A 144,179-nucleotide genomic window follows, 5' to 3' on the forward strand; every position below is an offset into this window, starting at 1 on the left:
ACCAGAAGACAACATCAGCTCCTCTGGACTGGACAGCGATACCATACTAGTCCACACTGTTCAGTATCTCTGAAGCCTGGCATTCACCATCCGATTATCTGTTACCCTAATATCATTAGTGTACTGTAACAATACAGTGGAACCCTACATCTATGGGGGATACGAATACTCTTTCCCTCTGGTTCTACTCTTTGCCACTTGCCGTTCAATCACCACATATCCTGCCTATTTTATACCTAGGAGTTTGTCTGTCTGGCCCCTAACAAATGTGAGGCCATCATTTTGGAAGAGCTATCTCTCTCTTTCCACCTTATCAAGGGGTGGTTCTAACAATTATCTGTGAAGTTCATCCACAGTCCAGAAATTGACATTTTGGTCATATGTTGACCCTCACAAGATTTATATGTGTCTATATTATTTGTGATTGGGATCTTTCTATAATGTGACCAATTTAATGTCTTGTTGTTATGGCTTGATGTATAGGCAATATACATCTGACTCTGACAGACTACCTCTTGACAGACAATCTTTCTATATCTCTTTAGGTACCTCTGTGACTTGTTGTTATATTTTTACACCTCATTATTATCTTTGTGGTACATCAAGTTCTGGTTTATCATTTATTATTATCCTTGTGGTACACCATATCTTGGTTTATCATAAATTGTGTGGTTTCCTCTTATCCCTGATGAGCCCCTGAAACTTTAGGGGTGAAACGTGTTGGCAAGAGAGGTTTTGCCACTTGCATTTGTTATTGTACATGTTGTTCTTTATCCCTTTCCCAATTTCCACACGTAGAGTTTAGGAGTGTTCCTTGTATTAGGATTATTAGGTAGGGCTTCACCTGTACCCCCTTTTTCCTATTCCTCTTATTTTCATTTCAATATTTTTGTGTACCCTTATATGGTTTTCATATCTGAATTAAGTAAAAGCTAAGTTTTATCGTAACCATAATGGTGATTTCTTTAGTTTCTATTATACGCTCAACTCCTGCAAAATACCTGATACCTAATGAACCCCATTCAAGTCAATGGAATCCGTCGGGAAGCGTCTGTGTCAGTTTTGCTCTGACCTGTTTAGGGTCTGTTCAGTGTGAAAAAAATAAAAAATAAAATAACAGACCCTGAACGGGTTGGAGCACAACAGCAGTGTGAACATAGCCATAAACATTTTAAATGAGGGTACGCTATATAAGAATGTGTAGTAATAAATAGCATCAATGGACTATGCTTACGAGAAGGTTCAGCTGTTCCTTAAAGGGGTACTCCGGTGAAAACCTTTTTTCTTTTAAATCAACTGGTGCCAGAAAGTTAAACATATTTGTAAATTACTTCTATTAAAAAATCTTAATCCTTCCAGTACTTATTAGCTGCTGAATGCTACAGAGGAAATTCCTTTATTTTTGGAACACTGATGACATCACGAGCACAGTGCTCTCTGCTAACATCTCTGTCCATTTTAGCAACCATGCATAGCAGATGCATAGCAGATGTATGCTAGGAGCAGCATGGTGATTTAGTGGTTAGCACTGCTGCCTTGCAGTGCTGAGGCCTTGGGTTCAAATCCCACTAAGGACAACAATAAATAAATAAAGACTTATAATAATGTCAGTAGAGAGCGCTGTGCTCATGATGTCATCAGAGAGCATTCCAAAGATAAAAGAATTTCCTCTGTAATATTCAGTAGCTAATAAGTACAGGAAGGATTAAGATTTTTTAATAGAAGTAATTTACAAATCTGTTTAACTTTCCAGAGCCAGTTGATTTAAAAGAAAAAAGGTTTTCACCAGAGTACCCCTTTAAGCTGGAAACAAATATAAAACTGAAACCGGGTAAAACTAAAAATATATCATTTAAACAACTAACTATATGTAAGGCACGTTCACATTGCAGTCAAGCTCCATCGGTGATTCCGTCAATAGGATGGAAGTTTAGGGGAGAAAAAAATGGACCATGAACAACACAGATGCAAAAGGTAATGTGAACGTAGACTAAAATAAAACTACATACATTATGCAAACAGGAGGAAACATGTAAATATTGCACAAAAAAATTTAACAAATATATATTCTGAAGAATCGGAGTCTAACACTGAGCTGACTTCTTTATAATACTGGTAAATTACTCTCCAAAGAAGTTTTCCAACAAGTGTGCCTCCAGCTGTTGCAAAACTACAACTCCCAGCAGGCCCGGACAGCCGTTGGCTGTCCGGGCATGCTGAGAGTTGTAGTTTTGATACAGCTGGAAGCCTGCTAGTTAAAAACATTGCTCTAAAGTAATGCTATATCTGTGGAAGATCACATTGTTAACCAGATCCCCCATATTCTGCTATGATGAAACTCCAAAGGCCAAAACAAAACAGACGCATCCAGAGCTGAAATCCTGAAGTTCAGACACTGACTTACTGGGAAACCATGTAAACAGCATTTTGGATGCACTCTGCTTCCTTTTGCAGAAAAGCTGTTTGGATAACCTCATACTATACTACAGCACTGACAGACATGGGAGATAGGAGGAGGGACAAATTACAACAGGCTGTAGAGTTTTCAAGCTAAAAGATTCTATTTTGGGCTGGACCCAGACTGTTAAAGGCGGAAGAAAAAAAGAAGGGCTGAGTTTATTTCTGTTATCCGAATAACGTAAAAGAAAGAGCTATACTGAGGTAAGAGGAATGCACGTGTCAACTGTATATTGCATGATGTGGCTGAAAAGCTCTTGAAGATGTTATACAAAGACATATATATAGTCTAATACACAAGAACCAGTAACAGAACTTACGCTAACATAAACATTCCATGATAGAGCAACTAAAGAGTAAACCGAATTGTCACAGAGCTCCGTAGGACATATATGGGATGACAGACGTAGGTCAAAGAATCAAAGTCAGACACGACTCCTTTTTATTGAGCAGAAATTGGAGCTTTCCTATCTCCTCATATTCACAGAACATTTGGTTGTGTCATGTGAAAGCAAAGTGTGTGAACAGGGGTTGGCAAATGTCCTTCAGTTTCGTTGCCAAACAGAGGGAACATGTACAAAGCCACGAGAAAGACTGACTCGAAGAGAAAGACATTCAATAAAAAAAAGGGAAAGGATTAGAAACGGTAAAGGGGATGTTGTGGCTCCTTAGAACATGTGGACCTAGAGATATCCTGATAATACACATATCCATTGTTTACGATCAAATACACCATGAGGAAAAATAGTCCCTGTCTTGAATGTGTGTGATACATATGAATCAAACATTATCATTATCTGACTATTTGTTCGAAATCTCCTTCACAGTGATTTCCACATCATGGGTACCTATATTATTTTATCTGCCGTTGTTGGATGCTTGTGCCTAGTACCAAGCACATCTTGTCCAGCCATCTGCCGATGCATTACTAAGGCTCGCCCTTCAGCAGACTGCTCGTACAGAGAACTGATGCATGTACCGCTAGGTTTTCCGGACAATCTGAATCAGCTCACCTTATCCGTCAACAACATCGGTGAACTTAATAGAACATCCTTTGCTGGTATTTCAAAACTAACATCACTATGGCTGACATATAACCAGATCACTGCTATACATCCTGGCACATTCCAGTCTATGATCAGTTTGATAAATCTGGACATAAGTCATAACCAGCTTGTGGAGTTCCCATGGATGGATCTCGCCGCGCTGACAGATCTTGAGCTCCTCAACCTGAACAACAACCAGCTGGTTACTATTCCACCTGGAGCATTCAACAACTCTAAAAAATTGAGATCTCTGCAACTCAGCAACAATCGGTTATATTCGTTGCCTGAGGGTCTTTTTGATCTATTGACCTCGTTGTCACATGTTCAGCTTCATAGGAACTCCTTCCATTGCTCTTGCTCCTTGGCATGGCTAATAGATTGGATTCGAATAACTTGGACCACCGTTGATAGAAAAAAAGAAATTATTTGCCTATCCCCGCAGGAATTAAAGGATATTTCATTAGACAAGGTGCCTAACTTACAGTGCAGAAAACCACTGGAAATAATGAATGATGATCCAGTTTGGAGTAATACTTTGTTGCTTTGCAAAGAGGTAGGAGTGCCTTACATTGTGATCAAAACTGACAGAAATAAGGAAAACAAATATGGTGACTATGAGGTAGCAATAAGAAAATTTAAGAATGGAAGCATCACGGTAACTCCCATAAAGCAGGGTACAGCTTACCTTTGCCAGGTATCCAACTACACGACCGAGACTACTGGGGAAATTTCAGTCACTCTTGCACATAAACAAATTTCAGGTTGGCAGGTGGATCCAGAGGAGAAACTTCTACTCCTTCTAGTGTCAGGAAACGTGAGGTCAATCACAAATGCAGGGCCATCAAGTATGGTTTATCCTTTGCCATATTGGCAGACACTGTTTATCATATTATGGCATAAAGTTTCATGATTATAATGAAATAATCATAAAAACTGTAGTATCTAAGACTTTTTTTTGATATTCTATATTTGATATCCAACAGAAGAAACACATTCTGCATATAAACTATAAACTGCTGTAGTGTATATTCTTGCAGCGTAAAATTCACAGTTCGTATTGTGAGCACTGGACAAATATATGGAAGACATAGGACATATAATGTAGACAACACACATACAGTATTAAGTAGTACATATAAAACACGAAACAGGGCTGCACAGTAAAATTACTGGAAATAACAAATAAGTTCATTAAAGGGATTTAAGTTATAGACAGAAACCATTAAAAAACAATGTTTTCTTGGAGAAATAAACTTTACTAAACTACAAAAATAAAGGAGCCACCATCCCCCTACAAAACCCCACCCTGCCCAGCAGTGCATCTAGGGGATAGGAGGGAAGGGATGGGAGGTAGACTATGTTACTGGAATGTCCATGGTTGTTGACCAGGTGCTATTTAGAACATGGAGGAGATCCTCCATTGATGGTTCTGGATCCCCGATGACTGACAAGTGATGGGTTGTGAATTAGAGTATATGCAAGACCCCAGCGAGCTCTGGCTAAGTGAGAACGTGCTCCTTTTGCTGATCGACCATCTGCTGGCATCAGGTGAATTCCTGGAAACCAAAAACAAATATTTACTGACATTCATGAATTTAAGGATGAAATTCTGTAGAATTCAGAAAAGAAGAGGGAAATCTATGTTATGGCTGAAAGAATGATGTAAGATGAATTACTGTATGGTTAGAAACTTGTACTGATAGCTTTGTATGAATATAAAAATGTGTACAGTCACCAGACAACTCAGGGTTGGGATATTATATGTTAAACTTAAAGGGGGTTTCCAGGCTTAAATAATTGATGACCTATCCCCAAGATAGGCCATCAATTGCCAATTGGCAAGGTAACAACAATCATCACCCCCGCCAATCAGATGTTCAGGGCCCACGCTACAGAGGGCTGGCAGCCGTACGCTGTTTATTGTACAGTGGTGGGTGCAACAGCACAGTAGCTGGGCTCCCATTAAAGCCCAGAAAACGCAGTGGTCTAGGGTAAGAATGCCAAAGTAGCAAACAGAAAGTAGATAACAAATGTTAGTGATAGCTAAAATGAAAGTGCTAAAACTGATGTACTTAACCGTATTATATCAGACTAAGACTGACCTAAGACAAAATCCCCTGGTACGCACACATATCTTTCCAACTTAGCCCAGGACAGGGAGACATCTTCTATAACTACTTCTGCCTCTCCACCATGTTCTGCCTCAAGCCCTTAACAGTAGAGTTTACTTTATGCAGTTTAAGTTGTGTACGTATTGAGTGTGTGTTGTTTATATAGTATATGTGTACCTTAAGCTGTATGGGCAGTTTACAGTATGCTGTGTGTATAGTGTATATGATGAATAGTGTATGCTGTGTTTATACATTGCATGCAATGTCTACAGTGTATGTGCAGTGTATGTGTGTAGTCTATGCTAAATAAAATGTGTGTAGTCTGTAGTATATGTTGTGTGTAGTAAATGTAGTGTGTATGTAGTGTATGTTGTGTATAGTGTATGTAATATATTGAGTGTGTAGTGTATGCTGTGTGCATGAATCCAGCACTATTGGATATAATTTGCATAAGTTATACAAATCAAATTCAATAGTAAAACCTGTCATCAGTTACCACTCCTCACTCATTGTCAAGATCACACCCTATCGGTACAGCCAAGACGCTAGAGAGAGTGTGATGGTGCAAGGGTTAAGGCCACCAGACCTCTGGGTATTCACTACAAGTCCCAGCAAGTCACCAAATTAACCTTTAGATAAACGTTTTTTACCAGAGCCTCCTTCAGAAAGGTGAGCTCATTTATTTAGAGATCAAAGACCAGAGCTGATTAATTAAACATTTAATCTGATAAAAGGTATCACAGTGCTGACTATATAAAAATACAGAAACAAATGACATACAGTTACAAAAATATATAAAAGAGTTTAGCAAGGCAAGTTCAGAAAACAAAAGATGAAGTTCTTACAGCATGATGATATAGCAGTCCATGAGAGTGCTGTTCTTAGGATGGTCTTGTCAGCTTGTGGCCCAGCTTTTAACAACCTGAGTCTAGCATTGTTAAATATTATATATCTGCCTTTTTGGAAGGGAGACTCCATTCCCTTCTCCCCTCTGATCCCACCAGGGGGGGGTCTTCTCTCTTCCTGGCCCCTTATCTGTTTGATTATATGATGGGACCAGAGTGCATGACTTCTAAAAAGCCTTTGACTTCAAAGGAGATGTAAACAAACAGCCGGACCCCCCAATAAAATGCAATACACAAAAACACAGTCTGAATGACCTCTCACCAATGGCTTGGATAATACATCACACAGTTATAATTATAATACACATATAGGATTTTAATAATCAGGCCTTGGGCCTGACACCTCCCCCTTAAGATGGGGACAGAGAGATCTTGCCTGTCCAGGCTGATAGATCTGTCTCCCTTAACCATCTATTTCTTTTCTTGACACCACAGGCCCTGCATTCCCAGGCAAAGATGGCACTGAAGGGGCCTAGTACCTGATTACGCTGCCTCCTCCTTTCATCTGAGAGCTGTGGATTTATCTCCACCTCCTGAAGAGATCCCTGGCTCTTAGCTTCCTCCACTAGGTCTAGTAGGGGATCACTACCCAGCCCTTCCTCTGGTGCACTACATACACTGAGTACCACCTTCTCATGGTCATAGTATGCCAAATGTTGTACTGCTAAATGCTAAATGTTGTACTGTCTCTGCCTCTGACCTCTGACCTTTCTCATCAAGGGCAAATACATATGTGGTGGGTTCTAGGCGCTGCAGAATGGGGAAGGGACCCTCCCAGGCAGCCTGCAACTTATTCTGCCTGATGGGGTTCAGAACCATTACCTTCTGTCCCACTTCATAGACCCGGTCCCTTGCATTGCGATCATACCAGTACTTCTGCCTGGACTATGCTGCTGTGAGGTTGTCTTGTGCCAGCCTAATCAATGTATGCATCCTGTCCCTGAATCTCAGAACATACTCCACCACAGAAGTCTCAGGGGCAGGTAGCCCCCCTTCCCATTCTTCCCTAACTAAATCTCGGGGTCCCCGCACTTTGTGACCATATAATAACTCAAAGGGCGAGAAACCCGTAGACTCTTGGGGTACCTCCCTGTAAGCGAATAACAGATGTGGTAAATACTTTTCCCAGTCTCTGTCCTCTGATTCTACAAATGTTTTTAGCATTTGTTTCAAGGTGCCATTGTTACCGGACACTCTGTCCAACCAATGTAGAGGGTTGTGATCAGTTATGACAGTAAAATCCCTGCCATACAGGTATGGCTGTAATTTTTGCAAAGCCCAGACCACAGCTAGACATTCCTTCTCTATGACCGCATAGGCCACTCCCAAATGTCCTCCCAGGGGGGTCTCATGGGCCAACCTCAGCAGCTCTTTCCTGCACTGCCTAGGAACCACTAACTGCCTTTCTCTCTCCTGGGCCCCTAGCATGCCTTTGGAAAGGGACTGCCAGTACAAGATATCATTTTCCCAATATACCCGATGCCCATCTGTGTCAACACCTGTATGTTCAGCACGTTGTCTCAGCCCTTCAAGGGAAGGGTCACTGCGTAGAGCTTCCCGGAAATGCTCATTTCCCTCCACCCATCTCGTGGTATCAGGGAGCACATTTCCCCCAGGTGAACTAGCATCTCCACCTTCCTCTGCTGGGGCTTGCAAGTCACACAGCTTGCCCCTTGCATCACCATCCTCCCTTCCTTTTATAGCTGCAGCCCTGACATGCTGCTGATGCGTTACCACTGCCACCTTACCTTCCTCCCCCTCAGTTCCAGACATAACAATACAGGCATCATACACAGGGCTATCACGCCTTCCCTCCTCCTCTTTAGGCTCACAGGATTGGGACACATCACTCACTGCTGGTCCCTCATCCTTACATGTCACCAGGGGCACACCAACCCCCCCCAGCCCATCTCGACTAGGTTTTGGCATTGGCAATTCAATGTCACCACATTTTACAATACATCCCATTTCACTTTTGGAAAATGTTACTGGTTCAGTCACAGGTAAACATTTATCAATCCCCTGCACTCCCTCCCAGTTACCACAGTTCACAGTGTCTCCCAAAGTCTTGCACAGTACCTCAGAATGAACAGGGCTCTCTCCTAGCCCATCTGGTGTGCAGGTAGTGTCCTCTGGAGCATAATGACAGAGCATCCGACGCAAATCATTCCCCAGCAGAACACTAACAGGGATGTCCTCAGAGACCCCCACCTCCCGCAAACCTTTGCCTGTACCCCAATCCAGGTACACACGGGCCATGGGCACAGCAGGCCGCACACCTCCAATTCCTTTTAAAGCCATGGTTCTTCCAGGGAGGATGTCCTCTGTATCCACCACTTCAGGCCGCACCAAGGTAAATGAGGCTCCAGAATCTCGCAAACCCACTGTCACCCGATCACCCACAGTTACACTCTGCAGGTTATTCGCTCTTTTCTCCACCGCTCCGGACACCAGAAGAACAACTGTGTGTCCTCCAGCTACTGGTGGAGAATTATTTTTGTTGGGGCAAGTGGCACTCAGGTGCCCAATATTGTTGCATCTGTAACATCGGCGGGTGTCCCCCTGACCCAATGTGGCTCCTGTTGCTTTTGGTGATGATGGCAAGAATTTCCTGGCTGGCCTGGTGGTGCTTTGTGGTTGTGTGGCTCCCCTCCAGGTACTTGCTCCGTCTTGTGCAGATCCATGCTTTGCTGCTGGCGCCCGGTTATTGGCAAAGTCATCTCCTAGTTCTGCTGCTTCCATTGCTGTCTTGGGCTTGCGGGCCAAAATCCACTCTCTGGCTTCAAAGCTCCGTGTTTGGAGAAACTGCTCCAGGACCATCAAGTCCTCCAGGGCCTCATAGGTAGTGACTTGTAGGCCCCCAGTCAATTGCCTGAATGCAGTCCTTAGCTGACCTGCATGTTCAGTGCAGATTTCTGTGGCGCTTTGTTGCAAAGTCCTAAATCTTTTCCGATAAGCCTCTGTAGTCAGATTAAAACTTTTTAGCAGGGCAGATTTTATTGCCTCATAGTCCTGGTCACTTTCAGAGGGAAGAGAAGCAAACACATCCAGAGCTTTCCCTCGCAACCGTGGGGTTAGATATGGTTCCCACTGTTCCTTAGGTAGATGGAACTTCCGGCAAACATTTTCAAATCCCCTCAGGAACACATCCAGATCACCATTTTTCTCCAACATGGGGAAATGTTCCAAGCGGGGTTTGTGGTCTCCTTGATCCTGCACATCACTCCGTGCAGATGAAGCATCCCCTCTCAGCCTCAGAACCTCCAGTTCATGCCTTCGCTGGGCCTCTCTTTCTGCCACCTCTCTGCAGCTTGTGCCTCTCTCTCTGCAGCTTGTATCTGTGCCTCTCTCTGCAGCTCTCGCCTGGCCCTCTCTCTCTGCCGCTCGTGCCTCACTCTCTGCAGTTTGGTACTGGAGAAGCAGTGGGAGTTTCATATTGGCATCCACATTCCCAAGGTGCTGTAAGGCAGTCCGCATATAAGAGTCCAAGGCCTCATGTGGAGTACTGTCCTGATGGGGAGTAATGGGGAGTTGCATTCCCCAGGAGATATCAGTCCTTGGATGGCAGTTCCAGCTGTAGGACTTTGTCTCATGTCACTCAGTTCTTCTGCACGGGCATCATACTCCACAAGATCAGCAATAAGTTGTTCTTTGTTCTTCAGTAGGAATGTCCTTTTCTTGGCACATTAGCTCCAGTGCAGGCTTGGACTGCTTGCGATATGCCTCCATATTTCCGAGATGAGACAGAGGAGGTAAAACAGGAGATGGGGAGGACAGAACTGTCTTGCACTCTTTTTGTATGTGTTTTAAACCAGCACTGAGCTCTGTCTTTGGAATTTACACACAAGAAGATGTATGCAATTTCTTTTTAGTGCTAAGATTTCCTTACAGGTAAAATCCAGCAAGCACTAGAAATCTCTAAATATATCCGGACACTGCCACCAGTTGTCACGATCACACCTTCTCGGTCCAGCCAAGACGCTAGAGAGAGTGTGATGGTGCAAGGGTTAAGGCCACCAGACTTCTGGGTATCCACTACAAGTCCCAACAAGTCACCAAATTAACCCTTAGATAAATGTGTTTTACCAGAGCCTCCTTCAGAAAGGTGAGCTCATATATTTAGAGATCAAAGACCAGAGCTGATTGATTAAACATTTAATCTGATAAAAGGTATCACAGTGCTGACTATATAAAAATACAGAAACAAATGACATACAGTTACAAAAATATATAAAAGAGTTTAGCAAGGCAAGTTCAGAAAACAAAAGATGAAGTTCTTACAGCATGATGATATAGCAGTCCATGAGAGTGCTGTTCTTAGGATGGTCTTGTCAGCTTGTGGCCCAGCTTTTAACAACCTGAGTCTAGCATTGTTAAATATTATATATCTGCCTTTTTGGAAGTGAGACTCCATTCCCCCCTCCCCTCTGAACCCACCAGGGGGTCTTCTCTCTTCCTGGCCCCTTATCTGTTTGATTATATGATAGGACCAGAGTGCATGACTTCAAAAAAGCCTTTGACTTCAAAGGAGATGTAAACAAACAGCCAGACCCCCCAATAAAATGCAATACACAAACACAGTCTGAATGACCTCTCACCCATGGCTTGGATAATACATCACACAGTTATAATTATAATACACTTATAGGATTTTAATAATCAGGCCTTGGGCCTGACACTCATCTTCACCTCTAAGCACCACTGCAGTAAGTCCTTACATGTCCACCTCTGAATACACGATTGTGATGTTGGACATCAGGACATAGTGAGGCAGCACCTTTGGGTGAAGAGGACTCAGCAAGAAAGGGTATGTAAATGGTTGGGTTTAATCTAGGGTCTCAGTTAAATTTAGGGTCTGGTCTTTGGTCTAATTTAATCTTAGGGTCAGGTCTGAATTATTTATTTTAATCAGCCTGATATCCCTTTTTCTGAATTTCTTGTTTTGTTTGATCTGACATCTGGTGAAATTGTATGGTTGTGACAGGAGCCTGAAGTTATTTATGGGTCTGAATTAATTTGGGGCTCTGGTATCTGAAATAAATTGGGGTTTGGTACAGAATTTATGTTTAGGTCTGGTCTGAGAGCTAAACATAACTTGGCATCTGGTCTGGGGTCTAAAGTTATTTAGGGTTCTGGGGATCTGAATTTACTTCAGGGTCTGGCCTGATGTCCTATTGTATTTTTTTGTTTTGGCCTGGGGTTGGAACTTATCTATGGGTCTGGTATCTGAATTTGAGTTCTGTTCTGAGATATCAATTTATCTCAGATTTAATTTAGGCCTGGTATTGGAGTCTGAATTTATTCTGGGGTTATGGGTCTGAATTTATTTTAGAGTTTGAATGCATTTAGTGTTCTGAATTTTGAATCTTTTTGAGTTCTGCACTCTATCCATTCCATGTATTACCTTGGTCTCCTTCAAACCTGCTTGTGTTTATCCAGCAAGAGGCACATTTTACCATTCATATCACTACACTAGACCATACACTTAGGCTACCATTGGTTCTTCTAAACCAAAATTGGATCACCACTGAACTCTATGTTGGTCTAGATTTAGTTTATTTGGACTGCAGGATGTCCAGGTGTTTGACAAAAGACTGAATGACTAAAGCTTATCTAGATCATATGATCATTTAGTGGTGGTGGGCACCAAAATAAATCCTGCAAATGCACCATTTAACCTGAGACTTGGTTACACAATTTCTTTTATGAAAATGTATTAAAAAAATTCTGTAGTGCAAAATAACTTATCTCCTATCCAAAGGATGGGGAATAAATTATAGATCACAGGGGGTCCGAGCGCTGGGACCCCCGCAATCTCCTGAACGGGGCCCCGGCAGTCTGCTGGAAGGGGGCGTGCCGATCCCCTGCACGGAGCACCGGCCAACACACCCCTTCATGTATCCCTTAGAGATACATGAAGGGGGCGTGTCAGACGCAACTTCCTGCAGAATTTGGAATGGCTGCTTTCGGCAGACTGCTGGGGCCCCATTCAGGAGATCGCAGGGGGTCCCAGCGGTCAGACCCCCCGTGATCTATAACGTATGTCCTATCCTTTGGATAAGAGATGAGTTATTTTTCGCTGCACTACTCCTTTAGATTAGAGGTAATGTTCATCTTTAAATTACATATATTATTCCCCTTTTACAATTTTTCATGAAACATAAAAATAAATATAGTGTTTCCCCATTCATAGATGAGGTAATACCAAAGCTGTGTGCACCTATCTGACTGTAAAAGCAGACTATTACTCGTACTAGTGGGTAGATAATGCAATATAGTTGTCCAGACTAATCCTAAAGAAATTAGTCTTCTGTAAATGGTCAATTATTTTTTTTCTATATCAGGTTAACAGGACATAATATCAGCACCGGGGTGGAGCAGTAGCCATGATTTCATTTATTTCTACATTTGTCTAAACAATTGTTACTGATAAAATCTATACTTAAATTCACTTTATATTTCAAGTATGACCACTTCTTTTAAAAAATAAATGTGTTAATACAGTTGTTATTATTTTTTTTAAATGAATCTTAAAATGTAAATACAGCAGCGCACATCAGGTATAACAGCTATAACAACACTGGGAGGTGAAAGGGGTAATATTGATTATATCAGGGCAATGACCCAGGTTAAGGGGTGGGATATATTAGGCAGCAAGTTTTCTAAGGCTGATGTACTGGAAACAGGTATGTAAGAGACTCTGATGGTGGCCAAATTGGGATGGTTATACAACTGGGTCAGAACATGTCCGAAATGGCAGATCTTGAAATACGTTGCCATATGCATTGGATAGTACCTACCAAAAGTGGTCCAAGGGAGGGCAACCAGTAAACCAGCGACAGGATGCTAGGCACTCAGGGGCAAAGCATAACCTGTCTGGTTTGATCTCAAAGAAGAGATGCTGTAGCACAAATTATTGAAAATGCTAATGTTGGCTTTGAAAGGCCACGGTGCATTGGAGCTTGGTAGAGATGAGCGAACTTACAGTAAATTCGATTCGTCAATTCTCGGCTCGGCAGTGGAGGACTTTTCCTGCGTAAATTAGTTCAGCCTTCAGGTGCTCCGGTGGGTTGTAAAAGGTGGATACATTCCTAGGAAAGAGTCTCCTAGGACTGTATGCACCTTTTCCAGCCCACCGGAGCACCGGAAAGCTGAACTAATTTATGCAGGAAAAGTCATCAACTGCCGAGCCGAGAAGATCGTGACGAATCGAATTTACTGTAAGTTCGCTCATCTCTAGAGCTTGGTACACGTGTGGTTGTAAGAGTGGACTGGTCAGAGTGCTCATGCTGACTCCTGTCCACCACTGAAGAACATACAAATGGCCCTTAAGCATCCAATTCTGGCCATGCATGAAAGGAAGAAGGTAGCTTGGTATGGTAAATCTTGTGTTTTTACATCATGCGGATGGATGGGTGCACATGCATCCCTTAACTGGAGAAGAGAAGGTATCAGAATGGCCTTTTGGAAGAAGGTAAGCCAATAGAGGTAGTGTGGTGTTCTGGGAAATGTTTTGCTGGGAAACCAACATCACTAATCTAATCACCAACATAAACATTGTTGCCGACCAAGTATTTATGGCAACTCTATTCCCGAATGGCATTGGCCTCTTTCAGTAAAATAATGGGTCCTGTCACACTGTATAAATTGTTCAGGAATGGTTTGAGGAACACGACTGCAAGTTTAAGGTGGTGACTTGGCCCCAGATTTCCTAGATCTCAATCCACTTGTAATAAAAAACGAGAGTAGGTGCAGCTCACAACAAAGTAAACAAGGTTAACTGAGATCCTCTCACACCCTGAGAGTAGTAGAAAAAAGGATATTGTATAAAAGTTTCTCAGTTCTTAGTTTACCATCTGTCACAGTGCAGTGGTCCCTCAACATACGATGGTAATCCGTTCCAAATGGATCATCGTTTGTTGAAACCATCGTATGTTGAGGGATCCGTGCAATGTAAAGTATAGGACAGTGATCTACAACCTGCGGACCTCCAGATGTTGGAAAACTACAACACCCAGCATGCCCGGACAGCCGTTGGCTGTCCGGGCATGCTGGGTGTTGTAGTTTTGCAACATCTGGAGGTCCGCAGGTTGAAGACCACTGTTAGAGGAAGTTGTACTCACCTGTCCCCGATGCTCTGGACCGTCACCGCTGCCCTGGATGTCGCCGTCCATCGCTGTCGCCGCGTCCCAGAGGTGTCAACGATGCTCCGGCAAGGCTTCTGCTTCCCCTTCATCCGCGCGCTCCGTCGCCGCCATCAAGTCGCTACGCATGCCGCTCCTATTGGATGACGGGACCGCGTGTGCAGCGACGTGATGACGACGATGGACAGCGCCGATGATGCAGGGGATCCCAAAGAGGACGCGCCGGAGCCCCGAGGACAGGTAAGAGACATCACCGGAGCTCACGGGGCACCGTAAACGGCTATCCGGCGGCAGCTGAAGCAGTCTGTGCTGCGGGATAGCCGTTTATGCGATGGCCCCGACATACAAAAGCGTTGATGCTGCCTTCAACATGCGATGGCCTCTGAGAGGCCATCGCATGTTGAAATGATCGTATGTCGGGGCCATCGTAGGTCGAGGGGTCACTGTACTGAGGTATGATGGGTGTTTGTAAATGACACATTGTGTAATTATATAATTATATTTAGTGTAAAAAATTTCCTGAACACTCTAAAATACAGCAAATGTAATGATAATACAATTCACAGACCTCAGGGCCCTGCGGCTGTGTAATTAAGAAATAGTGCCCTTATTTAAACACATTTATGCGGCTACCTATATTAAGTATGTCTTATAAAACCAAAATACTGCATTATTAATGAGTATATACTATATACCATCACGTGATTTCATGATTTGTATACTGTAATATTTATTCCATCTAGTACAACTCAATAATAAAGCAGTATTTTGGTTTTATAAGACATACTTAATATAGGTAGCCACATAAGTGTGTTTAAATAGGGGCACTATTTCTTAATTACACAGCTGTAGGGCCCTGTGGTCTGTGAATTGTATTATCATTATATTTGTTGTATGTTAGAGTGCTCAGGAAATGTCTTACAATAAATATAATTATATAATTACACATTGTGTCATTAACAAACACCCATCATACATCAGTACTTGTGACAGATGGTAAACTAAGGGCTGAGGAACTTTTATTCAATACTCAATCCACTTTTTGCCTCTGTGGAATGGAAAAAGGGCTTACAAGACTTAAAGGGGTACTCCTGTGGAAAACATTTTTTTTTAACCCCTTAAGAAGGACGCAGGACGTAAATGTATGTCCTGGTGCGGTGGTACTTAACGCACCGGGACGTACATTTACGTCCTGTGCATAACCGCTGATCGCAGCCAGGGACCCGCCGGCAATTAACCCCTCAGGTGCCGGGATCAATACAGATCCCGGCATCTGCGGCAGTGCGCGATTTCAATGAATGATCGGATAGCCCGCAGCGCTGCTGCGGGGATCCGATTATTCAGAACGCCGCACGGAGGTCCCCTCACCTTCCTCCTTCCAGCTCCCAGCGTCTTCTGCTCTGGTCTGAGATCGAGCAGACCAGAACAGAAGATGACCAATAACACTGATCTGTTCTATGTCCTATACATAGAACAGATCAGTATTAGCAATCATGGTATTGCTATGAATAGTCCCCTATGGGGACTATTCAAGTGTAAAAAAAAATGTAAAAAGATTTAGTAAGTAAAGTAAAAGTAAAAAAAAAGTGAAAAATCCCCTCCCCCAATAAAAAGTAAAACGTCCGTTTTTTCCTATTTTACCCCCAAAAAGCGTAAAAAATAAAGTTAAAAGACATATTTGGTATCGCCGCATGCGTAAATGTCCGAACTATTAAAATAAAATGTTAATGATCCCATATGGTGAACGGCGTGAAAGTAAAAAAAAAAAAAACGTCCGAAATTGCTACTTTTTTAATACATTTTATTAAAAAAAAGTTATAAAAAATGTATTAAAAGTTTTTTATATGCAAATGTGGTATCAAAAAAAGTACAGATCATGGCGCAAAAAATGAGCCCTCATACCTCCGCTTATAGGGAAAAATAAAAAAGTTAGAGGTCATCAAAATAAAGGGATTATAAACGTACTGTTACGCCGAGCGCTCCGGGTCCCCGCTCCTCCCCGGAGCGCTCGCTACACTCCTCTCACTGCAGCGCTCCGGTCGGTTCCACGGACCCGGGGCGCTGCGATACCGCCTCTGGCCGGGATGCGATTCGCGATGCGGGTAGCGCCCGCTCGCGATGCGCACCCCGGCTCCCGTACCTGACTCGCTCTCCGTCAGTTCTGTCCCGGCGCGCGCGGCCCCGCTCCCTAGGGCGCGCGCGCGCCGGGTCTTTGCGATTTAAAGGGCCACTGCGCCGCTGATTGGCGCAGTGGTTCCAATTAGTGTTTACACCTGTGCACTTCCCTATATCACCTCACTTCCCCTTCACTCCCTCGCCGGATCTTGTTGCCTTAGTGCCAGTGAAAGCGTTTCCTTGTGTGTTCCTAGCCTGTGTTCCAGACCTCCTGCCGTTGCCCCTGACTACGATCCTTGCTGCCTGCCCCGACCTTCTGCTACGTCCGACCTTGCTTCTGTCTACTCCCTTGTACCGCGCCTATCTTCAGCAGCCAGAGAGGTTGAGCCGTTGCTAGGGGATACGACCTGGTCACTACCGCCGCAGCAAGACCATCCCGCTTTGCGGCGGGCTCTGGTGAAAACCAGTAGTGACTTAGAACCGATCCTCTAGCACGGTCCACGCCAATCCCTCTCTGGCACAGAGGATCCACTACCTGCCAGCCGGCATCGTGACAGTAGATCCGGCCATGGATCCCGCTGAAGTTCCTCTGCCAGTTGTCGCTGACCTCACCACGGTGGTCGCCCAGCAGTCACAACAGATTGCGCAACAAGGCCAACAGCTGTCTCAACTGACTGTTATGCTACAACAGTTACTACCACAGCTCCAGCAACCATCTCCTCCGCCAGCTCCTGTACCTCCTCCGCAGCGAGTGGCCGCTTCTGGACTACGACTATCCTTGCCGGATAAATTTGATGGGGACTCTAAGCTTTGCCGTGGCTTCCTTTCCCAATGTTCATTACACTTGGAGATGATGTCGGACCAGTTCCCCACTGAAAGGTCTAAGGTGGCTTTCGTAGTCAGCCTGCTGTCTGGAAAAGCCCTGGCTTGGGCCACACCGCTCTGGGACCGCAATGACCCCGTCACTGCCTCTGTACACTCCTTCTTCTCGGAAATTCGAAGTGTCTTTGAGGAACCTGCCCGAGCCTCTTCTGCTGAGACTGCCCTGTTGAACCTGGTCCAGGGTAATTCTTCCGTTGGCGAGTATGCCGTACAATTCCGTACTCTTGCTTCTGAATTATCCTGGAACAATGAGGCCCTCTGCGCGACCTTTAAAAAAGGCCTATCCAGCAACATTAAAGATGTTCTGGCCGCACGAGAAATGCCTGCTAATCTTCATGAACTTATTCACCTAGCCACTCGCATTGACATGCGTTTTTCCGAAAGGCGTCAGGAGCTCCGCCAAGATATGGACTCTGTTCGCACGAGGCGTTTCTTCTCCTCGGCTCCTCTCTCCTCTGGTTCCCTGCAATCTGTTCCTGTGCCTCCCGCCGTGGAGGCTATGCAGGTCGACCGGTCTCGCCTGACATCTCAAGAGAGGACACGACGCCGCATGGAGAACCTCTGCCTGTACTGTGCTAGTACTGAACACTTCCTGAGGGATTGTCCTATCCGCCCTCCCCGCCTGGAAAGACGTACCCTGACTCCGCACAAAGGTGAGACAATCCTTGATGTCCACTCTGCTTCTCCACGTCTTACTGTGCCTGTGCGGATGTCTGCCTCTGCCTTCTCCTTCTCTTCTGTGGCCTTCTTGGACTCTGGATCTGCAGGAAATTTTATTTTGGCCTCTCTCGTCAACAGGTTCAACATCCCAGTGACCAGTCTCACCAGACCCCTTTACATCAATTGTATAAACAATGAAAGATTGGACTGTTCCATACGTTTCCGCACGGAGCCCCTTCTAATGAGCATCGGATCTCATCACGAGAGGATTGAACTTTTGGTCCTCCCCAATTGCACCTCGGAAATTCTCCTTGGACTTCCCTGGCTTCAACTTCATTCCCCAACCCTGGATTGGTCCACTGGGGAGATCAAGAGTTGGGGGCCCTCTTGTTCCAAGGACTGTCTAAAACCGGTTCCCAGTAACCCTTGCCGTAACTCTGTGCTTCCTCCAGTAACCGGTCTCCCTAAGGCCTATATGGACTTCGCGGATGTTTTCTGCAAAAAACAAGCGGAGACTTTACCTCCTCACAGGCCTTATGATTGTCCTATCGACCTCCTCCCGGGCACTACTCCACCCCGGGGCAGAATTTATCCTCTCTCTGCCCCAGAGACTCTTGCCATGTCTGAATACGTCCAGGAGAATCTAAAAAAGGGCTTTATCCGTAAATCCTCCTCTCCTGCCGGAGCCGGATTTTTCTTTGTGTCCAAAAAAGATGGCTCTCTACGTCCTTGCATTGACTACCGCGGACTTAATAAAATCACGGTTAAGAACCGCTACCCCTTACCCCTCATCTCTGAACTCTTTGATCGCCTCCAAGGTGCCCACATCTTTACTAAATTGGACTTAAGAGGCGCCTATAACCTCATCCGCATCAGAGAGGGGGATGAGTGGAAAACAGCATTTAACACCAGAGATGGACACTTTGAGTATCTGGTCATGCCCTTTGGCCTGTGCAACGCCCCTGCTGTCTTCCAAGACTTTGTTAATGAAATTTTTCGTGATCTGTTATACTCCTGTGTTGTTGTATATCTTGATGATATCCTAATTTTTTCGGCCAATCTAGAAGAACACCGCCAGCATGTCCGTATGGTTCTTCAGAGACTTCGTGACAATCAACTCTATGCTAAAATTGAGAAATGTCTGTTTGAATGCCAATCTCTTCCTTTTCTAGGATACTTGGTCTCTGGCCAGGGACTACAAATGGATCCAGATAAACTCTCTGCCGTCTTAGATTGGCCACGCCCCTCCGGACTCCGTGCCATCCAACGTTTTTTGGGGTTCGCCAATTATTACAGGCAATTTATTCCACATTTTTCTACCATTGTGGCTCCTATTGTGGCTTTAACCAAAAAAAATGCCGATCCCAAGTCTTGGCCTCCTCAAGCGGAAGACGCCTTTAAACGACTCAAGTCTGCCTTCTCTTCGGCTCCCGTGCTCTCCAGACCTGACCCATCTAAACCCTTCCTATTGGAGGTTGATGCCTCCTCAGTGGGAGCTGGAGCTGTCCTTCTACAAAAAAACTCTTCCGGGCATGCTGTTACTTGTGGGTTTTTTTCTAGGACCTTCTCTCCGGCGGAGAGGAACTACTCCATCGGGGATCGAGAGCTTCTAGCCATTAAATTAGCACTTGAGGAATGGAGGCATCTGCTGGAGGGATCAAGATTTCCAGTTATTATTTACACCGATCACAAGAACCTCTCATACCTCGAGTCTGCCCAACGGCTGAATCCTCGTCAGGCCAGGTGGTCTCTGTTCTTTGCCCGATTTAATTTTGAAATTCACTTTCGGCCTGCTGATAAGAACATTAGGGCCGATGCTCTCTCTCGTTCCTCAGATGCTTCTGAAATTGAACTCTCTCCTCAACACATCATTCCTCCTGACTGCCTGATTTCCACTTCTCCAGCCTCCATCAGGCAAACTCCTCCAGGAAAGACCTTTGTTTCTCCACGCCAACGCCTCGGAATCCTCAAATGGGGTCACTCCTCCCATCTCGCAGGTCATGCGGGCATCAAGAAATCTGTGCAACTCATCTCTCGCTTCTATTGGTGGCCGACTCTAGAGACTGATGTGGTGGACTTTGTGCGAGCCTGCACTATCTGTGCCCGGGATAAGACTCCTCGCCAGAAGCCCGCTGGTTTTCTTCTTCCTCTGCCTGTTCCCGAACAACCTTGGTCTCTGATTGGTATGGATTTTATTACTGACTTACCCCCATCCCATGGCAACACTGTTATTTGGGTGGTCGTTGATCGATTCTCCAAAATGGCACATTTCATCCCTCTTCCTGGTCTTCCTTCAGCGCCTCAGTTGGCTAAACAATTTTTTGTACACATTTTTCGTCTTCACGGGTTGCCTACGCAGATCGTCTCGGATAGAGGCGTCCAATTTGTGTCTAAATTCTGGAGGGCTCTCTGTAAACAACTCAAGATTAAATTAAATTTTTCTTCTGCATACCATCCTCAATCCAATGGACAAGTAGAAAGAATTAACCAGATCTTGGGTGACTATTTACGACATTTTGTTTCCTCCCGCCAGGATGACTGGGCAGTTCTTCTACCTTGGGCCGAATTCTCGTATAATTTCAGAATCTCTGAATCTTCCTCCAAATCCCCGTTTTTCGTGGTGTACGGCCGTCACCCTCTTCCCCCCCTCCCTACCCCCTTGCCCTCTGGTCTGCCCGCTGTGGATGAAATTTCTCGTGATCTTTCCGTCATATGGAGAGAGACCCAAAATTCTCTCTTACAGGCTTCTTCACGCATGAAGAGATTCGCGGATAAGAAAAGAAGAGCTCCTCCCATTTTTTCCCCTGGAGACAAGGTATGGCTCTCCGCCAAATATGTCCGCTTCCGTGTCCCTAGCTATAAGTTGGGACCACGCTATCTTGGTCCTTTCAAGATTTTGCGCCAGATTAATCCTGTCTCTTACAAACTTCTTCTTCCTCCTTCTCTTCGTATTCCTAATGCCTTTCATGTTTCTCTTCTTAAACCACTTATCATTAACCGTTTCTCTCCCAAATCTGTTCCCCCCACTCCTGTCTCCGGCTCCTCGGACATCTTCTCCGTCAAGGAAATTTTAGCATCTAAAAAGGTCAGAGGGAAAACCTTCTTTTTAGTGGATTGGGAGGGTTGTGGTCCAGAAGAGAGGTCCTGGGAACCTGAGGACAATATCCTGGACAAAAGTCTGGTCCTCAGGTTCTCAGGCTCCAAGAAGAGGGGGAGACCCAAGGGGGGGGGTACTGTTACGCCGAGCGCTCCGGGTCCCCGCTCCTCCCCGGAGCGCTCGCTACACTCCTCTCACTGCAGCGCTCCGGTCGGTTCCACGGACCCGGGGCGCTGCGATACCGCCTCTGGCCGGGATGCGATTCGCGATGCGGGTAGCGCCCGCTCGCGATGCGCACCCCGGCTCCCGTACCTGACTCGCTCTCCGTCAGTTCTGTCCCGGCGCGCGCGGCCCCGCTCCCTAGGGCGCGCGCGCGCCGGGTCTTTGCGATTTAAAGGGCCACTGCGCCGCTGATTGGCGCAGTGGTTCCAATTAGTGTTTACACCTGTGCACTTCCCTATATCACCTCACTTCCCCTTCACTCCCTCGCCGGATCTTGTTGCCTTAGTGCCAGTGAAAGCGTTTCCTTGTGTGTTCCTAGCCTGTGTTCCAGACCTCCTGCCGTTGCCCCTGACTACGATCCTTGCTGCCTGCCCCGACCTTCTGCTACGTCCGACCTTGCTTCTGTCTACTCCCTTGTACCGCGCCTATCTTCAGCAGCCAGAGAGGTTGAGCCGTTGCTAGGGGATACGACCTGGTCACTACCGCCGCAGCAAGACCATCCCGCTTTGCGGCGGGCTCTGGTGAAAACCAGTAGTGACTTAGAACCGATCCTCTAGCACGGTCCACGCCAATCCCTCTCTGGCACAGAGGATCCACTACCTGCCAGCCGGCATCGTGACACGTACTAATTTGGTTAAAAAGTTTGTGATTTTTTTTAAGCGCAACAATAATATAAAAGTATGTAATAATGGGTATCATTTTAATCGTATTGACCCTCAGAATAAAGAACACATGTCATTTTTACCGTAAATTGTACGGCGTGAAAACAAAACCTTCCAAAATTAGCATAATTGCGTTTTTCTTTTTAATTTCCCCACAAAAATAGTGTTTTTCGGTTGCGCCATACATTTTATGATATAATGAGTGATGTCATTACAAAGGACAACTGGTCATGCAAAAAACAAGCCCTCATACTAGTCTGTGGATGAAAATATAAAAGAGTTATGATTTTTAGAAGGCGAGGAGGAAAAAAGTCCTTAAGGGGTTAAACCAACTGGTGCCAGAAAGTTAAACAGATTTGTAAATCGGGTCTATTAAAAAAATCTTAATGCTTCCAGTACTTTTTAGGGGCTGTATACTAAAGAGAAATCCAAAAAAGAAATGCATTGCCTCTGATGTCATGACCACAGTTGTCACGATGCCGGCTGGCAGGTAGTGGATCCTCTGTGTCAGAGAGGGATTGGCGAGGACCGCGCTAGTGGACCGGTTCTAAGTCACTACTGGTTTTCACCAGAGCCCGCCGCAAAGCGGGATGGTCTTGCAGCGGCGGTAGTGACCAGGTCGTATCCACTAGCAACGGCTCACCTCTCTGACTGCTGATGACAGGCGCGGTACAAGGGAGTAGGCAGAAGCAAGGTCGGACGTAGCAGAAGGTCGGGGGCAGGCGGCAAGGATCGTAGTAAGGGGCAACGGCAGGAGGTCTGGAACACGGGCTAGGAACAAACAAGGGAACGCTTTCACTAGGCACAAGTGCAACAAGATCCGGCCAGGGAGTGCAGGGGAAGTGAGGTGATATAGGGAAGTGCACAGGTGATCACACTAATTGGTAATTGGGAAGATTGGGCCAGGCACCATCATTGGTGCACTGGCCCTTTAAATCGCAGAGACCCGGCGCGCGCGCGCCCTAGGGAGCGGGGCCGCGCGCGCCGGGACAGGACCGAGGGAGAGCGAGTCAGGTACGGGAGCCGGGGTGCGCATCGCGAGCGGGCGCTACCCGCATCGCGAATCGCATCCCGGCTGGAGGCGGGACCGCAGCGCACCCGGTCAGTGGATCTGACCGGGGCGCTGCAACAATGAAGATGAGGCGAGCGCTCCGGGGAGGAACGGGGACCCGGAGCACTCGGCGTAACAGTACCCCCCCCTTGGGTCTCCCCCTCTTCTTGGGGTCAAAGAACCTGAGGAAAAAAAACTCAATTATTCCGTGATGAGGTCCGATGCACATTAGGAGGGGTTCTGTGTGGAAACGCACGAGACAGTCCAATCTTTTATTGTAAAAACAATAGATGTAGAGGGGTCTGGCGAGACTGGTCACAGGAACGTAGAACCTGTTGATAAGAGAGGCCAAAAAAATTTTTCCTGCAGATCCGGAATCCAAGAAGACCATAGTAGAGAAGGAGAAGGTAGAGGCAGATATCCGCACAGGCACAGTAAGGCGTGGAGAAGCAGAGTTGACATCAAGAACTGTGTCACCTTTGTGCGGAGTCAGCGTACGTCTTTCCAGGCGGGGAGGACGGATAGGACAATCCTTCAGGAAGTGTTCGGTACCGGCATAGTACAGGCAAAGATTCTCCATGCGGCGTCGTGTCCTCTCTTGAGGTGTCAAGCGAGACCGGTCAACTTGCATAGCCTCCGCGGCGGGAAGCACAGGAACGGATTGCAGAGGACCAGAGGAGAGAGGAGCCGGGGAGAAAAAACGCTTCGTGCGAACAAAGTCCATATCCAGGCGGAGCTCCAGACGCCATCCGGAAGAACGCATGTCAATGCGAGTGGCAAGATGAATGAGTTCATGTAGGTCAGCAGGAGTCTCTCGTGCGGCCAGAACATCTTTAATGTTGCTGGATAGGCCTTTTTTAAAGGTCGCGCAGAGAACCTCACTATTCCAGGACAACTCGTAAGTAAGAGCACGGAACTGAATGGCGTACTCGCCAACGGAAGAAACACCCTGGGCCAGGTTCAGCAGGGCAATCTCGGCTGAAGAAGCTCGGGCAGGTTCCTCAAAGACACTTCGAATTTCCGAGAAGAAGGAGTGTAAAGAGGCAGTGACGGGGTCATTGCGGTCCCAGAGCGGTGCGGCCCATGACAGGGCTTTTCCAGACAGAAGGCAGACTACGAAAGCCACCTTAGACCTTTCAGTAGGAAACTGGTCCGACATCATCTCCAAGTGCTGGGAACATTGCGAAAGAAAGCCACGGCAATACTTAGAGTCCCCATTAAATTTGTCCGGCAAGGACAGGCGGAGGCTAGGAGTGGCCACTCGCTGCGGAGGAGGTGCAGGAGCTGGCGGAGGAGAAGATTGCTGATGAAGTTGCGACTGAAGTTGGTGCACAATGGTGGACACTTCCGACAGCTGGTGGATTAGATGGGCGATCTGTCGGGCTTGCTGGGCGACCACCGTGGTGATATCAGAGGCAACTGGCAGGGGAACCTCAGCGGGATCCATGGCCGGATCTACTGTCACGATGCCGGCTGGCAGGTAGTGCATCCTCTGTGTCAGAGAGGGATTGGCGAGGACCGCGCTAGTGGACCGGTTCTAAGTCACTACTGGTTTTCACCAGAGCCCGCCGCAAAGCGGGATGGTCTTGCAGCGGCGGTAGTGACCAGGTCGTATCCACTAGCAACGGCTCACCTCTCTGACTGCTGATGACAGGCGCGGTACAAGGGAGTAGGCAGAAGCAAGGTCGGACGTAGCAGAAGGTCGGGGGCAGGCGGCAAGGATCGTAGTAAGGGGCAACGGCAGGAGGTCTGGAACACGGGCTAGGAACAAACAAGGGAACGCTTTCACTAGGCACAAGTGCAACAAGATCCGGCCAGGGAGTGCAGGGGAAGTGAGGTGATATAGGGAAGTGCACAGGTGATCACACTAATTGGTAATTGGGAAGATTGGGCCAGGCACCATCATTGGTGCACTGGCCCTTTAAATCGCAGAGACCCGGCGCGCGCGCGCCCTAGGGAGCGGGGCCGCGCGCGCCGGGACAGGACCGAGGGAGAGCGAGTCAGGTACGGGAGCCGGGGTGCGCATCGCGAGCGGGCGCTACCCGCATCGCGAATCGCATCCCGGCTGGAGGCGGGACCGCAGCGCACCCGGTCAGTGGATCTGACCGGGGCGCTGCAACAATGAAGATGAGGCGAGCGCTCCGGGGAGGAACGGGGACCCGGAGCACTCGGCGTAACAACAGTGCTCTCTGCTGACCTCTGCTGCCCATTTTAGGAACTGTCCAGAGCAGAATATGTTTGCTATGGGCATTTTCTCCTGCTCTGGATAGTTCCTAAAATGGACAGCAGAAGTCAGCAGAGAGCACTGTGATCACGACATCAGAGGAAATGCATTTCTTTTTGGATTTCACTTTAGTATACAGCCCCTAAAAAGTACTGGAAGGATTAAGATTTTTTTAATAGAAGTGATTTACAAATCTGTTTAACTTTCTGGCGCCAGTTGATTTAAAAAAAAAAAGTTTTCCACAGGAGTACCCCTCTAAAGGATCTGTTTCTAATATCTTGGTGTCAGATCCCACAGGGCACCTTTAGACAGGTCAGAACAGCATAAGGGAAAAATCCAATAATAGGCAGATTTTAATGTTATGTCTGCTTGGTGTACATGTCTCTATTTACACTGGTGATGTACTGTAGATTCTATGTTAAGAAGATCCATTATCTTTTTTCCTATTGACTTATAATGAATTGGTCAATGTCATTTTTGGATTGTTACAACAGAAAGTATACAAATGTTAGTTACCCATAGTCCACTCTGCTATCAATCCAAAAGGCACAAACATATTGCGCTATAAAGGTAATATTAGAAAACACTGGGCTTATAGTTATGAGTCTGCTTTATTCATGAGGGATGTAGTCCTCACCTTCCGTCCTTGCCAGCTGGGATTGACAGGTTGCCTTGGATAAAATAGGGCAGCAAAGTCTAATGACAGATGTGCTTTAAAGGGCTTTTTTATGGTTTATCATTCTGTTCATACAAATAGGCCCTGTAGCTACAATTTCGGTAATTCTGTCATTTCTGTAACTTCAATTATCTAATTCATCTAATTCAGTCCTCACACCAAAATGACATGGACCATGGATGTTCGGAGAAGTGTATATTCATTAGTAAACTGCAACTACAACAAAATCTATGGATGCACTTCCCACTTTGCCTAGCATAACAAATTCATACAACTGCACTTTCCATGTTATCAGTAGGGGCTGAATGGAATGGCTGCAGGCACATTGTACATCATTGGGACTGACTATGTGTCATGATGGAACCAAGTCTCATGTTTGAATTATCTTTTTGAAAAGCTTCGTAGTCTTCTAGTTTAAGGATTATACAAGATAGACACTGACACATAACATATTTACCTTCCTCTAGGTCAGGCTTCTTCCAACAAGGGGGTTTCAGGAGCAAGCAAAAAGCAGTAACCAGTGGATGACACTCAGTGACCTCCAACAGCAAGAAATTACAATAATTCCTGTAGCCTGTCATAGCAAAAAATAAAGAAAGAAATAATCAATGGGTAAAAAAAAGAAAGTAAGGTCACTGAGGACACAAAAATAGGGTTAAAGGGGTACTCTGCCTCTAGACATCTTATCCCCTATACAAAGGATAGGGGATAAGATGTCTGATCGTAAGGGTCTCGCCACTGGGGACCCTGCGATCTCGGCTGTGGTACCCCAGACATCCGGTGCACAGAGTGAACTTTGCTCCGTGCCGGATGTCTGGCCATGCGGGGCGGAGGCTTGTGACGTCACGGCCGTGCCCCCTCAATGCAAGTCTATGGGAGGGGGCATGACGGCTGTCACGCCCACTCCCATAGACTTGCATTGAGGGTAGCATGGCTGTGATGTCACCAGCCTCCGACGCTGCGCCCGACGCTCTAAACCAGTGATGGCAAAACTTTTTGAGCCCAAACCGTAATGCCCGACAAGTGCCCAAACCGTAATGCACGACAACTTTTTTCCCCTCAAAGTGCCAGCACAGCAATTGAACCAGAATACTGAGGTTTAGGTTTACCAAAGGCTGACCAGGCATGCTGAGAGTTGTAGTTTTGCAACAGCTGGAGGAACCCTGTTAGGAAAAATACTGCCATGGGGACTGTTTTACTACCTGCACTGCAATCTAGTGATTGCAGACACTGATCGCTGTTGTGCCATAGGCATATCACTGATCAGTGTTATCGGCGCTCCATTGCTACAGCTTACAGAGGCTATCAGCCGATTGGACAGGACGGAGGCAGGTAGGTAACCTCCACCTGTCCTCTTAGCTAATCGGGACCCAGCAGCATTATGCGGCCAGTGTCCCGATCAGCTCCACTGAGCTACCGGTAGTCACTTCGGCATTTTAGACACCGCGATCAGCTTTGATTGCCGTGTCTAAAGTGTTAATGTCGGACATCACTCGGATCGGTGATGTCCGGCATTAGCTAGCATGAAGAGAGATCAGCTCTTGAGCTCTCTTCAAACACCCGCTGCATGGCTGCACCGTTTATTAGCGGCAGCCGGCCATGATGGGGTTAATTCACCTCCCAGTGCTGCGCACTGCTGGGAGGAGAGACAGTCAGGCCACGCAGTAAAGGGACCAGGCCGCGCTGCAGGGAGCTCCCTTGTTTAATTATCTGCTCCCCTGCAGGCCGGCCGGCCCCTTCATTGTGCAACCCACTGTATAATTGCACGCATCAAAAGGCATCCATGGCAAACTATGGACGCGTGCCCACACGTGTGCCATAGGTTCACTATCATTGCTCTAAAGAAACACAGGGTGCAGCAGGGCAATCAGACATCTTATTCCCTGTCCTTTGGATAGGGGATAAGATGTCTAGGGGCGGAGTACCCCTTTAATAATATAATGGTATTGAGGTTTTCCAATAAGAATGTAGGAAAGGAGGAAATAATGCTTTTTTAATTATAATACTGTATATATAGAAAGCTGAAAGTACAAAAAATACAGAAGTAATGTTTTTGGACCAAGAAATGTTGCTAACTTACCTGGGTCCCAGCTTTGTACGCTGTGTTGCAGTAAACTCAAGTCCAGGCGACAGAAGTGTATGACATTAAAGGTAAGTGAGATGACAAGCCGGGCGATTGCGAGCAATCCACCGCGTAAAATATTCACCGGGAGGAAGATATATGTGAATAGGAAGAGAACTCTCCTAAATGTATAGAGGAAAAAGAAGCTTCAGTGTGCACATTTATAGACTTTATTCATCAGCTAAACTTCTTAAAGTAGCAGTCAAGAAAAAAACTGATGCACTGCATTCTGCCTGAGGGTAAAGTAGACACAGAGATTCTCTTTTTTGATGTTCTTTGATAACCTGTGTCATGTACCATCCCCTCAGGCACTGTGCTTGGCATACCACTGTGCTCCGAGAAAATAATATACACTAGCAAAACAAAAAATAAAACTAACAGATTACGGCACAACGCTATTTCTTGGGTGATAATACACACATTGTTCCTGACATTACTTAGGTTAGGTTCACATCATCATACGTTGTATCCTAATGATGAATACGTTTCTCAGCAGAGAATTGTAGCCATGTTTCATCCCCTTTATCATAATTCTTGTAAAGTGATGCTGTCGGCTCTTTACACTGTGGCTTTCTAGTAATTGGTGGTGAAGTCATTGAGCATTTACATCAGTTAGGTCATGCTATTAATCTTTATCTATGGAGCATCAGTAGGGCTCCTATCGATGCTTTAACTTGTATACTAAATACAACAAAAATCTAAAACCCAATGCTGAAAAAAGGATTTCATAGCATACATTATAAGGATCTGACACTCTGAATTTACCTGTTAACCAGTTTAAGATCATATGTGGCTATATTGCGTATTGTGTATTATTTCTAATTGGCAGTTTTTTGGGGGGGTTTTTTAACGGCATAAATTGGATCCACATTCAACCTATGTCAATGGCAGCCACATGCAGCTGTATAAGTATACATAAGCATTCATCCTTAGACCATTTCGGATGAGTCCAGACAACTGGATACACAGATATGGTGTAAACTTAGCCCATCCAGCAACATTTCTTTGGTAGAATACCTTTTGAAATGTGAAGGATTATGTAAAAATTTTCTTCTATATCCCATAACAATTTGTAAAATATCCATACAGGAACAAGGGCAGCAGTGAACAAAAGCTTCAATAATTGTACATTTTTGATTTTCTTAAAGTAATGGGATCTCATTTTCTGATAATAGCCAATATATTTCTATTTCTACAAATATTAAGCACTTGAAAGACAAAATTTAAAGTGTTGGATATTAGTTATTGAATAGTGAAGACATGGTTGCTCTCACTCAGAAGATTGATATCTATGGAAAGATTCAGGGTTGTGCACATGACCCCCTTCATAGAGCATGCTGTCAGAACAGACAGGAAAGTAAAACGTTTTTCCTTTTCCCATCTATCTGGTGTCAGACTGTAGTCTATGTGCACAAATCTTACAAAGTTGTCTGTGTTTTCCAAATATAGTGTCAATTGTGGATTGAAGCATAGAACTAATACATGTCTGCGAGCATTTCTATAGTAGAGTTCTAGTTTGAAAGGAAACAAAGAATCAGACATCTAAAAAAAATATATATCTAAATCCCCAAGTATATTTACATATGGCAGCAACATATTCTGTAAAGTGCAGAGAATAGAGTACCTGTTAGTAGTTTGCCATGGACTTCCTTGCAGGAAGATGAAGCGTGTAGAAAGGTGCTGAACTATTGTGACCAGTAGCAAAAGTAACCAAAATGGCCTGAGATAGAAAAAAATGTCTTGTCAGTTATTAACAAAAGGGTATTAAGTATTAAGGTCTGCATCCCAAGGTTGGTTCAAAAAGGAGGCAACTTTTTGTCAATTTGTGCCAACCTAACCAAATGTATAGGGCTTGGCACAGAGGGACACTCCCAAGTGCTGAATTTACTACAATTTATGCCCACTAGCAGTAGTGAATTATAGTTAAACTTTTAATAGTTTCATTAAAATTGTATCTGCACAGGCAGCATCAGAAGCACTTGGATCCTACACTTGCTGGGGTTTCTTAAGACCTTAGTTACTTTACGACAAATTGTTCCTTGTATTGGCAATTATCAGTAGAATCCTCATCGGGCTTTTACCAGTTCTAGAATTAACAATTTTTTGTTAGCTCATACTGTTTGTATATGGCTGGGACTACACAAAACTTACGCAGAACAGATGAAGGGACTTTAAGGTTAGAGTGTACTGTATTCTTCATGTTTTTTTAAAATCTTTTTTTTTTTACTCAAATTACATCAATTGAGACAAAGTTCTACAAAATATGTACAGTATATGCACGTTTGCATACTCTTACATACGCCTTGAATTGAACTGTCTCCCCACCTTTCATCCAATTCACACTTTGGCCAAATTCAATCTGACTTTCATCCCCACCCCTCTCATAAAACTTCCCTAACCAAGGTGGTCAATGATAAACTGACCACCAAAGCCATACACCAATCTTCTGTGCTCCCTTTCCTTTAACCTTCCTTTGCCTTTGGCACGGTAAGCAGCACCTCCACTACAAACTCTCTCACCTCACCCCGGTGTCATATATTTGTCCCATTCATGGACCTCATTATACCTCATCAACTAAACATTCAGTGTCTCCCATTCACATGCCACATTCTCACCTCTCCATCTCACTGTTGGAATCCCCCAAGGCTCTGTGTTGTGGACCCTATCTTTCTCCATCTATACTTTTAGCTTGGGACAGATCATTTAATCCCATGGCTTCAAGCACCACCAATACTCACATGTACATTCTACCCCCCCCCCCCCCCCCAATCTATCAATTACATTCAATGACTCTACTCTCTCCCTAATACCATATTATCACTGACTTGGGGTCACCTTTGATTCTGCTCTGTCCTTCGAACCACACATCCAGATTCTTACCATCTCCTGCCACCTCTACCTCTTAAACTTTCATTGAATCCTCTCCTTTCTCAACCTTGACTGCACAAGGCTGTTGGCACATGCCCTCATCATCTCCTACTTGGACTACTGCCACATCCTCCTCTATGGCCTTCTATGAAACATTCTTGTCCCCCTCTTTCTCTGCCCCTTCCCTCTGCCAGTAATAATAAATAATGCATATACATATGACTGCTAACAGTGTATTCCTAGTGGCCGTAGATGTCAAATAACAAAATATCTGTGTGTTACCCCAGCTTATTTGGAATATAGGAATACTTTTCCAAGCAAGCATTTGTTGTTAAAAACAAGTAATATCGGACCATTAAAAAACAGTTCTTGAACCTTGGTGTAAGTATAGGGTAAATCAGCTCAATATATTTAAAATACAAATTTTCAATATTAGATTAGGATCCATAGGTAGTAAACCTGCCCAAGGCAGGTCGTAAGGGAATTTACACATGGAAATTTCAGTGATTGATCGTGGTTTCAAACCAACTCTTTTGCTCCACCTTTTTGGGGCAGGTTTTCCTTAAAGCCAGTGTTGGTTTCTCCTACAAAGCCTCAGAACATGACTGGTGATATAATAAGCCAAGTCACAATAAGTAACCTATATATAGACAGCTGATTTAGGGTTACCTCATCAATAAAGAACAGGGTACTAACTGGCTACACAAAGGTCAGAATGAGTAGTGTTTCTCCTTGAGAAGAGCACCAAAAAGGTGTGTGGAGATGTATAGGCTGCTGCTTTGTATATCCTTCTCCCACAATTCTCAGTATAAGTCTCCACACACCTTTATGGTGCTCTCCTTAAATGGGTACTCCAGTGAAAAACTTATTTTTTTTAAATGACCTGGTGCCGGAAAGTTAAACAGATTTGCAAATTATTTCTGTTAAAAAATCTTAATCCTTTTAGTACTTTTTAGCAGCTGTCTGCTACAGAGGAAATTCTTAACTTTTTGAATTTCTTTTTTGTGTTGTCCACACTGTTCTCTGCTGACACCTCTGTCCATGTCAGGAACTGTCCAGAGTAGCATAGGTTTGCTATGAGGATTTTCTTCTGCTCTGGACAGTTCCTGATATGGGCATCAGGTGTCAGAAAAGAAATTAAAAAATATAAAGATTTTCCTCTGTAGCAAACAGCTGCTAAAAAGTACTGAAAGGATTAAGATTTTTTAATAATCTGTTTAACTTTCTGGCACCAGTTCATAAAAAAAAAAAAAAAAAAAGTTTTCCACCGGAGTACCTTTAAAGAGAAACATTATCCCTTTAACCATTTTAAATAATGTTTTATGTCTTTGATGGAAGTTTATATGAGTGCAAACATAGTACATATGCTGATAGTTTAGAATGTCTGTTTGGCAGCCTCAGGAGTGTGCTCCAGCTTTGAGCTGGTGTACATTTTTAGTCTACAATTTATGCTTGCTATCAGATGAGAGTTCACACCATTCTGCACCCCCTGCCGCCCACTTAGTGATTGCAGCGCAAACCTGGCAAAAAGTCACAAATCTTTGCCCAAAACTGAGTGACCTTTTGCTGGGTTTGTGCTTGGCACAGCCTTCATAAATCTGGGCCCATGTATCTGACCCCATGCATTTCCTGTGTAAAGTATTTTGCAAACTTTATACATACCACGTTCTTTCTAGAATGGGAAGAACAATCTGGAACTTTCCATATGCGATTGGAATAATGATAAGGAATGTAACAATCAGGTGAACAAGAAACAGGATGACGTGCTGCAGAATGAGACCTTCAGGAACAAAAAAGGACAAACACTTGCTTATAAACAGTTAATATTTTATATGGTCAGCATCACCAATTTCTAAAGGGAATGAATCACTTTTTATTTACTGATCAGAACAGTATTGTAATTTTTTTGTTTTTTTTTGTACATTATTATGGGGCAGCCCTCTTGTCTGAGCTGTTTTTAGCAATTAGAAAGGTGCTTTACAGCAGGGCCCATGGACATAGATAAAATAGACTGAAGGGGACCCAACTGACTTCTATGGTTTTCCAGGCATGTCATGTGACCCGTGCTGAGGCCATTGTACAGGTAGAGGGGAAAGGTATGTTCTATTCTTTACCCATTGTAAATGGGCTGATCATGCCTTATTGTCATACTTACCTTTACTGTAACCCTGCCTGTGATGATAGGGAGGAGACTTCTGAAAAGTTTTCTCTACAGAAGCATTTGCTTATTACTAGGCCTAGTAGCCAGAATGAAAATGGCTAAATGTCAGGATTATTTTATAATATAGATAGTAAAATGGGAAATTAGGAAAAACATAAATTCTTTACCCTTCCTTTGCCTTTGGCACAGTAAGCAGCACCTCCACTACAAACTCTCTCACCTCACACCGGTGTCAAAAATTCTTAAAAATGATTTTATTATGAAAACTTGATTTAAACAATAGGTCACTTTCGATTGACACATTCCCTTTAATACACTAAGTAACACCACTAGGACTAGATAATGTAGTAAAAGAATTACCTATACAGGTCACAGCCGCTTGGTAACTAATGTGACTCATCCAGCTGGCCAGAGCTGGTGGAGATGGATGGAGAGAGCGGGGCTTTAGAAAGACCTGGGTGACCTTACCAGCACATAAAGACTGTAGCGCCCATCTAGGAAAACAACAAAAGCAAAGTAAATATGTAGACAGGTAAGAGAACATGTAATAGGTTTGGTATAAGTAGACAGGTAGGAGAACATGTAATAGGTTTGGTATAAGTAGACAGGTAGGAGAACATGTAATAGGTTTAGTATAAGTAGACAGGTAGGAGAACATGTAATAGGTTTGGTATAAGTAGACAGGTAAGAGAACATGTAATAGGTTTGGTATAAGTAGACAGGTAAGAGAACATGTAATAGGTTTGGTATAGTGTTGCTCGCGAATATTTGGAATGCGAATTTTATTCGCGAATATAGCACTATATATTTGTAATTACAAATACTCGTTCATTTTTTTATTTTTTTTTCACAGTACACATCACAGTGATCATCCCTCTCTGCTTCCAGCTTGCGTGGTGTAAAGAAGGCTCTAATACTACTGTGTGAGACTGCCGTGCAAATTTTCTCATATGCGAACATTTGCATATGCTAATTTTCGCACATGCAAATTTTGTATATGCAAATTTCTGCGTATGCGAAAATAAACCGCAAATATTACGAATATGCGAATTTAGTGAATATATGACGAATATTCGTCCATATATTCGCGAAATATCGCAAATTCGAATATGGCCTATGCCGCTCAACTCTAGTTTGGTATAAGTAGACAGGTAGGAGAACATGTAGTAGGTTTGGTATAAGTAGACAGGTAGGAGAACATGTAATAGGTTTGGTATAAGTAGACAGATAAGAGAACATATAATAGATTTGGTATAAGTAGACATGTATGAGAACATGTAATAGGTGTTACGCCGAGCGCTCCGGGTCCCTGCTCCTCCCCGGAGCGCTCGCGGCGTCTCTCTCTCTGCAGCGCCCCGGTCAGACCAGCTGACCGGGAGCACTGCACTGACATTGCCGGCGGGGATGCGATTCACATAGCAGGACGCGCCCGCTCGCGAATCGCATCCCAAGTCACTTACCCGCCCCGGTCCCCAGCTGTCACATCCTGGCGTGCGCGGCTCCGCTCCTTAGGGCGCGCGCGAGCCAGCTCTCTAAGATTTAAAGGGCCAGTGCACCAGTTATTGGTGCCTGGCCCAATCAGCCTAATTAGCTTCCACCTGCTCCCTGTCCATATAACCTCACTTCCCCTGCACTTCTTTGCCGGATCTTGTTGCCTTGTGCCAGTGAAAGCGTTTAGTGTTGTCGAAAGCCTGTGTTCCAGATCTCCTGCTATCCTCATTCACTACGAACCTTGCCGCCTGCCCCGACCTTCTGCTACGTCTGACCTTGCCTCTGCCTAGTCCTTCTGTCCCACGCCTTCTTAGCAGTCAGCGAGGTTGAGCCGTTGCCGGTGGATACGACCTGGTTGCTACCGCCGCAGCAAGACCATCCCGCTTTGTGGCGGGCTCTGGTGAAAACCAGTAGCAACCCTAGAACCGGTCCACCGACACGGTCCACGTCAATCCCTCGCTGACACAGAGGATCCACATCCAGCCTGCCGAATCGTAACAGTAGATCCGGGCCATGGATCCTGCTGAGGTGCCGCTGCCAAGTCTCGCTGACCTATCCACGGTGGTCACTCAGCAATCGCAGCAAATTGCCCAACAAGGACAGCAGCTGTCGCAGTTGACCGCCACGTTACAGCAACTTCTGCCACTGCTACAGCAGCAACCATCTCCTCTGCCAGCTCCTGCACCTCCTCCGCAGCGAGTGGCCACTCCTAGCCTCCGCTTGTCCCTGCCGGACAAATTTGATGGGGACTCCCGACTCTGCCGTGGCTTCTTGTCTCAATGTTCCCTGCATATGGAGATGTTGTCGGACCAATTTCCTACAGAACGGTCTAAGGTGGCGTTCGTAGTGAGTCTTCTATCTGGAAAGGCTTTGTCTTGGGCCACACCGCTCTGGGACCGCAATGATCCTGCCACAGCCACTGTCCAGTCCTTCTTCGCTGAAGTCGGAGTGTCTTCGAGGAACCAGCCCGAGCTTTTTCTGCCGAGACTGCCCTGCTGAACCTGGTCCAGGGTAATTCTTCAGTAGGCGAGTACGCCATCCAATTTCGTACTCTCACTTCCGAATTATCTTGGAATAACGAGGCTCTCTCGCGACCTTTAAAAAAGGCCTATCCAGTAACATCAAGGATGTGCTGGCCGCACGAGAGATTCCTGCCAACCTGCAAGAACTTATCCATTTGGCCACCCGCATTGACATGCGTTTTTCTGAGAGACACCAGGAGCTCCGCCAGGAAAAAGACCTTAATCTCTGGGCACCTCTCTCACAGTATCCTTTGCAATCTACCCCTGTGCCTCCCGCCGAGGAGGCTATGCAAGTGGAGCGGTCTCGCCTGACCCATGAAGAGAGGACTCGCCGTAGGGATAACAATTTATGTCTGTACTGCGCCAGTACCGAACACTTCTTGGTGGATTGCCCTATTCGTCCTCCACGTCTGGGAAACGCACGCACCCAGCTCACGTGGGTGTGGCGTCTCTTGGTACGAAGTCTGCTTCTCCACGTCTCACTGTGCCTGTGCGGATTTCTCCTTCTACCAACTCCTCCTTCTCAGCCGCGGCCTTCTTGGACTCTGGTTCTTCTGGAAATATTATTCTGGCCTCTTTGGTGAATAAGTTCTGCATCCCGGTGACCCGTCTCGTCAAGCCGCTCTACATTTCTTCGGTCAACGGAGTGAAGTTGGACTGTAGTGTGCATTACCGCATAGAACCCCTTTTAATGTGCATTGGACCCCATCATGAAAAGATTGAATTGTTCGTCCTTCCCAACTGCACCTCTGAAGTCCTCCTCGGTCTGCCATGGCTCCAGCATCATTCTCCCACCCTTGACTGGACCACCGGGGAGATTAAGAATTGGGGCCCTGCTTGCTGCAAGAAATGCCTCACGTCTGCTCCCAGTCCCGTCAGGCAAGCCTCAGTGCCTCCTCCTACACCTGGTCTCCCCAAGGCCTATCAGGACTATGCTTTGCCTCCTCATAGCCCCCGTCCTGGTAACACTCTGCCCCGTGCCAAGCTTCACCCTCTGCCCTCCCTCCCCATTCCCACTCCTTCTGAACTGCCTGCCTTTCATGAGGAAACCCTACAATCGCTCCCAGTGTCCTCGTCCCACGTGACCTAAGGGGGGGGGTACTGTTACGCCGAGCGCTCCGGGTCCCTGCTCCTCCCCGGAGCGCTCGCGGCGTCTCTCTCTCTGGCAACCCTAGAACCGGTCCACCAACACGGTCCACGCCAATCCCTCGCTGACACAGAGGATCCACATCCAGCCTGCCGAATCGTAACAATAGGTTTAGAGAACATGTAATAGGTTTGGTATAAGTGGACAGGTATGAGAACATGTAATAGGTTTGATATAAGTAGACAGGTAGGAGAACATGTAATAGGTTTGGTATAAGTGGACAGGTATGAGAACATGTAATAGGTTTGATATAAGTAGACAGATAAGAGAACATATAATAGGTTTGGTATAAGTAGACAGGTATGAGAACATGTAATAGGTTTGGTATAAGTAGACAGGTAGGAGAACATGTAATAGGTTTGGTAAAAGTAGACAGGTAGGAGAACATGTAATAGGTTTGGTATAAGTAGACAGGTAGGAGAACATGTAGTAGGTTTGGTATAAGTAGACAGGTAGGAGAACATGTAATAGGTTTGGTATAAGTAGACAGGTAGGAGAACATGTAATAGGTTTGGTGTAACCTGGACATGCAGATCTGGATAGGGGACTAAAATTCTAGGGTCTATGACAAATTATATCTCTTGTATTCACATCAAGTCCAGTTTCTGTACTTGTGTCTCAAAAAAGATTTTCCCCTTAAAATATAAGATCCCTAGTAATTGTATTCTTCCTTATCAAGTTCTAAATCACCTACATAGCTTTGAAAACTAGCTAAAAGTTAACTATATACACTGCTCAAAAAAATAAAGGGAACAGTGAAACAACACAATGTAACTGCAAGTCAATCATACGTCTGTGAAATCACACTGTCCACTCAGGAAATAACACTGATTGACAATCAATTTCACGTGCTGTTGTGCAAATGGAACAGACAACAGGTGGAAATTATAGGCAATTAGCAAGACACCCCCAATAAAAGAGTGGCTCTGCAGGTGGTGACTACAGACTACTTCTCAGTTCCTCTGCTTCCTGGCTGATGTTTTGGTCACTTTTTAATGCTGGCGGTGCTTTCACTCTAGTGGTAACATGAGACGGAGTGTACAACCCACACAAGTGGCTCAGGTAGTGCAGCTCATCCAGGATGGCACATCAATGCGAAAGAAGGTTTGCTGTGTCTGTCAGCGTAGTGTCCAGAGCATGGAGGCGCTACCAGGAGACAGGCCAGTACCTCAGGAGCCGTGGAGGAGGTCATAGGAGGGCAACAACCCAGCAGCAGGACCACTACCTTTGTGCAAGGTGGAGCACTTTCAGAGCCCTGCAAAATGACCTCCAGCAGGCAACAAATGTGCATGTGTCCACTCAAACAGTCAGAAACAGACTCCATGAGGGTGGTATGAGGGCCCGATGTCGACAGGTGGGGGTTGTGATTACACCCCAACACCGTGCAGGACGTTTGGCATTTGCCAGAGAAGACCAAGATTAGCAAATTCGCCACTGGCACCCTGTGCTCTTCACAGATGAAAGCAGGTTCACACTGAGCACATGTGACAGACTTGACAGAGTCTGGAGATGCCGTGAAGAACATTCTGCTGCCTGCAACATCTTCCAGCATGACCGGTTTCGTGGTGGGTCAGTAATGGTGTGGGGTGGCATTTCTTTGGGGAGGCCACACAGTCCTCCTTGTGCTTGCCAGAGGTAGCCTGACTACCATTAGGTACCTAGATAAGATCCTCAGACCTCTTTTGAGACCATATGCTGCGGCGGTTGGCCCTGGGTTCCTCCTAATGCATGACAATGCTAGATCTCATGTGGCTGGAGTGTGTCAGCAGTTCCTGCAAGAGGAAGGCATTGATGCTATGGACTGGCCCGCCTGTTCCCCAGACCTGAATCTGATTGAGAACATCTGGGACATCATGTCTCGCTCCATCCACCCATGCCACGTTGCACCACAGACTGTCCAGGAGTTGGTGGATGCTTTAGTCCAGGTCGCACGTGGAGGCAACACACACTACTGAGCCTCATTTTGACTTGTTTTAAGGACATTACATAAAAGATGGATTAGCCTGTAGTGTGGTTTTCCACTTTGATTTTGAGTGTGAGTCCATATCCAGACCTCCATGGGTTGATAAATTTGATTTCCATTGATAATTTTAGTGTGATTTTGTTGTCAGCACATTCAACTATGTTAAGACGAAAGTATTTCATACGATTAGTTCATTCATTCAGAACTAGGATGTGTTATCTTAGTGTTCCCTTTAGTTTTTTGAGCAGTGTAGATTTACATATGAATAAGCCAAAGCCAAAAAAGATGTCATAAAACAGTAGCTCTCACATGTTTGACAACACACTTTCTCTGACTAGGTAAATCTTCCTATGTACATACGTGTGTATTCCTGCTGTGTATTTCTTTCTCTTTCTACAGATTTTTCCATGGTTGTGGATGCATATTAGCCCAATTTAATGGGGAAAATTCAGGAACTTTCAAGCGGACGTGTTTTACATGCAGAAAACTGTATATGCTGCAAAATTGTCATAAGTGACATGTCACTCCTTTGTTTTCAGAGATCTGGATTTCTTATCTATGGTGGTGGCCATCTGCACATTAATGGCATTTACAGCATGTATTCCCATGTTAAAAAAATGAGAATGTGAACCAATATTTACTTGACAACCAGAACTTTGTCGCAATTGTGGCCTAACTTGTGTCAAAATTTGTCTTACATAAATTCCTTATATTTACTATGACACTTTTCCAACAAAAAGGGGATGGCCTTGGTAAAAGGGTTGTGTCTTTGGTAAATAGGGGCATGGCTTACGATGCGCCAATGTGAGGCAAATGGGTTAAAATTCTGGCAAACAATTTATTCTAAGAATGCAACAGATTTCTTAGAGCCACTGTGGTAAATCTGGTGCATTCTTAAACTGTCTAATCTAAGGTTAACTGTGAAAGAATTAGATGGCTATAGTACATTCAGACCATTGTATGAACATAGGGGTTTGGAATTCAGTTTTTCATGATGTCATCTAGAGGTGCTGAACAGAGTTTTTAACAATGTGACAGAGAAGAAAACTGACTATTTATATCTGCCCATTCAGGTAAATAGGGCTAAGCTTTAAATACCAGACACAGGCCAAGAACAAGAGTGGGGCTGATTCGGAAAAATATAAAGCAGTTCCTTTGTTCTAATCCAAAACAATCCCTCTTGGCTACATGGGTTAAGCTCATACTAACATCCCTGCCAAATGATCTTACCTGTGTTTGACTAGTGATCGCAGCAGCATTGTCACTGTCACCGCACAAGACAACACCATTGCGGCAATGTAACATACTATAAGAAAATAAGAAAAATACCTGTTACATTAACTAACAAAGAGATAGATTATAATTAAAAGTAGTGGTATTTAGCACAGTGCTTACATAGGCCTATCAGTACATGTTTTCCACATGACCAGTCCGGAGTAATTATTTACATTATTAAACTGACCAAAAAGTAGGAACACAGCAGTTGTTTCTTCCTGCACGTGTCACAATTCTACCAAGCGTAAGAATAATGTTCTCCCCAAGAATGAATGCACTGCAGATATCATTTGAGTCGCATACTGACACTGTTTTAATCTTTATACAAGTTATTGACAATATGCGATCCCAAGATCAAAAGTAATCTCCTATGAACAGGATAAGGCATACCTAGCTGATCTGTGAGGGTCCCTTTCATACATGGAAGTTTGGAAGGACCCTCACAGATCAGTTAGTTATGCCTTATCCTGTAGATAGGGGATAACGTTTCCTGTTTAGAGGGAATAACTTTATTTGGATCGGTATTTATGAATAATAACAATATTACATGATATTGCAGGAACAGTACCTGTAAATGGCCCTATGCATCCTGTAAAACATTGTTTTGTAGTTTATATTTAACCCCTTAAGGACGCAGCCCTTTTTCACCTTAAGGACTGAGCCCTTTTTCGCAATTATGACCATCGTCACTTTACGCATTAATAACTCTAAAACGCTTTTACCGAATATTCTGATTCTGAGATTGTTTTTTCATGACATATTCTACTTTATTTTGGTGGTAAATTTTCGGCGTTAATTGCATCCTTTTTTGGTGAAAAATCCCAAAATTTCTTGAAAATTTTAAAAATTTAGCATTTTTCTAACTTTGAAGCTCTCTGCTTGTAAGGAAAATGGATATTCCAAATACATTTTATTTTTCTTCACAAACACAATATGTCCACTTTATGTTGGCATCATAAAATGGACATACTTTTGCTTTTTGAAAAAATTAGAGGGCTTCAAAGTAGAGCAGCAATTTTCAAAAATTTCATGAAAATTGCTAAATCTGAAGGGACAGATGTTACAGAACTACAACTCCCAGCATGTCTGGGCAGTCAAGGCATGCTGAGAGTTGTAGTTTGGCAACATCTGGAGGGCTACTGTTTGGGCACCACTGTAACAGTGGTCTCCAAACTGTGACCCTTCAGATGTTGCAAAACTACAACTCCCAGCATGTCCAGACAGCCTTTGGCTGTCTGGGCATGCTGGGAGTTGCAGTTTGGCCCCCCTAGTGGTTGCCACAGTAAAGATCGATTTACTTTCACTTTCAATTCCCCCCCCCCCCCCCCACTGTCGATTCCCTACCTGATCAGGATCCAGCAGGCTCCAGCGAAGATCCCAGGTCCCCAGGCATCTTCTCCTGCAGGTACCGGCCTCCATCTTCTTCCCAGAGCCCCACGACATCCAGGGGCGGGCAGAACGGGGGGTTGCCATGGCAACCCCCTGTCCTGCGCTGCCATTGGTCAGAACTCCATTCTGAGTAATGGCAGGGGATAGGAGTAGATCGCAGCTTTGCGACCTCACTCCTATCCTTTAGGCTAATCGGGGCTGTTGCTGACAACTCCAATCAGCCCTATTTTCCGGGTGATCGGGTCACCAGAGACCCGATCAGCCCAGAATTGGAGAAAATTGCATGTCTGAATTGACATGCGATTTTCTCCGATCGCCGACATGGGGGGGTTTCAAGACCCCCCTGGGCGATGTGCCAGGGTGCCTGCTGAATGATTTCAGCAGGCATCCGGCTCCGGTCCCCAACCGGCTAGCGGTGGGGACCGGATTTCCCACGGGCGTATGGATGCGCCCTCGGTCCTTAAGGACTCGGAATGCAGGGCGTATCCATACGCCCTGTGTCCTGAAGAGGTTAAATAGGATCAAAATAGAAACGTTAAATAGCTTTGTATGATTAATTATGCATTGCATGTATATTAGATTTACAGCCTATTTCACCATGGGATTCCCTCCCTCAAGATTGAAAGGGGTGAAAACCACTGAACAATTTGCTAGAGAAATTGACATGCTGCAGATTTACCAAACAAGACATCACTTTCAGATCACTGCTATAAACGCAGGCCTCTGCTTACCTTCACCAAGCCATATGATTTAAGTCTGAGGGCAAAAGCTGAGCTTTTATTTGTCCAAGCTTTAGGCCAGGTGAATTAAAGGAGATATGTCATGAACAAAAATGTATCCACTATCCGCAGGATAGGGGATAAGTTTTAGATCGCAAGGGGTCCGACCACTGGGAACCAGCGCGATCTCCTGTATGGGGCCCAGGCTCTCTCTGGGAAGGGGGTATGTCGGCACCCCCACAAAGCATGTCCCTTCATATATCTCTATGGGAGAGCCGTTCAGCAATTTTCGGCTTTCCAATAAAGATATATGAAGGTGGCATGTCGGCCACTGCTTCATGTGCGGGTCAACACGCTTTGTTTCCGGGGAGAGCCTGGGCCCATACAGGAGAACACTGGGGGTCCGAGCTGTTGGACCCCCCACGATCTAAAACTTATCCCCTATTGTGCAGATAGGGGATACATTTTTGTACATGAGATATCATGGCAACAAATCCAAATTTATGACTCTTTAAAGCATACCTACAACATTGGTCTGGCAGCAGGATATTTTTATTTTATTTCTGCATAGCCTAAGACATGCCCTGAGACTAAAGCGATCAGGAGATGTTTTTGCTGGAAGTCCCATAGACTTCCTAAGTGTTTTTTGGTGTTTTTTAGTCTCCAGCTACCTAGTTACCAGAAATTTTAAAAAGATATTTTGCCGCCAGACCATTGTTGGAGATATGCTTTAAAAACATCCACATAGTATTTCAAGAGACAGTACCTATCATTAAATACAATAAGATAAGAAAATAAGGAAACAAATAACACATATCTATCACACATACTTTTGTGCCAGCTTCTTGGGCCAAGCCAGAAGTGGCTTCTTAATGAAAGATATCTTTGTAATTCGTAGTCTCTCACCTTCCACTGTCCAGATATAGTACACAATGTAGTCCACAGCTTTTGCCTTATCTTCATCCACAGGTACTCCAAAGCCAGCCAACATGAGTATAAACTCCGCATCAATAGAACTCCGGATCTTTTTCACTGTTGGGAGGAATCCTACCAGAAGAAGGAGGGCCACCTGTGGTTACAGAGACAAAATGGGAGTTTATTTGGTTTGCTATTCTTTCCAATCTCATAAACACCTGACCCAGGATTATCCCCTGCATTTTACCTGATAAGCAGATAGTACAGATACAGTAGCTGCCATTAAGGATCTTTGTGATAAGCGAAAGCCTGTGGGAAAAGGAGAATGGTATTAAAGGAAATAGTGTGTGACCACCATGATCATGTCACTGACACCGAGCTGTATCTCCACAGGATAAGACACATTGTAAGACACTGAAGAGGACATGAAGTGTTTTACCTATATTGGAAGAACAAAGATAGGAACAGAGATTCAGTGACACCTGGGAGCCAATACTGACCGAGTCTTTGCTGTAAAAAACAAACAGAGGGAGTTAGTTTATTTAGTATTAAGAATGCATATTAATTGAAGATGTCATGTTATGAAATCACATTTTTTCCACTTCTTTAACTCCTCAAGGATGCAGATAATTTTGATCTTAAAGGGTTACTGTCATAAACTTTTGACTTGTTACCCACATGTCAAGGTTTGGCAACCACCATCAGCTCCAGGAAATGTACCCTCTGCTTTTATACCCTAACACATATCCAGTGGGGTCTGCAGCTCTTAGCAGCAAATAGAGCTGACAGATTACCTTTAATAGTACAGTATATTACTGTATAAGGTCCTTCCCCCCAAAAATAATAATAATTGCAAAATTCATTATTTCTCTTTTTATACCTACATATACTGTAATTAAAGTTAACCCTTCCACATCACAAGGCTTACTGGTATGGCAATGTGGACAATGTGGAAAATCAGCATGACATTTTTTTTGCATATCCAGTACTGTGTATTACATATATTTTGGTTGCCAACTTGATTGGCAGCATGCTACTTTGTTTCCTTGGCAAACTATGTCTGTCACAAAAAATACATGTACTACATGCAGATACACCTGTCTGTCGCTGGACTTCCTGCTCCTGTACAGTAGTGATCTTTGACGCACAAACTATAAGCATTGCAGATCACCTGTACAGCGTAGTACATTCAAATCCAGTGAGTGTAAAGTAAGCTGTCATGTATGCACTGTATAAATATACACATGGGATTGGTGATAGGGAAGAATGGGCAGGGGTGGATGGGGTCGCCAACCGATAATATATCAAAACCATTATGTGAAAAGTCACTATGCGTGAGGGGTAAGAGTAATAAAAGAAAATGAAAGAGACTTCGCCTCTAAAATGTTTGTCAGCTGAATGAGAACAAACTAAAGATGTTGCGAACTGGAGTCATTAATAAATTCTGAATTATGGGGGTAATTTATCAAAACCTGTGCAGAGCAATGGTGGCGCAGTTGTCCATAACAACCAATCAAATAGCTTCTTTCATTTTTCGGTGGCCTTTTTAAAAATTAAAGACGCAATCTGATTGGTTGCTACAGGCAACTTTACCAATTCTGCTCGGCACAGGTTTTAATAAAGCTCCCCCTATGTCCTTTTCACTTCTACTGAATCAGTCTCAGGAAGTGAGTGACAGATTATATAATCTATGGCTAAAGTCAATTTCACACAAGTATATTACTTGTGTATTTTTGGCTATTAAAGGGCTATTCCGATGTCAGGTGAACATGCTGCAATTGCTAACCTGTCTGCCCAAGTTCTGAAATGACCAAAAATACATTTGTTTTAGGGGATCTTAGTCCTGTATTTTCTCGTTGTCCTAAAATTCCTAGAATGCATTGCTTTCCCTCAGCTCTTCATCCCGGTATTCCCATTCTGCCTACTCAACTCCTATAGCCCTCCAGCCAGTTTCCCACCCAGAGAAGTTGCAGAACACCTAATTTTACAGCAGATTATCAAAGTGTGGTGACAGCACCTGCTGAACTCATTCCCTGTCTGTTCCTCAGTCTGTGGCATTGTTCAGCACAAGGAAGCATAAATGAGATGGTGATGTAGGCTGTGAGGGCAGATCAGAGGTGGTGACATCACACAGGGGCAGGGCTAGATGCTTGTCAGTAATGTGGGCTTGGACATGCACCTGTAGTACACTTAAGAGAAACAGGCCTATTGTTTCACATAACTAACCTAAAACAAATTAACATATTTGCATAATATTTATTTTATAGGAAGTTTACAGACCTGGTTTTGGATGCTTTGCGCCTCAGAAGTTTTTTCAGGTATTTGAGATAATAATTTCTTTCAGACATCTAAAAACAAAATAAATGTAACACATTATAAATCTAAATACCAAGTATGCAAGCCTTCTAATGTAATATAATTATCCCAGCTTGTTCAGTAGATAAACATTGGCAATGAGAAAATCAATGAACTTGAAAACGGTTTTAACTGTGAACCCAGACTGTTTGAATACTAAGTCATTTTTGGCTGTTGCATGCTGTTCATTTAATCGTCACAAAGCAAGAAAACTATCTCATAAAAGCCAAACCAGAATCTCCTCTAAATGGATGGGACACCCATCTGTAGACAGCTGTTTTTTGGGGGTTTTGCTCCTCATCATTACAGAGCAGATTGCTCACGTACTAAAGATATGTCTTAGATGCATCTCAGGGGATTTTTGTTACCGAAGAGACTCAGACTTACCGTATTTTCAGGCTCCATTGGGATTTTTTTTAATGTCATTCTTTCTACGTACTCTATGAACATTTACATTTTATGTGTTTACAGCATTATAAGACTATAAAGAGTAGTAAAAATCAGTTATCTGTACTGCAAATAACAGTGTCCAACGGTGTCTAAAATAGAGGCAGGTCTATTTTACAAAAAAATAAACTCCATCAGAAATTAAAGGGGTTGTCCAATGGAAACATTTAATTTACTATTGTCCCAGCCTGTCAACAAAAATAATAAACAACTTAACTTACCTTCCGTCGTTCCCTCGTAGCTCTGGCATCTGGGCGCCCCGTCCACGGCCGGTGACACAACTTTCCCTAGAGCTGCAAGTAGCCTCAAAAGGTAGAAAAAAGGGTCTAGGTTTTGTTGGCACCACCCATATCATATAGGAGTCCTCAGATCGATATATTTAGAAAAATGGGGAGTGGATTTGCCATTAATGACGCGTTTCAAAGCTAAACTGTCTCTTTAAACTGTCTCCCAATAAACAAAGACAAAACATAGCATCTACAGCAGGAAGAACTGACGGTGCTGCTCGCCAATCACTGGCCGAGATGGGAAACCGCTGCAGCCGGCTCCACTAAAGCAAATTGGCAACAGAGACCGTCCGGAGAGGGGGAGCACAGATCCCGGAGCCATGAGGGAGCAGCGCAAGGTGAGTTAAAGTGTTTATTATTTTAAAAGATTTGTGGTTGTCATCCTAATGCATTCTACCAAATATTTTATTATTCAAACACCTGCTAGAGGCTGTAGTGGTGCCCGACATGACTGGATTGTTTTATTTTATTTTGTCTTCATTTATTTTTTACACAAGTCCGTTTATTGGTAGAGTATACATATATATATATATGGCCTAAATTATTGCTACCCTGCTTTTCAAGACAGAAAACCGACAGCGCTCCCTAAAATAACTTGAAACTGACAAAAGTAACAATAAATAACATTTACTGAAAATTATCTGATGAAAATTTACATTGCTTATGAATTGTGGTTTAACAGAATCATAAAAAAAAGAAAAAAAAAACAATGAAGCTGGCCTGCACAAAAATGATGATATCCTGAACTTAATAGGGGAGATTAATCAAAACCTGTACAGAGGAAATGTTGCTGAGTTGCCCATAGCAACCAATCAGATTGCTTCTTTCATTTTTGAAAAGGCCTCTGAAAAATGAGTTGCTATGGGCAAAACCAAATAACACAAAGAATATAGCACCGGGGCTGAACTATATTTTTACCCGTAAAGCTGCCAAGATACTTCTCAGTGGATCCCCGCTATAACCACTAAAACGTTTCAAATAACTACTATAACAATATGTGTATCGGCGCTCGTACAGGTGTATTAATAGTAACACTTACTTTATTTGCGATACGGGTCACATATAGATGGATGGTAGAAGTGTGATAGAAAGGGTGATTGTTATATTTAGCTAAAAGAGAATATATTTAAAGACTTATCAGTGACTTTATCAATAAAGGAGGGTTACTCATATAACCATAAATAAATCAAAAATATCTAGAAAAATATATCTAGCATTACTTCTGACTCAAAGCTTGTATATGAAAAATAAATAAATAAATATATATATATATATATATATATATATCACTGTAGCACTTACTCCAATACTGATAGAAGTCCCATGTAATCAACCTATAATTGTTGACTGCAGTGAACTATTATTTGTTGATTACATAGGACTTCTATGAGTATTGGAGTGAGTACTACAGTGATATATATATATATATATATATATATATATATATATATATATTTTTTTTTTTTTCATATACAAGCTTTGAATCAGAAGTAATGCTAGATATATTTTTTGAGATATTTTTGGATTTATTAGGGTTACATGAGTAACTCTTCTTTAAGGATAAAGTCACTGATTAGTCTTTAAAGGGGTTATCCACCATAAGGTGATTTTAGTACGTACCTGGCAGACAGTAATGAACATGCTTAGGAAGGATCTGCACTTGTCTTGGGGCTAAATAGCTATGTTGTAATATTACCATAACACTGTGGCTAGCTTTTTGTAAACTGGTATTTCCTGTTTGAGTTTTCTTTTTTTTTTACTACAAATCCCACAATTCCATTTTCCTCCCTCCCACGCATCAGCCACCCCACCCATTGAAACATAAATGAGTTGCATCAATTCAAAAGACCTGTGGTTTTCAATCAGGGTGCCTACAGCTGTTGCATTAGTTGCAGATTGATCTCTCTCCCACCAAGCGATCGCTCCACCCATTGAAGCACACAGGCTTCCTGTCATCAGCTGACTAGTGAGGTCAGGTCTCGGCCGCATTGCAAGCTGGGAAAAATCTGAGACAACGATCATTTTGTATGCTGTTAAAAATAAATATTGCGGTGAAAATTACAGAAGAATTGTGAGAAAACCGTCACACACAGGTACAGACACTATATCAGTGATGGCGAACCTTTTTGAGCCTGAGTGCCCAAACCGTAATGCACGCCAACTTTTTTTTCCTCAAAGTGCCAGAACAGCAATTAAATCAGAATACTGAGGTTTAAGTTTAGAAAAAACAATGCATACAGTTGCCATAACTAATGAACATATTTTGTTTTCGAAGAAGAACACAACAATGATCCAAACTTGTTTTTTTTTAATTGATAGTTTATAATTCCCCTACATTAGGTTGTAGTTCCCCCACATCAGATTGGCAGAACAGTTCCCCCACATTAGGCTGGCAGTAGGTAGTCCCCCCACATTAGGTGCAGTATAGTTCCCCCACATTAGGTTGGCAGTATAGTCCCCCCCCCCCATTAGGTGCAGTGTAGCTCCCCACATTAGGTGCAGTATAGCTCCCCAAATTAGGTGCAGTATAGTTCCCCACATTAGGTGCAGTATAGTTCCCCACCTTAGGTGCAGTATAGTTCCCCACATTTGGTGCTGTATAGTTCTCCACATTAGGTGGAGTATAGTTCCCCACATTAGGTGCAGTATAGTTCCCCACATTAGGTGCAGTATAGTTCCCCACATTAGGTGCAGTATAGTTTCCCCACATTAGGTGCAGTATAGCTCCCCACATTAGGTGCAGTATAGTTCCCCACATTAGGTGCAGTATAGCTCCCCCACATTAGGTGCAGTATAGCTCCCCCACATTAGGTGCAGGATAGTTCCCCACATTAGGTGCAATATAGTTCCCCACATTAGGTGCAGTATAGTTCCCCCACATTAGGTACAGTATAGTTCCCCCACATTAGGTACAGTATAGTTCCCCCACATCAGGTGCAGTATAGTTCCCCACATTAGGTGCAGTGTAGTTTCCCACATTAGGTGCAGTATAACTCCCCCACAGACATACAGCCTTTAGCCATATACAGTGTATGGCTGGAGGCTGTATGCCTGTGCTGCCCAACTTCAGTGTTCTGACGACTGCTCCTCCGGACCGGGGTCACAATCTACTGCTATGGCCTACAGGCCATAGCTGTAGGTCCCGGGACCAGAGGAGCGGTCGTCGGAACACTGAAGATGACGTACATACAAGTAACTTACTATGCACGCGCGTCCTCCTCCTCGCTGCTCCGCTCTGCTGGTGCTATGGGCTCACGCACGGGATGTCAGTGACGTCCCTGCGTGCGCTACCTCTCGGTGGCCCCTGCATTTTTAAAGTTAACGCGGGGCCGCAGAAATGTAACCGTGGCATCCTTGTGTCCCAAAAAGACACAGGGATGTCCCGAATGGGCTGATGGGGAACTATGGCCGCGTGCCCACAAAGGGGGCTCGGCATGCCACCTGTGGCACGTGTGCCATAGGTTCGCCATCACTGCACTATATTGTGAACTACACTAACTTTACAGCCCCTGTAGCATAGTCAAATCCCGTATGTAATTCATTTCAATGAGCGGACCGGAGTGAAACGCTGACTCCGGTCGGCTCATTTTTGCCCCAAATGCGGTTTTCCCACCGCACCGCACGGTGCAAAACCGCATACGGGGCAAAAATGAGCCGACAAGAGTCAGCGTTTCACTCCGGTCAGCTCATTGAAATGAATTACATATGGGACCGCATATGAAGGCATACGGGACCGCATATGAAGGCAAACGTGATGTGAACCTAGCCTTACTATTAATATAGCTGTAAGAGCACCGATACACATATTGTTATTGTAGTTGCTATGGACAACTCAGCAACTTTTCCTCTGCACATGTTTTGATAAATCTCCCCCATTAATATTTGGTTGCATGACCTTTTGAGGCAGTCTCTGCGATCCAGAGATTTCTGTAACTCTCAATGAGACTTCTGTACTTATCTTCAGGTATCTTGGACCACTCCTCATAAGATACTGCTCCAGCTGTGGGAGATGTGAAGGTGCCTTCTCCAGACTGTATGTTTAGTCCTTGTGACCTTGACTATATTATTATTAACGTGCAACCATGTTGTTCTAATGCACTCCTATGAGGATTTGATATAGAATATCTAGTATATCTGTATGTCTCTTATTTACAAGTGATAGTCTATTTAATTAGATTTAATTTAGTTTTTTTCCCGATTGAAAGTTAAGTTTTATTGCCTGTTGCAGCCCAATTGTTGTTTCTTTCTCTTTTTCTGCTTTTTGATCACACCTCTGCTAATATTTAGTGTGAGATTACAACAATCATTTTGCTTCCAGTTGGTGATTTTTTTTTTCAATTTTTTTTTTTTAACGGAAGGTCAGCAGTGCACCAATCGTGTCCAAGTCTGTATGCATAACCACTTTGAGGCAGCTGAATTAGGGGGATCCCAAGGGAACTAGACTCAGGGATCTTCACTTGTATGAGAAATTCCATGGATAGCCTACTGAGACTTCCTCATCTTGCTATGATCATAATGCTGCCCTTTGTTCCCTGGCATGTCAATAGTAATCAGGTACCCATGATGGTTGTCACTCAAAACCACTGAAATATTTGGAATTTTAAATTTTCATTTAATTGTACACCTATACTAGTAAAAGGCTTAAGCTGGTGTTAGACATGATCTTTTTGTCTACAGATCATGGGAATTCTGACAGCATTTTCCAACAATCTAACGACTGTGGGGACTGGCAAAAAACCCTGATGTGTCAAAAGGATTGGATTTCCCATATTAGACCCTGTGTTGCTTTAGAGATAAAAGGTGTTGGGAAGCTACTGATCCCCTGCTCCACTGAAATGGAAGGCACATTTAGACCCATGTTTATGTGTAGCTGGTGATGTTAAGAACTTTTCCACTTTCACACACAAAATTGACTTCAACAGTTTTAGGAAATATTCTTTGAAAACCATGTTAGGCTTTATCCCATCTGTGCAGTGGTTTCTAAATTGAAGTTATAATAAAGTGAAAACAGCAGCCAAATGGCCCATCCTGGCTTATATTGTCATCTATTCAGTGTCTCCTTAGTGTCCTAATGAAGCCACAAACACAAATGTGAACATAGCCTTAAGTGAATAAATAAACTACACATTCAGTGTTAACATAAAAATTGTGGCACCCAGCAACTTAGATGCATTTGTTATGTTGTCTGCAAAAATAAATGTTTGCGCTCTCTAAGAATTAGACAGTTTCAGTAAATTCTCCCATTGTTTCCAAACCGCCATCCTGCAGGAGGAAGAAGTACCAGTCAGGAAGGGCAATTGTAAGGTGCTAGATGTGCTGTACCACAATGCAGCTAGGTGTTGTTGAGGTGCATCCATATAACCTTGCACTTTTTTTGCACCTCTGGACAGTGTAAGCTTGAGTGATCGACCTGCTGCAAGTCTGGATGGAGGTCTAGGCCTAGTCAGCCAAAGAAAAGCATACCCATGCGCTGTAAGAGAAAAGGCCAGGGGTGTCTGAGTACAGGGTGGATCTGTAAGGCTAAGTTTCAACTTGGGTTTTTTCTGGCAGTTTTTGGAAAACTGGCACTGCAGCTTTTGAGCCAAAGTCAGAAGTGGATCCATAAGGCTAAGTTTCCACTTGGTATTTTTTCTGGCAGTTTTTGAGCCAAAGCCAGAAATGTATTCAAAAGGAATAGGACATATAAAGGAAGAACTTACACTTCTCTTCCCTTATGGATCCACTTCTGACTTTGGCTCAAAAACTGCAGTGGCAGATATCCAAAAACTGCCAGAAAAACAAGTGGAAACTTATCCTAAAGCTGCCATGTGAGGATGATGTGAACTGAAAAGTAAGAGGCTATTGGTTTATTAAGGTCTTTTCAGTCTCAAATTGAGAGTGTGTGCTGGGAATAGACCATGAAAGGTGACGACACTAGTGACAGTCTCATATGAATCAACGTGACATCATTTTTCCTCTACTTGATCTGGAAAAACACATATAATTTATAATACTAATCTACAGTACTATCCTTTGTGTGAGGTAGGTTTCACCTATCAAAGAAACATTGTTTTGTGTCATATGCAATTAGTGTATTTGCTATAAAGTAAAAAATCTGGGTGACCATTCTCTGAGTATGGTATCTCCATAATATTTTGTGGAGTTGTAAATGCAGAAAAAATTATTATGAATACGGGCCCTTTTACACGGGCCGATGGGCTGCAGTAATGAGCGAAGATCACAGTGATCAGCACTCGCCTACAGAGCCTTACAAAGCTCTAACGGTTGTGCTGTCAGGCTGCACGAACGCTCATTCAAATTCATTATTGGCCACACATCCCATGTTACACAGGGCAAGATGCAGCCGGTAAAAATGATTTAGTTGGCCGCACAAAAGATCACAGGCCGATCTATTATCATTCATTCCCCCGATAATTGGCCCATGAAAAAAGGGCCTGAAGTAATGCTACTTCGGTGGATTGCGGCTATGCGGCCTTGTGGGATAAGTTAGTAAATATAGGATTTACTATTGTTCTACTCATCAAATATCAGTAACGTTTAAATAATCCATAGTCTATGAAGACACAAATATACTTCTGGATAACATGTATTGGTAGCATTATCATTTATACTATACGTGCTAAGAGACTAGTTGCTGTGGTAAAGCTGATGTCTACCCAGCAACACAGGACAGTCATGTGGAAAATCCGTCAGCACTGCAGTCTATAGTACAGACAAATACAGAAATACATGCATTATAGACAGGTTAGGTACTACTGCTGTGAACATATCAGTCAAATCCAGCTCATGTCTTTTATGCAAATGACCACAATAAGCACAACTCCAAATGCACTGAAATGCTTATTATCCATACAGTATGGAACAGTGTTATCAATCTGATCCAGATAGAAAAGAGTCTCAGGGCACTTACCTGTAGTATATTCCTTTATTGGTATTCAACGACAAGACACACAAGGTAGCAGGGGTGTAGAGACAGACAGAGCAGAGGCCTGAGTAGGTGCCGGAAAGGCACAAAACGGCCGTCACCTGACAACACCCCTGTCTGTCTGTCTCTATACCTCCCGCTACCTCATGTGTCTTGTCGTAGGATTCCAATAAAGGAATATTCTACAGATTAGGGAGTGAGACTGTTTTCTATCTGTATCTTATTGATGGTACTACTATCTACAGTACTCAGCAGTGAGCAACACCAGTTGGTCTGTGAGTTTACATTGATAGAGTCTTAGAAGATATGCACGCCTGACTATTTGCTGCAGTGCCATGTGCTGACCTAATAGTTCTATCCACCAGAGGTCTTGAATAGTGTTGAGCGGCATAGGCCATATTCGAATTCGCGAATATTCGCGAATATATGGACGAATATTCGTCATATATTCGCGAATATTCGCATATTCGTTATATTCTCGTTTTATTTTCGCATATGCGAAAATCCGCGTATGCGAAAATTAACATATGAGAATATTAGCATATAAAAAATTAGCATACGCGAAAATACGTGTCACGATGCCGGCTGGCAGGAGGTGGATCCTCTGTGCCAGAGAGGGATTGGCGTGGACCGTGCTAGTGGACCGGTTCTAAGTCACTACTGGTGTTCACCAGAGCCCGCCGCAAAGCGGGATGGACTTGCTGCGGCGGTAGTAACCAGGTCGTATCCACTAGCAACGGCTCAACCTCTCTGACTGCTGAAGATAGGCGAGGTACAAGGGAGTAGACAAAAGCAAGGTCGGACGTAGCAGAAGGTCGGGGCAGGCAGCAAGGATCGTAGTCAGGGGCAACGGCAGGAGGTCTGGAACACAGGCTAGGAACACACAAGGGAACGCTTTCACTAGGCACAAGGGCAACAAGATCCGGCGAGGGAGTGCAGGGGAAGTGAGGTATACATAGGGAGTGCACAGGTGAAGACACTAATTGGAACCACTGCGCCAATCAGTGGCGCAGTGGCCCTTTAAATCGCAGAGACCCGGCGCTCGCGCGCCCTAGGGAGCGGGGCCGCGCGCGCCGGGACAGGACCGAGGGAGAGCGAGTCAGGTACGGAAGCCGGGGTGCGCATCGCGAGCGGGCGCCACCCGCATCGCGAATCGCATCCCGACTGGAGGCGGTATCGCAGCGCACCCGGTCAGTGGATCTGACCGGGGCGCTGCCGTAGCGAGGATGTTGCGAGCGCTCGGCGTAACAGTACCCCCCCCTTGGGTCTCCCCCTCTTCTTAGAGCCTGAGAACCTGAGGACCAGACTTTTATCTAGGATATTGTCCTCAGGTTCCCAGGATCTCTCTTCAGGCCCACAGCCCTCCCAGTCCACTAAAAAAAAAGTTTTTCCTCTGACCTTTTTGGAGGCCAGTATCTCCTTTACGGGGAAGATGTCTGAAGAACCGGAGACAGGAGTAGGAGAAATAAGTTTGGGAGAGAAACGGTTGATGATGAGTGGTTTAAGAAGAGAGACATGAAAGACATTAGGAATACGAAGAGAAGGAGGAAGAAGAAGTTTGTAAGAGACAGGATTAATTTGGCACAAGATTTTGAAAGGACCAAGATAGCGTGGTCCCAATTTGTAGCTGGGAACACGGAAGCGGACATATTTAGCGGAGAGCCATACCTTGTCTCCGGGAGAAAAAATGGGGGGAGCTCTTCTTTTCTTATCAGCAAACTTCTTCATGCGTGATGAAGCCTGTAAGAGAGAATTTTGGGTCTCTTTCCATATGGTGGAAAGATCACGAGTTATTTCATCCACAGCGGGCAAACCAGAGGGCAAGGGAGTAGGGAGGGGGGGAAGAGGGTGACGGCCGTACACCACGAAAAATGGGGATTTGGAAGAAGATTCAGAGACTCTGAAGTTGTACGAGAATTCGGCCCATGGAAGAAGATCTGCCCAGTCATCCTGGCGGGAGGAAACAAAATGCCGTAAATAATCACCCAGGACCTGGTTAATTCTTTCTACTTGCCCATTGGATTAAAGATGATAAGCAGAAGAAAAGTTTAATTTAATCTTGAGTTGTTTACAGAGAGCCCTCCAGAATTTTGACACGAATTGGACGCCTCTATCCGAGACGATCTGCGTGGGCAACCCGTGAAGACGAAAAATGTGTACAAAAAATTGTTTTGCCAACTGAGGCGCTGAAGGAAGACCAGGAAGAGGAATAAAATGTGCCATCTTGGAAAATCGATCAACGACCACCCAAACAACAGTGTTTCCACGGGATGGGGGTAAGTCTGTAATAAAGTCCATACCAATCAGAGACCAAGGCTGTTCGGGGACAGGCAGAGGATGAAGAAGACCAGCAGGCTTCTGGCGAGGAGTCTTATCCCGGGCACAGACAGTGCAGGCCCGCACAAAATCAACAACATCCGTTTCCAGAGTCGGCCACCAATAGAAACGAGAGATGAGTTGCAAGGATTTCTTGATGCCCGCATGGCCTGCGAGATGGGAGGAGTGACCCCATTTGAGGATTCCGAGGCGTTGGCGTGGAGAAACAAAGGTCTTCCCTGGAGGAGTTTGCCTGATGGAGGCTGGAGAAGTGGAGATCAGGCAGTCAGGAGGAATGATGTGTTGCGGAGAGAGCTCTACTTCCGAGGCATCCGAGGAACGAGAGAGAGCATCGGCCCTAATGTTCTTATCGGCAGGGCGGAAGTGAATTTCAAAATTAAACCGGGCAAAGAACAGAGACCACCTGGCCTGGCGAGGGTTCAGCCGTTGGGCAGACTGGAGATAGGAGAGATTCTTGTGATCGGTGTAAATAATAACTGGAAATTTTGATCCCTCCAGCAGATGCCTCCATTCCTCAAGTGCTAATTTAATGGCCAGTAGCTCTCGATCCCCGATGGAGTAGTTCCTCTCCGCCGGAGAGAAGGTCCTAGAAAAAAAACCACAAGTAACAGCATGCCCAGAAGAATTTTTTTGTAGAAGAACCGCTCCAGCTCCTACTGAGGAGGCATCAACCTCCAATAGGAAGGGTTTAGATGGGTCAGGTCTGGAGAGCACGGGAGCAGAAGAAAAGGCAGACTTGAGCTGTTTAAAGGCGTCTTCCGCTTGAGGAGGCCATGACTTAGGATTGGCGTTCTTCTTGGTTAAAGCCACGATAGGAGCCACAATGGTGGAAAAATGTGGAATAAATTGTCTGTAATAATTGGCGAACCCCAAAAAACGTTGGATAGCACGGAGTCCGGAGGGGTGTGGCCAATCTAAGACGGCAGAGAGTTTGTCTGGGTCCATTTGTAGTCCCTGGCCAGAGACCAAGTATCCTAGGAAAGGAAGAGATTGACATTCAAACAGACATTTCTCCATTTTGGCATAAAGTTGATTGTCTCGAAGTCTCTGAAGAACCATGCGGACATGCTGGCGGTGTTCTTCTAGGTTGGCAGAAAAAATCTGAATATTGTCCAGATACACAACAACACAGGAATATAAGAGATCACGAAAAATTTCATTAACAAAGTCTTGGAAGACGGCAGGGGCGTTGCACAGGCCAAAGGGCATGACCAGATACTCAAAGTGTCCATCTCTAGTGTTAAATGCCGTTTTCCATTCGTCCCCCTCCCTGATGCGGATGAGATTATAAGCACCTCTTAAGTCCAGTTTGGTAAAGATGTGGGCACCTTGGAGGCGATCAAAGAGTTCAGAGATAAGAGGTAGAGGGTAGCGGTTCTTTACCGTGATTTTATTAAGTCCGCGGTAGTCAATGCAAGGACGTAGGGAGCCATCTTTTTTGGACACAAAGAAAAATCCAGCTCCGGCAGGAGAGGAGGATTTGTGGATAAACCCCTTTTTTAAATTTTCCTGGATGTACTCAGACATAGCAAGAGTCTCTGGGGCGGACAGAGGATAAATTCTGCCCCGGGGTGGAGTAGTGCCCGGGAGGAGGTCAATAGGACAGTCATAAGGCCTGTGAGGAGGTAGAGTCTCAGCTTGTTTCTTGCAAAATACGTCAGCATAGTCCATATAGGCCTTAGGGAGACCGGTTACAGGGGGAACCACAGGGTCACGGCAGGGAGTACTGGGAACCGGTTTAAGGCAGTCCTTGAAACAAGAGGTACCCCAGCTCTTGATCTCCCCTGTGGACCAATCCAGGGTTGGGGAATGGCGTTGAAGCCACGGTAGTCCAAGGAGAATTTCGGAAGTGCAATTGGGGAGGACCAAAAACTCAATTTTTTCATGATGAGGTCCGATGCACATTAGGAGGGGCTCCGTGCGGTAACGTATGGTACAGTCCAATCTTTCATTGTTAACACAATTGATGTAGAGGGGTCTGGCGAGACTGGTTACCGGGATGTTGAACCTGTTGATGAGAGAGGCCAAAATAAAGTTTCCTGCAGATCCGGAATCCAAGAAGGCCATAGTAGAGAAGGAGAAGGTAGATGCAGATATCCGCACAGGCACAGTAAGACGTGGAGAAGCAGAGTTGACATCAAGGACTGTCTCACCTTTGTGCGGAGTCAGCGTGCGTCTTTCCAGGCGGGGAGGACGGATAGGACAATCCTTCAGGAAGTGTTCGGTACCAGCACAGTACAGGCAGAGATTCTCCATGCGGCGTCGTGTCCTCTCTTGAGGTGTCAGGCGAGACCGGTCAACTTGCATAGCCTCCACGGCGGGAGGCACAGGAACGGATTGCAGAGGACCAGAGGAGAGAGGAGCCGGGGAGAAAAAACGCCTCGTACGAACAAAGTCCATATCCTGGCGGAGCTCCTGACGCCTTTCGGAAAAACGCATGTCAATGCGAGTGGCAAGATGAATGAGTTCATGTAGATTAGCAGGAATTTCTCGTGCGGCCAGAACATCTTTAATGTTGCTGGATAGGCCTTTTTTAAAGGTCGCGCAGAGGGCCTCATTATTCCAGGATAGTTCAGAAGCAAGAGTACGGAATTGTATGGCGTACTCGCCAACGGAAGAATTACCCTGGACCAGGTTCAGCAGGGCAGTCTCAGCAGAAGAGGCTCGGGCAGGTTCCTCAAAGACACTACGAATTTCCGAGAAGAAGGAGTGTACAGAGGCAGTGACGGGGTCATTGCGGTCCCAGAGCGGTGTGGCCCATGACAGAGCTTTTCCAGACAGAAGGCTGACTACGAAAGCCACCTTAGACCTTTCAGTAGGAAACTGGTCCGACATCATCTCCAAGTGCAGGGAACATTGTGAAAGAAAGCCACGGCAAAACTTAGAGTCCCCATCAAATTTATCCGGCAAGGATAGTCGTAGGCCTGAAGCGGCCACTCGCTGCGGAGGAGGTGCAGGAGCTGGCGGAGGAGATGATTGCTGAAGCTGTGGTAGTAGCTGCTGTAGCATCACGGTCAGTTGAGACAGCTGGTGGCCTTGTTGCGCTATCTGTTGTGACTGCTGGGCGACCACCGTGGTGAGGTCGGCGACAACTGGCAGAGGTACTTCAGCGGGATCCATGGCCGGATCTACTGTCACGATGCCGGCTGGCAGGAGGTGGATCCTCTGTGCCAGAGAGGGATTGGCGTGGACCGTGCTAGTGGACCGGTTCTAAGTCACTACTGGTGTTCACCAGAGCCCGCCGCAAAGCGGGATGGACTTGCTGCGGCGGTAGTAACCAGGTCGTATCCACTAGCAACGGCTCAACCTCTCTGACTGCTGAAGATAGGCGCGGTACAAGGGAGTAGACAAAAGCAAGGTCGGACGTAGCAGAAGGTCGGGGCAGGCAGCAAGGATCGTAGTCAGGGGCAACGGCAGGAGGTCTGGAACACAGGCTAGGAACACACAAGGGAACGCTTTCACTAGGCACAAGGGCAACAAGATCCGGCGAGGGAGTGCAGGGGAAGTGAGGTATACATAGGGAGTGCACAGGTGAAGAGACCCGGCGCGCGCGCGCCCTAGGGAGCGGGGCCGCGTGCGCCGGGACAGGACCGAGGGAGAGCGAGTCAGGTACGGAAGCCGGGGTGCGCATCGCGAGCGGGCGCCACCCGCATCGCAAATCGCATCCCGGCTGGAGGCGGTATCGCAGCGCACCCGGTCAGTGGATCTGACCGGGGCGCTGCCGTAGCGAGGATGTTGCGAGTGCTCCGGGGAGGAGCGGGGACCCGGAGCGCTCGGCGTAACAATACGCTTATGCGAAAAATAGCATATGCTAATTTTCGCATATGCGAATTTTCGCACGCCAGTCTCACACAGTAGTATTACATCCTTCTTTACACCACACAAGCTGGAAGCAGAGAGGGGTGATCACTGTGATGTGTACTGTGAAGAAAAAATAAATAAAAAAATAAACGAATATTCGTAATTACGAATATATAGCGCTATATTCGCGAAATTCGCAAATTCGCGAATATGTGATATTCGCGAATAATATTCGAATTGCGAATATTCGTGAGCAACACTAGTCTTGAATACACAGTCTGAATATGTAGGGGATTACTTTAAAATGTTCATTGTTTGTAGTTCGTGTCCAAGTTAACACCTTCATCTATGTTTTATAATTTACTTGTTAAGACCCAGTATATAGCATTAAATACACATTGGCCATTAAACAAATGTCAGTCTTTTATAGCTACACAATCCCTTTTGAATATTGTCATAAAATGTATAATTTGCTACAGAGACATAACTAGAAGCTTCTGGAGATTTGCAGTTATGTTGGTGTTTAGAAACACACCCCGGAGCCACTTCAGTGGTATATACAATATGTTAGGCTGGGGGTAACAAATATTTGTGAACCCATAATATGCACTGATATTCTACAACAAATAGCCATGTATAGGGTTTCGGCAAAGCCAATCTACAAATAAAGTAGATCAGATGCCGATTCTTAACAGGAACTAGATTTTCTAGTTTTAGATTTACACAAACAGATTTTACCTATTGCATTAAAATCTGCGCGTGAATATTTAATATCGCTGCAATGATGACATGCCATATTAACACAGTGAGTACTGCGGCAAATACGTGGCCTCAGAGATGATGTCAGCATGTAGAGTACTGCACTGGAAAACTCCTTTAGTAATATGGGATAAGATTTTTTACCAAAGCTGAATTTGTTTTGACTGACGTGTCCCTTATTGTGCTGCGGCTCGTGATTTATTTTTAGTATTGTTGTGGAGCTGATAATGTAAGTGCATACAATCCTAATACATGGTCACGGAGCTGTGCCCTGCCTTCCATTCTGTGTGATATGACTAAACCAACTGTTATTCATATGGCTCTGCAGCTTGATGGCTTACCACCGCCACATTTTTAAACACTATAATTAAAACCGCAACCATCTCTATCAAGGCCGCAGTACATTGCCAGGCCACATCAAGGCAGCTAATTGCTAGGAGTAACTGTAACACGGAGCCTGCTGTGTTTCCAAGGAGAAATGCCCTGAATAGCTAAGACCTTGATGCGCATAAATAAGTTAAAAGAATAAGCCATGGCAACACAAACACACACACACTTACCTATACATACAGTTTGGACATCTACACAATTAATATGTGAAAGAATACTCTGTATGGCTGGCTTCACATGAGTATATGACCAAATACCAAAAATGAAGTTTGATCACTATAAAAGGCAATGGAGACCTAAGGTAATGTTTTTGCATATACACCAGAAAATTCTCCTGATGCATAAGCTGAACATATAGAGTTCCCCCACATTAGGTGCTGTATAGTTCCCCCATATTAGGTGCAGTATAGTTCTCATCATCTTATTCCTAGTCTCCAGGACTTGGGCTGTATTTGCCATTGGGCACCCATGGGCCTGTGCTGAGGGGGGCAGTGTTGATGTAGCTTCTACCTCTATGCTGTGGGTAGGTGAATCCACATGATACAGAACTGCTGTGAATTTAAAGGGGTACTCCGGTGGAAAACTTTTTTTTTGTTTAAATCAACTGGTGCCAGAAAGTTAAACAGATTTGTAAATTACTTCTATATAAAAATCTTAATCCTTCCAGTACTTATTAGCTGCTGAATACTACAGAGAAAGTTTTTTTCTTTTTGAAACCCAGAGCTCTCTGCTGAATCACGAGCACAGTGCTCTCTGCTGACATCTCTGTCCATTTTAAGAACTGTCCAGAGCAGAAGAAAATCCCCATAGAAAACATATGCTGCTCTGGACAGTTGCTAAAATGGACAGAGATGTCAGCAGAGAGCACTGTGGTCATGATGTCAGCAGAGAGCTCTGTGTTCCAAAAAGAAAATAATTTTCTCTGTAGTATTCATCAGCCAATAAGTACTGGAAGGATTAATATTTTTTTAATAGAAGTAATTTACAAATCTGTTTAACTTTCTGGCACCAGTTGATTAAAAAAAAAAGTTTTCCACCGGAGTACCCCTTTAATCTGCAGATTTGCATGGACAGCTGCAGCACGCTCACTACGTTGTGTATATGTGATTGAATTTACCAGTTTACTTGCATACAGGTGAGATCCACAGTAAAGCTGCATCAATATCCACATGTAATGGATGTAGATTTCTGACACTTGTGGAATCACCCTAATGGGGTATTTTCACCCCAAGTGACTAGGAAAGTGTGAACTGTAAATCTGGCCCTGTCCAGGACAGCTTTCCAATTCATTCCTAATCCCTAGCATGCCTTCTCTTCCTGTCCCTGGTCTCAAGCATGGCTTCCCATATTGTTCATATTATTCTTTGTTCTTAACCTCTTCAGGACACAGGGCGTATGGATACGCCCTGCATTCCGAGTCCTTAAGGATCGAGGGCGTATCCATACGCCCGTGGGAAATCCGGTCCCCACCGCTAGCCGGTTGGGGACCGGAGCCGGATGCCTGCTGAAATCATTCAGCAGGCACCCCGACACATCGCCCAGGGGGGTCCTGAGACCCCCCCATGTCGGCCATCGGAGAAAATCGCATGTCAATTCAGACATGCGATTTTCTCCAATTCCGGGCTGATTGGGTCTCTGGTGACCCGATCACCCGGAAAATAGGGCTGATCGGAGCTGTCAGCAACAGCCCCGATTAGCCTAAAGGATAGGAGTGAGGTCGCAAAGCTGCGATCTCCTCCTATTCCCTGCCATTAGTCAGAACGGAGTTCTGACCAATGGCAGCGCAGGACGGGGGTTACCATGGAAACCCCCCGTTCTGCCCACCCCTGTATGTCAAGAGGATCTGGGAAGAAGATGGAGGCCGTATCTGCAAGAGAAGATGCCTGGGGACCTGGGATCTTCGCTGGAGCCTGCTGGATCTTTGCTCAGGTAGGGAATCGACAGTGGGGGGGGGGGGGGGGGGGGAATTGAAAGTGAAAGTAAAACGATCTTTACTGTGGCAACCACTAGGGGGGCCAAACTGCAACTCTCAGCATGCCCAGACAGCCAAAGGCTGTCTGGGCATGCTGGGAGTTGTAGTTTTGCAACATCTGGAGGGTCACAGTTTGGAGACCACTGTTACAGTGGTGCCCAAACAGTAGCCCTCCAGATGTTGCCAAACTACAACTCTCAGCATGCCTCGACTGCCCAGGCATGCTGGGAGTTGTAGTTCTGTAACATCTGTCCCTTCAGATTTAGCAATTTTCATGAAATTTTTTAAAATTGCTGCTCTATTTTGAAGCCCTCTAATTTTTTCAAAGAGCAAAAATATGTCCATTTTATGATGCCAACATAAAGTGGACATATTGAGGGACATTTATCAATGTTTGCTTATGTGTTGTTTTTTTTAGTAATTTTTTCCTTACTTTTTTTTTGCTTATGTGCGACGTATTTATCAACTGGTTTCAGCCTGTTGATAATTTTCTTTCACGTAAGCAATTTTTCCTTTTTTACTTTGGTAGTAGCTTTTTCTGCTCCATGTTTGAGCTGGAGTAAATTTAGTCAATTTTTAACGCTGTTGCGACTTTTTTTTGCGCAGTTGCGACTGTCGCAGTTAATAAATACCTGACTACCCGTAGTCCATTTTAAAATTATTACTACATAGTAAATTTTAGGAAAACTTGCTTTTCTCGCTTTCCAGTCAAAATGTCGCACGAAAAATCGAGTAGTCGCAGTTGAGACAATTTTGCGACAGTTATAGTAAAGAAAACCTGACTAAACCCGTTGATAAATGTCCATAAATGTGTTTGTGAAGAAAAATGAAATTTATTTGGAATATCCATTTTCCTTACAAGTAGAGAGCTTCAAAGTTAGAAAAATGCAAAATTTTCTACATTTTCATGACATTTTGGGATTTTTCACCAAAAAAGGATGCAATTAACGCCGAAAATTTACCACCAAAATAAAGTAGAATACGTCACGAAAAAATAATCTCAGAATCAGAATATTCGGTAAAAGCATTTTCGCGTTATTAATTCGTAAAGTGACGGTGGTCATAATTGCGAAAAAGGGCTCAGTCCTTAAGGTGAAAAAGGGCTGCGTCCTTAAGGGGTTAAAGAAGCACTCCGGGTTTTTCATTTTTGCTCATATCATGCACACTCACCATCACTAGCTAGTCATACAGCACCATTTTTTTTCATTCCAGCACACCGGTACACTGTCTATGCATTTTATTACTATAACTTGGTTATGTGATCACAATTCTGATCCACAGAAAGTTACATAGGTCAACTGACTTCCTGTCAACTATAGGATGACATCATCACCTATGAAATCTCTCCTGCTAGCTCACAGACTCCTTTTTTATATGTTTACTAACTGAGTACCCGGCGTTGCCCGGTTTTTCCTTCCTCATCCTTGTTGGGTAGGAAAATCCACAAAGGAGGAAGCTTTTGACTTCAAATCGCATCCCCATATATAGTTGTCATATCCCAACCCCATATCCCGTCCTCATATCCTGTCCTCATACTCCGACCTCCTATCCCGACCTCCTATCCAGTCCTCTTATCCTGTTCTCCTATCCCATCCTCCTATCCCGTCCTCCTATCTCGACCTCCTATCTCGACCTCCTATCTCGACCTCCTATCCCAATCTCCTATCCCGCCCTCCTATCCCGACCTTCTATCCCGACCTGCTATCCCGACCTCCTATGTCAACCTCCTAACCCGTCCTCCTATCTCATCCTCCTATCTCGACCTCCTATCCCATCCTCCTATCCCATCCTCTTATCTCAACCTCCTATCCCGTCCTCCAATCCCGTCCTCCTATATCGACCTCCTCTCCCGTCCTCCTATCCCGACCTCCTATCTCGACCTCCTATCCCGTCCTCCTATCCCATCCTCTTATCTCAACCTCCTATCTCGACCTCCTATCCCATCCTTCTATCCCGTCCTCCTATCTCGACCTCCTATCCCGTCCTCCTATCCCGTCCTCCTATCCCGTTCTCCTATATCGACCTCCTCTCCCGTCCTCCTATCCCGACCTCCTATCCCGTCCTCCTATCTCAACCCCCTATCCCGTCCTCCTATCTCCACCTCCTATCCCGACCTCCTATCCCGTCCTCCTATCCTGACCTCCTATCCAGACCTCCTATCCCGACCTCCTATCTCGACCTCCTATCCCGTCCTCCTATCCCGTCCTCCTAATTCCCCCTCCTATCTCCACCTCCCATCCCGTCCTCATATCCCGACCTGTAATATGTGTACCAGGTATTGAAATATCTCCAGCCGTACAGAAGTTATGCGAGAAGATACATTTCCCATTGATTTGCATGGGATTTAAAAAAAAAAAAAACTGATCCTCACAAATGGGGGTAGTTAAGGGTTAAATTAACTATCCTATATTTTAAGTGGACATATAAGTAACATGTGACCAAGTATTATCACAATATCTCCAGCCGTTTGGAAGTTATTCAGTAACTTATATTTCCCATAGACTTGTATGGGACTTTAAACATAAACCTCGCCCCTGGCAAATGGGGGTGAGTAAGGGTTAAATCACCTATCCTATGTTTGTTGTTGACATATAAGTAACATGTGTGCCAAGTTTCATGTTAATATCTTTAATCGTTTGGAAGTTTTTGTGGAACATACATACATACATACACACACACACACACACGTTGAGTTTTATATATGGATTATTGACCTTGTAGAGGGATTACAGAGTATAATTTCTATATTTGTGTGGTATCCGGTACAGCACATGGTCCTGTACCCTCCTTAAGTCCCCTCAGGACTCATATAAATGCATTGTATATATTGAGTATGCATTGTCAATATGTATAAAGTTTGTACAAATGTGTACAGAAGTGTTAGTCATGTGAAGCACTGTCATGTGACATACCCAGAGTTCCTTGGGTTCCTTGCAACCAATGAGCTTTAGTCCAGCCTCCTTAGTATATAAGGTGCTGTAGTCTCTAAACTCGCTCTCTTATCTCCTGGATTTCAGCCAAGCACAATACCTGTACTATCTAAATTCATCTCAGCTAGGCCAAAGCCTAAAGAACCTGCTGCCTCTTCAAAATACGAGTAATCAAGCTCTATCTACAATTCTAGTGACTACTACTCAACTCAAGAATAATATTAGTAGCACAGTGGCCTGCATAGATATTCTCAATACTACAAGTCCCAGCAAGCCTGCGAGGTATCCTGTGTCCAGGTTGCCTCTAGAGCAACTGCAGAACTGTAAAGACTGTTTCTTAAGAATTACAAGTAAAAGTTCCAGTTCTTGCATAATTCCTGTTGTGGACATTCCTTTTTTACAAAACGGTTTTGGGTTGGTTGATGGCGGTTACCATACCGGAATAACCACATCCTGGCGTCACGAACACTACGGGGTTAACAATATCTTGCCCCCAGGGTTAATACCACCAGACCCTGCTACACTATTGCAACACCCCAGCTCACCACATTTGCATATGGCACTAAACTGGGTAAGGTGATCCCCATAGAGGATGATAACATAATATTACAGAGGGAGGAAGCTGGAGACTTAGGCACAGACATGCCAAAGGAAATATTATGTGGATAAATGTACGGTTAGGTACTTGGGCTGCAAAAACAAAGGGGGTCATTTATCAAGGCCCAAATCGGCCTATATATTTGCAAAGTCATGACACACACACTTATGATGTGACTTTTCCACCGTACATGGCTTTCTTCACCAGCAGATCCAGTGGACATTTTATGTGGATGGTTTCCTAGGTGCGCAGTTTAAAGGGGTACTCCGGCGCTTAGACATCTTATCCCCTATCCTTGGGATAGGGGATAAGATGCCTGACCGCGGGGGGTCCTGCCACTGGGGACCCCTGTGATCTTGCACGCTGCATCCCGTTAGAATCAGTCCCCGGAGCGTGTTCGCTCCAGGTCTGATTACTGTCGATCACGGGGATGGAGCATTGTGACGTCACGGCTCCACCCCCGTGTGACATCACGGGAGCTTTCACGCCCCCTCCCATAGGCTTGCATTGAGGGGGCAGAGCGTGATGTCACACGGGGGGCGGAGCCGTGACATCACAATGCTCCGTCCCCGTGATCGACAGTAATCAGACCCGGAGCGAACACGCTCTGGGGACTGATTCTAACGGGATGCGGCGTGCAAGATCACGGGGGTCCCCAGTGGCGGGACCCCCGCGATCAGGCATCTTATCCCCTATCCTTTGGATAGGGGATAAGATGTCTAAGTGCCGGAGCACCCCTTTAAGCACTGAGTTATGACATGTGACTTTTTGCAAAAGCCACACAGTTTTGGGCAACGGTCATTTCAGCCGGGACCAAGGACATACAGCTGCGCTGGGCTGACTGGCAAGTGCACTCCACTTAAGGTCCAAACATGCTTAAAGGGGTACTCCACTGGAAAAAAAATGTATTAAATCAACTGGTGCCAGAAAGTTAAACAGATTTGTAAATTGCTTCTATTAAAAAATCCCAATCCTTTCAGTACTTATCAGCTGCTGTATACCACAGAGAAAGTTATTTTCTTTTTGAATTTCCTTTCTGTCTGACAACATGCTTTACTGATGTGATAGCCTGGGGGGATGTAGGGTATGGGGAGTGTAGCTGTGCAGTAATTATAGGGTGCTTGTTAACCCTTGCTATTCATGACGCCAGGGTGAGGGGCTCCTCATTAACGCTTGTCCTACCGCCACCCTTCCCAAGAGCGATAGGGAGGTAAAGAAGAATAGATTGTCCACAGCCGTAGAGTTTTCTGAAACAGTATTAACTTTTACTGATGGTTTTCTGCAAGCTTCAATAACATAACAGTCTTTAAGCATAACAACGGCTTTCCTTGGAGATTGACAAAGGTTGGGACTAGAGATGAGCGAATTTACAGTAAATTCGATTCGTCACAAACTTCTCGGCTCGGCAGTTGATAGCTTATCCTGCATAAATTAGTTCAGCTTTCAGGTGCTCCTGTGGGCTGGAAAAGGTGGATACAGTCCTAGGAGACTCTTTCCTAGGACTGTATCCACCTTTTCCATCCCACCGGAGCACCTGAAAGCTGAACTAATTTATGCAGGAAAAGTCATCAACTGCCGAGCCGAGAAGTTCGTGACAAATCGAATTTACTGTAAATTCGCTCATCTCTAGTCTTTTAGTACTGTGCGTTGTTCCACTGGATTTAGGGGATTTAGTTGCGGTACAGTAGTCACGCTAGCATTAGCAGGATTTAGATTTGAACTCACGGTTTTGGTTCAGCTGAGGCCAGCAGGTTTTTGAGGCCTAGCGTGTCTTTGAAAGTTGCGCAGAACCGATGTTAGTCCGGCATCCACGAGAGCAGCAACCCTAGAGAGCGATCATTGGACGCAGCTCGCTTATATGGGCAGGGGCTGGACTAATGCTAATTGGTTCACACTGATGTCAATCACTATTACAAATATTTGTGGGTAACACGTGACCCAAGGACCTCCTAAGGTCCTCCAACATACCATAGAGGTGACTAGCATGGTCACATGACCGAAGGTCCTGCGACTCTAAACAAGGTAAGTACTATACATTACTATAAAATATATATAATTATTAAATATATACATATATATTATAATTAGAGATAGACTTGAGGAGAAGCGACTAGGGGCTGTCCCACCTGAGGAACCCTACCTGAACGTAGTTACTCTGACTTTGGGGACCTCTACACTAGGTACGGTATGCAATACGGTACCGGGACACCACACTGACAACTCTTTTAATTTTAGGAATTGTCCAGAGTAGGAGTAAATCCCCATAGCAAACCCCTCTTGCTCTGGACAGTTCCTGATACGAACAGAGTTGTCAGCAGAGAGCATGTTGTCAGACAGAAAGGAAAGTCAAAAAGAAAAGAACTTCCTCTGTAGTATATGTGGTGGCCCAATACGGGAGGTGTTACCCTCTGCTCCTGCTGTCCTGTCAGGCAGCCTCCTTCAGTGTCCCCAAGGCCCCCTGAACTTGTTTCCCCATTGTAAATATGTTTTACCATGTAAAGTGTTATAAAATGTAATGTTGCTTTAAGAGTTCTAACATGTGATATGTCATGTGATTGTTACCCAGGAGGTACCAGTGACCAGGTGATCCCAAGAGTAACCAATGGGCTCCCTGCTAGTCTCCCCATATAAGCCCTGGATGGAGCTAGCTTCTCTCTTAGCTCTTGCTTCCTGCTGAGGTCCAGTGCAGTCGTGCCTAGTGTGTGTGTCCAGAGTGTTGGAGGCCTCAATGTCAAGTCCTGCAGCCACCATCATTTCAAGTAAGCTAAAGTCACAGCTTTATGAGTCAAGTCAAGTCAGTCCCTGTCATCTGTCAAGTCAGCGTGGTCTGCATTCAATTGTCCAGTCCTACTACAAGTCCCAGCAAGCCCTTAAGGTCTATGCGTCACTGGTTACCTCCTTGGGCCCTGGCTGAACTGTATAGACTTTTCCACCTGTCTACCCTCAGTAAAGCTACCGTTGTCTGTAAATTGGCATCAGAGTCTTTATTGCTCTCATGCCTAGCCCAGGATCCAGCGGTATACCTTCGGGTGGTTATAGGCTAAACCAAGCCCTGGCATCACGAATACAAAGGGTTAATGTCATCTGCCCCTAGGGTAACAACATCTGCCCTGCACCACACACCCCGCCACCATATATACATCATTTAAAAAGTACTGGAAGGATTGGGATTTTTTAATAGAAGCGATTTACAAATCTGTTTAGCTTTCTGGCACCAGTTGATTTAAAAGAAAATGTTTTCCAGTGGAGTACCCCTTTAAACAATAGCCAGCATTTACCAAAAGGTGCAGGCATCCTGATTAATGCCAACCAGCTGCTCCTGGATTTTGGGAGGTATTGGTGGACAAGAAGCTCAACTTTAGTGACCAGTGCCAGGCAGCGGTTGCCAAGGCATAGAGGATCGGGACAGGAACATAGTTTCACCTCTGTATAAATAAGAAGGACATTTCTGCACTGGAGAGGGTATTGGTGGATTACAGTACCAAGACAGGTTATCAAGCTTGGGCTTATTTAGTTTGGAGAAAAGACGTTTTTGGGGCGATTTGATCACAATGTGCAAATATATAAATGGACAGTACAGAGATCTTTCTAGTGATCTTTTTATACCTAGGCCTGTAACCATGACAAGGTTACACCATAGCCCATGCTGCATTGTATAAGCAAAAGTTTCTTTTTCCCACATTGCTTTTTGCTTCTTATTGCTCCCAATCTCATGTCTGGTCCCCAGCATTGTTTTCTATGTAATTCCTGGTCCCCAGCCTGACTCCCCATCTCATTCCTGGTCTTTAACCTGGCTTCCCATCTTATAATGCATAAACTGTTCTAAAAAAAGAAAAATGTCCCCTTCTGATCCAGAATGATGAGTCAACATTTTATATTTTGTTTCACTATAGTCTTTTTTTTTTTTAAACCAATAATTGGTCCTTCTGTGACCAGCTCCTAGGCCATCCTTTATATGTACTGGTGCCCAGAACAGCATATTCCTCATGAAGATGCACCAATGCTTTGCACAGCGGTAACGTTATGTCCCGGTTCTCTGGGTCTATGCCTCATTTAATACACAACAGGCCTTAGAAGCATCTGACATTGCATGTTGTTCTGTAGTTTATTATCTACAAGTACACCCAGATCCTTGTTAACATGTGACTCTCCCAGTTTTTCTCCCCCTAGGACATATGATGCCTGCAGATTATTAGTATCCAGATGCAGAACTACATCTATCCACCTTATTTGACAAAACACTCAGTGTGTCCAAGTCAGCTTGTAAGTTCTAGATATCTTTTATAGACTGTAGAACACTACAAGGCTTGGTGGAACCTGGAAATTTGCCTTACACCAATCAGTAACCATCAACCATCAGTGATCTATTAACTATTCGATTGTTACTTTTTTAGGTTTTCTCCAGTTGTTTCTTTTCATTCTCCTGACTCTTCCCTCCACTTCCAGTACTAATTCTCGACCTTTTTCCAAACATCCTTCCCCCTTTTTGTGTTTTTTTGTACACATCAAAAATCTTTTGAAATTACTTAAATTATTTTTTTCTGCAAATAATGCTCCTTCTCCTATGACTGTCCAATTATTAACTTTTCCAATTCATGGTGTCCCTTTTGCTTCTCTTTCTCACAGTACACCCTATTCTTTGCAGGTAGGTTGCCACCCATAGGTAGAGGTCCGGTCGTGAGGCATAGTGAAATAACAGACTAGTATTTTAAAGTAAAATGAGGCCTCCTGTGCTAGTTATTATGATCTTAATAAATTGATTTGGTGTAAAAAAAATTGAGCGAGTAATAACTGAGTATGTGGAGCACAGTGGAGGATGCAATGTACCGTATTTTTCGCCGTATAAGACGCACTTTTTCTTCCCCAAAACTGGGGGGGAAAAATTGGTGCGTCTTATACGGTGAATAAACATTAAAACCATGTCCTATCGCGGTGGTCCCTGCGGCCATCAACGGCCGGGACCCACGGCTAATACAGGACATCACCGATCGGGGTGATGCCCTGTATTAACCCTTCAGATGTGGTGATCAAAGCTGACCGACGCGTCTGAAGCGAAAGTGAAACTAACCCAGCTGCACCGGGAGGGACCTTACCGGGTGATGCCCTGTATTAACCCTTCAGATGTGGCGATCAAAGCTGACCGCCGCGTCTGAAGCGAAAGTGAAACTAACCCAGCTGCACCGGAAGGGACCTTACCTGCCTCCTCGGTGTCTGCTCCGTGCCGGGATCCCCTGCATGGCCGGCGCTCTTCTTCGTCGCCATCAAGTCGTTGCGCACGCTGTCTCGTCATCCAATAGGAGCAGAGTGCGTAGTGGCATGCGTAGCAGTGTGATGGCAGCAACGGAGAGCGAGAATACCGGGCAGCAGAGACGTTCCGGAGCGACTGGGACACCCCGTGGACGCGGCGACAGCGATGGAGGGCGACATCCAGGGCAGCGGTGATAAGCGGTGATGGGTCTGGAGCGACGGGGAAGCTTGAGTATTACCTCCTATACCAGTGGTCTTCAACCTGCGGACCTCCAGATGTTGCAAAACTACAATTCCTGGCATGCCCGGACAGCCAACGGCTCTCCGGGCATGCTGGGAGTTGTAGTTTTGCAACATCTGGAGGTCCGCTTGTTGAAGATCACTGTCCTATACTTTACATTGTATTCTAGATTTTCCTTCTTTAAAATTGGGTGCGTCTTATATGCCGGAGCGTCCTATATGGCGAAAAATACGGTAGTTTCTCACGATTCTGGCATTGCAGTCATGTGGTTGACTGCTAGTGACTATAAAAGGGCGTGATGCACAGGCAGCGACAAGACCAAGACACTGGCATCATTATTCAGCATTGTGCGAGCATCCTCAACCCTGTTCTGCAGGCTGCATTTGTTTAAAGGGGTATTCCAGGCAAAACCTTTTATACATATATATATATATATATATATATATCAACTGGCTCCGGAAAGTTAAACAGATTTGTAAATTACTTCTATTAAAAAAATCTTAATCCTTCCAATAGTTATTAGCTTCTGAAGTTTTCTGTCTAACTGCTCAATGATGATGTCACATTCCGGGAGCTGTGCATGATGGGAGAATATCCCCATAGAAATTGCACACCTCGCGGGAGGTGAGTCATCAGAGAGCAGTTAGACAGAAAACAACAATTCAACTTCAGAAGCTAATAACTATTGGAAGGATTAAGATTTTTTTATAGAAGTAATTTACAAATCTGTTTAACTTTCCGGAGCCAGTTGATATATAAAAAAAAGTTTTGGCCTGGAATACCCCTTTAAGTTAAAACAACACACATCCAAATGCACGGGGTTCCTTTTAGAGTGGTCTACTATAGCCTGGCAGACTCAAATGTGCTGGAGCATTGCCCTGGCACAATGACATCCCAGACTAAAACATAATTTTATAAAACCCAAAAGAATAATGCTGAATGGACACAATTAGTGAGTGTTAAAGAGTTTACACTCAGCTCAATATGGAGTGTGACACTAAAGGCCCATTTACACAAAGCCATCTTCAATAAGCCACAGGGAGCCATTCACATACATTTTGTGGTTAATGCCCAAGAAAATAGAATTTCCTGCAATTTGCTTTGTATACTTTAAAATGATATATAGTGAATATTTGAGGAAGGAACCTATTTCCTTACATAGGCTGCAGTATTCAGCTTTCACATGGAGACATTACATAAAATCAATAGTCTACACACTGTGATTAAGACACCCAGCAGAAATCAATGTTCGTGCTCTGAATGGTTTCGGCTTTTTATCAATCATTGCACAGAAAAGGCGTCCGCAATTAGTGGTCAATTGACCTATTTCACTAGTCATTTCATCAGGCGCATTGTTCTCGGAGTCAAAAAGCGAGAGAGTGGTCATTTTTTATCCATCTAATTCAAAAGGGTCTTAAAAGCAAAAAAAAAAAAAAAAACACATAAAGAATGAAATTTATTATAAGTGCAGTCATTCAATACTATTGCTAATATAATGTTTTAACCTGGTCATAATATGGCTGTGGTATACGTATTATTGATCAAAACACACAAAATATTCAATTTATTTAAAAGCTCTCTCATAATTGATTTTAACAACTGATCCTGTAAAAAATAAAAATTGACATAAAAATGTGATCAACTATGAAATTGTATATATTAACAGGAAAACTAACTTAAGGTCAAGCTAAATTTATTCTTTATTTTTGTCTTTATATACAATACAATTTATAAGCATATTACTATACTATGACTGACGTGTTTCCAGCTAGGTGGCCCTTAATCATAGTTTGACAATGATTACAGACCACCTGGTCAGAAGGTGTGAGTTGTTCATCCATGTCTTTAGTGTAATATACTTTCTGCCAAGTGATTGTGGATTTATAAGGTTTTTTATATTTTACTGGATTAAAGTGCTGTTTGTTCAATACTAGCCAAACATTTGTGAGAGTTTTAGGAACAGGGATGATCTCTTGGACATCCGAAGAAAGGGCAACTTTCCAGGTGCTGGGCCTTTAATCTTCAAATTATACTCACCGTTCACCATTACTGCACTCCTATTCACTCCCATGTGCCCACTACTACAACATCCTTACACTAAAACTGGTGTCAAGACATTGTGACTTGGAAGAGAAGAACAGGGAGAAGTGAGTATATGCCTTTCTAGTCTTTTATCTGTATAACAAGGGATTTAGTCTGAGCTTGTATGTGTCTTGGGTCTGCATAAATGGGTCTGTTCTAAAATTCTGTAGTCTGTATTAAGATTCTGGTCTGGTGTGTGGTCAGTATTAAGAAATATATGGCCTGAGGCCTGTATTAAGGCTGATCCGGGCTAGAGTTTGTATCACGAAGCATAGCATGATACTTTCTACACACCTTTTTGAAATCTTCCTTTTGTCTCTTCTCAACAGCTAGCAAGCATAACTTAGAGCCATGAAGTAGTGGTATACTTAAATGTGACCCCTTTTTATATATATTCACAAGGATACAAACTTCCTGATCCGGTCCACGCCTCTCTAACTTTGTGAACTCCATTCACTCCAGTGTTCATTGCCTGAATTATTGTATCCTCCTTGTTACTGGATTTATGATTGTATCTCATTGTTTACCTGCATTTATCTTGGCTTGTTCTATGACTACTCCTTTTGCTTACTGTTTCTGTACTGTAACACTATTTCTGTTACTAACTTATTCATTTATTTTGTGCTTCCACTTGGTCATGTGGAACATTTTGGGGGCTTTTAAAATGTTGGTAAGTATGTGCCAAAAAAGAGCAGAGGGGAGGCTGGCAAAGGACATGCCGGCAGCGTGCAGGAAGATAAGTGACCTTTATCCTGCCCCTAATCAATTATTGAGCATACCTAGACTGCCATCTGCAGAAGGGTATTTATGTTTTAACCCATCCTCATGGTCTAACCATGACTGTGTGCTCTAGGTATTTCATTTTGCTGCCCCTAATTTTAGCGCATGTAATTAATAAAACTGCATTTTATCTGGCTGGTTCAAAAAGCTTTTATAAGAAGCTGTCAGATTAAATTACCACAAAAGAAAGGCTAAGAACACAATTCAATCCTAAGTATAGACTCTCTTGATTGGGATTTTCTAATCATCTCTCTCCATCCAGGCATCTTGCAAAATGAATAACTAACACCAAACTATAACGTAAAGCACCACTCATACATCACTCTGAAGAGGCTGTAAGATGGGCTAAGGCTACTCACTGCAAATATGCTAATAAACGAATAGAACCCTGCCAGGATGCTGGAAGCTCAAGTTTGACTAGACTCTGTTTTCCAGAATAGCAATCACAGTAAATAGAATCACTTCTAACCTAGACAGCAAATAAAAACATTTGTATTCATTATATAAACAATTTTGCAGATCTGCCCTCTCCCTTAACCATCTCTTAGTAACTTTGTCATCTCAATATACCTATCCACTTTTACTAATAATGCCACAGTGACCTTAGGAATATGCTATGCAGCAAATATATTAAAGGGGTACTCCGAAGGAAAGAAAATGTTCACATCAACTGGTGACAGAAAGTTAAACAGATTTGTAGATTACTTCTATTCTTCTATTTTAAAATTTTAAAGGGGTACTCTTTTTTTTTTTCAAATCAACAGATAAACAGATTTGTAATTTACTTCTATTAAAAAATCTTAACCCTTCTAGTACTTATCAGCTGCTGTATGTTCCAGAGGAAGTTGAGTTGTTCTTTGCTGGCACCTTTGTCCGTGTCAGAAACTGTCCAGAGTAGAAGCACATCCCCATAGCAAACCTATCCTGCTCCAGAAAGTTCCTGACATGGACAAAAGTGTCAGCAGAGAGCACTGTGGTCAGACTGAAAAGAACAACTCATCTTCCTATGGAACATACAGCAGCTGATAAGTACTGGAAGGGTTATGTTTTTTTAATAGAAGTAAATTACAAATCTGTTTAACTTTCTGGCACCAGTTGTTTTGAAAAAAAAAAAATATATATATATAGTTTTCCACCGAAGTACCCCTTTAACCCCTTATGGACCAAGCCCATTTTCACCTTAAGGACCAGAGCATTTTTTGCACATCTGACCACTGTCAATTTAAGCATTAGTAACTCTTTTTTTTATTTATTTTTTAATATTTTTTTTATTACCACCACATATTACAAAAAAAAAAGAATAATACAATATTTTATACAAATTTTTTCTTTTTTTTTTTTATGAGGGCTCATGGTCTGTAGTTTTTATCGGTACCATTCTTGTTCAGATTGGACTTTTTGATCTTTTTTTTTAATACATTTTTATATATGAAGGTATATGAAGTGACCAAAACTCTGCAATTCTGGACAAATGATTGATGTCATTGATTATGATAGATGGTGGCACAAAATACAAGCCTTCATATAGTTCTGTAGGTGGAAAATTGAAAGCGTTATGATTTTTAGAAGAGGAGGAAAAAAACTAAGTGCAAAAGTGAAAAAGCCCTGAGTCCTATATTAAAGTTTTCTCACCATTTTTAGTCCCTATAGGGAACTGTCACATGTCACCTTTTGTTTGCAAACTCTGAACAATTCTGTACTAAAGCACAGCATTGATCAGTGTTATTGGAGTACTATTTATACAGGCTGCCTATATTCTTGGAGCGCAAATCTGACAGAACTGAGCCAGGTAGGGCCCCTTCAGCCTTCCACTCAGATTATTTGGACTGTTGCTGTGGTCCCAATCAGCTTCCCTAACTGACTAGCACATGCGTTTTAACACTTTTGGACACTGCCATCAACTTTGATAGCGGCGTCTAAAGGGTTAATGTCAGACATCAGCCTAATTGGTGATGTCTGGCATTAGCCGAGGGAGCAGGCACAGTGCTTACATGTACGCCTTGCGTCCTTAGGGCTCTTTCACACGGACAGATCCACAGCGTATTTTACACTGCGGATCCGCCGGCAATGGACCCTACAGGGTGCCTCCATCTGCGCCTGCTCATAGCAGCAATCTGTCGCTATGAGCAGACATGCTTTTATGTGCGAGTTACCGCACGCATGTGCAGTTTACTCACACACGTCGTGGCTGCCTTCAGCCTAGCTCAGGGAGCAGGGAGAGTGGCAGCGATGTGTGAGAGTATACTGCGCATGCGTGCGGTGACTCTCACATCAAAGCGTGTTCACTCATAGCGGCGGATTGCTGCTATAAGCAGGCACAGATGGAGGCACCCTGTAGGGTCCATTGCCGGAGGATCTGCAGCGTAAAATACGCTGCGGATCTGTCCGTGTGAATGAGCCCTTAGGGTACGTTCACACATACAAGATCTGCTGTATATTTTCTGCAGCTGATTTTGCTACCTACTGAAACTAATGGGTAGCAAAATCAGCTGCACAAAATATGCAGCAAAAATATGCAGCAGATCCTGTACATGTGAATTCACCCTTAGGGTCTATTCACACGTACAGTATTCTGCGCAGATTTGATGCGCAGATTTGATGCGCAGAATTTCAAGCTGTGTTCAGTCATCCAGTTAACATTGAAATCTGCAGCAGAAAATCCTGTGCATCAAATCTGCGCATCAAATTAAGGGGTTAATGACAAACAAGCAGTGTGTTCACATGTTGTCGTCCCAGTGGGGTCACTTTCCCTCCTTCAGCGTCCACAGGTCACATTACCAGAACAATTTCAAATTTCAATTTAAAAAAATCGCAGTAAAACCTGTTGGTGACCTGAGGACACTGGAGGAAGGAAAGTGACCCCACTGGGCTGCTACTTTACACATCACCCAGCCCCAGGTTATACTGCTGATCAGAGGGGAGAGAGGCCGGACACAGGGACATCACTCACCCTCACATGAAGCGGCCGCTCTGTGTTCCTGGGAGACCTGTCAGCCATCAATAATGTACCTTTCATCCCTGCGCTGCTGTCTGTCTCCGCAGAGCAGAGTAGGGATATTTACACAGAAAAAAAACGCAGAAGAAACTAGCGGTTGTCTGACTGGGGATCCGGGACAAGTGTCCTGGGTTCTCAGCAGCTGCAGTGGGCCCTTTACCCTGCCGGGCCCTCGGACCAAGTCCGAATGTACCGGCCGTTCAGTCCGCCCCTGACCCATATGTGGATGTAAAGTGCTCTGCGGGCGAACTACAATGCTCAGAAGAGAAGGAGCGCCATTGGGCTTTAGGAGAGAGAATTTGTTTGGAATGAAAGTCGGGGGCCATGTGCGTTTACAAAGCCCCCATGGTGTCAGAAAAGTGGACCCCCCCACCCCACATGTGACCCTATTTTGGGAACTACACCCCTCATGGAATGTAATAAGGGGTACAGTGAGCATTTACACTCCTCTGGCATTTGACAGATCTTTGGAACAGTGGGCTGTGCAAATGAAAAATTAAATTTTTTCATTTTCATGGACCACTGTTCAAAAAAAGATCAGAAGCGTTCTGTCACCATGGGGGATTTGTATACGCACATGGCCTTCAATTCCAGACACATTCTCTCTCCAAAAGTCTTATGGCACTTCTTCTCTTCTGAGTATTGTAGTGCGCCCGCAGAGCACTTTATGTCCACACATGGGGTATTTATATAAATGGGGTTACAAATTTGGGGGGGCTTTTTTCCTATTAACCCTTGTGAAAATAAAAATTTGGGATAACACCAGCATTTTTTCCATTTCACGTCCAATTTTAACGAAAATTCTTCAAACACCTGTCGGGTGTTAAGGCTCACTATATCCCTTGTTATGTTCCGTGAGGAGTGTAGTTTCCAAAATGGGGTCACATGTGGCTGTTTTTCTTTTTAGTTTTTCTTGCATTTATGTCAGAACCGCTGTAATGATCAGCCACCCCTGTGCAAATCACCTCAAATGTACATAGTGCGCTCTCACCCCTGAGCCTTGTTGTGCACCCGCAGAGCATTTATGTCCACATATGGGGTATTTCCATACTCAAGAGAAATTGTGTTACAAATTTTGGCGGTCTTTTTTTCCTTTTACCTCTTGTGAAAATGAAAAGTATGGGGCAACACCAGCATGTTAGTGTAAAAAATGCTGGAGTAGACCTTTTCATGGGGTGAAAGGAGAAAAAGCCCACCAAAATGTGTTAGGCAATACACCAGTACGGAAATACCCCATATGTGGCCCTAAACTCTTGCCTTGAAATACAACAGGGCTCCAAAGTGAGAGAGCGCCATGCGCATTTGAGGCCTAAATTAGGGATTTGTATAGGAACGGACCCGGATGCATTACATCTTGCCTCCGATTTCAAAATCGTGTTTCCAAAACAGGGTGCCTCCAGCCGTGGCAGAACTCCCAGCATGCCTGGAGAGTCATTGGCTGACCGGCAATACTGGGAGTTGTTGTTTTGCAACAACTGGAGGCTCCGTTTTGGAAACAGTGCTGTTCCAAATGTTTTTCATTTTTATTGGGGGTTGTAACTGTGTAGTGGTATATGTTTATGTAGTGTATTACTTTTTATTTTGTGTAAGTGTAGTGTAGTGTTTATAGAGTACATTCACATAGGCGGGGGTTTACAGCGAGTTTCCCGCTGGGAGTTTGAGCTGCAGCAGAAAATTTGCTGCATCTCAAACTTGCAGGAGAAACTCACTGTAAACCGCCGCCCATGTGACTGTACCCTGTATATTCACATGGGAGGGGGGGACCCCTCCAGCTGTTGCAAAACCACAACTCCCAGCATGCCCTTTGGCTGTCTTTGCATGCTGAGGGTTGTAGTTATGCAACAGTTGGAAGCACACTGGTTGCAAAACACTGAGAGTTTGTTACTTAGCTCAGTGTTTCGCAAAACTACAACTCCCAGCATGTACGGTCTATCAGTGTATGCTGGGAGTTGTGGTTTGCAACAGCTGGAGGCGCACTGGTTGCGAAACACTGAGTTAGGTAACAAACTCAGTGTTTTGCAACCAGTGTGCCTTCAGCTGTTGCAAAAGCTACATCTCTCAGCATGCACTGACAGCCGAAGGGCATGCTGGGTATTGTAGTTATGGAACAGCTGGAGGCACACTACTGCAACTCCCAGCATGCCCTTTGGTAGTTTGTCCATGCTGGGGGTTGTAGTTATGCAATTCATGGAGGCACACTTTTTCATAGAAAAAATGTGACTCCAGCTGTTGCATAACTACAACCCCCAGCATGCACAAACTACCAAAGGGCATGCTGTTAGTTGTAGTAGTGCCTTCTGCTGTTGCATAACAAAAACTCCCAGCATGCCAGGAATGGTTGCTAAGCAACAGCAGGAGGCCAGCCTCACCTCCTGCTGCTGCTCTGCTGAATCCTGCCTGCCACCGCCGCTGCTGTTTCCGCTCCGAGTTCCCTGATCCCACTGCTGATGCTGGGGATCGGGGGCCCCCACTCCAGGTACATACTCCCGGCACCCGCTCTCACCCTCCGGAGTAGGGGCAGAGCAGGTGCCTTAAGGGACACCCCTACAGCAGGAGTCCTGATTCATCAGCCGGTAGCAGCCAACGAATCAGGACAATCATGAGGTGGCATCTCACTCCTGCTGCTATAGGATAATAGGTGCCGTGTCGGATGGCACCTATCACCCTTTTTTTCCGGGGTCACCAGGGACCCGATTGACCCGGAATTGCCGCAAATTGCCTATCTGAACAGTGGTTTGCACAGTGTGCCTGCTGAATTTCAGCAGGCATCCCAGTCCGGTCCCCACCGGGAGAGCTGTGGGGACCAGAATTTCCACGGGCGTACAGGTACGCCCTTGGTACTTAAGTACCAGGATGTCAGGGCATACATCCATGGTCCTTAAGGGGTTAGGGACCACACCCATTTTGACCTTAGCTCCTTCCTGACCCAGCAAATTTTGATTTCTGGCTCATGTTTTTTTCCTCCTTACATTCATAACTTTTTTTTTTCTTACACTGACAAAGTTGTATTTGAGATAATTTTTTGCATGACGAGTTCCAATGATTCACTTTTTTTTTTTTAATCATACAATGTATTACAAAGCCAGAAAAAAATTATGTGCAGGGCAAAATAAAAAAAAATTGAATTGCACAATTTTGTAGGGCAATCATTTTTTCGGAGTTCAAAATACGGTACAGTATATCTGACATTCCATATTTATTCTATGGGTAAGAATAATTCCAATGATACCAAAATTGAATAATTTTTGTTACGTTTTATTGTTAAAAACAATTTCAACCTTGGAATATAAAAAAAAAAAACTTTGTTCACTACCATGTTCCCACCCCTATAACTTTTTTATTTTTCCACCTACAGAGCTGTTATAAGGTTTGTTTTTTGTGCCAGGAGCTGTAGTTTTTAACGGTATCACTTTTGTGTAGTTCTGTTATTTTTTTTAATCACTTTTTATTAAAAAAAAATTGGGGATGTAATGTAAGGTTTGGAATTCTTTTGCATTTACGCCGTTCACTGTGCAGAATCAGAAACATAATAATTTAATAGTTAGGACAATTACACAAGCGGCGATACCAAATATGTGTTTGTTTTTTTGTACAGTGTTTTATTTAAAAAAAATTTAAAAAAATGGGAAAAGGGGGTGATTTGAATTTTTATTAGGGGAGGGATATTTCTTTATATATTTTCTTATACACATTTTTTTTGCCAGCCCCCCTTGGGGGCCTATCATAACGCCTTAGTGAGCCCTAAGCAATCACAGAGCCAGGGAAGACGCCGAGGAGCAGGTAAGACCTCGGGCTACCCTAGCAACCCATAGCCCCCAGCGATTACATTACATTACACGCGATCGCCAAAGTCCGTCATTACCGGCAGATGTCAGCTGCTGATAGAAGCAGACATCTCCCGGTCATGACGCGGGCCCGACCCGCGGGCCTCCGTCATGTCCGCCCACCCGACCCATGACGTACATGTATGTCATGGGTCTGGAAGGGGTTAAGAACCAGGCCAATTTGATTTTAGCATTTTTGTTTTTTCCTGCTCACCTTCTAAAAATCGTAACTCTTTTATATTTTCTTCTACACACTAGTATGAGGGCTTGTTCTTTGCGTGACCAGTTGTCCTTTGCAATGACATCACTCATTTTACCATAAAATGTATGACGCAACCAAAAAAATACTATTTGTGTTGGGAAATTGAAAAGAAAACCACAATTTTACAAATTTTGGAAGGTTTTGTACAATTTACGGTAAAAATGACCTATGTTCTTTATTCTGTGGGTCAATATGATTAAAATGATTCCCATAATTACATACTTTTCTATTATTGTACCGCTTTAAAAATATTGCGAACTTTTAAACTAAATTAGTACATTTAGAATCCCTCTATTTTGACCAACTATTACTTTTTATTTTTCTGTATAAGCAGTGGTATGAAGGCTCATTTATTGTGTCGTGATCTGTACTTTTTATTGATCCCCCATTTGTGTATATAAAACTTAAAATTTTGAATGCAGCAAAAATGCAGCAATTTTGGATTTTTTTTTTTACGTTCATGCCGTTCACCGTATGGGATCAATAACATTCTATTTTAATAGTTGGGACATTAACGCAAGCAGTGATACCAAATATGTTTTATTAATTAATTTGTTTTTACACTTCAGATCAGCCTAGATGCCGTAATCTGTATTGATCCCGGCATCTGAGGGGTTAATGGCGGATGTCAGTGCGATCGCGGATTACCGGCTGGTATCAGCAGCCGGGACCTGTGGTACATGACCCGAGCATCGCTCTGATGCTCGCAGTCATGTACAGGACGTAAATGTACATCCTGGTGCATGAAGTACTGCTGCACCAGGACGTACATTTATGTCTTTGGTCGTTAAGGGGTTAAAGGGGTTCTCTGCCCCTAGAAACGCCCCTTTCCATCCCATACGGCCGTTAAAAAATCCCATTGTAGTCTATGGGATTTTTACATTATCCATTTTAGCCGTTATTAATAACGGACGTTATTTTGTGATGGGAGAATGAACGGAAGAAATAGTGCATGCACTATTTCTCCCGTTACTATCTTCCATCACAAAATAACGTCCGTTATTAATAATGGGCTATAAGGGGTTAAAACGGATAATGTAAAAATCCCATAGACTATAATGGAATTTTCTAACGCCTGTATGGGATTTTTTAATGGCCATTTAACGGCCGTTATTCAGGGTTGTCATAACGGATCATCAAATGAATCTTTGAAACGGATGAATTTTATAGTGTGAAAGCAGCCTAACAGAGCAGCCTGCAGTGATTGAATGACAAGACCCAGCACAGCAGACTCAGGGAGGAAGTGATTGCTTTGGACATGCCCCTTCCTGAGCTGTAGATATCAGAATTGAGTGAGCATCAGAACAGAGAAATTTGTGAGCCAAAAAGCTAAACACATTAAAAAGACATGTATACCATCTTGGGAGCCTGATTTAAATATATTTTTGACTTTAACATTAAGATGTATGTGAAGGTGTATGTGTTCTAGCATGGTTTCCGAGCAGGGGCATAGCTATAGAGGTAGCAGTGGTAGCAGTCGCATCGGGGCCCTGGTGCCTAAGGGGTGCCCAAAGCACATCTGCAGCATAAGAGATCTATAATTGGCATATGAGGCCCTGTTGCAGATTGGGGCCCAAAAGCTACAAGCTACGCCCTGTTTCCGAGGGGAGCTTCCATGTAGCATGATCCCACCAAACTTCATGCCTTACATTTAAATAAATATATATATATATATACTGTATATATATATATATATATATATATATATATATATATATATGTGTGTGTGTGTGTGTATAAACTGAGGGGTTTCAGGGGGTTAACTTTTGCAGCATGAGGATGCACTGCCTTTCCAGAAATTGTAACAGCACAGAGCATGGTCATGTGTCCACCCTTAGCTAATCAATATACTGCTCCTGTCCCTTTTCCTGGGAAAGGAGGAGGTACTTCCATTGAACATAGTCCTGACTTCAGTCAGAGGAGCACATGGGCACTCAGTAGCTGCTACTACCAAACAAGTAGTATAGTAGTATAGTAAAGTAGCTATAGAGAAATCAAGAAGTAAGCGTTTAAAAAGATGGGAAAAGTACTCAAGGACTCATCTGTAAAATCCACTGGGCTACATATAGCCTAAGGTCCTGGTCCAGTGCCACTCCGAACAAACGTGCCAGCTGGAACACATCACAGCAACGTCCATCATCAAAGTAAGTGGAGATAAGTCGCAATAGTCTTCCACAGCACACCCCCTGAAAAGATTCCTATAACTGCTTATATATTCAGGACACCCACTAGTGCAATATCAAGTTCAAGCAGGGGCATTGCTAGGTCTCCAAAAGACAGGGCTAGAGCCCATAGCATAAGCCCCACCCTAATCACACTCATGGCCCTGCCACTAACCACACCCTCATCATACACAATCTCCTGCTTCAATATATTCACTAATGCCAAAGGGTAACTGTACAGTGTGGTTTCAGCAGTCACACTCCTATTACCATCATACTTTTACTGAGACCAATATTACCAACAATTCCAGTATACAAGGAGGTATATTATTACCATACATATTACCATCATACTCAGGCGCGTAGCTAAAGGACAAGCATACCAAGCAATTGTTTGGAGCCCGGAGCTGGCCTGGAGCCCCAAGCAGAGCCGATGCTTGTTGTGCTTCTTATAAGGCTGCAGCCGCCTGAGCGCTCTATAGAGAGCCTCAGACGGCTGCAGCACTCCTGGTCACCTCCCGAGTTCCTTCCCTTCTCTGTAGCGTGGCCGAGCTCCTCTTCCTCCTGGCTGCCAGTACGGCCGGGTACCTCGCGTTACAGGAACAGGAGATTCAGTTTCCTGGTCCCGGCCGGACTGACAGGAAGTGTCAGTTATATAGGTAGGCAGTTATGTAGTTAGCCATGTATGTAGGTAGCCAGTAATTGAGTTAGCCAGGTATGTAGGTAGCCAGTTATGTAGATAGCCAGGTATGTAGGTAGCTAGGTAAGTAGTTAGCCAGGTATGTAATTAGCCAGTAATTGAATTAGCCAGGTATGTAGTTAGCCAGTAATTGAATTAGCCAGGTATCTAGTTAGCAAGGTATGTAGGTAGCCAGGTATGTAGGTAGCCAGTAATTGAGTTAGCCTGGTATGCAGGTAGCAAGTAATATAGTTAGCCTGGTAGTTTGCCAGCCAGGTTGAAAAAAAATTAAAAAAACAAACACAGATATTCACCTTAAGTCCAGTGCAGTGACCAGGTGTGCACAGCCTGGCCATGTCCTTCTTCCTCCACGGTGCTGATGAATGATGCCATTGGGCCTGCACTGCGTGAGGGCAGGGGTCACGCTCTTATGCCTTTGGCTTACACTGACAGGCAGCTTTCACCAGTATGCACGTGTGAGGATACAGGGGAAAACGGCGCTTGCTCACCTAGGGGTCCCGGATTCCCAGAAGCAAGCAAGCCGTAGTGAGACCTGGGGCTATGAGGGCCACAACCGGGGCTGTAGCCACGATGGCCCCCCCGGTGACGCCCCTGAGTTCAAGTAGTAGTACAAGGGCAAGCATAATGCCCATATATTAGGGATTGTGGCAAGTGTATTCTGAGGCTCCCAGGTTACACATGTACTATCTAGAACTGTTACTGCTGTTTACATCTGAAGTCTTACAAGTAACATTGTGGTGGACCTGCTCCTCATTTTCCTGTGTCTGGTTATCTGTACACATCTACAAACGTCAAGGGCATCCCGACCACCATCACCAGCACACAGTACACTGGGATGCACCCCTTGGGTGCCCACTATCACTAACACGTGCAGCCCCACCAATCACAAAGCTGTGCGCACCTAGGGCTGGGTTACATAGAACTGCCACACCACTCGCAGCACCATTGACATTCCAGTGGAACTACAGGTCCCAACAAACAACCCCCTAGGTCACCAAATATGCTGGTGAAACATATTAAAACTTGTGAATATTAAGAGCCTGGGGATCATTTGTATAACAAATCTGCGATTCTTGCCCTATTTTACATGTGTTCTTGGGTAGAATAATGATAACCAATAATGTGTTACAAATACTTACAAACAAATAGATATTGCATCTAGATGAATCTCTTTCTGTCCAGGTAGTAATGTTTTGGTGCCCTTTGGTTTACCATGTTTACCTCTCCTGAACTGACTCACACTCTCTGCCTCTACTTGTGACAAGTATATAAAGTACAGTAACCCCCCGACATGCGATGGCCCCGACATATGATCAAATCGACATACGATGGCCTTTCAGAGGCCATCGCATGTCGATGTCAGCATAGACATACGATGCTTTTATATGTCGGGGCCATCGCATTAACTGCTATCCGACAGCGCAAAATGCTTAAGCTGCTGTCGGATAGCAGTTTAAGCATCCCGGACAGGTTCAGTTACCTATCCCCGCTGCTCTGGGTTCACTTCGCGATCCTCCGGTGTCTTCTGCATCTTCTCCGGGGTCGGGGCCTCGCTTTCCGGCGTCGTTATTACGTCGCTGCGCACGCCGTGAGTAATAACGTCACCAGAAAGCGAAGCCCAGACCCCGGAGAAGATGCAGAAGAAGCCAGAGGATCCCGAAGAAGACGCCGGAGCAGCGGGATAGCATCGGGAGCCCCTGGGACAGCATCGGGAGCGGTGAGGATGCTGTCCAGAGCGGCGGGGACAGGTGAGTATTAAATGCACTTTTTACATTGCATGAATCCCTCAACATACGATGGATTCGACAAACGATGGGTCGTTTGGAACAAATTACCATCGTATGTTGAGGGACCACTGTATCTGTATCCGGTAAGCAGCCACAAATGTTTTCTCTTTCAGATGATGTTTCCATCTTAAAACATCTGATTACCTTAGGTTCATGCTTTGCATGACAATTTTTTTTAATTTGTTTTCTGTTGCCCCTTCCTTTTTTTCCTTTCTAATATATTTCTTTGATTGTATCTACATTTGCTAATAGAAGGTAACAAATAAAGTCCCTGGCATGGGTTTCTTTAATGGTCCTGTTAACCTCTATAGACCTTGTTTCATACAATGTTAATACTAAAATAGCTTTTACAAACAAGACAGGACATGTGGCCCCAGTTAATAATCCCCAATTTGCAATCTGAATATGTCCTTTTGTGTTGCGTTGTACATTATTGTATGGGACTATTTATTTATTTGTGTTATTTTTCAGGCTTCATAGTTAACACAGAATATAAAGTACATTCAGATAGTCTTTAGACCCTTTAAACTTTTCCACATTTTGTTGTGTTGGAAGGGGAAATGTTTGCCCATTCTGAGGTTCACAGCACTCTGGATCAGGTTTTCAATCAAAGTATGTCTGTACTGTTCCATTCGGCTTTCCCTCCCTGTACCAGGGAAAAACACCCACACAGCATGATGATGCCACCACCATGATGCTTCACTGTAGAGATGGTATTGGGCAGGTGATGAGGATTGCCTGGTTTCTCCAGACAGGACGCTTAAAATTGAGGCCAGACAGTTCAATTTTAGTTTCATTAGACCAGAAAATATTGTTTCTCACAGTCAGAGAGTCCTTTAGAAGTTTGTCTTTTTTTGCAAACTCCAGGCGGGCTTTTATGTGTCTTATAATGAGGATAGGCTTCTCTGGTGGCCCAGTACAGGAGTTGCACCCCTGCACCCTTGCTGTCCTGTCAGGCTGACTCTGTTTCAGTGTCCCCGAGTCCCTCTTTACCCTATGCATTGTAAATGGTTAATTATATATTCTATTGTAATGTATATACTGTATACTGTTATGTGCCTTTTGAGGTGTCCCAGTACCGGATTGCATCCGTTACCTTGTGGTGAGGTCCCCAAAGCCAGAGTCCGTAGGTACCGGTGGGGTCCTCATTAATAGTTAGTCCCTTGTCACCCCTTTAATAGTTAAAATTATTAAAATTCAGTGTGTAAATATGTATATAATGTATGCTTACCTTACTGTAGTGTCGCAGGACCTGCGGGTCACGTGATGCGTTCCAAAACTCTATGGTTTTCTGGTTTAAGGACCTTTGGAGAAAGTCAGGTGATCGCCCACCATGTATTGTAACAGTGAGTGACAGCTGACACGGACCAATCCAAAATGGCCCTGCCCCTGCCCATATAAGGGAGCAGCGGACATTACTCTGTCTCTTTCCTCGTTGGCTGCTGATGGAGGAGGATCTGCGCAGCTGTCATCAGCAGTGACTAGGCCCAAGTCTTGCGGCAACGGTCATCTTTACAAAACTGTGAGTTATCTCAATCCCTGCTAACTCAGCAAGATCACCCGACCTAAATAGACCCCTAAATCCGGACAGATCTCTGCACCATCATAATCCTTTGGATAAGTCAATGGTCCTCAGCATCTGTCAATCACTGCCGTGCTGTATAGAGACTGTATTTCTAAGACTGTTGCTGTTAATTGGATGTACTGCAAGTACCTCAGTAAAGTTTATGCAAGTTCAAGTTCATCTCTATTGTGGACCTTCATTCATTTAAGTACGCACCTATCGTTTCTGGGAAGGGTGGCGATAGGCCGAAGATTTACCTCAGCGTATTAACCCTCGCCCTGGCGTCACGAGTGACAGTGGTTAAATTAACCCCTCATATACTAAAGCAACACTCCAACTACACTACACCCCAAGGCAGTTACCACACTTTCAATACTGTTGGGATGTGTTGTAACCACGGAAGGTACCAGTGATCACGTGACTTATAGGGTGACCTATGGGACCCCTCCAGAGTCTCCCCCATATAAACCCTGGGAGGAGCTAGCTTGTAAGTTGAGTCTTTGCTGAGATTCAGAACAGTCAAGTCCTGAGAAAGTGTCTGGTTTCGTGAGGAGGCCCAAGGCCTACCATGTAACCATGCTGCAACTAATCCAGTGCCCCACAGGTGAACGTCAGAACCTGGTTAGCTACATACGGGGTGAAGTCAGTCTAGTCAAGTCAGTCAAGATCAGTCTGTATACAGTCAGCGTGGACCTGCAGCAAATCGTCCAAGTCCCAGCGAGCCCTAAAGTCTCTGAAGTCACCTTCTTGGTCCTAACGGAGCTGTCAAGTCTATTACAACTGTCTACCTCAGTAAAGCTGCTGTTGTTCCATAACTTGACATCGGAATCATTATTTGCCCCGTGCCTAGCCCAGGATCCAGCGGCATACCTTCGGGTGGTGCAGAAGTTAAACCACGCCCTGGCCTCATGAATACAAGGGGTTAATGCCATCTGGCCGTAGGGTAACAACATCTGCCCTCATCACACCTTCACTACACTTCTTTCTGGCATTCTGTCATAATGCCCAGATTGGTGAAGTGCTGCAGTAATGGTTGACCTCCTGGAAGTTTCCCCCATCTGCACACAGGATCTTTTGAGCTTAGTCAGAGTGACCATTGGGTTCTTGGTGACCTTTCTTACTGTAACTCTGGTGGTTGGCAGCCTCTAGCGTGCAGTGTGTCGTGCTGCTTACCACAGCCGAGCGCACATAGACTCAGGATGTTCTCCTTTGTACTGTTGGAGGCGGAGACAGTTTCTGGCACACTCCGTAGGGCCCGCACTTGTGTACATGCTTTCTCTTTAAGGATCTGTGCATGTCCCTGATTCCTGTCCTCCCCCAATCCCTGCCAGGCTCCACCTATAAGAGACTCCTCCCTTCCTAATGTGCCTGAGCAATAGTGTAATTAGTCTACAGCGAAGATGTCTGTCCTGTTCCTGACCAGTGTTTCTTTATTTGACCATAGTGTGTTACCTGACTCTACCTCAGCCTAATCCCTTCAATCCAACCTTTTTCTCCTGTGCAAGACTTAGATTTTCAACCATGCCTCTGTCTACTGATCAAGCCTACTCCATCTGACTGCACCTGAGCTCCTCAGCTCTGCAGTTCTCACAGCACCAGCTCTGCTATACACCTAGTCAGCTCTGCTTCATCTGACTCTATTGCTGCGCTTATTCCAGCTGAAGCATCAGCCTGCCCCACCTGTCTGTATCCCCGATACTTGACACAGGGGGGTTCTGATTGGCCACTCCCAAGTTTTACCCATTTCTTTTGATTTGGTGGGGCTGCCAGCTCTAGGAAGAGTCCTTGTCATACAAAACTCCTTCTATTTAGAATTATGAAGGACACTGTACTTTTGGGAACTTTCAGTGCGACAGAAAATTGTTGCACCCTTCTACAGATCTGTGCTTCTACACAATCCTGTTTCTGAGCTCTAGTGAATTTACCATAGGTGACTCCAATCAAGGTATAGACACATCTCAGAGCTTATCAAGACTAAGCGGAGACCACCAAATTTCAAGTGCCATAGCAACAGGTCTAAATACTTTGCTATGTGAAATTCTATTATTTTCTGTCTAATAAATTTGTTAATATTTCTAAAATTCTGTTTTCATGTTGTCATTATGGGGTATTGAGTGTAGAATGATGGGGAGAAACAGTAAAGCTGTAAGCACAAGCTGTTACATGACAAAATATGAAAACAGTGAAAGGGTCAGAAAACATTCCAAATGCATTGTATATATCAATATCATTGCATTGGGGGTGCGAGTTATTATGTTCTCATCACATTAGATGTAGTAGAAGATGGCTGTAAAGTACAATACCTGGTGTAAGCAAGGTGTAGGGGTGGAGGTAGTGATGTACTGGCAAATACGACTCCCTGCTGAATGTCCATGACAACCAGCAAGATATCAGAAAATTGCAGAGGCACTTACAGGCACCTATCACTACTTGTAAATTGAAAGCAAAAGGAGTATGCCGGGCATTGGGAAAAATCATTAGCAAGGCTAACAAGATCCAGCATAGAAAATGGTAGGTAGGACATGCTGGGATGTGTATTTCCATAAACCTTGGTACCACATTTATCCTGCACATTTTTTTAAGTAAGTGGTTTCTGTCTTGTTTTCTTATTAAAAAAAAAAAAGGGGGGGGGGGCACATTCTACTACTGTTGTTTTAGTTGTATTTATGTCAATAAATATTTCAGAAAACATTGAAATTTATTTTTTCTATTTCAATTTCTGTAGAATGGCCTAGGAACATTTCTGGGACATAATTCTTGTCCAGGACATGTTTTTCTCCTTTTGCAGCTCTCAACTGCACCACTGAGGACTCATTCACATGACTATGAAAAATACAGAGCTGAGGTAGGCTTGTCTCTGATTTACAGCTACTTCTACTTTGCTACATGATGAATAATGAAACGTCAATGAGACAGAGAAGCCACAGTCAAGAATACATACGCTGCAGAAATAAAATAGACCTCGTTCACAGGCCAGGATGGGAATCAGAATGTCAGCGCTATTGCTCTAAAAATAGCAGCAAAGAATTTTTATTATGAAGTTCCTAGAAACTATTTCTATAGGAGGCTACAAGTAAGGACACAGAGATGATCTCTGCTGTGGGTAATGATCTCTGCTGTGAATGGTGGAGGATCCAGTGTTATCTCTCTACTTGTGTGTCCCCTTTCACTGTGCTCTTGAGCAGAAAAGCATTACTGGTAAATGATCTGTACAGAATAGTAAGTTTCAGATAAGTTTTAACCCTAGTGTGGAGGCCGTAAATGGCAAGTGTAAAAAAAAAACATTCCAGAAGGCAAAAAATTTTTTTTTTTGCCCCTGCATTTGTGAAGTGATAACAACCAGTGATTATATGACATCTTCTCTTACTGTTTTTTAAAAAGTGTGCCATCTAGATTTTCTTTTCCTGCTTAAAGATATGGCAACATATTCCTTTTACTCTAATCTGCTTCTATTTTTTTATTGTAATTATTATTTTTTTTGCATTTTATGGGGGCTGCCATCTTATGTTAGCATTTAGTCATCTGGTTTCCAGCAGGAACAGTTGGCCATAGACAGCAATATACAGGACCTACCCCATTCAAATGATTCAGAGACCTTTACAGAGGTCATTCTCTGGGAGGGGGGATGCTGATCTCTGCTGTGAATGGTGGTGGATTCAGTGTTATCTCTCTACTGGGTTCACTTTTCACAGTGCTCTTGAGAAGGAAGACATTACTGGGAAATGGTCTGTACAGAACAAGGAGTCCCAGATTAGTTTTAGCCCTAGTGGCCAGAATGGAAATTGCAAAGTTTCAGGATTATTATAAAACACAAATCGTAAAATGGAAAATTATAATAAAAAATTGTAACTTAAAAAATATGTTTAACATGAAAACCTGATTTAACCCCTTAACGACGAAGGACATATATTTACGTCCTCCGCCGGCTCCCACGATATGCCGCGGGGTCACGCCAGGACCCGTGGCTAATACAGGACATCACTGATCGCGGTGATGCCCTGTATTAACCCTTCAGATGTGGCGATCAAAGCTGACCGCCGCGTCTGAAGTGAAAGTATCCCGGCTGCTCAGTCGGGCTGTTTGGGACAGCCGCGGTGAAATCGTGGCGTCCCGAACAGCTTACAGGACACCGGGAGGGCCCTTACCTGCCTCCTCGGTGTCAAATCGGCGAATGACTGCTCCGTGTCTGAGATCCAGGCAGGAGCAGTCAAGCCCCGATAACACTGATCACAGGCGTGTTAATACACGCCAGTGATCAGCATAGGAGATCAGTGTGTGCAGTGTTATAGGTCCCTATGGGACCTATAACACTGCAAAAAAAAAGTTTAAAAAAAGTGCTAATAAAGGTCATTTAACCCTTTCCCTAATAAAAGTTTGAATCACCCCCCTTTTCCCATAAAAAAAATAAAACTGTGTAAATAAACATATGTGGTATCGCCGCGTGCGTAAATGTCCAAACTATAAAAATATATCGTTAATTAAACCGCATGGTCAATGGCGTAAACGTAAATAAATTCCAAAGTCAAAAAAAGAGTATTTTTGGTCACTTTTTATACCATTAAAAAATTTATAAAAAGTGATCAAAAAATCAGAACAAAACAAAAATGGTGCCAATAAAAATTTCAGATCACGGCGCAAAAAAAACGCCCTCATACCGCCCTGTACTTGGAAAAATAAAAAAGTTATAGGGGTCAGAAGATGACATTTTTAAACGTATACATTTTCCTGCATGTAGTTATGATTTTTTCCAGAAGTACGACAAAATCAAACCTATATAAGTAGGGTATCATTTTAACCGTATGGACCTACATAATAATGATAAGGTGTCATTTTTACTGAAATATGCACTGCGTAGAAATGGAAGCCCCCAAAATTTACTAAATGGCATTTTTTCTTTGATTTTGTCGCACAATGATTTTTTTTTTCCATTTCGCCGTGGGTTTTTGGGTAAAATGACTAATGTCACTGCAAAGTAGAATTTGTGACGCAAAAAATAAGCCATAATATGGATTTTTAGTTGGAAAATTGAAATGGTTATGATTTTTAAAAGGTAAGCAGGAAAAAACGAAAATGCAAAAACTGAAAAACCCTGCATCCTTAAAGGGGTACTCCGCCCCTGGCATCTTATCCCCTATCCAAAGGATAGGGGATAAGATGTCAGATCGCCGCGGTCCCGCTGCTGGGGACCCCCGGGATCACCGCTGCGGCACCCCGCCATCATTACTGCCAAGAGGGAGTTCGCTCTGTGCGTAATGACGGGCGATACAGGGGCCGGAGCAGCATGACGTCATGGCTCCGCCCCTCATGACATCATGGCCCGTCCCCTTAATGCAAGTCTATAGACTTGTATTAACTGGGGCGGGCCATGACGTCACGAGGGGCGGAGCCGTGACGTAACAATGCTCCGGCTCCTGTATTGCCCGTCATTACGTGCAGAGCGATCTCGCTCTGCGCAGTAATGATAGCGGGGTGCTGCGGCAGTGATCCCCGGGGTCCCCAGCAGCAGGACCCCGGCGATCTGACATCTTATCCCCTATCCTTTGGATAGGGGATAATATGTCTAGGGGAGGAGTACCCCTTTAAGGGGTTGAAGGAGTACTGTGGAAGTTTTTTGTTTTTTGTTTTCAATTAAATTGGTGCCAGAAAGTTAAACAGATTTGTAAATTATTTCTATTAGAAAATTTTAATCCTTCCAGGATTTATCAGATGCTGTATGCTACAGAGGAAGTTAAATTGTTTTTTCTGCCTGACCACAGTGCTCTCTGCTGATACCTCTGTCTGTGTAAGGAATTGTCCAGAGTAGGAGCAAATCCCCATAGCAAATCTCTCCTACTCTGGACAGTTCCAGACACGGACAGAGGTGTCAGCAGAGAGCACTGTTGTCAGGCAGAAAAGAACTACACAACTCCTCTGTAGTATACAGCAGCTGATAAATCCTGGAAGGATTAAGATTTTCTAATCTAAGTAATTTACAAATCTAAAACTTAAACTTTCTGGCACCAATTTATTTGATCTGAAAAAAGCCAGTTGATCTAAAAAAAAAAAAAAAAAAAAAAAATGTTTTCCACCGGGGTACCCCTTTAAACAACAGGTCATTTTCTGAAGACACATTCCTTTTCATGTTGTAGTATATTATATCCTGACAAACACTGCTGAATAATCATATATATCATCATATTATCCAAAACTCTGTCTATGCTATTCACATATTTCATTAGAACAGTTGTATGTACATGGCTGCCAAATATATCCAGGTTTTAGTTTTTTTAGTGGTGATAAATGTTGTGGATATAGTTTAAAATCCATAGTTCGGAATAGAATATGCTGCTAAACTAGAATTGGTCCCATGGATGCTTTGGGGCTTTATTATGTGCAATTAATGTCACACATTGATAACTACTGTGACTCTAGAATAAGGATTACATTATAAAAAAAAATGTGCGCTTGGTGCAATTGTTCTGAATGTTTGCCTGGTAGAAGCTTCACATTATGCTTCAAGAGAGCTGTTACGCTCTTGAAACAGCTGGCAAAGCAATTTTCATGCCCCATGCCGTACAGCCTGTCACCCATAATTATTTGGGGACAAGTATAATGCAGCAAATGATGCATACATTATGCCAGGAGGGCTATTAGTTGATGTACGGTTCCAAGGGAAATGACTGATGCATGTACGCTGCATCTGCGTAAAGAGGCTGAGGAAATGGATCACGTGTTTATAAACTGTACCAGTGTTTCCCAACCAGCGTGCCTCCAGCTGTTGCAAAACTACAACTCCCAGCATGCCCGGACAGCCAAAGGCTGTCCGGGCATGCTGGGTGTTGTAGTTTTGCAACAGCTGGAGGCACACTGGTTGGGAAAAACTGAACTGTACACTAAAAAAATTCCAATCTTATGATCCCCAAAAATGCATAACAAAACCTGGAACTATGCAGAAATGTAGAGCAGTCCCTGCATGTGACACGACAAACAGTATGGGAGATTTGTCTGTAGTATTGGTTTGCGTCAAAGTTAGTTAAAATCACAAATCGGGCCAGAATGATCAAAGCGGCTGACAAGACATAAAATTGTATAAATCGGCAGGCAAGTTTGCCTGGGCTCATGTGTGGTGGTCCAAACCACATGCATTTTACTCCAGTTCTGTCATGAGGTTATTGGGCATAAAGGGAGAGATTAATAAAGATATTTAAAGGGGCACTCCACTGGAAAACATTTTTTTTTTATCAACTGGTGCCAGAAAGTTAAACAGATTTGTAAATTACTTCTATTAAAAAATCTTAATCCTTCCATTACTTATCAGCTGATGTATACTACAGAGGAAATTCTTTTCTTTTTGAATTTCCTTTCTGCCTGACCATTGTGCTCTTTGCTGACACCTTTGTCCATGTCAGGAACTGTCCAGAGCAGGATAGGTTTGCTCTGGACAGTTCCTAAAATGGACAGAGGTGTCAGCAGAGTGCACTGTGGTCAGGCAGATGTTACATCTAGCACTCTGGCCAGACACGCTGGCCGTGAGCGCATCCCCCCTCTCACTTCCCCAGCCGTTGGGGCTGGGATTCACATTGCGGACGCGCCCGCATGCAAGTCCCAGCCCGTCTCTCATCTTCGTGCTCGTCTCCTTCCTCTGTCTTCCCTCAGCGCCGGCGCACGTGCCGCCGCCCCCTAGGCACACGCGTGCACTATGGTCAGGCAGAAAGGAAATTCTCAGATTTAAAGGGCCAGTGCGCCTGTTATTATGGTTTGCACCTGCACTGTTTTTTTTTATAAATATCTGCACCTCCCATCACTCCCTGCCGGATCTTTGTAGCCCCAGTGCCCTAGAGAAAGCATTTATTTGTTTAGCTTTGCCATGTTCCAGACCCATTCGTTCCGTGACCTTACCTTGCTCCTTGCCGCCTGCCTATTGACCTCCTGCTACGTTCCTGTCTACGCACCTGTGCTGCCAGCCCTGACCTCCTGCTATCCAGACCTCGTCTTCCCTAATCCCTCTTGTGCCTCACATCACCTCAGCCACCTGTGTGGTCGCGTTGTGCCAGGGGTAGTGACCTGGGTGCCGCATGCCGCAGCAAGACCATCCCGCTTTGCGGCGGGCTCTGGTGAAAACCAGCGGCACCTTAGACTCCACTCCCTAGCATGGCCCACGTCATCTGCCACACAGGTCTAGCAGATCCACTACCTCCTGAGAATGCTGCCTAATGCAGAAGAAAGCAAGTTCAAAAAGAAAAGAACTTCCTCTGTAGTATGAAGCAGCTGATAAGTACTGGAAGGATTAAGATTTTTTAATAGAAGTAATTTACAAATCTGTTTAGCTTTCTGGTACCCTTTAAAACCTTTTTTGGCTTACAAGTGGTGCATAAAATGTTGCATGTGTGCCTAAGCACTTTTCTGTGTGAATTTTCTCTTGTTTAGAAGTGTAAGACAAACTGTGCAAACTCCCTTTCCTTTGGTATTTTCATTTTTCAACAGTGGTGCCTTATTTATAAAGTGCCAATGTTGTACAAAATGTCCCAAACCCCTTCAAAACACTGCAAATTTCCACCAGCCCAGACCTGGCTTATAAAACCGACTTTGGAAAGCACTTTTAAAAAGTCACAACTCTTTTTGTGTAGAAAAGTCGCAGAGATGAGGATGAATCCTACCAAATGGTGCTCTGAAGTGATTTATAGTTTTTTAGGCGCGCCAACTTTATAAAGGACGTGCAATTTTTTTTTAGAAAATTGGTGCACGTAAGGAAAAAACAAAGCAAAAAATATATAAAAAAATAACTTACCAAAGATAACCCTCCCCCTGTAGTAATTTCACAGTGATAACATGTAACCTAGAACATTTTAAAATCACATAGCTAAAAATTGCAATACAGGTGGATGTGATTTTCTCACCTACTTACACAAATACACACAAGGGTTAATAGGTAGGTCTTAATATGACATCTATTTTTAGACATCCATAGATACAGTTCTATATCTATAATCCAAATTTACATCCACTTGCCCACATCCTCTATAGTCACATCAGCTGATAAATAATCAGATAAAGTCTGCGTTAAGTAACGGCCAGTCACCATGGGAACCAGGCTGATTAATCACATGGGACAGATTTTTGGGACAATGAGTCTATTCAGCGGAACTTCATTCCCCACTTGAAATCCCTTTACATGGACACGACTTAGGTAACATCTAAAGTGGGCTGCAGCAATGCCAGCTTTCCCTCAAGCACACGTTGCCAGGACTTCAAGGTTGAAAGAAAACACGAGTTATACATGTAGTTCTGTCTGCAGCAGGAGTAAGTCCAGGATGTAGACCTATACCCTTCATGATATCAACAATATGGATATCGGGGAACTGCCAGTAATGTGCCCTCTGGGTAAACTGTATGGACATATTACATTACGAATCAATTACAATTAGGTTGACTACTAGGTGTCTAAAATGACATTGAATCCTTGACTTAGTATTTCACGTTCCAGTCATCACTCAAGGTTCTGAACGTCATCTGATATGGAGGTTTTATTGGTCACAAATAATAATAATATAAGAAAACAAGTGACGCTCAATGTAGACATTTCTATAGAGGAACCCTGGAATGACTGCAGTTATGGCTATTATGGCTAAGTGTTCATTGAGGCTGTGAAGGGTGCCATGAGGTTGGCATGGTAAAATGTGGAGTTTAGTTGGAATTCTAAAATGGACAGTGATGCTAGCTCCATTATGGGGACACACTGGATAGCCCTGCTACTGGTGCATTGTTATCAGGGACAAGTCTAGAGGGAAGCAAAGGTAGAAGATGCCAAAAAGTCTTGGTGCATCCCAAGGCACCTCTGCCCTATAAAAAGACGCCAGTTTTATATATGGCACCTGGTAGGCATGGGGCCCTGTTACAGATTATTAGGGCCCAGAAGCTACATGTTATGCCTCTGACTCTAACTGTTGCCACCACAAACCAACCTTTACCTAAACATTGCTTTTTAATGATGTGACAATACCCCATCCCTTACCACATAACAGTTATGTACTAATCCTGCTATCAAAAATCTGGAGAAAATAGAACAGCCAGTCACTCACCAAATAGCTCTTTCTTCATGCTTTTATTCCATGCCGATGATAATACTCACATACATGGGGGATACAAAAGGGAAGAGCAAGGGGGTACAGTGGCAACAAGCTCCGTTTCGCACACTTAAGTGCTTCGTCCGGCCATGGTGCTATTTGGTGAGTGACTGGCTGTTCTATTTTCTCCAGATTTTTCATGTGAACCTGCTATACATTCCTTAAGCCAGAGAACCACCAATACAACATTAGCAAGTACCAATACTACAGAGCCCTGGTCCTGATATCCCCAGCTATTTAAGGGGATAGCCGCAGTGCCGAACGGACGGACTATTACCTTTATATGTCTCCTAATCCTGCTATATAGTACACCAGGCTATGAATGATCATTTCTATGCCCAAACAACATGTCTGCCGTTTGGTGTGTTGTAGGAATAAATCGATGAGTTATGAATTGTTTGGAAGTATTCTGTGGGGTCTACAGGAACCTACAAATCTAAAGGCCTTCAATGTAATTGTACGATGAAGACACCTTGTCCACACTGTCAACCTACCTGCTCCCCTCTCTATCATTCTCTTGTTGTCTTCTTTAGAAACACTTTTCTTATTACCTTTTATCACATCTGCTATCATACCAAAATTATAGTTGTACTCCTTCTATTGCTCCTGCCAAATTCTTTCATATATTAAATTATCTAACTATCAATCTACCATATTATCAGATTTGCATTGTAACGTAATACATGTTGCACCTTGTCAAAAAGCCTTTTATATAGCGAGGTACAGTTACACATGTGAACAGTGAAATCCAAAAACTGTGTCCAGCATTAAGAAAAAAAAAACTAACAGAATCAAAGAACCCAATCCTTCCATTAATACCCACAGCAGGACGTAACTCAGTTGGTGCCAGCTCACGCTAAACCCTTTATTTTTATACAGAGCAGAGAAATCTTGCCAGACATCTTTTCAGGCTGTCAGTCATTCTTAGACACAGCATGGCACATTGCATACAGTATAAGCCTCTATTGCAAGCACACAATCTAAGCAGAATCGGAATTACTACCTACCTGCTTGGAGTGCGAGGGCTGGCGTAGTTTTTGAAGGAGAAGCGTAGGGTAGATGATGCTCAGCAGAATAAGGCAGCAGATCTGGGGCACAGTTGCTAATAAGGAGTAATAACTGTAGAACTGAGAGATAAAAAGGAATAGAACCATGAGGCCTGTCATCTCTGGCAAAGAACTAATGTAGCACAATCTTCTATAAATGGTATATTCTATAAAAGGGACATTAATGCTATGCAAATAGATCATTGTCCAGCAGCTTTCTTTTTATGACTACTCTGTAAATAAGCATATTCCCTGGTCATATGGGTATGTTGCCTTTAAAAGAAGGTAGGAGATAAATGGCTGCTAAGTAAAAATGCAGCCATGCTTGTCCCCAGATGTCAGAGGGGATATGCTGACTGTCCATATACACCTGAGATTGTTAGTACTAAATATGTTATATACAGGGTCAAGTCATAGGCGTGCGCAGCCTATTGCATTAGGGTGTGCACCCTAAAGCACAAACTCACGCCGCGCGCGTGCATATATGTATATATACGCACACATACACACAGTTAGTATAGTTCCCCCACATTAGGTGCAGTATACGTCCCCCCACATAAGGTTGGCAGTACAGTTCCCCCACATTAGGTTGGCAGTACAGTTCCCCCACATTAGGTTGGCAGTACAGTTCCCCCACATTAGGTTGGCAGTACAGTTCCCCCACATTAGGTTGGCAGTACAGTTCCCCCACATTAGGTGCCACCTAATGTGGGGGAACTGTACTGCACCTAATGTGGGGGAACTGTACTGCACCTAATGTGGGGGAACTGTACTGCACCTAATGCGGGGGAACTGTACTGCACCTAATGCGGGGGAACTGTACTGCACCTAATGCGGGGGAACTGTACTGCACCAGTACAGTTCCCCTACATTAAGTGCAGTACAGTTCCCCCACATTAGGTGTAGTACAGTTCCCCACATTATGTGCAGTACAGTTCCCCTACATTAGGTGCAGTATAGTTTCCCCACATTAGGTGCAGTACAGTTCCCCCACATTAGGTGCAGTACAGTTCCCCCACATTAGGTGCAGTATAGTTCCCCCACTTTTGGTGCAGTATAGTTCCCCCACATTAGGTGCAGTATAGTTTCCCCCACATTTGGTGCAGTATAGTTTCCCCCACATTAGTTGCAGCATAGTTTCCCCCACATTAGTTGCAGCATAGTTTCCCCCACATTAGGTGCAGCATACTTTCCCCCACATTAGGTGCAGTATACTTCCCCCACATTAGGTGCAGTATACTTTCCCCCACATTAGGTGCAGTATACTTTCCCCCACATTAGGTGCAGTATACTTTCCCCCACATTAGGTGCAGTATACTTCCCCCACATTAGGTGCAGTATACTTTCCCCCACATTAGGTGCAGTATACTTTCCCCCACATTAGGTGCAGTATACTTTCCCCCACATTAGGTGCAGTATACTTTCCCCCACATTAGGTGCAGTATACTTTCCCCCACATTAGGTGCAGTATACTTTCCCCCACATTAGGTGCAGTATACTTTCCCCCACATTAGGTGCAGTATACTTTCCCCCACATTAGGTGCAGTATACTTTCCCCCACATTAGGTGCAGTATACTTTCCCCCACATTAGGTGCAGTATACTTTCCCCCACATTAGGTGCAGTATACTTTCCCCCACATTAGGTGCAGTATACTTTCCCCCACATTAGGTGCAGTATAGTTTTCCCCACATTAGGTGCAGTATAGTTTTCCCCACATTAGGTGCAGTATAGTTTCCCCCACATTAGGTGCAGTATAGTTTCCCCCACATTAGGTGCAGTATAGTTTCCTCCACATAGTTTCCCCCACACCAGCTCGTGTTGGTCACTTACCATTCCGGCCGGCTCGCGCATCCTCTTCCTTCCTTCCTTCTCCGCTCCTCTGTTGCTATGGGCGACCGCACGGGACGTCAATGACGTCCCTGCGTGCGCTACTTCACGGCGGCCCCTGTGTTTTGAAAGTTAACACGGGGGCCACTGTAGAAAGGTAACCGGGACATCCTATTGTCCCGAAAAGATCTTTCGGGACACAGGGATGTCCCGAATGTGACGGGGGGGTCCTCTGCGGGCTGCTCATGGTGGCCTCGGATGCCTCCCTGGGCTTGATTAGGGTGTGCCTGGGCACACCCGGCACACCCCGTGCGCACGCCTATGGGTCAAGTCCTGGAGGAAAATAGGGTGGGAAAGCAAAGCATCCAAGAATTACACTCAAGAGCTGGTTCTGAAGGACTACTACTAATGGGAATGGTGTTCCTGCTGTGGAAAAAGTGGCAGAACTCAGTTCCCATGTGTTCCTGTAGGACGTGAGCCCTGGTTATATAGCTGTCTAGTTTACACCTAAAATCTATATAATTTCTGTTTTTCTATGAGTCTAGCCTGATGCCATCTGCTTATAATTATTAAGATAAAGTCCAGAAAAAATAAGGGACCCCAAGAATACTACTTTATCTCATATATTTCTCTAACTCTCTAAAGACTTTTACATCCATTATAGTAGTGGGATGTCCCAGTACAGGACATGGTCCTGCACTACACTTAGGCCCTGTCAGGTTGAGTCCCTCGGTGACCTAGGGGGCTCTCTTGCAGTGTCTCCCCTGCTGTTATTATAGTGTTATTTAATGTAATAGGATTATAGTCAGTATGTCAATGTATAGTCAGTATAAAGGACCTTTGGAGGACTCCAGTGAATGTCTAAAGGCCTGTGAAATGTCACATGTTATGTTTATGTAATCACGTGTTACCCAGAGGGCACAAGTTTAACACATGACCCGCAGCTTGTACCATCATCACTTTACTGAGATCAGAAAACACCAGAGATCTCAGTGCTAGTGTCCAGCACCTGGAAGGCCTCAAATCTACAGTCATTCCAGTAAGTCAAATCGATGTCTGCTGTCACTATCTACAGTCTAGTCAAGCCTCAAGTCAATTATATAAATTCTATTACAAGTATAATTGGTTCCAGCTTGCTGTGAGGTCCTTCTGTGTTCCTGGCCACCTCTTTGGGATTCTGGCCTAGCTGTGAAGATAATAACACCTGTCTTAACTCAGTAAAGCCTCCGTTAAACCATAACCTGGTTGTGGACTCTCCTTTCACTGCCTAGCTAATGGAATAGCGGAGATATCGTTTGGGTGGTTCCGATACCCAAAAACCACTCTGGCGTCACGAACACTAGGGGTTAATACCATCTTGCCCCATCCACCTACACGCTACACCCCATGGTCCCGCCATCACTGTGGGTCACCACAGTAGGTAAATGATATAGGACCTAATAAATGTTGGCCTTTATATTTGTTGTTCTTATACCTTTGCAGTTTAAATGCAAAGAAAGAATCAGCTCTCCACCATGTAACTTCATCCAGTATAGGGGGAAAAATATAGGTGAAAATAAATAAAATTCCTCTATAAACAAGTGCAGCACTGTGGCCTTCAAGTTAAATCTTCAGTTTATTTAATTTCATTAAAATGGAAAATTCATCCAGAAATGGAACATAATTAACACGTTTCGGCTACACCAACTTGATCCACGTCAACTGTGTTCCATTTCCAGATGTATATTTACCGTTTTATTTTCTGCATGTAATAAAGTGAATTTTACTATTTTTGTGAAAAATCATATATTATTTATATATGCATTATTCATGTGTGTCCTGTTCTCATATTTTTCATATTATTGTACAAGCAAATGATTTGGTAGGCAGAAAATTTTTGTCATGTCACCTTTTGTTTACTTACAATAATTCATCCAACAAATCAGGTTTGCTATTATTACTTTCAGTTTTTTTTCCTGTATGCAGGAATAATGGAAACATTATAAAACCAACTATCTAGCACTAGGGAGTTATTTATCTGTCATTTCTAGTTTTTATGCTACAAGGATGGTCTTCTATTAGTGATCTAGTATTATGTTTGCTAGGTTTCTTTCTACCAGCTAGCAGACATTTATTAGTTTTAGTCACTTACCTGTGGTGTCTGAGGGCATTCTACTTTCTGCCATATTAATGCTCCACAATGCATCCAGGATAAGATGGTGCCCACTATGTACCCAGGTATTCTTTGCACACTATAACTTGCCAGAAGCGGGTAGTACAATGCAGGGTAATAGAAAAGGGCAAGGATTTTCCAAAACTCTGTAGATAAATATGTAATAGAATGTATATAAAAAAAAGAGAACAACAACAAACATAAAATAATAATATTTATGACATATATGTGCCCTTTGATGACTCAGTGGTTAGTACTGTTGCCTTGCAGTGCTTGGGTCCTGGTTGTGAATCGGACCAAGGGTAGTATCTGCATGGAGTCTGTATGTTAATTTTTAATGTGAAAAGTTTTTGGATCATCATTATTTGTGTTTAATGCTAAATATTCAAATGACATATCATAGAAAATTATTTATATTAGGACAAATCTGTGTGTTGATGTATAGTTTAATACATTGAAATGACAATCTATAATATCCAGCCTTAGAGGAGGCAAGAAGGATCACACATAAAGGTGAGGAGGCAGCAATTGTTACTGGCTATACACTTTAGTCAAAAGTTGTCAGATCTTGCCAGCCATATCAGCATTGTCTATATAAAGTGTATGACAAGTGTAAGTCTTCTGACTCTTCTCTGACAGAAAATGTTAGGGGGAAATAAGGATTGGGTGTGTTGGATTTCACATGCCCTGTCCTTCTCTTTTCAGAGACATCTGGTAGTGGCCTAGCCTTTCTCTCCATTGGTCAACACATAAAGGGGTATTCCGCCCCTAGACATCTTATCCCCTATCCGCTGCTGGGGACCCCGGGGATCGCCGCTGCGGCACCCCGCTATCATTACTGCACAGAGCGAGATCGCTCTGCACGTAATGACGGGCAATACAGGAGCCGGAGCATCGTTACGTCACGGCTCTGCCCCTCGTGACGTCACGGCCCGCCCTCGTCGATACAAGTCTAGGGGAAGGGAGCGTGGCGTACGTCACGCCGCCTGCCATAGACTTGCATTAAGGGGACGGCCGTGATGTCATGAGGGGCGGAGCCATGACGTCACGCTGCTCCGGCCCCTGTATCACCCGTCATTACGCACAGAGCGAACCCTGATCCCCGGGTCCCCAGCAGCGGGACCGCGGCGATCTAACATCTTATTCACTATCCTTTGGATAGGGGATAAGATGCCAGGGGCGGAGTACCCCTTTAACCCCCCCCACGATCTCCCTGCAGCACCCGTCAAGCTCCCTCCCATAGACATGAATGGAGGGGGCATGGCATGACGTCACGTCCCCAGTCCCGGAAACCAGCTGCAGGGAGATCGTGGGGGGGGTCTCAGCAGTGGGCCCCCGCGATCAGACATCTTATCCCCTATCCTTTGGATAGGGGAAAAAATGTTTCTGCCTGGAATACCCCTTTAAAGGAATGTGGTCACCCTTAGAGAGGAGAAATTGGTGCTAGCTTGCTGTCAGTCTTTTTTGGTTAACATTGCATGCTCTGGGGATCCAATAAGTGATCCAGCCATCTAGGGGTCCTATAGAAACTGTGCTGGCTATCTTTATGATGTACACCTTTGAAGGCAACTTAAAGAATCTGAAGTTATTACTTTACTTTTTTGGCTAATCTGACATTATGTGATGCCATAGAATATACTGCATGAAAAAGTTCCTCATAGAAAAACATCAAAGACCATCTAAAGATAAGTTGTGGTTGACACAGGCAGAGTTTTTGGCTGAAATATTTTGTCGCTAGACTTTGTTGCTATTCTTTACCCCTGTATTTAGTTTGGCGATAGAACATCTGAAGGCAGATTTACTAAAGAATGGCTTTTACATGCCAGTCTTGTTATTCTGTGGGGCAGGCCTCTTAATAAATCCTTTTACTGCCCATATACCGCAGAGTAAAATCTATTCCAGTTAGGATCGGGCAAAAATTTCAGCTACAATTTACACCTTTTTTGAGGAATAACTTATAACAATCCTGGTGGATTTGAGAGGCCTCACCTCCTTTTAGCAAGCCATGCCCATTTACTGTAAGCCCCTCAAACACTCAGCAAGCACTGTGTAAAGTGATAAAAAGTCACATATTTTTGCCCAAAAAGGACTTGCACAAAAATATGCAACTTTTAGATGCCGGTTACTGGTGTACTTTGTCAATAAATTTTCCTATGGGGATTTTCAAAAAAATTCTGTTCATATTCTGCTACAATAAAGGTCTAGGCCTAATGTTCATCATTCAACCTGACCAATAGTGTGAGTCTAATTCAGAAGCATAGTTTTGATAAACTGGCTCAAAATCCACCAATTACCAATGTGTCTATCTAATAACACGTTACAGTATATAGAAGGTATGTATATTTTTTTGCATAAAATATTCATTTATTTTGTCACAGTATATTACTGGGCAGTAAGAAAAAGTTATTTAAACACAGTTGGTCAAGCTAAGGCCAATCCAAAGATGGTGGAGCCAATTGTTATTACCACCTCTGCAATTCCTATAGTTGTGCCAGTGCTCACCAAAAACCCAAAATAGTGATACTGTGCAGATGACAGCAAACTTTGCAAAGACAGAACTGTATTGTATGTGAAAATTTACCTTTGTGAGCCCCGTCACTGTATGGAATGAAGTTGAGAGCAGTAGGGTCTAAAAGCATCCGAAAGATTGAGGAAAACAGCAACCCAAAAGCTGCACAGGGCACCCAGTTGTTGCCAGAACCTTCTAAGAGATTCAAGGGGCTGTAGAGGTAAGCGTAATAGGTAAACGTGGTATACCATGCAGAAGCAAAGGAGACTGAGAGTGGAAAAGGAGGTTATACCAAAGAGGGAGAGTGACAACAAAATACCTGAGAACACCAGGGACGCCCCAACAGAAAGAGGTGCAAAGCTTTTGCCTCCGAATCAGGAAACACAGAAACAGCAAAGTGCAAAGCTAGGAAGTAAGCGATATATGGTGCATGATTAATCATAAAGAAATTCTATCAAATCTAGAAGAGTTTATGACAATGTGAAAGAAAACAAACAGCAAAATGATAAGAAACCTTGTCCCTCTTTCTTTAGTTGAAATAATTTCTGATATGGGTTCCTAGTAGACTAATAAAGTTAGAGATACATCTCTACTTTTCTCTCTCCCTCTGAACCTTTGCTTTGTCCACAGTAAGAGCTGATCAGGAAGCCTATCCCATGTTATCCCATGCTAGGCACTGGGTGGCTTTATGGATGGTAGGTACTGGGGCCAAAGCTTTACAGTATAGACTAAACACATAACATATCATTGGTGTTAGTCTTCCTTTGCGCATAATATTTTGCATGTGCTGCTTTGTGCTACCAACCTCCATCATGACTTCTACAAAACTGACTAGCTAGAAGTTTTTCCTAAGATGTGTTTACAGTGATCATGAGTTTATTAAATGCAAATCTACACCACCCTAAGCAGACTTCTAGAAAAAGGCTTTCTTACTCGTTTTTATTCTCACAGCCTACTTTAATGTACTTGTGTGAGATTTACCACACATCATGCAAGCTTGTAATAAATTTCCCTCAACTGTACGAAATTCATCCAAAAAGAATTAGAGAAAAGCAACTACACACGAGGACTAGTGATAAATTCCCCCTTTAAAGGGGTACTCCAACCCTAGACATCTTATCCCCTATCCAAAGGATAGGGGATAAGATGTCTGACCGCGGGGGTCCCATCGCTGGGGACCCCCACAATGTTGCGTGCGGCACCCACCTGTTTATTGTCCGGAAGCGCTGGAGGGTCTCGGTCGCAACATTGCGGGGGTCCCCAGCGGTCAGACATCTTATCCCTTATCCTTTGGATAGGGGATAAGATGTCTAGGGTGGGAGTACACCTTTAATATTGCTGTTATACATTCCAGATAGTGGGGTGTGAAGTTGGCTACTTGGAGCAGTATTCTGCCCTTCCTCTGTAAAATAAAATAAGGAAGATACATAAAAACTGTTTGATTCTTGTGTGACAAAGATAGTGTGAACTTAGCCTAAAGATGCCCCAAATTTAAGCCAGTACGCCATGTCCCCTTGTTGTATGAATACAAAACTGATCAAAACACATTTTAAGTCATGTAAAACAGTTTTTGGGTTTGTTTTGGCACAAATTGGACCCTATATTTGGAAAACACAGCTTTAGTTATTTCCCTTCCCAATATACTTATTCGTAAAGAATTTAAAGATATGTTTTTTTTTTTTGAATGAGTGAACCTATAAACTGCAAAAGGCACTATTTTATATTTATAAAAATACTATTTTTATTACTATTTTGGGAAAGATTATGCTTCCCAATCTTCAGTTAAACAGATATAACTGTGCTTTGGATGACACACTATTTTTATATTCAAAATGTATATAGGAGGCAGAGAACTTTGCACAGCAAAAATCTGCATCAGATTACACAACCAGTAAAGTAAATAGGATTTTTGAAGTCTCATTTACACATATCGGGAATTTTTCTGGAAAAAAAAAATGACCTGCAGAATGGTTTAAAAATCTGCAGCATGTCAATTTATGTCATTGGGAATGATAACATTTGCACCAAATCATCATCAAAACCCCAATAAACATTCACATAGATTTCATGCAGATTGTTGCAGGTTTTTCTGCAGTTAATCAGTCAAGTGTGCATGTAAGGGGATGTAAGGTGCACACTCTTTTAAATAACATTAAAATAAAGGCTTATGTACTGTACTAATAGCCAAGCTTCACTGTACATCAGGGCGTAACTATAGGGAGTGCAGCAGTTGTAGTCACAGCTGGGCCCTGGATTCTGAGGTTGGTATAAAAGGTTCCCTGATTTATATAGAGAAGGGCAAGTACTATAAATGATGGGTGATAGTCATGGGAAAAAATGCAAAAAATAAAATAAAAAATAGGATTAGCTTTATACACTCACAGATACAGATGCAAGAATAAGGTGATATAATCCATCAGACAATGTTGGGAAACACGGTAAGATTATCCTGGAAGAAAACATATTTAACCTTTGATTGGTATATGTCACAATGCTTTTTTTTTTCTTTTTCTTTTGCACCATCCTTTTCTCATTTTAATCTTTGTACTTACTTTTTAAATATCAATAAATATACAAGTGAAAACTGAGCATTAATGTCTATATTGACCCAGTACTGTAACATCCACCGTGGCTAACATTATTTACTCTATACAGTGTATAAGCTCATTGAGTGACCTCCTAATTGTATGAATAAAAATCTACTCCCAGAAGAAGGCGGCATAGCCGAAACGGACGTTGGAGTGAGGGCGTCCCAACATACTTGTGGTTAAAACTTATCACCTGGTGGCTTCTGCTATGCATGTTTATAATTTGTTATTATTCTTGGGTAATTGTGCAATACATGGCCACTTGGGCTTTTTTATTCATACTTATGTTTCCAACACGGTCTAACATGCACTTTTTGTAGCTACTACCCACATTATGATGTTATATACATATAATGGGTATTGCCCTATTTCTTGATGCTGTAAGTCTCCCTATTATATATTATATATGTGTACATATTTTTAGGTCTAGGATAGACCTGTTTTCAATTGAAATAAATATTTTCTATATACATTTCTACAAATGACTCCATGTTTTTCTGCTTTTTACTTTTTAAATACAATATAAAAATAGCTACCACATTATCTTGCTTTAGCATTTTTTAACACTATCTCCCCCCAATCCCACAACAATTTCTCAATAAACTCAAACTATCTGGACCTTAATACATCATTCCCTAGACCCATTAAACAAGTAAGCATTAAACCAAATGAATTTTAATGTCCCATTTAACAATTAAATATTCCATCTATCAAAATGTTTTGATAAATAAAAAAGTTTCACTTACTCATGAGGTGGCACTGTTGGCTCTTGGGAATCATCGATATACCAGTCATCATAGTTCTGGTCATCTTGTCCCGGTTCAGGGCTCCCCTCTAGACTTGACATAATGCTGCCTGCTTACTGCTGCTCCTGTAGTTGGACAAGAAAGACCCTACCTTATATAACCCGCCTCAGCTGACTGCCCTGCACAGCATCCTTTTGTTTAGGGGATTATATACATTCACTCGGGATAAGAGGGAAAGAGGAAGAAAGTTGTGTATGGGATAACAGGGAGACTTATAGAAAACAATAGAATTAGAAACTATAAGAATCTATGTCATAGTCAATAAAAGGTCCAATATATGTAGAAGTCACTAGGTGAGCAGTCATAAATGTGGACTCTTAAGTTGTACGTTCTTTCCCATTTAAGATAAGGTCTAAGTCTAATCCCTTTCTATAATGGCCGACCAACATGACTCCCAACAGCTCATTAGTAATATGAGAATTCTAATTCATACAATCGTTCATGTCACATGAGGACAGATCCTGACAGCAATGTCCTTACAATGACTCCCATTATTTAGAACCACTCAGCCATATTGCTGTTATCATCCAGTTATTGAACACTTTTATAACTTAGCTTTAGTGATATTGGCTGCTATAGACCTCGGTGCATGAATGACCTGACTTCTCTTTTTCACTTTTGATAATTTTCTGGAATGTCAAGTAATTGTCTAGAGAGGAATCTGAGATAAAAGTAAATATGTCAGCTAGTTGAGGCATGCAACTCCATCCTACCAATGAAACTATGCTGTTTTAATGCTGTTATAACTATCTAATGCAATGTGCATGCAAACTGTTTAGTTTTTTTGTTGTTGGCCAGGGGATCCCCAGAACAACAAACCATTACATGGTAGAGGTAAAATGCATCCAATGGGAGAGAAATAAATATTCTGTGGGATTAGATGATTATAAAACCATTGCCTCATGAACAAATCCTTACATTTCAGATTGTATTTGTGTTTAGAACTTTCCTAAAAGCTCTTTATCCTTACAGGCAATTGTATTGGTTTCTAAACCAAGAAATTGGAAAATCTAGTCATTACCCGCTCCTAAAAAAAATATGGCTTCCTCTGAGTGTTATATAGACACATTTGTATGTCTGCATTGTGCTCATGGCTCCTGGCCTGACCACAGGTCTGATTACCCGAACTGGCAGCTGTGATTAAAGCACGACCAGGCTGGGATTTGCCCCAGTATTATAGATGCAAAAATGCATCTGCATAATGTCCATGTAAAACTGGCATTAACGGGTTTATCCGGCAAATAAACTCATCCTTTATCCACAGGATAGGGGTTAAATGTCTAATCTCAGGAGGTCCGACCTCATGGACCCACCACAATCTTCAAGACAGGGCTCCTCTCTTACCTTAGAGCGTTCCAGCTCCCAACTTCCACAATGAACTGGTCCTAGAGTGACGTCCTGCTCCACCAATCACCAGCTGAGGGGGCACATCATTGGGACCTGTGATGGAGCTGCCACTCTCAAGACCGATTTATCTCGAAAGGTGTGGGCTGAGTGCTCCAGGATAAGAGACACCTTCCATTCTATAGATTTCCACAACCCCACCCCCCCATTATCCGACATTTATCCCCTTTCCTGTGGATAGATGATACGTTTTATTGGCCAAAGAAACCCTTTAAAGTGGAGGTCCTGGGCACTGCATAATCCACCTCCACTCTTTTTGAACGTATACCTTCCTAGACAAAAAAGGGCAAATACCAAATTGCGATCATCGCATGAAAGGAAATCATGCTCACATAATATGTACAATAGCCTTACAAGGTCCCACAGGCAATGATCATAAATTGGTACCCGTCTCCTCTTGTCTTTGACGGTATACTTCTGAGAAGAGTTAATAGAAGAGGAAGTGGAGTGCCAGGGATCAGAAAAGTTAACCCTTTTTCTGCTCTCTGGACAACCCCTTTAAGGAACATTTCTTGTTTTCTATTGCTATGAATTAGTCACAATAATGTTTACTGTTTATATGATATTTATTTTAAAGTGAAATTGATGTTACATCCCATTGACTATGATGATGCCTGTGTCAACCTTTGTATTACTTACTACTGTACTAACGAACACAAGCTAGAGGGCACTGCTGTGGAGAAAGACCAATTATGTCAGCAGGTTACTGTGGAGGCTAGCGTTCTGAAACTGTGGCAACGCGGAGTCCTGATGCCTGTGGGTCCGGAGGTGCTGGTAACCAAGAAACCCGAAGTCACCCAATAGCATACATAGAAAGACAAAAAGGTACCCGCACTCACCACGAGGAAACAGTAGACCGACTTCTATGACATCTCGGACAGATCCAACTTCAGGCTGACAGCAGGGCACTCAGAGTGGAGGCGACTGCCAGCAACGTTTTGCGCAGATCACGCTTCTTCCGGCCTCGGAACGGATCTGCGCGAAACTTTGCCGGCAGTCGCCTCCACTCTGAGCGCCCTGCTGTCAGCGTGAAGTCAGATCTGTACGAAATGCCATAGAAATCGGTCTGCTGTTTCCTCGCGGTGAGTGCGGGTACCTTTTTGTCTTTCTATGTATGTTACTTACTACTGTATACGCCTATATATTTAGAGTACATCCAACCAAACTCTGTTACATGCCGGCTAGAACTAATACTCGTAAGACCTCCTGAAATAATGGCAGACGAGTTCCCATTTGTGAATAATTCCAACATTGTTTGTGTGGTATATCAGCTTTCACACATATTTTCCAATATCCATTGTAATGCATTTCATTCTGCAAACTACCGTAAACTATAATGAAGATGGAGACTCATGACTACCATGAGGTAATGTGGTACTATATCAGTACTTCAAAATTCTATCTGTGCAGGGACTATGTTATATCTCAATGCCTGCTAATACTACTGTAGGCTGGCCTACTTACATCTCATCACTAATGTAATGGTGGTCGCTCTAGAAGTGAATGGCTACTTATTTGTGAATTTATGAGGAACCTTTCTATTACCCCAATCTATCACCACTGGGGAGCAGCCTCTCTATTATTTATTGCCATTCCCTCCCCTCCTTGTGGTGTGAAAGTAGTGTTAGGCTTTTAATAAAGTGGGTTATAATTCTTTCAAGCACTGAATGTTGGGGTGAAAGGCCATCGGAGGTGGGGGAGGGGATGTGTGTGTTTAAAGAATACAAATAAAAAACTAGAAAAAAAAAGAAATATATTGTCCATATATTAGCTGAAAATGTTCTTATTGCACTCAGATAATGTTAATACATTTGAATTTTTCATGTCCCATATTAGCGTCGCCCGATGACTTTATAGTCGAGCATTGTTATAGATATCAATAAACATAAAAAAGCCACATACAGTGCTATATAAACATATGACATATACCATGACGCACAGTCTATCAACACGTATAAATCTTCACGAAAAATGAATGAGCGAACATGTATCACAAGTATAGATCTTCTCTTGCTATACAACCCAGTACACTACAGTACTATAAAATATGGAGAGCTCCTGCCGTAATAGAAATATTATCACATACTGCAGCCATGGACCGAAACAAAATATTATTGCGTTATATCATTTTTCCCATAGTGACGTAATACTATTTTTTTTTTTTTATAGTTGAAACAATTTTGCTTGTAACATTCTAACTGAAGTTGTAGTCATTTTACTATTCTAACCCCTAGACGAAGACGGGGATGTCCAAATGGTTATAGAGTAAAGTAAACTCATTTGAGTGTTTTATTTTAATATCATTTAATGTAGGATATTATCTGGGTCTTTATTCTGTATAATGAAGCAATGACACAAGAATATGCCCTTGAATCTTATTGTGGCTGATTCTGGTTTAAGACAGTGACAATGACAATTCCTGTTTAAGACAGTGACCTCCAGTTGTTGCTAAACTACAACTCCTAGCATGCCCGGACAGCCGTTGGCTGTCCGGGCATGCTAGGAGTTGTAGTTTAGCAACAGCCGGAGGTCCAAAGTTTGGAAACCACAGGTTTGAGACCTCTCAGTCCAATCTCGTAACGTTTTGAATAGTGCCACAATGAAACAGAAAGGTGACCCTGACCCCACTGTGCTATCTATTCCTTTACGTGTAGACACTGGAAAAAACTTCAGGAACTGCATCCAAATACCATCTGAATATGACTACACCTGCTATAAAAGAAAAAAATAAGACAAACCTTTTGTCCTATGGAGGATGTGGCCTTCTCGGAATTCTGCAGGTGCTGAGCAGCAGAGACACCTGTCGACTGATAGAAGGCAAATCTGTGCACGCTCTCCTTACTTCTCTGGTCTGGAAGAGATTGGGGGGGAAGGTGATTTATCTGAGATGAGGAGGTGGGAGAGAGCGCCCAGACAGAGCAGGCAAAGTTCAGTGGGAGGGGGGAGAACTTTACACCCCGCACAGCAAGAAGGTAGTGGATGTTATCCAAGAAAAGGGGGGTGTGGATGTTGGTAGTGGGACTTAGAAGACTTCATCAGCAGCATTAGTAACTTCCTGACATACCTCCAGTCTTTGTGCAGCCTTTTATTGTATACCTGAATCTTGTCCTTTTGATCCATCTGATACTGCGATTGTAGCTGAGTAATAAGCTCATGCTGCTCGCTCGGTTAATAGAACACCGAGTTCATTAACCAGTTATTTCCCTTCTATTAGTCTGCTGTACAATGGGGAATTCTATGGCTTTCGCTTCTTTGAGGAAGCTCATTTTATGGCATAAAAATGGGATTTGGTCTCGTAACTTTGCCTTGTGTTTCAGGAAGCATTCCCTGAAGGCATTTGCAGGTAGTGTGCCTACCTATGTGCTTATTCTTCATCTGTGGATGGAATACAAAAGGCTCGCCTGTAGCTCTGGTCCCTGAAATCTACTTTAGGAGACTGATTCACTACATAGGATACAAACCAGTGTCAGTGCCCAGTATCAGGGCCGGCTCTGCCTTCTAGTGCTTTGGATGAGCGGGTGCTTCGGATACTGGCTAACTGTATTGTAGTAGGCAGAGCGGCGTCCTGATCAGGAGGACGCTCTAGGCAGCTGCCTATTTTGTCTATAGGATAGAGGAATTGCTTCAAAGGGAATGCCGATTCCCCATGGCGCAGAACACAGATGCCGCCAGGTAAGTAAAAGCAATGGTGATTTATTTTCCCAGAATACAACGCATTTCACTGCTACAGCAGCTTCATCAGGCAGCTGAAATGCATTGCGTTCTGGGAAAATAAATCACCATTGCTTTTACTTACCTGTCAGCATCTGTGTTCTGCGCCATGTGGAACCATCGTTCCCGTTGAAGCTACTCCTCTATCCATTTGTATTGAGCTGGCCGTCTGCGAACACCTTCTTTATAAACGCTCACCATTGTTGTGTATGTGGTTACACAACTATTCCAGGTGAGCGGCTATATAGCATTTGCATTACCACACAGGTCTCTCTTTTATCACACCACGGAGCGCTGTATTTTTCCTTACTTCATATTTTGTCTATAGGAAGAGCCGTCATAACCCTGCCAGCTACCCCCACTCCACCCGTACTATAATAATCAGCATTTTTCAGCCTGCTGGAGGAGCACTCCAACACCTCCGAGGCAGACAGGGGCAATCACTAAGGTCAGGTTCGTCAAACATCCTGACATTGCGCGCCTCCATACATTGGGAGGAGCCAATGGGCGGGATCAAGGGGGGGGGGCAAAATTAGCTTTCCCATAGGGTGGCAAAGATTCTTGCACCGGGCCTGCCCATTAAAGTATTTTTTAGTACATTTTGTGAGTCTAAAGGAATCCTTTTAAGGGCTCGTTCACATTGCCTTTGTACTCCCATAAAGGGAGCTCCATCGGCAAGTTCGCCAAAAGGAGGGGAGTTGAGCGGAGATAAAAATACTACATGTTCTAATTTTTTCTCCGCTCAACTCCTGACGGACCCATTCAAATCAATAGGATCCATCGGTCAGTCCGTCAAGGAGACGGGAGTTGGGAGGAGAAAAAAATTATACATGTCCTATTTTTATAAAATGTTTTAAATACCAGATCCCAAATGGACCTCATTCAAGTCAATGAGATCCATCAGGACCTGGCAGTGTCAGTCGTGCTCATTTTGGGTCGGAGCACAGAACGGGTCGGACCTAGAATGGGTGTTAACTTAGACTTTGCTGTTACAGCTACAGATTGACTTAAAAAACCCTTCGATATCACGTATTCATACCCGGTCTCACAGTTCTGTATTTCTCTCATAAACTTCCCAGCTGTCAAGAGCATTCCCACTGCAGCTGCTGTTCGTAGACTCTACCCTACTGAGAAGAAATACTATGCTACAATGGTATATACTATGTCGAGGATTTGCTCCAATGGTTAATCCAAAGTATTTAGCAGAGAGAATACGGTATATATCACTTAGCTCTGCAATCTCCAAAGTCGTAAAAAACACCTTGTTTATGGCAGCTTAATAAAAAGCAAACAAGACTTCTGATACTGCGCTATGAACTGTTAACCCTTAGTTTTACAATATATCTCTCTATTCCACTACCACAATTAATTATCAGAACTCACCTTCAGAATAGTCTGGTCACAAAACAAAGGCTCAAATGCATTTTCCCATTTCGTAAATTCCGTTTTTCCATCATATACTTGGTGTGCAACTCTGTGTTCATCGGTATAGTGTAGCGGTCTCCAAACGGTGAACCTTCAGCTGTTGCAAAACTACAACTCCCAGCATGCCCGGACAGCCGACGGCTGTCCGGGCATGCTGGGAGTTGTAGTTTTGCAACATCTGGAGGTCTGCAGCTCAGACCACTTGTATAGTGCAAATAGGGGGCGAGCACTGCTTGACAACCTTTCTTACCTCTTCAAACCATACAGCTCTGCTCCTCGCCCATCATTTGTTCAGCTCCTCTGCTAGCTTAGACTCTTTATATGTTGATAGTGTTTTATTGTTTATGTGAAGTATTTTATGAACTTTCAGCTTGAGTCAAGAAGACTTTAATGTTCCACAATCTGCTGTTAATGTTGTACTCTAAGTGGCGCCTGTTCCATTTGCCTGACTGCAATGTCTTCAGGGGGGTTTTAGGTAGTCAGAAATCCTTCTCCTGTCTTGTGACTGGTTTATTTTCCTTCTTTTGCCCTCTACCCTGCAGCTCTTCCTCTTCAGGTTGGCGGCACCATTAAAAAAGGAGCCCACCACCAAGGGCATGGGGGAAGTGATTTTTCGGATAGTAAGGACCGAATGTGAGTAAAGGGCAGAATGGAGAGTCACTTTAAGGGACATCAACTGAGAAGAACAGATTTCAGCACACATCTGGAGTAAGAAATGATAGTTAGATGAAACTGACTCATTTCACAAGAAATAGACAAAATGTTTTTATTATGTCTTTTTAGTACTTTTAAGGTTAACATGGAATAGATTATGGTAAGGAGAATAACAGCTTGCTTAGAAAAATAAAAAAAACTTAAATTAGAATATTGCATAATGTTTAGGAGCCCTCAAAAAATACTTGTGGGCCCTAGCTCCAGAATTTACTCCGCACTAGTGTTCTCTAGGAATGTCATGAGAGTCACAACCACTGTCAGGTGCTGAGGCATCTCTGTGTGTCTTTCTCTGCCTCTGTCTGTCTCCTCCCTCCCCCTGCATAGACTTCTAGGGGGACGCTGCAACTTGATACTTCAGTGGATTAATCCATCTCAATACATATTTGAACAGTTCATCCAGAGTGAATGATGATTTTAGGGGAGAGGGGACAGCAGAAAAAAAAAGTCGGATAAGTGGAGAAAGAAGTACACTGCTCAAAAAAAATAAAGGGAACACTTTAACAACACAAAGTAACTCCAAGTCAATGACACTTCTGTGAAATCACACTGTCCCCTCAGGAAGCAACACTGATTGACAATCAATTTCACATGCTGTTGTGCAAATGGAACAGACAACATGTGGAAATGAAAGGCAGTTAGCTAGACACCCCCAATAAAGGAGTGGTTCTGTAGGTGGTGACTACAGACCACTTCTCAGTTCATATGCTCCCTGGCTGATGTTTTGGTCTCTTTTGAATGCTGGTGGTGCTTTCACTCTAGTGGTAACATGAGATGGAGTTTACAACTCACAGAAGTGGCTCAGGTAGTGCAGCTCATCCAGGATGGCACATCAATGTGAGCTGTGGCAAGAAGGTTTGCTGTGTTTGTCAGCATAGTGTCCAGAGCATGGAGGCACTACCAGGAAAAAGGCCAGTATATCAGAAGACGTGAAGGAGACCGTAGGAGGGCAAAAACCCGGCAGCAGGATGGTTACCTCCACCTTTGTGCAAGGAAGAGCAGGAGGAGCACTGCCAGAGCCCTGCAAAATGACCTCAAACAGCCACAAATGTGCATGGGTCCACTTAAACGGTCAGAAATAGACTCCATGACGGTGGTATGAGGGCACGAAATCCACAGATGGAGGTTGTGCTTACAGCCCAACACCATGCAGGACGTTTGGCATTTGCCAGAGAACACCAAGATTGGCAAATTCGCCAGTGGCACCCTGTGCTCTTCACAGATGAAAGCAGGTTCACACTGAGCACATGTGACAGACATGACAGAGTCTGGAGACACTGTGGAGAACTTTCTGCTGCCTGCAAGATCCTCCAGCATGACCAGTTTGGCAGTGGGTCAGTAATGGTATGGGGTGGCATTTCTTTGGGGGGGGGGGGGGGGGGCGCACAGCCCTCCATGTGGTTGCCAGAGGTAGCTTGACTGTCATTAGGTACCGAGATGAGATCCTCAGACCCCTTGTGAGACCATATGCTGGTGCAGTTGGCCCTGGGTTCCTCCTAATGCAAAACAATGTTAGACCTCATGTGACTGGAGTGTGTCAGCAGTTCCTGCAAGAGGAAGGCATTGATGCTATGGACAGGCCCACCCGTTCCCCAGACCTGAATCTGATTGAGCACATCTGGGACATCATGTCTCGTTCCATCCACCAGCGCCACATTGTACCTGTTCAGGAGTTAGCGGATGCTTTAATCCAGGTCTGGGAGGACATCCCTCAGGAGACCATCTGTCACCTCATCAGGAGCATGCCCAGGCATTGTAGGAAGGTCATACGGGCACGTGGAGGCCACACACACTACTGAGCCTCATTTTGACATGTTTTATGGACATTACATCAAAGTTGGATCAGCCTGTAGTGTGGTTTTCCACTTTGATTTTGAGTGTGAATACATATCCAGACCTCCATGGGTTGATAAATTTGATTTCCATTGATAATTTTTGTGTAATTTTGTTGTCAGCACATTCAACTATGTAAAGAAGAAAGTATTTCATACGATTAGTTCATTTATTCATTCAGATCTAGGATATGTTATCTTAGTGTTCCTTTTATTTATTTGAGCAGTGTATTTTTCTCTAATAAGATATATTACAAAGTTTCTTACATTATAGAAAGCTTGCACTATTCATTTTGGCAAGTTTGTTGAAAGTGTAATGCCTTTAAAGGGGTACTCCGGTGGAAAACATTTTTTTTAATCAACTGATGCCAGAAAGGTAAACAGATTTGTAAATTATTACTATTTAAAAATCTTAATCCTTCCATTACTTATCAGCTGCTGTATGCTCCACAGGAAGTTCACTTCTTTTTTAATTTATTTTCTGTCTGACCACAGTGCTCTCTGCTGACACCTCTGTCCATGTCAGTAACTGTCCAGAGCAGGAGCAAATCCCCATTTGGAAGAATTAAGATTTTGAAATAGAAGTAATTTACTAATCTGTTTAACTTTCTGATTGAAAGGCGGGAGCGGTGCTGTGCTCGTCATGTGTCCCGGCTGCAATCACTAGCAGCCAGGATATGTAGAGAGACCCCTAGTGGTGGGATTTGACAAGTAAAAAAAAAAACATAAATAGAATTTTCTTTTTTAAAGATCGCTTTTTGTGAACTGGTATTTCCTGTTTGAGTTTTATTTTTTGCCTACAAATCCCACAATTCCATTTTCCTCCCTCCCTCACATCAGCCACCCCACCCATTAAAACATAAATTAGCTGCATCCATTCAAAAGCGATCGCTCCACCTATTGAAGCAGACAGGCTCCCTGTCATCAGCTGACTAGTGAGGTCAGCTCTTGGCTGCATTCAACCTGGGAAAAACCTGAGACAACAGTCATTTTGTTTGCTGTTAAAAATAAATATTGGGGTGAAAATCACAGAAGAATTGTGAGAAAACTGTCACACACAGATACAGACACAATATTATGAACTACACTAACTTTACAGCCCTTGTAGCATAGTCAAATAAAAAATTTTTTTGGGAATAACCCTTTAAGGGACCTAGTGACATTAAATGGGCACTGTCAGATCCAAAAACTTGTTATTACTAATTAAATTTAAAGATTTTTTGTAATGTGATTTGTTAATAAAGAAAACGGCTCCTGAAAATCCCACCACTAGGGGCCTACTGTGAAACTAACCAGTCCTGCATCAGCATCAGGATTATCCATAAGTCATGGACAAGAGATGACTCATGGACAAGGCTGCATGAGCAGACACACCAATCACCTCCCACCACCATAAGGGAGGGACACACCCCCTCCCACCAATCACCTCCCACCACCCCAAGGGAAGGACACGCCCCCTCCCACCAATCACCTTCCACCATCACAAGGGAAGGACATGCCCCCTCCCGCCATTCACCTCCCTCCACCACAAGGGAAGGACACGCCCCTCCCACCAATCACCTCCCACCACCACAAGGGAGGGACACGTTCCCTTCTCCTGAAAAGATCTCTAACACTGTGAGCTAATGAAAAGAGGCTTTTAAAAAAATAAAATAAATACAGGTGATAGAGGCGTATAAATTAGATGTCTATGGTCATGATTAGGTACCGAGTAACATATTTTTTGTGGGATCTGAAAGGTACACTTTAAGCATATTAAAGGAGTTATCCAGGAAAAAACTTTTTTTTATATATCAACTGGCTCCAGATAGTTACACAGATATGTAAATTACTTCCAGTAAAAAATCTTAATCCTTTATGAGCTTCTGAAGTAAAGGTTGTTCTTTTCTGTCTAAGTGTTCTCTGATGACACGTGTCTCTGGAACCGCCCAGTTTAGAAGTAGTGTTGAGCGGCATAGGCCATATTCGAATTCGCGAATATTCGCGAATATATGGACGGATATTCGTCATATTCGCGAATATTCACATATTCGTAATATTCTCGTTTTATTTTCGCATATACAAAAATTCGCAAATACGAAAATTAACATATACGAAAATTAGTAGATACAAAATTAGTAGATACAAAATTAGTATAAGCGAAAATTCGCATATGCGAAAATTAGCATATGCAAATGTTCGCATATGCGAAAATGCGCACACCAGTCTCACACAGTAGTATTAGAGCCTTCTTTACACCACACAAGCTGGAAGCAGAGAGGGATGATCACTGTGATGTGTACTGTGAAAAAAAATAAAATAAAAAAAAGAATATTCGTAATTCCGAATATATAGTGCTATATTCGCGAATATTCGCGAATTCGTGAATATGCGATATTCGCGAATAAAATTCGCATTGCGAATATTCGCGAGCAACACTATTTAGAAGCAAATCCCCATAGCAAACCTCTTCTAAACTGGGCGGTTCCCAAGACAGGTGTCATCAGAGAGCACTTAGACAGAAAAGAACAACCTTAACTTCAGAAGCTCATAAGTACTGAAAGGATTAAGATTTTTTAATTGAAGTAATTTACAAATCTGAATTCGAGTAGAATACAGACATAGCGCACATCTACAATCTTGTATAATGATCTGATTGCTTCTCAGCATAATATCAAAAACTAACAGGTTGTAAGTATACATTTTTGATCAAAAAGTACAAGCCCACTCGCCACGTCAAGGCCACCTATTCAGAGTGGGTCCCTACCACCGCCGCGACACAGATGCCCACGGGGGGGGGGGGGGGGGGGAGCGACCCACTGGCAGAGCGGCCCCAATGCCACTCCAACCAGTCTATGGGCCGCACCCGCCCGCAGACACAGCACCACGGCAGCAACGGATGCCGCCCCGCACCACACTAGTGTGAACAAGGTGTAAAGGCTCACTTACCTTGCTCTCCCAGTCAGACTGGGAGGCTGCTAGGAGTGAAATGGCCCTAGTGTGGCTAATTACCACCAATATAGGTTTGGGCTGAGGGGGTGGGGAAGAGTGCAGCACATGTTCAAAAAAAAAAAAAAGAAAGGATAGAAATCACAATATGAATTCGAGTAGAATACAGACATAGCGCACATCTACAATCTTGTATAATGATCTGGTTGCTTCTCAGCATAATATCAAAAACTAACAGGTTGTTAGTATACATTTTTGATCAAAAAGTACAAGCCCACTCGCCACGTCAAGGCCACCTATCCAGAGTGGGTCCCTAACGTCCCTAGCATAAAATGGCGTAGCACCGGGCGGCGACCACCAATGCCGCGACACAGATGCCCACGGGGGGGGGGGGGGGGGGGGGGAGCGACCCACTGGCAGAGCGGCCCCAATGCCACTCCAACCAGTCTATGGGCCGCACCCGCCCGCAGACACAGCGCCACGGCAGCAACGGACGCCGCCCCGCACCACATCAGTGTGGTGCGAATTCATATTGTGATTTCTATCCGTTTTTTTTTTAACATGTGCTGCACTCTTCCCCACCCCCTCAGCCCAAACCTATATAGGTGGTAATTAGCCACACTAGGGCCATTTCACTCCTAGCAGCCTCCCAGTCTGACTGGGAGAGCATGGTAAGTGAGCCATTGCACCTTGTTCACACTGGTGTGGTGCAGGGCGGCGTCCGTTGCTGCCGTGGCGCTGTGTCTGCGGGTGGGTGCGGCCCATGACTGGTCTGAGTGGCATTGGGGCCGCTCTGCCAGTGGGTCGCTCCCCCCCCGTGGGCACCTATGTCGCGGCGGTGGTGGTCGCCACCCGGTGCTACGCCATTTTATGCTAGGGACGTTAGGGACCCACTCTGGATAGGTGGCCTTGACGTGGCGAGTGGGCTTGTACTTTTTGATCAAAAATGTATACTTACAACCTGTTAGTTTTTGATATTGTGCTGAGAAGCAATCAGATCATTATACAAGATTGTAGATGTGCGCTATGTCTGTATTCTACTCGAATTCATAATTTACAAATCTGTTTAACTTTCTGGAGCCAGTTGATATATATATAAAAGTTTTTTCCTGGAATACCCCTTTAAGCATATTACTCTAGTATACAGTATACAGCAGGAGGAGCTTTCCCATGAGTGATCTCTAAACATTGGTGGTCATAAACTGAAAGTAAACAGGCATTGTAATTTAATAAATTACATTTTATTGACTTTAAAGAGGGAAATAAACATTTAGAAAAGTACCATTACATTATTTAATAGTAAGTGCTCAGTTTGCACTGATTCTAGAACAGGGTCCTGGTCAAATAGCTAAGTCCTGAAAAAAGGAGATGGTCAGCATTCTGGAGAAGTGTTTACATCCGTGTGCTGAAATAATGACACTTCTCACTTGCTAGTTTATTAACTTAGACTTTGACAGATGATAAGGACGGTTCTTTTCCTGCTATCAACAGTAAGATCTGACAATATGCCCCAGACCTTCCTTCACTGTGATAATGGCTAGATTCTTTTCATTGATAAAGCATGATACATTGATCTCCTTGGGAATGTACTGGAATTCCAAACAGAATTATTGCATTCTACTGTATTGTATACAATTCCTTATGCTTTATTGTTGCTACTACTGTGTATAGTTTTCTGTATTATAAGGATCGCTTTTATGTTAGAAATAACATCACTTTATTTTGATCATTTTTGAGGAAATTCTACTATTTCAGAAAACTTCTAATAATAATAATAACAATAATAAAAACAGCAATGATAACGTAAGTAGAGCACTGTCACAACAATATAACTGTTCAGTATCAATAAAAATAGTGCCAAAATTAACAAACAATCTCTGCTAGCTCTGCTATACTGAGGTAAGGAGAACACTACTGTAAATATTGGGAGAATCCAGTTGCCATAATGTGGGTACTTGAAGAAAGTGGGGCGCTGCAGTAAATACTAGAAGAAGGGGAGACTCAGTTCTCACTACCTGAAGTAGGAAATCATAAGTCCTGGAGAAATGGGCAGAACCTGCTGTAACTACTGGGGGAAATGTTACTTGGGGGTTTCTGGGATCCCACAGACAGTGCCAAGTAAGCTGTTGCAAAACTACAACTTCCAGCATGTACGGTCTATCAGTGCATGCTGGGAGTTGTAGTTTTGCAACCGCTGGAGGCTCCGTTTTGGAAACAGTGACGTACCAGACTTTTTTCATTTTTATTGGGGAGGGGGGCTGTGTAGGTGTATGTGCATATGTAGTGTTTTTTACTTTTTATTTTATTTTGTGTTAGTGTAGTGTAGTGTTTTTAGGGTACAGTCGCACGTGCGGGGGTTCACAGTAGTTTCTCGCTGGCAGTTCAAACTTCCAGCCGGATACTTACTGTAATCCTCCGCCCATGTGAGTGCACCCTGCACGTTCACATTGGGGGGGGGGGGGGGGAGAAACATCCAGCTGTTGCAAAACTACAACTCCCAGCATGTACGGTCTATCAGTGCATGCTGGGAGTTGTAGTTTTGCAACAGCTGGAGGCACACAGGTTGTGAAACACCGAGTTTGGTAACAAACTCAGTGTTTTGCAACCAGTGTGCCTTCAGCTATTGCAAAAGCTACAACCCCCAGCATGTACGGACAGCGGAAGGGCATGCTGGGTCTTGTAGTTATGCAAAAGCCGGAGGCATACTACTTTGGCTGGGGATGCTGGGGATTGTAGTTATGCAACAGCTGGAGGCACACTGGTTTGCTACTTAACTCAGTGTGCCTTCAGCTGTTGCAAAACTACAACTCTCAGCAGTCACCGACAGCCAACGGGCATGCTGGGAGTTGTAGTTATGCAACCACCAGATGCACCACTACAACTCCCAGCATGCACGTTAGCTGATTGTGCAAGCTGGGAGTTGTAGTTATACAACAGCTGAAGGTACACTTTTCCATAGAAAAATGTGCCTCCAGCTGTTGCAAAACTACAAGTCCCAGCATGCCCATAAGGGCATGCTGGGAGTTGTGGTGGTCTGTCTCCTGCTGTTGCATAACTACAGCTCCCAGCATGCCCTTTTTGCATGCTGGGAGCTGTTGCTAAGCAACAGCATGAGGCTGTCACTTACCTCCTGCTGCTGCTCCACGATGCTGCCGCACATGTCAGTCCCTCGCCGCCGCTCCTGGGGCTCCGATCCCAACAGGGATGCCGGGGATCGGGGTCCACAGCACCCGGGGTCTTCTGCCAGCACCCGCTCACGTCCTCCGGAATGACCCCCCTGGGCGATATGCCAGGATGCCTGCTGAACGATTTCAGCAGGCATCCGGCACCGGCTCCGCTCCAGCTAGCGGCTGGGGCCGGAAATGCGCAGGGCGTATCCATACGCCCTGTGTCCTTAAGGACTTGGAAACGGGGGCGTATGGATACGCCCTGTGTCCTTAAGGGGTCAAAATAAGTCAAAATAAGGCTCAGTAGTGTATGTGGCCTCCATGTGCTCATATGACCTCCCTGGGCATGCTTCTGATGAGGTGGCAGATGGTCTCCTGAGGGATGCCCTCCCAGACCTGGACTAAAGCATCTGGCAACTCCTGTGGTGCAACGTGGCGTTGGTGGATGGAACAAGACATGATGTCCCAAATGTGCTCAATCAGATACAGGTCTGGTGAACGGGCGGGCCAGTCCATATAGCATCAATGCCTTCCTCTTGCAAGAACTGCTGACACACTCCAGCCACATGTGGTCTAGCATTGTCTTGTATTAGGAGGAATCCAGGGCCAACCGCACCAGCATATGGTCTCACAAGGGGTCTGAGGATCTCATCTCGGTACCTAATGGCCGTCAGGCTACCTCTGGCAAGCACATGGAGGGCTGTGCGGCCCCCCAAAGAAATGCCACCCCCACACCTTTACTAACCCACTGCCAAACCATTCATGCTGGAGGATGTTGCAGGCAGCAGAATGTTCTCCACAGTGTCTCCAGACTCTGTCACGTCTGTCACATGTGATCAGTGTGAACCTGCTTTCATCTGTGAAAATTCGCCACTGGCAAATTCGCCAGTGGCGAATTTGCCAATCTTGGTGTTCTCTGGCAAATACCAAATGTCCTGCATGGTGTTGGGCTGTAAGCTCAACCCCCACCTGTGGATGTCGGGCCCTCATAGAGTCTGTTTCTGATCATTTGAGTGATCACATGCACATTTGTGGCCTTCTGGAGGTCATTTTGCAGGGCCCTGGCAGTGCTACTTGCATAAAAGCGGAGGTACCAGTCCTGCTGCCGGGTTGTTGCCCTCCTATGGCCTCCTCTATGTGTCCTGATGTTCTGGCCTGTCTCCTGGTAGTTCCGCCATGTTCTGGACACTACGCTGACTGACACAGCAAGCCTTCTTGCCACAGCTCGCATTGATGTGCCATCCTGGATGAGCTGCACTACCTGAACCACTTGTGTGGGTTGAAGACTCTGTCTCATGCTACCACGAGAGTGAAAGCACCGCCAGCATTAAAAAGTGACCAAAACATCAGCCAGGAAGCATAGAAGCTGAGAAGTAGTCTGTGGTCACCACCTAAAGAATCACTCCTTTATTGGGGGTGTCTTGCTAATTGCCTATAATGTCCACCTGTTGTCTGTTCCATTTGCACAACAGCATGTGAAATTGATTGTCAATCAGTGTTTCTTCCTGAGTGGACAGTGTGATTTCACAGAAGTGGGATTGACTTGGAGTTACATTGTGTTGTTTAAGTGTTCACTTTACTTTTTTTGAGCAGTGTATATTACCATGGGGGAGACACTGCAGGAGAGCCCCTAGGACACAGAGGGTCTCAACCTGATAAAGCCTAAGTACTGTACGGGACTATATCCCGTACTGGGACATCACATCTGGGACAGGGAGAGTGCTCAAGACCTCAGACTGGGGCCAAGGATCAGCTTCCAACAAGACAATGATCATAAACACGCAACACAGGAGTGGCTTAGGGACAACTCTGTGAAGGTCCTTGAGTGGCACAGCCAGAGCCCTGACTTGAACCCAATGAAGCATCTCTCAAGAGACCTGAAAATGGCTTCCACCGACGGTCCCCATCCAACCTGACAGGGCTTGAAAGGATCTGCAGAAAAGAATGGCAGAAAATCCCCAAATCTAGGTGTGCAAACCTTAACAGGTTAGGTGCTTCAACTAAGTACGAAGTAAAGGGTCTGAATACTTATATCAATGCAATATTTTAGTTTTTCTTTTCCAGTAAACTAGCAAAATTTCTAACATTCTGTTTTCACTTTGTTATTATGAGGTATTAAATGCAGAATGGGAAAAACTGTCCAGGCATGTTAGGAGTTGTAGTTTTGCAACATCTGGAGGTTCACAGTTTGGAGACTACTGGTGTAGAGCATGTGCCAGATTTTCAACTATCCTTCTGCATTAGACATACATATCAGTTGTGCTAAGTTTTTGGAATCTCTTAAATAAAGCTTAGTTTAAAGGGGTACTCCGGTGGAAAGTTAAACCGATCAATCGTTCCAGTACTTATTAACTGCTGAATACTACAGAGGAAATTCTCTTCATTTTGGAAAAAAGAGCTCTCTGCTGACATCACGAGCACAGTGCCCTCTGCTGACATCTCTGTCCATTTTAAGAACTGTCCAAAGTAGGAGAAAATCCCCATAGCAAACATATGCTGCTCTGGACAGTTCCTAAAATGGACAGAGATGTCAGCAGAGAGCACTGTGTTCCAAAAAGAAATGAATTTCCTCTGTAGTGTTCAGCAGCTAATAAGTACTGGAAGGATTAAGATTTTTTAATAGTAATTTAATAGTAATTTACAAAAAAAGTTTTCCACCGGAGTACCCCTTTAAGCCAGCATTCATACTGTCTGTAACCAGAAATGAGCTTACTACTGGGTTATAGGGTCCTGGGAACGTCAACTGATAGGGAGAATTACTTCATTTCCTAGAAGACTAAGATGATATCTGGAAATCTTTATTTAGTAATGAGTCACTGCTTAATTCTGACTTCACTTTCTATTCCATCACTAGGGAGTTGGCATCATTGTTACACCCACTGTTACAAAGTAATCTCATGAAGGGGATACTTTTTACATTCCTTGTACATATTTTATCAGAATATGTGTTTTTAACAACAACAGAATAACATTTTCTTCAATTAACAAAGAAACCGATTTTAGAACCTTTTCTGTTTTATAATGTATTCTTACCTGGTCACAAATTCATACATTTATTTCATAACACATTTAGGCTAGGGTAATACAGGGAGTATTTGCAACATATTTCACACTGCGGATGAATCGGTGGCATTCACCAAGGGACTGCAGAGCAAGTTCCCGGCCGGAAGTTGCTATGTAGTCCCACTGTGACTGCCATCAGCATATCCGCAGCGGGCAAAAACGCTGCGGATGCGCCCCATGTGATCCTACCTTTACATTGTTTATTTTACTGTAATAAGGCAACAGCCCCACCATGCTAATTGCAGGTCCTTAAAGCCCGACAGGCAAAACATCCACTCCTTGTCACACTAACGTTGAGCTGCACCAGAGGGACCTCCATTGTGAAAAGACGAGTTGGAGAAAAAAATACTGCACGTCCGATATTTTTCTCCACTCAACTTCCATATAAGGGCTCGTTCACATGGACAGATACACCGATGTTGGACCCTACAGTGTGCCTCCAGATGTGTCTGCTCTGAGCAACAATTCACCACTATGAGCAGACACACTGCGATATGCGAGTCGCTGTGCGTATGCGTGGTGTACTCGCATACATCACGGCCACTCCCCCTGCTCCCTGAAGGCTGTGAGCAGCCGTGATGTGTGCCAGTATACTGTGCATGCGCCCGGCGACTCGCACATCACAGTGTGTCTGCTTGGAGAGGCAAATCTGGAGGCACACTAAAGCCCCACCGTTGGTGGATCCACAGCGTAAAATACGCTGCGGATCCATCTGTGTGAACGAGCCCTAATAATGGACACCTGACGGATCCCATTCAAGACAATGGGATCCATCTGGGCCCTGACAGTTTTTGTTGTGCAAAGCATTTCTTCAGCTCCTTTGTTTGGCAATGAACGACCACTTAATGATACTGAGCTCATGATGTGAACTTACCTGACAGCAGACTACCATGACAGGTTTGGGAGGTGCTTATGCATAGTGCAGCCCAACATGTCTGAGCAACCCAGGAACTCAAAATGCATAACCAGCGGATGTCATTTCATAACAGTATAACCTGCATATTTACATTACATTTACTTTGTACAAAGCAATTACAAACAACATATTTGTAATGAACAAAATAACCTGTGGAGCACAAGTAATGGGAGGAATAATCTGTCAAGCAATTGCTCTTCCACGCTCAGCCATTTCTCTGCCCACTTTATTTATTGGAGTAACACATCAACCTAAAAATCTTTTAAGAGAGACCTGAACTTCACTGCTACGTTTCACCAGGTTGTGTCTGCAAAGCTGACGGGTAAGAGAGAAACAACCAACTCAAGGGTCTATGCTGGGATGGAACAATATGGGCCCCTGCTTTATAGTTCCTCACCACCTCATTCCCCAATGCTTTATAGTTAATCCCCTCACCCCTTCCCCATCTCTATGCCATGTAGGGGGGACAGAAAGAGTGCTGGTCATTTTTGGTATATATATATGTGTGCAGTACCAATTTCAATTATCACCTCAGGCAGCAGAAAAGCTAAAATCGTCCCTACCCACAGCAAACTGTAGACAGTAAAATGTTATCTTTATTCTGTAGGTCAATATAATTACAATTCCCGATTTATATGGATTTGGTTTTATTTTCTTGCTTTTACAAAATTAAAAATGTTTTTAAAAGAAAATAAGTTTGCTTAAAGTTGCCCTATTCTTACCAATAGCTTATTGTTTGCTAATTTTTTGTGCAGTGATCTGTCATTTTTATTGGTACCATTTTTGTTTGGATAGGACTGCCTTATCACTTGGTTGTTTTTTTATATTTACACCATACACAGTTTGGTTTATAGGGGGGGGGGGGGGGGTCTCATTTATATTTTGAAAAATTCTTTCCCCCCCCCCCCCCACAATTTATAAGGGGACTAGTATAAGCAATGATTTGATTGCATGAGTTGTTTAGTTATTTTCAACGGTATAGCAATAGTTACATCAGCGTTCTATTTATACAGTCTGCCTGAGCACCGAGGTAACAAGGAGACTTCTGTTCACCTCATTAACTGGTCATAACTTCTATACTGCACTGCGGAGGTCCAAATCAGACCCCAAGTCCACAGGTACCTGTTTTTTTTAATCCCTTTTAGATGCCTCAATCGGCATTGATCACAGCATATCAAGGGTTAAGGACAGACATCAGTGTGATCTCTAATGTCTGGCATATGCATTGAGTTCCTGCTGTTGATAACAGAAGGTACTTTCTAGGTTTAAAAGTGCTCATCCCTTGAGGGTGCTTCATATACCCTAAACACACAGGACAGGGCATTTAATTTTTTGTATGGAAATATCTGTCATCTTGCTTGGGTTATTTTTAACAACATTTAGAGATAAGACCAATGGACATAAAAACCTGATTTGAAAAATAAGTCATTTTATGATGACTCATTCCCTTTAAAGGGGTATTCTGGCTTTATACATCTTATCCTCTATCCAAAGGACAGGGCATAAGATATATGATCGCAGCCCCCGGCATTCTGTACCGGTCGCTGCCTCCGAGTCCGAGACGTACTGTCGCGGCCACGCCCCCTCGTGATGTCATGCCATGTGCCCTCCATTCATGTCTATGGGATGAATGAAGGGGGCATGGTGCCACAAGAGGGCGTGGCCATGATGGCACATTTCGGAATCGGAGGCAGTGCCTGGCACAGAATGCCGGGGGCTGCACCGACATTGCGGGGATCCCAGCGGGACCCCTGCGATCATACATCTTATCCCCTGTCTTTTGGATAGGGGATAAGATGTATAAAGCCAGAATACCCCTTTAAGACGTGTAAATTAAGTTCCGCAGGGCCCTTGAGATTTACTGTCTATACTCTTAGAGATAGCATAATTATTGCACCATATAAAATAAATAAAATATTAAAAACATGAAAATAATGGAATTAGTAAAGGAATAAAGGGCATTTAGACTTAGTACTCTAAAGTGCCTTCATTGCATGTATGTGTCTTTGTTCATGAATAGTGAGTTCATAAAAAACTGAATCCAGCTTCACATGTATTGTTCCTGAATAATACTGGCTGTATCCAGGATGTATTTATAAATAACTATTTATTAGTTCATAAATCGATAGTTCACTAATAATTAATGGTAATTTGGTTCATAAATGATAACTCTTCCAGCTGTAAAAATATAATAATAACAATACTGATCGTATCCAGGAAACAAACAATGTTCATTTTACTCAATTAGCTCTGTGTTATGAGAAATAATAGAAAGGAAACACCATCAAGTGATAAACAGTAAGTTAGTAGTACAAGCTTTCAAGTCAAAGAGGATGCTGGCTGATCGTGGGGTCCGGCTGAAGTTCTCCTTTAACCCCTTAAAGGGGTATTCCAGGAAAAAACTTTTTTTTTATACCCTCCCGTGCCGCAGCGCCGTATAAACCCGGCATTCTGCAGCAAGGGGTTAAAGGGGTTTTCCAGGAAAAACTTTTTTTTTATATATCAACTGGCTCCAGAAAGTTAAACAGATTTGTAAATGACTTCTATTAAAAAATCTTAATCCTTCCAATAATTATCAGCTGCTGAAGTTGAGTTGTTGTTTTCTGTCTGGCAACAGTGCTCTCTGCTGACATCTCTGCTTGTCTCGGGAACTGCACAGAGTAGAATAGGTTTGCTATGGGGATTTGCTTCTACTTTGGCCAGTTCCCGAGACACGTGTCATCAGAGAGCACTTAGACAGAAAAGAACAACTCAACTTAAGCAGCAAAAAAGTACTGAAAGGATTAAGATTTTTTTAATAGAAGTAATTTACAAATCTGTTAAACTTTCTGGAGCCAGTTGATATATAAAAAAAAAGTTTTTCCTGGAAAACCCCTTTAACCCCTTGCTGCAGAATGCCGGGTTTATACGGCGCTGCGGCACGGGAGGGTTATGAAGTGAGCTCAGGAGCTGAGCTTGCATCATACCCACACGGTCCCGGACCAGTGGCTAATGCTGGACATTGACTCAAAGTTTATTGCCGCGTCTAAAAGTGAAAGTAAAAGCATCCCAGCAGCTCAGTCGGGCTGATGTCCCGATCAGCTAGGACGCAGCAGGAGGGTGGCTTACCTGCCTCCTGAGCGTCCGAATGGTGATTGATTGCTGCAAGCCTGAAATCCAGGCTTGAGCAATCCTCCGCCGATAACACTGATCAATGCAAAGTTATGGCTTTGCAGTGATCTCTGTAAAAGATCAGTGTGTGCAGTGTTATAGTCCCCTATGGGGGCTATAACACTGCAAAAAACAGTGAACAAAAAAAGTTAATAAAGATCATTTTAACCCCTTCCCTAATAAAAGTTTGAATCACCAACCTTTCCCCATAAAAAAAAACTGTGTAAATAAAAATAAACATACGTGGTATAGCCACGTGCGTAAATGTCAGAACTATAAAAATATCTAGTTAATTAAACTGCACGATCAATGGCGTACGCGCAAAAAAATTCAAAAGTCCAAAATAGCGTATTTTTGGTCACTTTTTCTAACATAAAAAAATGAATAATAAGCAATCAAAAAGTCCGATCAAAACTAAAATGGAACCAATAAAAACTTTAGATCACAGCGCAAAAAATGAGCAATCATACCAGCCCGTACATGGAACAATAAAAAAGTTATGGGGGTCAGAAAAGGACAATTTTAAACGTATAAATTTTCCTGCATGTAGTTATGATTTTTTTCCGAAGTAATAAAAAATCAAACCTATATAAGTAGGGTATCATTTTAATCTTATGGACCTACAGAATAAAGATAAGTTGTAATTTTTAATTAAAAATGTACTGTGTAGAAACAGAAGCCCACAAAATTAACAAAATGGTGTTTTTTTGCACAATGATTTTTTTTCCCGTGTCGCCGTAGATTTTTGGATAAAATGACTGATGTCATTACAAAGCATTTTTAAGTGCAAAATTGAAAGTGTTATGATTTTTAAAATGTAAGGAGGAAAAAATGAAAGGGCAAAAACGGAAAAACGCTATGTCCTTAAGGGCTTAAGGACTAGGGGTTTTTCCGTTTTTGCACTTTCATCTCTCCTCCTTACCTTTAAAAAATCATAACTCTATCAATTTTGCACATGAAAACCCATATGATGGTTTATTTTTTGCGCCATCAATTCTACTTTGTAAGCCCTTCAGTCATTTTATCCAAAAATCTATGAAGAAACGGAAAAAAAATAATTGTGCGACAAAATTGAAGAAAAAACAAAATTTTGTAACTTTTGGGGGCTTCCGTTTCTACGCAGTAAATTTTTCGGTAAAAATGACACCTTATCATTATTCTGTAGGTCCATACAATTAAAATGTTACCCTACTTATATAGGTTTGATTTTGTCGTACTTCTGGAAAAATCATAACTACATGCAGGAAAATTTACACGTTTAAACTTGTCATCTTCTGACCCCTATAACTTTTTATTTTTTTCGCCGACGTGGTGGTTTGAGGGCAAATTTTTAGTGGTTCCATTTTAGTAGTGATCTGACTTTTTGATCGCTTTTTATTTATTTTTTCATGACCAAAAATACACTATTTTGGACTTCGGAATTTTTTTGCGCGTACGCCATTGACTGTGAGGCTTAATTAACGATATATTTTTATAATTTGGACATTTCCGCACACGGCGATACCACATATGTTTATTTTTATTTACACTGTTTTATTTTTAAATGGGAAAAGGGAGGTGATTCAAACTTTTATTAGGGAAGGGGTTAAATGATCTTTATACACTTTTTTTTTCACTTTTTTTTGCAATGTTATAGCTCCCATAGGGGGCTATAACTGCACACACTGATCTTTTACATTGATCAATGTTTCTCATATGAAATCATTGATCAATGATTCTGCCGCTTGACTGTTCATGCCTGGATTTCAGGCACTGAGCAGTCATTCGGCGATCGGACAACAGGAGGCAGGTAAGGGGACCCTCCTGCTGTCCTACAACTGTTCGGGATGCCGCAATTTCACTGCGGCGATCCCGAACAGCTCCCTAAGCTAACCGGCATTGATTTACTTTCACTTTAGACGTGGCCTTCAACTTTGAACTCCGCGCTAAAGGTTTAATAGTGTGCGGCACCGTGATTTGCCACGGGTCTGACCCGCCGGGCCCGACCCGCTATGAGGTCGGGCCCGACGCTGTGGCCCCCACGTTATAGAAAGAGAGAGGACCCAAGACGTACCGTTACGTCCTTGGTCCTTAAGGGGTCAAAGGCCTACTCCGGTGGAAGTATTTTTTTGTTTTTTTCAAATTACTTCTATTAAAAAAATCTTAATTCTTCCAGTACTTATCAGCTGCTGTATGCTCCACAAGAAGTTGAGTTGTTCTTTTAAGTGTGACCACAGTACACTCTGCTGACACCTCTGTCCATGTCATGACAGTTCCTGACATGGACAGAGGTGTCAGCAGAGATCACTGTGCTCAGACTGAAAAAAACATACTCAACTTCCAGTGGAGCATACAGCAGCTGATAACTACTTGAAGGATTAAGATTTTTTTAATAGAAGTAATGCACAAATCTGTTTAACCAGTTGGTTTAAAAAAAATTTTTTTTCCACCGTAGTACCCCTTCAAACTTCTTCACTGTATTGGCAGCTACCACTTCTACAGGAAGGCAATTCCATGCATCCACTACTCTCTCAGCAAAGTAATGCTTTCTCATATTACTGCAGAAACCTTTCCTCCTTTAATTTAAAATGATGTCGTGTTGGGGTAGTTTTTATTCTTTATTTCTTTGAGGCTAAGTTTCCCCTAAGTTTTTTTTTCTGGCAGTTTTTGGACATCTGCCATTGCAGTTTTTGAGCCAAAGCCAGAAGTGTAGTCAAAAGGAATAGGACATATAAAGGAAGAACTAATAATTCTCCTCCCTTATGGATCCACTTCTGACTTTGGCTTTAAAACAGCAGTGGCAGTTTTCCAAAAACTGCCAGAAAAAAAAAAACAAGTGGAAACTTAGCCTTAAAGGGGTTCTTCACCATAAGGTGATTTTAGTACGTACCTGGCAGACAGTAATGGACATGCTTAGGAAGGATCTATGTCTTCAGGCTAAATGGCTATGTTGTGAGATTACATAACACTGTGGCTAGCTGTTTGTGAACTGGTATTTCCTGTTTGACTTTTCTTTTTTTGACTACAAATCCCAAAATTTCATCTTCCTCCCTCCCACACATCAGCCACCCCACCCATTGAAACATAAATGAGCTGCATCCATTCAAATCAGTGTGGTTTTCAATCAGGGTGCCTACAGCTGTTGCAGAGTGATCACAGGTACAGGCACTATATTATGAACTACACTAACTTTACAGCCCCTGTAGCATAGTCAAATAAAAAAAATCCTGGAATACCCCTTTAAATTTACTCTCCTCCTTTACTTTGTTTATTCTCCTTATTTCCTTCTATTTAAAAGTCTCTATCATATGCCGTCTGTCTTGTCTTTCTTCCAAGCTATACATGTTAAGGTCCTTTCACCTTTCCGCGTAAGTTTTACTCCGCAACCCATGTTTGGAGTCAGGAAGGAATTTTTACCTCTAGTATAAGGGGTTTTCGCCTTCCTTTGGATCAACTCAGTAGGGACTCATTAGGGTTATAGGTTGAACTTGATGGACTCTGGTCTTTTTTCGACCTTATGAACTATGTTACTAGTTTAGTTAATCATTTAACAATATCCAAAACAACTAATAAATACTAATTTATCAAGAAATTAAGACAATTGGATAGGAAATATATATTCTCGACAAACTTACAACAACCATTAAGGGAACAGACATCTATATTAATTTTACCCTTAACCCCTTAATGTCGAGCGCCGTAAATGTACGTCCTGGTGACGTGGTACTTAACGCACCAGGACGTGCATTTACGTTCTAAGCATAACCGCGGGCATCGGAGCGATGCCCGGATCATGCGCGGCAGGTCCCGGCTGTAGATCACAGCCAGGGACCCGCCGGTAATGGCGGACATCCGCGATCCCGCGGATGTCCGCCATTAACTCCTCAGATGCCGTGATCAATACAGATCTCGGCATCTGCAGCATCGCAGTACTTAATTGGATGATTGGATCGCCCACAGCGCTGCCGTGGTGATCCGATCATCCAGCATGGCAGCCAGAGGTCCCTTCACCTGCCTCCGCTGTCTTCCGGGAGTCTTCTGCTCTGATCTGCCTTCCGGCAGACCAGAGCAGAAGATGACCGATAACCCTGATCAGTGCTATGTCCTATACATAGCACTGAACAGGATTAGCAATCAAATGATTGCTTTAAATAGTCCCCTATGGGGACTATTGAAGTGTAAAAATAAAAGTAAAAAAGTAAAAACAGAAAGTAAAAAAAAAGGGAAAAACCCACACCCCCAATAAAAACGTAAATTGCCCCATTTTCCCTATTTCACCCCCAAAAAGTGTTAAAAAAATATTTTATATACATATTTGGTATCGCCGCGTGCACTAAATATCTGAACTATTAAAATAAAATGTTAATGATACCGTACGGTGAACGGCGTGAACGTAAAAAAAAAAAGTCCAAAATAGCTGCTTTTTTATAACATTTTATTCCCAAAAAAATTTATAAAAAATGTATTAAAAGTTTTATAATAAGCAAATATGGTATCAATAAAAAGTACAGATCAAGAAGAAGTTATAGGTCTTCAAATAGGGGGATCTTAAACTAATTTGGTTAAAAAGTTTGTGATTTTTTTTAAGCGCAACAATAATAGAAAAGTATGTTATCACGGGTATCATTTTAATCATATTGACCTAAAGAATAAAGAACACATGTCATTTTTACCATAAATTGTACGGCGTGAAAACGAAACCTTCCAAAATTAGCAAAATTGCGGTTTTCTTTTTAATTTCCCCACACAAATAGTATTTTTTGGGTTGCGCCATACATTTTATGGTAAAGTGAGTGATGGCATTACAACGGACAACTTGTCGCGCAAAAAAACAACCCTCATACTAGTCTGTGGATGAAAATATAAAAGAGTTATGATTTTTTGTAGGCGAGGAGGAAAAAATGAAAACGTAAAAATTAAATTTTCTGCGTCCTTAAGGCCAAAATGGGCTTCGTCCTTAAGGGGTTAAGTCTATGCTGTGCAACCTGTTCAAACTGTGAAGAAGAACAGGGGGTAGTGTCCACAAAAAATTATTTTGCACAGGAAATTCTAGATGTTTTAATATTAATGTTGCTGCAAAACACCATGGGAAGGACCAAGCAGCAATTAAAACTAGAATGTGAAATATAAAACAATAGAAGGGCAACAAAAAAAACATCCTTTAGCTTTACATTTTACATTATTTCATAGGCCCCTACCAAATAATCTGCATAGCTCTACACCAGCGGTCTGAAACTGTGGCCCTTCAAATGTTGCAAAACTTCAACTCCCAGCATGCCCAGAAAGCCGTTGGCTGTCCAGGCATGCTGGGAGTTGAAGTTTTGCAACATCTGGAGGGCCACAATTTGAGACCACTAGTTTACACAGTGTAGGGAAATGATATAGCTAATACTTCCCAAACTGAGGTAAGAAAAATCTCTTACCTCAGTTTAATAGAACCCTAGTGATTGTTTGCTCTTCTGTAAACTTGTGTTGGGCTCCCCCCTACAACGAGTGTAAATACTGGTTGGGCCAGTCATGTTCCAGTCAAGTTGCAACCCTTGGAATTAAAACGTCCTAAGTAAACTTCGGTCTATATGTAAGCTGCATCGATTACATCATTTTTATGGGTACATGTTTGCTGACTACACTAGACACTTAAAGAGTTACTGTTTTATATAAACTTTTGACATATGGCACAGAAAATATCAAAAGTATATACTAATTGGGATCTCAGTGCTGAGACCATATGTGACTGCTAGACAAGGCCAGGTGATGCATGCAGCAGGGCACTTCACTCCTTGGCTTAGCCCTCATTCTGACTGGTTGCAGATGACAGACTATATTATTAGTGAGTGGAGCCCATCTCCTGCCAGCATTTGAGTGCTGAACTGTGGAAAGTAGAGCGATTCCAGTCCACACACAGACCCCAGTGTGAATCAGCTGGTCACCTTGGAAAGCAGTAGGAACCACAAATAATGTCCTATTGGAAAATGGGCAGCTGTGTGCCCCCACCATGGTTATGCTGGGAGGAGAATATAGCATTGCGCTGGGGGTGTCCCTTTAAAAGAACCACCTGTATGAAAGACCCTTTAAAAAAAAAAAATTTGGTAGTCATTAGGGATGAGCGAATCGAATCTGACGAATCGGAATCCAAATTCGTTACACATTTCAGGAAAAATGTGATTAGTAATGAATGCCAATATCACCGCGATTTGATTGCACGAATCACTTTATTATACTTAATTTAGTGCAGTCCAGGCTCCAGGGTCGGGCAACTAAAATGGTGGATCCACATGTGAGGACATGGTGCAAGGAATCCTGGGCAGTGTGTGTTGCACAGAAAAGCATTTTTACAGAAGCGATTCACCTTACAGTCACATCACCGTTCTATTACAGAGAGAGTGGGGCAGGGAGCAGTGTGTTGCACAGAAAAGCTTTTTCTACAGCAGCAATTCACCTCAAGCCCAAATCCAGCCTAGAAGCACTGATAGGGAAGGGAGTGAGATTGAGAGAAAAAGTGCAATCTTGGATGTAGTACACAACGACTGTGTGCTGCAGCACTAATTGGTACAACAACTGAAAAGCTAATAGTAGCCAGCCAGTTAGAGTGAGCAGAGCACTAAAAGCGTATTGTCCTCTATTAAGTGTAACCTGTGCATATATCTAAGTGGTGCACCATTTTGTTCCCGTTAAAGTCTTAAGGATTTAGATACTGTGAAAGGCCAGACAAAAGTACACACCTGCTGGTGTTGTAGACAAATACTGTTTTAAGCGTACAGGAGCACACTGTCCTCCCCTCATAAGTGCATACCACATACGTACATCTAAGTGGTGCACCATTTTGTTCCCGTTAAAGTCTTAACCCCTTAAAGGGTAGCTCCCACCATCCTATTTTTTTTCTGTTCCTGCCTATTGCCAATCTATCCCTAACCCCCTCCCTGCTTTTAATTTTTCTTTTTACTATATTAAAAATAACTTTTCGTCTGCCTGGTAGCGTGCTCACTACCAGGCAGACTTCCCCAGCAGGCACCACGTCACTGATGCCTGCTGAGGACAACACTTCCGCCCTTAGTTTATCTACACCGGGTGCCTCCAGCTGTTTCATCACTACTACTCCCAGCTTGCCCTGACATCTATAGGCTGTCAGGGCATGCTGGGAGTTGTAGTAAAACAGCTGGAGGCACCCTGTGTAGATGAACTATAAGTTAGTGCCATGTGGCGCTACGGCGCTAGCCCGTTCCCTCCATCAAAGCCCGCCTCCATACCCCGTTCCCTCCATCACAACCCCGACCCCCGCCCGCATACCCCGTTCCCTCCATCACAAACCCCCCGTCCGCATACCCCGTTCCCTCTTACTTACAGATACTGCAGAGTCCGGCAGCGGGCGTGCAGGGGCAGCGGCGGCGACGACACGTGCGGGAGGAGTGGCCTCCCAGCCAGTGGCCAGGGAGCCAATGCGCTCGCTCCCGCCTGTCTGATTGACAGGCAGGGAGCGAGAGCAGCCTAAATGAAAAAGGACTGATTGCCAGGCCAAAATCAGCCGGCCACTAGGAGGGAGACCCCTAGTGGCCGGATTTCAAATGTAAATTACACCATGTTAATAAAAAAAAAAAAATTATGAAACTATATTAGAGATATGTTGTAGTACATATGTACTACAACATATCAAAAAAAAAGTTGGTGACAGTGCCCATTTAAGGACCCGGGCTTTTTCCGTTTTTTCATTTTCAATTTTTCCTCCTTAACTTAAAAAAATCATAATTCTTTAAAATTTTCACCTAAAATTCGATATGATGGCTTATTTTTTGCATCACTAATTCTTCTTTGTAATGACATTAGTCATTTTACCCAAAAATCTATGGTGAAACGGGAAAAAAAATCAATGTGCGACAAAATTGATGAAAAAACACTATTTTGTAAGTTCTGGGGGCCTCCGTTTTTACGCAGTACATTTTTTGGCAAAAATGATACCTTATCTTTATTCTGTAGGTCCATACGGTTAAAATTATACCCTACTTGTATAGGTTTGATTTTGTATTACTTCAGAAAAAAATCATGAATACATGCAGGAAAATTTATACGTTTAAAATCATCATAACTTTTTTATTTTTCTGCGTTCAGGGCGCTATGAGGGCTAATTTTTTGCACCGTGATCTGAAGTTCTTAGCGGTACCATTTTTGTTCTGATCAGACTTTTTGATCACTTTTTATTCACTTTTTTTGTTGTATAAAAAGGGATCAAAAATGCGCTATTATGGACTTTGGAATTTTTTTGTGCATACACCATTGAACCTGCGGTTTAAAAAGCAGAATATTTTTGTAATTCAGACATTTCCGCACGTGGCGATACCACATATGTTTATTTTTATTTACTCTGTGTTTTTTTTAATTCTTGGAAATGCCGGGTGATTCAAAATATTATTAGGGGAATGGATAATTGAAAGGGTTAATGATTTTTTTTACACTTTTCTTATGCAATATTATAGCTCCTATAGGGGGCTATAACATTGCATTAACTGATCTTTTACACTGATTGATCCATCTCCATAGGAATGGATCAATCAGTGTGTTCGGCGATTGAATGCTCAAGCCTGGATCTCAGGCTTGAAGCATTCATTCGGCGATCGGACAGCGCAGGAGAAGGTAAGAAGACCTCCTCCTGTGCTACAGCTGTTGGGGATGCCGCGATTATACCGTGGCGATCCCAAACAGCTCCCTGAGCTAGCCGGGCACTTTTACTTCCGTTTTTAGCCGTGCGGCTCAGCTTTGAGCGCGTGGCTAAAGGGTTAATAGCGCACTGCACCACGATCAGTGCCGAGCACTATTAGAGGCGGGTCCCGGCTTCACTATGACGCCGGGCCCGCCGCGATATGATGCGGGGTCACCGTGTGACCCCGCGTTATATCGCAGGACCGGGACCCAGGACGTACCCATACGTCCTGGGTCCTTAAAAGGTTAAGGGCCTAGATACAGTGAAAGGCCAGCCAAAAGTGCACACCTGCTGGTGTTGTAGACAAATACTGTTTTTAAGTGTAGTGGAGCGTATTGTACTCCTCTCATATACGGACTAAGTATAACAGGCAGAGATGTGCAAGGACCTGCACAGAGGAGTGGCAGAGGCCTAAATTCATCAGGCAGAGGTCGTAGCAGACTAGGGGCAAGTGGCATCAGGAGTCGCAGCAAGAGGCCTGAGCTCCCGTTATCAGCTAGCGGTCGTGTCTCAACCAGCAACCCATCTGATGTCATCTATTGGTTAACCTGGTCATCCACTTAATCACAAGAGACATCTGACACCCCCAGTCAACAGTCGGTGGGTTCCTCAGACACAACCCTCAGTTGGCATGGCCCGGGAGCAGTTCCTGTCCTCCATTACCTCTGTCCTATGCTGTTCCCTCCCCCACAGAAGTATCTTATGCTGTGGGTTCAGCTACACTATTTAGTGAGGACGATCAAAAGGACAGTAAGCAGCTACTGCCCAGCCAAGAAGTGGAGCAGCCTACCTTCCCGGGAGGTAGTGAAACAGGGGTTTCTGGAGTTGGCGGCAGTAACAGTCAATCAGTGTGGACTGTTGGTGGTAAAATCAGCTACTCGGCAGTGTGGCAGCTTTTCATCAAGCATCCGGAGGATGTTAACCTGGCCACATGCAAGATGTGTCGGCAGAAAGTGAAGCGTGGCCAGGGTCCCAATGTTGGCACCACGGCCCTGTGTCAACATATACAGCATCACCATAAAGCAGCCTGGGAGAACCATTGCTCCGATGTGGTGGTCCAGCCTGCTGCATCACCCAGTGGCATGCCACTCCCTGTTTCAGCCAGCCAAGGCTCCACCACTTCAGCCGAAGGGAGCTGTCTGTCATACCCATCTTCTGTCGCTCCAGATGCTCCTGCTACTCCTACTTCGAGTCAGTCATTCCGCCAGCAATCCATTGGCTAAGCCATGTCCAACAGGCAACAGTATGTGAATTCAAGTAGAAAAAACAGACATGGTCGCACATCCACAAATTGTATATTGATCTAATTGCTTCTCAGCATAAATTCAAAAACTAACAGGTTGTTAGTATACATTTTGATCAAAAAGTACAAGCCCATTCGCCATGTCAAGGCCACCTATTTAGAGTAGGTCCCTAACATCCCTAGCATTAAATGGCGTAGCACTGGGCGGCTACCACCACCGCCGCAACACTAGTGCACACAAGGGGAACGACCCACTGGAAGAGCAGCCCCAATGCCATTCAAACCAGTCTCAGGGCCGCACCTCCCCACAAACACGGTGCCACGGCAGCAACAGATGCCGCACAGCACCACACCAGTGTGAACAAGGTGTAAATGCTCACTTACCATGTGCTCCCAGTCAGACTGGAAGGCTACCAGAAAAGAATGGACCCTGAGCAGCTTCCTGCTCATTTATATAGAGTTGGGCTGAGGGGGTGGGGCAGAGTGCAGACCAAGTGAAAACAACAAAAAAAGAGGGGGATAGAAAACACAATGATAATTCAAGTAGAAAAAACAGACGTGGACGCACATCCACAAATGGAGGAGACAACAGTATGTGCCCATTCATCCAATGGCGCAGAAGCTGAATGTGCTCCTGTCCAAGTTGTTGGTGCTGCAGTCCTCCCTTTTCAAGTGGTGGAGTCTGTACCTTTCAGAGAACTGATAGCTTGTGCTGAGCCAAAGTGGAGAGTCCCAAGCTGTCATTTCTTGCTGTACCAGACCTGCACAATTTTGTGGAACAGAAGGTGGGCCAGTCCTTTAGCCTGTCAGTATATACCAAAGTGCATGGCAGCGCTGACGTGTACGGTCAGGGACAATACATGTTCTTTACGTCCCATTGGGTAAATGTGGTTCATGCACAGCCGTGACAGCAACTTGGACAGGTCACGCCGCTTCCTCCTCCACGCTCTCAGGCCGTTGGTCCTGTGACAGTGTGTGACTCCGCCTCCTCATTCTCCCCCGTGTCCTCAGCCTCCACTGCTCGGACAAGTCTCAGTGTCCCTCCAGCATACCATGTGTGCAGGGCACAGCGGTGTCACGCTGTTCTTCACATAGTTTGCCTTGGTGAACGGAGTCACACAGGGGAGGAACTGCTAAAAGTCATTCATGAAGAAATTGAATCATGGCTTACTCCTAGAAAAGTGGCTATGGGAACCATGGTGACCGACAACGGGAAGTACATCTTATCTGTGCTACGACAAGGAAGGAGACATGCGCCCTGCATGGCACACGTGTTCAATCTGGTTATCAAGCAGTTCCTGAAGTGTTCTCCCCATCTGCAAGACATCCTAACAATGGGAAGGAAACTTTTCATGCACTTCAGCCACTCGTACATCGCAAAGCACACCATCCTTGAGCTGCAGCGTCAGAATTAGAGATGAGCGAACTTTAGAAAAATTTGATTCGGCCGATTCGCCGAATTTTCCGAAAAAAATCGTTCCGGGTCTTCTATATTAAAAATGGCTATTTCTGGCCTACAGAGAGCCTCAATAGTGGTGTAGAACACTTTGCTTTGAAACATGAGGAGACTATATAGTGGCAGAATCGCACATCCTGGAGGTGGCTGAAGCATGAGGATACCATATAGTGTCTTAATGGCACAGCCTGAAGTTGGCAGAAGCATGAGGAGACCATTGAAATGTAATATTTTTAAATTTAAGATTTTAAAGTTGAAATTGAGGATTTTAAAATTGAAATTGAGGATTTTAACTCCCAAGTTTTAGTGCCCCGGGCCCCGGCGTGTGAGTACAAAGGACCAAATTTAACAAGGCGTCACATGGCGGCACAATGACAAAGCCTGGAGATGGCATCAGCCACCATATAGTGGCTGAATGACTGCCTGGAGTTTGTGGCAGCATGGGGAGACCATATAGTGGCTGGAGGTGGCTGAATCATGAGACCATATAGTGTCTGAATTGCACAGCCTGGAGGTGGCTGAAACATGAGGAGACCATTGAAATTTAAGATTTTTAAATTGAAATTTAAGATTTTTAAATTGAAATTGAGGATTTTTTTATTTAAATTTGAACTCCCAAGTTTTTGTGTCCCGAACCCCGGCGTGTGAGTACGAAGGACCAAATTTAACAAGGAGTCACATGTCACATGGCAGCACAATGAAAGAGTCTTGAGGTGGAAACAAGAGGAAAAGATGAAACAAGACAATGATCTCTGAATTAAACATCTGAATTTTTTATTGCAAAAAAATTGTAGTTGACTACATGCAGTAGTACTATTTATGCCAATGACATTTGTAGTTTTCTGCACCTTTCTTAAAGGGGTATTCCAAGCCAAAACTTTTTTTTATATATCAACTGGCTCCGGAAACAGATTTGTAAATTACTTTGATTAAAAAATCGTAATCCTTGCAATAGTTATTAGCTTCTGAAGTTAAGTTGTTTTTTTCTGTCTAACTGCTTTCTGATGACTCACGTCCCGGGAGCTGTGCAGTTCCTATGGGGATGTTCTCCCATCATGCACAGCTCCCGGGACGTGACATCATCGTTGAGCAATTAGACAGAAAACCACAGAAGCTAATAACTATTAAAAGGATTAAGATTTTTTAATAGAAGTAATTTACAAATCTGTTTAAAGGGGTAGTCCAGTGGTGAAAAACGTATCCCCAATCCTAAGGATAGGGGATAAGTTTGAGATCGCGGGGGGTCCGACCGCTGGGGCCCCCTGCGATCTCTCTGTACGGGGCCCCGGCTCTCGGCCCAGATAGCGGGTGTCGACCCCCGCACGAAGCGGCGGCCGACACGCCCCCTCAATACATCTCTATGGCAGAGCCGGAGATTGCCGAAGGCAGCGCTTCGGCTCTGCCATAGAGTTGTATTGAGGGGGCGTGTCGGCCGCCCCCTCGTGCGGAGGTCGACACGCCCCCTTCCCCCAGGCTGTCGGGGCTCCGTACAGGAGATCGCAGGGGGCCCCAGCGGTCGGACCCCCCGCGATCTGCAACTTATCCCCTATCCTTAGGATAGGGGATAAGTTGCTCACCACTGAGTCACCACTGGACTACTCCTTTAACTTTCCGGAGCCAGTTGATATATAAAAAAAAAGTTTTTGACTGGAATAACCCTTTAACTGTGCTAACTTTTTTGTATGTTTTTTGCATTATAT

At 43.7% G+C, this 144,179-nt stretch overlaps 2 protein-coding genes across 2 annotated transcripts; one reads left to right on the forward strand and one right to left on the reverse strand.

Annotated features, from left to right (window-relative positions):
* Positions 1 to 2,466: 2,466 nt before the first annotated feature.
* LOC130368704 (immunoglobulin superfamily containing leucine-rich repeat protein 2-like) lies at positions 2,467 to 4,419 on the forward strand. The gene is made up of 2 exons (XM_056572757.1): positions 2,467 to 2,661; positions 3,285 to 4,419. Exon 2 carries the CDS (start codon positions 3,298 to 3,300, stop codon positions 4,411 to 4,413), a length of 1,116 nt encoding a protein of 371 aa, XP_056428732.1. The 5' UTR covers positions 2,467 to 2,661; positions 3,285 to 3,297; the 3' UTR covers positions 4,414 to 4,419.
* Positions 4,420 to 4,441: 22 nt separating this feature from the next.
* On the reverse strand, positions 4,442 to 113,131 carry STRA6 (signaling receptor and transporter of retinol STRA6). The gene is made up of 18 exons (XM_056572755.1): positions 112,945 to 113,131; positions 108,743 to 108,867; positions 107,791 to 107,857; positions 105,728 to 105,813; positions 105,481 to 105,620; positions 102,879 to 103,045; positions 98,880 to 98,999; positions 45,605 to 45,672; positions 43,764 to 43,834; positions 43,572 to 43,633; positions 43,316 to 43,478; positions 40,257 to 40,332; positions 33,764 to 33,897; positions 32,905 to 33,022; positions 29,999 to 30,094; positions 28,333 to 28,496; positions 26,710 to 26,826; positions 4,442 to 5,059 (listed from the first exon to the last, which is right to left on the reverse strand). Exons 2-18 carry the CDS (start codon positions 108,841 to 108,843, stop codon positions 4,896 to 4,898), a joined length of 1,914 nt encoding a protein of 637 aa, XP_056428730.1. The 5' UTR covers positions 108,844 to 108,867; positions 112,945 to 113,131; the 3' UTR covers positions 4,442 to 4,895.
* Positions 113,132 to 144,179: the final 31,048 nt, after the last annotated feature.

Source organism: Hyla sarda, chromosome 4, assembly GCF_029499605.1.
Source record: "Hyla sarda isolate aHylSar1 chromosome 4, aHylSar1.hap1, whole genome shotgun sequence".
Taxonomy (NCBI): Eukaryota; Metazoa; Chordata; class Amphibia; order Anura; family Hylidae; genus Hyla; species Hyla sarda.

Bases quoted from the DNA above. Each gene is read 5' to 3' on its own strand.
- LOC130368704 (XM_056572757.1), top strand. From the start codon at position 3,298: ATGGGTACCTATATTATTTTATCTGCCGTTGTTGGATGCTTGTGCCTA.
- STRA6 (XM_056572755.1), bottom strand. From the start codon at position 108,843: ATGTCAAGTCTAGAGGGGAGCCCTGAACCGGGACAAGATGACCAGAAC. The intron at 43,634-43,763 runs GTAAAACACTTC...CTTTTCCCACAG, and splicing joins TCTTTGTTCTTCCAATATAG to GCTTTCGCTTATCACAAAGA. The intron at 43,479-43,571 runs GTAAAATGCAGG...CTGTAACCACAG, and splicing joins CTGTACTATCTGCTTATCAG to GTGGCCCTCCTTCTTCTGGT.